The sequence below is a fragment of the Sus scrofa genome, chromosome 13, assembly GCF_054392235.1.
Source record: "Sus scrofa isolate SSC_HxYL_T2T_F1_AM1 chromosome 13, Sscrofa_HxYL_maternal_Yorkshire_Landrace_v2.0, whole genome shotgun sequence".
NCBI lineage: Eukaryota > Metazoa > Chordata > Mammalia > Artiodactyla > Suidae > Sus > Sus scrofa.
The window spans coordinates 154414345-154558523 of NC_139395.1; the positions used below are offsets into that span (position 1 = coordinate 154414345).

General features: G+C 41.4%; 2 protein-coding genes, 1 long non-coding RNA gene and 1 pseudogene across 6 annotated transcripts; 3 read left to right on the top strand and 1 right to left on the bottom strand.

Annotated features, from left to right (window-relative positions):
• The first annotated feature begins 5303 nt into the window (after nt 1-5303).
• HGD (homogentisate 1,2-dioxygenase) lies at nt 5304-55352 on the top strand. Of its 3 annotated transcripts, XM_084991121.1 has the most exons (16): nt 5304-5446; nt 9299-9360; nt 9676-9749; nt 11062-11133; nt 12936-13024; nt 17101-17206; nt 34334-34393; nt 36341-36432; nt 38123-38157; nt 39263-39342; nt 39881-39980; nt 42222-42346; nt 45263-45367; nt 47731-47857; nt 52759-52940; nt 55006-55352. In XM_084991121.1, exons 3-16 carry the CDS (start codon nt 9711-9713, stop codon nt 55153-55155), a joined length of 1362 nt encoding a protein of 453 aa, XP_084847247.1. In that variant the 5' UTR covers nt 5304-5446; nt 9299-9360; nt 9676-9710; the 3' UTR covers nt 55156-55352. The 3 variants fall into 3 exon arrangements, with proteins under 3 accessions (XP_084847247.1, XP_084847248.1, XP_003361929.3); XM_084991122.1 differs by lacking the exon at nt 9676-9749; XM_003361881.5 differs by lacking the exons at nt 9299-9360; nt 9676-9749.
• Nucleotides 55353-57842: 2490 nt separating this feature from the next.
• LOC102162379 (uncharacterized) lies at nt 57843-94907 on the top strand. 2 transcript variants are annotated; one of them, XR_001303087.3, is made up of 6 exons: nt 57843-58761; nt 59644-60986; nt 70981-71052; nt 84527-84584; nt 94306-94514; nt 94737-94907. It is a non-coding gene; the product is annotated as an uncharacterized LOC102162379 (long non-coding RNA). The 2 variants fall into 2 exon arrangements; XR_014824713.1 differs by lacking the exon at nt 57843-58761 and having other exon boundaries at nt 60728-60986; nt 91932-94514.
• NDUFB4 (NADH:ubiquinone oxidoreductase subunit B4) lies at nt 69099-75413 on the bottom strand. The gene is made up of 3 exons (XM_003361882.5): nt 75206-75413; nt 70398-70544; nt 69099-69217 (listed from the first exon to the last, which is right to left on the bottom strand). Exons 1-3 carry the CDS (start codon nt 75383-75385, stop codon nt 69155-69157), a joined length of 390 nt encoding a protein of 129 aa, XP_003361930.1. The 5' UTR covers nt 75386-75413; the 3' UTR covers nt 69099-69154.
• LOC146397710 (U6 spliceosomal RNA) lies at nt 79667-79765 on the top strand (annotated as a pseudogene).
• Nucleotides 94908-144179: the final 49272 nt, after the last annotated feature.

Here is a 144179-nt window from a genome sequence, read left to right on the forward strand (position 1 = left end):
GCGCTCTAGGCCCATCACTTGTCCTTCACTTTACCTTCTAGCAATCCCCAGCTTCCTAGATGTAATGTTTTCCTCTTTCTTGGTGTGGATTATTGGTTATCCATCTGGGATGGGTACAAGTATCTCTTCTAAGAGGTATGTGGGCACAGGGAGTTTTAAAGAGAATCACTTTCCAGATCATTAATTCCCATATGAATATGTCTTTGTTAAGATTGCGCTCCTTGTGATGCAGCTCAATGCTAGTTCTCATTTCCCACCTGTACCTTTACAATCGCCCTCTTCCAACAACAGAAAAGGAGCATCTCACTAGTAATGCAATAGAAATATGGTATATTGCTCCAGGCTGGAAATATCTTCAGGATGCCCACCAAAGGACAATTCTAAGTATTGGTTTTATATAAGGATTTTGTCTGTTGACTCCTCATAATTAAAAAAAAAAAAGTTGGGGTTCCCATTGTGGCACAGCAGAAATGAATCCGACTAGTAACCATGAGGCTGAGGGTTTGATCCCTGGCCTTGATCAGTGAGTTAAGGATCTGGCATTGCCATGAGCTGTGGTGTAGATCACAGACATGGCTCAAATCCCACATTGCTGTGGCTGTGGTTTAGGCTACAGCTCCAATTTGACCCCTAGCCTGGGAACTTCCACATGCCAGGGGCGAAGAAAGAAAGAAAGAAAGAAAGAAAGAAAGAAAGAAAGAAAGAAAGAAAGAAAGAAAGAAAGAAAGAAAGAAAGAAAGAAAGAAAGAAAGAAAGAAAGAAAGAAAGGAAGGAAGGAAGGAAGGAAGGAAGGAAGGAAGGAAGGAAGGAAGGAAGGAGGGAAGGAAGGAAGGAAGGAGGGAAGGAAGGAAGGAAGGAAGGAAGGAGAAAGAAAGAAAAAGGAAAGAAAGAAAGAGAAAGGGAAAGAAAGGAAAGGAAAGGAAAAATGGAAGAAAGAAAGAAAGAAAGAAAGGAAGAAAAAGTAATTGCAGAGCTCTTAGGGAAGAGCTCCTAAGAACAAAGCCAAGAGCTTTGGTAAGAAACATCCAAAGCTATGGCACATTCTTACATGGCAAGTCTTCTTACCTGGTCTATTAAATATCGAAATATTTTTATCAAAAATAATTACATAGGCAAAAGTATACAATTAACATCTTTATTTTCCCAACCCTTTCTGATTAAATGAGTTAGACAAACACCCCCAAGTGAAAGGATAACAATTAAAGGCAATGATTCCAGTAGCTGGATAACAAAGCCTTTTCCAATCATGTTTCCAATTATTTGCTCGCAACGAAACTAGAAAAAAAACTATTTGAGTTGTAACTGATAGCTCATTAAAAATAATGTTTAATGATGGGTCAGTATGGGATTTTTGGTATTTAATTCAGGAGGAAATTGAGTGATAAAAAACTCCATTCATAACTGGTTATTTATGTGAATGTAATTTTCTCAACATTTATGCCCGTAAAATCAAAAAAATAAGATTAAATGATGCTGAATCCTATGTCATTCTAGAAAGAATAATTAATTAGTGAATACATGAATTAATGTGTGAAGGAGCCATCCACTTCATTAAAAGGATCATTTCCAGAGAGACTTTGCCTTTTATATTTAGTAGATATTTATCAAAATGTATAGTATTCATCGGACACTGTCCTAGAGAATAATCCTCCAGTGTCCTGTCTCGAGGGTAAGCACTTGTTTGATCGCATCCTGGATGTGCAGTCGGAGAAGGAAGCTGGAGATTTCATCATCACTACATTTGGTTTTGGTGGCAAATATCTGGTGTCTCCAATTTCTGGTCCTTTTCAAATTCTTCAACTGTTCCCATGTCCGTTCACTGAACCCCTCTCCTTCTGCCTGGCTTTTTGTTCTTATTGCTCACCATTTTGATATTGTGACTGTGCTCTGGCCAAGTATATGTTTACCTCACCTCTGCACACAACTGCTCCTTCCACTGGGTGTCTTTTTGGATGCTAGAAGGTCCCCTCCTTCCCCTGCTTTAAATATCTGCCAAAACGCTCCTCTTTCTGCATGCCTTCTCCCACTAGACCCCTCCACTCTATTTCCTGTCACTACCCTAAACCCAGGTCTTTGAATGCTCTGTACTTCCATTTCTCTGTCTTTGCACACATACTCCCAAAAGTCGTCCTTTTCAACTCTTCCTCTGCGTGCCTTGGCTTAGCCATCATCTCCTTGAGAAGCTTTTCCTGCCCTGCTAGTCAGAGCTTGGGGTCCCTGATCCCTCCCATACCACCCTGGGCTCTTCCCTGTCACAGCAACATGGCACTCTGCTGCAATGGCCCACTTATTGGCCAGTCTTCTCCACCATGCTGCCCTCCTATATCCCTTATACTTCATAGGATCTGGCACATAGCAGGTCTACAATAATTGTACAATAAGTGTGATTAGGTTAAAGTGGAAAGTTGGAGTTCCCATCGTGGTGCAGCAGAAACGAATCCAACTAGGAACCATGAGGTTGCAGGTTCGATCCCTGGCCTCACTCAGTGGGTAAGGATCTGGCGCTGCCGTGAGCTGTGGTATAGATTGCAGATGCGGCTTGGATCTGGTGTTGTTGTGGCTCTGTCGTAGGCTGGCAGCTACAGCTCCAATTAGACCCCTAGCCTGGGAACTTCCATGTGCTGCAGGTGTGACCCTAAAAAAGACAAAAGCCAAAAAAAAATGGAGAGCCTTCAGGCGTAGAATCAGAACTATGTGCTCCTGTGCTCCTGTGCCTTATTATTCTCATTTCCCCTATGTGTCTGTGACACAGTGCCTGGCACATAGTGGTCACAAAGCAAATATTTGTTTTATTGAGTCATTGTTACAAAAAAGGAAAAAATGTGGAAAATAAAGTTAACCCACTGGGGAACAATCCATGAAGTTTGGTGATAGTTTTATTCAATTTTAAAAATTTCCAGGTCCCTCAAAATAATTTTCATCCAGTCAAGGATCTGTTTCCACTTTCTTACTCTTTCAGAAATCTCTCAAACCTTAAGAAAGAACTAAAACACCTCTTAAATCTGCCTTCAAAGCTGATTCATTGGAAAGAGCATATGAAGTTTACAGAAAAACAAAGCAGTAAAGCTTTTCCTTCATCTATTATTGGTTCCTATCCATTTTTTTTTCTCTAATCGCCAAAGCCTAACTTCCAAGATCAATACAGAGTCAAGACCCAATGTACTCATAAACTCAGATATGCAAGAAATACTTTTCTTGAATTCACTTTTGATTTTAACTCTGTATACTGCAGGAATAATTAAAAACGGCCTCAGTAACCCTCCTTTATCCCAGGTTTGCATATAAACTCCAAGGAAGCTTATATAATACCACAATGTCAGCTGTCTATGCTGACATATGCTGAGATGTTTGCCACCAACCTGTCACTCGTTTCTATCAAAATGGCCCCTTTGGTCTGGTCCTTTCTGTACTATCACTTCAGACACAGGCAAGCCATTCTTGCCTGTGTAGTATATTGGTGCCTAGGGACTTCTGGAGGTCATTTAGATGCATTTATCTGAAGTGGAAGGTTCAAACTCACAGACCATAGTCATTCCACACCTACATGCATGTGTTTTGACATAATTCTATTACTTCTTAACAAAACACCCCAAAATTTAATGTCAGAAAATATGCCATTCTATTCTCTAACAATTCTGTCGGTTAGCAGTCTGGGTTGGGTTTAGCTGGAGATTCTCATGTACATATACCAGGGATTATGTACACATCTGCAGGCATCTGGCAGCCACATTGCCTCATTCACACATCTGGCAGCTAGTACTAGGCTGTTGTGTGCCTGGACCTCTCTTTCCACATAGTATCTCATTCTTAAGGAGGCTAGCCTGACTTTGTGTGGTAGTCTCAAGAAGCAAGAAATGAACAAATCCTAAGGCACAAGCATTTTTCAAATCTCTGCTCGTGTTGTGTTTGATTAGTCAAAGTAAGATTCAAGGAGATAAGTAAAAGACTCTCATCTTGGGAGGAGCAGCACAGTCACCTTGCAAAGGGATGTGCATATGAGGATGAAAGGAATTTGTGGGCATTTGTTTGCAATCTATCACATAGGCTTTATTCATTCATTTACTCACTTGTTTAAGTTGCTAATGTTAAAAATTGGAGCTTCCTATAAAGGTCTTATCCTAAAAAATTATCTAGCCTACTCTAGGTCTTATCCTAAAATCATCTAACCTCTTTGCATTTCTTGCCTAGTTTGCTGCACTTGAGTCTGTGATAATAAGACCTAGTTTACAAGATTGTTTTTGAGAAATTAAATGAGGTAATGTCTGTGGGAAAATCTGGCACAAACAGGCACTCGATATATTGTTTCTTCCTTCCTGAATGCCATTAGCCACAAAGTTGATACCTGACCATGGCTAAGGACAGTAGCCAAGATGAAGGACAAGGGAGTCATGGAAAAGGTGGCTGGAAGGTTGTCTCTTGGTCTTTTTGCAGAGGGATATAGGCATTAGGAAATAAGATCCTTAAAGAATTTACAAGAACACTAAATATATTTAAGAAATTAAGCAAAGCAATGGTTAAACATCTCAGTTTAACTCAGTTGGCTTTAAGTGAAGTGTGTCGGGCTCTGAACTCTTGGTTCACTCAGCTCATCCCTGGGAGGCATATGTGGAGAACAGTCTAAACCCAGTCCCGGATTCAGGCAACCATGTGTAAATACCTGTGTCAGAGTACAAATCATTTTCTCACTGTTCTCAAGAGAGTGAACAGTCTGACCTGTTCCTTCCCAGCCTGAATCAGAACTGAGTGAAGAAGCCTGTGCCATGCACAGCAGGCACTAACCACCGTGGTTCCCTTCATAAAGAGCTTTAAAGTCTCTGCTTTCATTTTGTCTTATGTCTTTTTAGGGCCACACCCAAAGCATATGGAAATTCCCAGGCTAGGGTCCAATCAGAGCTATAGCTGCCAGCCTACGCCACAGCCACAGCAATGTGGGATCCAAGCCGCATCTGCAACCTACACCACAGCTCATGGCAATGTGGCTCCTTAAGCCACTGAGCAAGGCCAAGGATAGAACCCGAATCCTCATGGATACTATTCGGGTTCGTAAACCATTGAGCCAAGACAGGAACTCTTAAGTTCTCTACCTTTAGTAATAAGCCTTCTTTTCTTAACTGGAACAGATAATCAGTCAACCTTTACCTTGAGCAAAGAGGAGACAGGCCTCTGCTAACATTTGAGAAACACCCTGGGTTGCAAAAAAAAAAACAAAGACAGTTGTGTAAGCAGATAGTAAGCATGCTGGACTTTCTCCCTAGTATAACATTTAGGAAATGCTCAAGTCTAGTTTGAAGGACCTGCTGACCAGTGAGTGCAGAGAAGCAGTGGAGTAACAACATCTAGAGGGTGATTTGAGGAGAAACAGAAGCATTTTGGCTTTATACCCTCTCTGGGCCTGGTTTCCAGAAATCATCATACCTGCAGCAGAAGGAAAATGGCTGAATTGAAGGTAAGAAACTATCCAGCCAGTTTGCTGTGGCATCTTCAGCTACAATTCACAGAAGCTTCTGAGAATTCCAGAGCAAAAGAATTAGAACAGAGAAGTGCTGTCTACGACCATACCACCCTGAACGCTCCTGATCTCATCTGATCTCGGAAGATAAGCAGGGTCAGACCTGGTTAGTACTTGGATGGGAGAACTTAGAGAAAGTTCTGGTCCAAGCTACCATGTTCTGAAGTGTCTGGAGGCTTGGCTGGGGATGAGGTGGTAAAAAAAAGAGGATTCTCTACTTGTACATCTCTTGTCTTGCTCATTTCATATATTGTCTTGGGGATCTGTAGGCATCATAAGGGCTCTCCTCCACCATGAACAGACACATTTCTCACTGTATCTCTTTGCCAGCCCCTACTCTCTGACAGTTTTCTGTAGCTACAGTTTTTGGACAGTCTCCAGCTGACCAATTAGATATGTTTAAGTTATTCGGTCATTTTGAGGCTCACAATCAGCCCTTGGCCAGTAGAAGCCCTATCATTTCCTCTGGGAAATAATTCCCTTTTTATTATTTAATGTGCAATTGGAAAATATGAGTGGGTTATATTCTCTTAATGAATTAACTAGTATCTTCAAAATTAATCTAGGATGTAGCCACTCTTGTTTCTATTTAGCCATTAAGGGAAGTTCAGAGAGGTTAAGTGACTTGCCCAAGGTCACTGCTGATAAGTGATGGAGTCTGGACTAGAAATTGAGTTTGTCCGAATCCATGCCCAGGCTCCAAAAGGAGCATTAGTAGCATCTGCGAGACGGAGTGCCTTAAGGTCAGGGAAACAGTGTGTCCCCAATGTCTAATACAATGCTTAGTGTCCACCCCAGGCTGCTAGTGACGAACACATGCTTGTGGAATTGAGTAGAACTGCCCAGAACCTTGATTCAAGCCAAATATCAAGCAGGCCAGACTTCTTTCTAGGATTTGAGCACTTCCTAAATGCCCTTCAGCTGACACTGAGTTTGAAAATCAAACATCTCCCTAATTGACAGGGGTCCTAAAACCACTGAACACCAAAGTAAAAGAGTTTGCCTCCTTATGCCTGTTTAAGAATTAGAAAGACTGAGGAAAATTCTCATTCTTTCATTAAGCAAATATGTGTTAGTGCCTGATGCCACAGACTGACATAGGAAAGGAACTGAGTCTGGACTAGATGAGGGTCAAGAAAAACTTGAAGGAGGCTGTTCCTAAGTGGAGTCTTAAGAGAGAAGAGGATTTCCTTGATGACCTAGTGATTAAGGATCCAACATTGTCAGCGCTGTGTCTCAGAGCATTGCTGTGACGCAGGTTCAGTCCCTGGTCCAGGAATTTCCACATGCTGTGGGCATGACCAAAAAAGAGAGAGAGAGGAGTAGAAATTGACTAAGGGAAAAGGGATGGGGCGGGGGGGGGGGTGGTGCTGGAGGAAATAGCCAGCACAGCACATGTAGAAAACCCCACATGTTCTGGAATCCAAGAGCATTTCGGCTAAACTTGAATTGCTATAAGGACAGCCAGGATGAGATACCCAGGATGTGGTCAGCTGTATGGATCTGGATCTCAGGGGAAGGGATAGGGCTAGGGAAATAGGCATGGAAGGTCATCATATCAATGGTGGGCATTGAAGCCTCAGAAGAGGGGGAGTGCATAAAACCTTCATTTCCTGATGAAGCTCCTATGAGGAAGTTCAGCAGGGGTTGAAAACATCCTTACCATTTATAAATAAATTATATCCACAGAAAATTTTAAGCAACTTATTATGCACAGCACCAGCTCACCAATGTAAATTGCATGCTGGTCTTTGTTCTGAATTTCAAAGGCATTCTTCCCAGCCTGCTGTCTAATCTCCACAAGGAAAGGTTAACTCTGGAGATCACGAATCCAAACACAGAAAGCCAGATTGCATCATTCTGATCAATACACATTATAAGTTACAAAAATATTTCTTTGCTTTTATTTCTTCATTTTAACGGGTGTGTCAACACAAAGCCTCAAACGAAATCATATTTACACAAAAGCAAGCAACTAGGGGAAGAAAAATCAGAAGATAAAACAATAAAATTAAAATGTAAATGAACCACTATGTTCTTAAATTGCTTCACTTCTGCAAGTCTTGATTTCCTCATTGCTAAAAGAAGAGCTGCTTAACATGCAGACTTTGGACCCCATCACCAAACATTTTGATTCACTAGGTCTGGGTCTGTAGTTAACAAGCTTTGGGTGTGATTCCAATGATTGGCTAGAGGTGGGACCCCATTGGTCTACATACTTATTGCATTAGTTTCCTGGTTCTGTTGTGACAAATTACGACAGTGCTTGTCACTTAAAATGATCAAATTTATTCCCTTACAATGCTGGAGGTCAGAAGTCTGAAATCAGCTTCACTGAACTTAAAGTTGGCTGGTTCCTTTTGAAGACCCAAAGGGAAAATCCATTTCCCTGCCTTTCCAGCTTCTACAAGTTGCCCACATGTCTTGACTTGTGGCCCCTTTCCCCAACTTCGAAGTACATCATTCTGATCTCTGCTTCCATCATCACATCACCTTTTCCTCTTCTGTAGTCAAATCTTCCTCTAACTCCTTCTTTTAAGGATACTTATGATTACATTTAGGGTGTACCCAGATAATCCAGGACATGTCCTCATCTGAAAATCTTTAATTCAATCCCATCTGCGAAGATTCTTTTGCTGTATAAGGTAATAAAAATTCCAGGGATTATGACAAAGATATCTTGGGGGATCACTATTCATCCTACTGCCTACTTGGAATAAACAGCAAGTTCCCCTGACAATCTATAGTCTACGTTCCCAAGATGGTTCTCTGGGAAATACTGGACTCTTTTCACAGGGGAGAAAAAAAAAGTAGCTGTCCTTCCATCTCTAACCTGACTCCTCTTTCCCTCACGTCCAGTAAAAGGAAGTGAGCTACACCATCTGCTTGTCCCATCAGGGTATCATCCAGAATCAGAGTAGGGAAAAACACCTCATAAAATACTCTGACAAATAAATCATATCCTGGGGACCAGGTGAGAATTAGAAAGCTGTACACAAGGGAGCTGCCAAAGAACTGGTGGTACTAAAGTTACATGGAGCTCTGTCATTTGTTCTTTCATTCAGAAAGGATGTATATAATTCTCTTGGAAGGAAACCATATTTTTATGTTGGATGAAATTATTCAGAAATCTGGGCTGAAGAAAACATACGAACACACTTGCTTAATGTTAGTTTTTTTATTTTTTTATTTTTTTTTATTTTTTTGGTAGAAGGTGTTTTTGAATAGTCACTGAACCAGCTGGAGTTGAAAAGTTGGATCTTTGCAGCTAATATAAACAGAGTTCAGATTTTGTCCTTGATCTGAAAGCCTTGGGAAAGCAGCTACAAGAATACTGCTTCCTTGCTTCTGATTCCTTCAGCAGTGAGGCACATGATATTTCAAAGCTTTAACAAATTCATCTGTGATTTTTCTCTCAGGGATTAAGAAAACCAACTGGCCTAAGAGTGACTCAGCAGTTTCCACCCTCCTCTTCTAACAATGCACCGCAGCTAACATTGAGAAACCAGCTCAGAACTCACACCTCTATCCGAGCTGGGTGGCTCCATTCCAAACCACCAGCTGTTCTTTCTACTTTCTTTTCTATTTTTTAAAGCAGTCTGAAGCAAGTGCTTTAAAACTACATATAGTAAATCTCTTTTCCTTTGTTCCCAACATGCAAATAACCCTGAACTCTGTTCTGAGGACAGCAGTTGCAAAGAATGAAGGTTAATGAGTAAATCCACCCACTTCTGCCAGAAAGCTCCCCTCTCCTGCTCAGCACTCAGACCTGCCTGCCTCCCTTTGCAGAGAGAAACAATGCGGCAGCTGAACAAAGTGAAGGCGCTGTGATACTCAGGGGCTCAGTGGAGGTCAGTCTAAAATTCCATTCCACAGAACTGAGGATAATTTGGGGTCATTACCATTTCTCAGCAGCTCAAATTCAATCCTCCTGATAGTGAGCATGAGGTTCATTTAGAGAGAAGAAAATTGTATTGAGTGGAGAGTCAGAATGCTGGATGGTCCCTGCCATTTCCCCAAAGAAATCATTCCAAACCGCATGCCCGCTGCTGTTAACCAATCTGTGTGTAATATAACTCGCTGTTTTTAGGGCTGATAGATTTTCAAATATAAAAAAAATTATGTCTGGAGGCAAAAAGAATAATATCACTTCCATTGCTTTCTAGGTCATAACATTTTACATTTGCTATTTCTTCCAAATATGGCCAGCTGTTGCCCTGATCATTGCTCACACATCCAGGTGTGTTACATCAACCTCGTCCTTCTCCATCCTGCTGAGAACTCTGGAAGGCTTATTTCCCACCCACTTACATCCTTCTTACATCTCTTAAAGACGTGCTCAGATGGTGGCATTTCACTCACTAACTGAGGCTGCACTTCCATTATCTTGGGCTAAAATTAAGTACATTTATTGGGAACAACTATGTTCCCAAATGTCTTCTGAGAATGACATTTGTTGGATGTTTAAGGTAGAGAAAAGAGGGTTCTAACCCCACTTAGAGTAGGATACATAGTCTAAGGAAAAAACTAAAGCCAACAATAGGTATCTATTGAGTGCCTTCTATAAACCAGGCACAAAGCAGGTAGAGTAAGATGTCATAGTTCAGCCCTCATGGAGCTTATGAACTAGCAGAGAAGCCAGGCAGTGAACAAAGACTCGCAGGTGTATTAAGTGTTGTCAGAATAAGTTTCAGAGGCTCTGCACCTATTACTTTGTTGAGAAACAGCTCCCCCGTTTTTCCTCTGGATGTAAAGTAAACAGATGGTGGTCAGAATGCACTCTATTATGCCACTCAGGATAGATTCTTGTCTGGCACTTCTAAAAGCTACCCATATTTTAAAAATTTATTTTCCCATATCCACATAAATGCAAATCTATATGTACGAGTGCTCCGAGGATGAGCCAGATGATGTAAACTTTTCGGAGGGCTCTTTCTCAGGTGTTGTGCTGTCAGATTGGCTCCCCACTCCTCTTTACAGATGTTTGTTTCAGAGTATGGAGCGGGAGAAGGGAGGTTGCAATCTAGGCAAGTAAGAGCCCTCCAACCTGGAGCTGAGATGATGCTTGACCAATCTCCCCTCTCAAGAACTCCCTGATGGAACCAGAATTGAACTTGCTTGTAGAATGGGATAATTAGGAACAAGCCCATAAGTCAACTAAGCACAGTTAACGGTGGAGCAGCTATGCAATATCCAGCACTCTTCACCAATTTATTGGTGGCCTTAAAATTCACACATTGGAAGTTCCTTGTGGGGAAGTGGGTTAAGAATCAGGCACTGTCACTGCAGCGGCTTGGGTCACTGCTCTGGCTTGGCTTTGATTCCTATCCCAGAACTTTCACATGCTGCGGCCCAGCCAAAATATAAAATAAAATAAAACTTGCACAGAGAAATTATCTTTCCTAAATGGTTCACATGCCAAAACACAGCAAAGACACTATGAACGTGAAACACACACACATGTTCATACAGAAATTCATACCTTCATAGACTGTCAAAGTAGTAAAATTTAATCCCATTAATGGTGGCCTTTGTGTCTTTGTCACATGCAGTACATTTCTGGATTTGGGAATGAGTGTGCCTCAGAGGACCCTCGCTGCCCAGGTGCCCTGCCAGAAGGACAGGTATGACTGAGTGGAATATTAGCTTAGAAAACTCTGAATTAGAGGAATCAATGACCAGCCCTCAGGCCAAGTGCCTCTACCCACCATGGATCTTATAAAGTAGCCTGTGAACTGTCTAGGATTTTCATAAATTGTTGACATTTGAGATACAGAACAGTGACAATACAAGGTTATTTTAAAGTTGGATGTTGGTTACCTATGGTGAAGTACCTAGCCATTATAAATAAGACTAATTGTAAGGCTTTCAAGAGGATGCCCTAGGTCCAGCATTAAGGGGATTTCCTTGTAGTTCCCTTGAATAGCATAAGATATGAAATGATGAGAAAATAATCAGTCCTTATTAAAAAGAATGTGTGCACAAAGATGTTCACACTAGTGTTGGTTGTAATAGCAAAATTATGACAAATTTTTTTGAAAAATATTTCATGGCTTGAAAAAATGCTCATGTTATAAGCAGAAGGCCTAAATAGACATTTCTCCAAAGAAGATGTACAGATGGTCAACAGGCACATGAAAAAATGCTCAGTATTGCTAATTATTAGGGGACTGCAAATCAAAACTACAATGAGGTATCACCTCACCTAAGTCAGAATGGCCATCATCAAAAACTCTACAAATAGTAAATGCTGGAGAGAGTGCAGAGAAAAAGGAGCCCTCCTATGCTTTAAAACTACATATAGTAGTTTTAACTATATTCTTACTGTTGGTAGGAATGTAAATTGGTACCGCCATTATGGAGACTAGAGGAGGTTCCTTAAAAAAATAAAAGTGGAGTTACCATATGATCCAGCAATCCCACTCCTGGGCATATATCTGGAGAAAATTGTAATTTGAAAAGATACAGGCACCCCGATGTTCACAGCAGCACTATTTACAATAGCAAAGACATGGAAGCAACCTAAATGTCAATAGACAGATGAATGGATAAAGAAGATGTGGTATATAATATACATATATTACCTGACATAAAAAGAATGGAATAATGTCATTTGCAGCAACATGGATGGACCTAGAGATTATCATACTAAGTGAAATAAGCCAGGTAGAGAAAGACAAATATCATATGATTTTACTTATATGTGAAGTCTAAAAAAAAAAAAGATGCAAATAAACTTGTTTATAAAGCAGAAATAGACCCACAGACATGAAGACAAACTTATGGTTACCAAAGAGTAAAGGATGATTAGGAAGTTGGAATTAACATATACACACTACTATATATGAAATAGATAACAAGGACCTATTATATAGCACAGGGAACCATACTCAATATTTTATAACAACCTATAAAGGAAAAGAATCTGAAAAAGAATATATATAACCCAGTTACTGTGCTGTACACCTGAAATTAACACAACATTGTAAATCAACTATATTTCAATAGAAGTTTTTAATTTTTGAAGAATATTTCATGGAGTGGAAAAAAATGCTCATAGTGCTTCCTCTTTTTAAAAAAGGCTACTTATTAACAAGACTACACATATCATGGGATCCCCATTTTGAAGGATAGGAATAGAAGGAAATATATGCAACATTGTGTTATTTCTGAATGGTGAGATAATGGGTTATAGTTTATAAATTTTCTATGATAAGCATATATTACTTTTCTAATCAGGGGGGAAAGTCACCTAAAACGTTATTGCAAGAAGGATTTATAAGTATGTGCATTGGAGGTGGTCGTGTGTAGTGAGTGGCCCAGAAAGTCCCCATCCAAGACAAAAGACCCCCAGTGAGTTGCTTGGTGGGAAGGTACCATGCTTTTCTGATGGGAGTGATATTATTTATTGCCTCTTTTGTTTTAGAATAATCCTCAAGTATGCCCCTACAATCTGTATGCTGAGCAGCTCTCAGGATCGGCTTTCACTTGTCCAAGGAGCACCAACAAGAGAAGGTAAAAGGATTAGATGGATTCTGACCTGTGGAGCTATGACTAGTACTTAGTGCCGCCTCCTATACCCTGGGCCACAGCCTCAGGGCTGCCTAAAATCCTGCTTCTTATAGACTGAGCTCTGGGTCATAGTCAGGGGAGGATTGGCCTCATCTCCAGCTAGACTCAAGTGACTGATGGAAGAGGCAAGAGAGCAGCTTACACAGAGACTAGAAAACAGGCATGTTTGGTTCCATTTAAAAATTGTTGTTTGTACTCAGACAAAAATATTCCTCATAGTCTGGCCTTCCCCTGGGATTGTCCAGTTGAGTTCTAAATATGGGGTTACTTGGGTTTTTTTTTTTTAATAATGATTAACTCAAAATTATAGAAGAGTCAGTGCAATATCTTCCTCAGCTGACTAGAAGTGTTCTTTGGATGAAAATACTGAATAATCCAAGCTTGGGTAGATGAAAGGTCATGTATTATGGCCCCTCGTGGTTGGAATTAATAAGGTTTATACTCCTGGGAATTTGCCTTTGCTGGAAACCAGTACGGTCATTAGCACAAAGTGTCATGTACCATGTCTGCTCTAATCCTACAAGCCAGGTCAATGAACTCACTCCCCTGTTTAACTCTTCTGGGGCCGGTTGGATGCCATAGATGTTGTGGTTTGCAGTGAGTGTTGTGACTTAGACGAGCAGTGTCTAATTGCAGGAATTTCAGACTAGGGCATCTGTGAAAAGGGCTGCTACTTATACTGGGGTTTGGGGGAGGAGGGCAGGCTGTCTTTACTGCTTCATGGAAGGTGACTGGGTTTATCTCCAGAGAGTCCTCCTGAGTAGCAAATGAGGTAGTGCACACAAAAGCATAATGGACCACACAAACAGTAGACAGTTCCCCTTCATGGTTAGTTATGCCCACTCTGGAGTCAGGCCTCGTGAGTTTAAATCTCGGCCCCTTCTCTTTCCAGCTATGTGACCTTGGGCAACTCATCTGCCCTCTCAGAGCTTTCTGGTTTCTTATTTGTAAAAGATATAATAATAGTACTTATTTCACAGTTGTGATGAGGATTAAGGGAAAGAGTATATGTAAAATGCTTAGCACATTGCCAGGGCCGTGATGAGTGCTCCAATAACATTAATTATGACAATCATTCTTATTGCCACAATAGCAGAGTGTCTCCCTCCAATGCAGGGCATCCCTAGGCAGCTGTCAGAGAAATGAGTGGCAGGTGCTATGATGTTGTCAATATCAATATTGCTTCTCTCTCTGTAGATATGTACGTGGAGGTGGGAAAAGATTGTTTTCCATACTTGTCAAATCAGGGGTTAACACTATTGCTATTTGATCATCTCTCTCCCTGCAAGGTAGGGTAAGCACACAGACAATTCCTGTCCATTCTAATTTATGACAGCCTGGCCTCCATGACTATGTTCTTGACTTTATGACCCGCTCACTAACAGGACACCTGGACTCTGGATTCTGCTGCCTGCTCCTGTTATTCAGCAATATCTTCAGCCAGCAGGAACAGAGCTCTATTCCAGGAGGCTGAAAAGGGCTGTTGACATTTCATTAAGAAGTTGGCATCATTCCCTGAATCAGAATTAAATCTCTGTCCAGGGCAATGTAGTGCTGCCTGGGGAGTTTTATAAACTCAGCTAAAAAATAAGGGATACTAGGCATGGCTCACCCATCTGTTTAGAACTCTTCAAAAGTATCCACGAGAATTTTGTAACAACGCTCAAAATCCCCAGTGGTCAAATGGAACCAGCCCCATCCATAGGTGAGAAAGCCTGGAATTTTTACGTTTAGTCACTAGTCACTAGTCACTTAAGCCCTAGAGTTGAGGACTCTGCACCCAACCCCAACACTCCACCCCACCTCACCCCACCCCCAAAAAACTATCAGCGTTTATCTACCAGAGGTTGATTTTCATTTGATTATTTAGCTGATCCCTTAGGGCCTAAGAAAGTGAGATCCACACAGAGACTGTGGAAAATCTGGACCATCATAAACCAAGATGATTAGGGACAGAGAGACAATTCAATGCATATCTAATAAGGAGTTCCCATCACGGCTCAGTTGTTAACAAATCTGACTAGGAACCATGAGTTTGTGGGTTCAATCCCTGGCCTCCCTCAGTGGGTTAAGGATCTGGCGTTGCCATGAACTGTGGTATAGGTTGTAGCTTGGATCCCACATTGCTGTGGATCTGGCATAGGCCGGCAGCTACAGCTCCAACTAGACTCCTAGCCTGGGAGCCTCCGTATGCCATCGGTGTGGCCCTAAAAAGACAAACAAAAAAAAAAGCCCACATCTAATAAGTGAGCACCTACTGTGTGCCAGGCACTCTAGGTACATAAACTCTGAATCTTCATGATGATCCTAGGAGGTAAGAATGAGGAACATAGGATCAAGAAAGTTGTGTAACTTGCCCGGAGTCCCGCAATTGGGTCTAAGATACACCCACATGTTCTCAATTCCATATACTACTAGAAGCTGAGGAGGCTTAGTTAATTCATGGCTTAGGTAATTCATCCCATGTCTGAGATCACTTCACCTGGAGCTAGAAGACTCAAAAGAAAAATGAACAAATCTAGCCTTTTATCTCCCAAATGGATCAGTGTGGAGCCAGGTCACCTCCATCACCAGAAGGAGATTGTCCTCAGGCTTAAAAGGTCAGAGCCTATTCAAGCAGGTCTGGGCTTCCATTGCCCCAAGTGGTGTCCTTCTTTCTGCTGTACTGTGTCAGGGTAATGGCCTCTGAAAGGACTTGGGTCCCACTTAGTGAGTTTCAGTGTCCCTCTCAACTCCTGTATGACTATCCTCCTGCTGTCCTTCAGGTTCCTTCATCAGAGTCTACTCTTCCTGAAATAAATCCACAAATGTACTATAAGAAAATATAGTCTTCTAATTTTATTTTATTTATTCATTTTTTAATTTTTATTTTTTATTTTATTTTATTTGCTTTTTAGGGCCACACCTGTGGCATATGGAAGTTCCCAGGCTAAGGGTCAAACTGGAGCTGTAGCTGTCAGCCTATGCCACAGCCACAGCAACACCAGATACTTAACCCACGGAGTGAGACCAGGGATCAAACCCGCATCCTCATGGATATTAGTCCAGTTTGTAACCTGCTGAACCAAAACAGAAACTCCAATAGCCTTATAATTTTAGTGTACAGATGTGTTAATTTCCTAGGATTCTTACAAATTAACATCGAAAAGACAACCCAACAGAAAAATGGAAAGAACTCGGGCAAGTAATTCACAGAAAAATTATAAGGATCCAATAAACATACAGATTCTCAAACTTTCTCATAAAAAGGTAATACGAAATAAAACTTAAAAAGTATTTTTTAACTATAAGGGCAAAATGATTAATAATACTCCATATTTGTGGGTGATCAGGCGCTCCCACACATTATTGTTGTGAAAATAAATTGATACAACAATTTGGCAATTTTGCATGTTATGTCTTAGAAACATCTGAAAGAATGCACAAGAAAATTAAGCTGTGATGCCTCTGAGGACTGGCCCTGAAGAAATTAGAGAAAGCCATTTACCTTTTGGGACTTTTTGAAGTTCTTGAGTTATTTTTACCACTGGCATGGATTACTTTTATAATTTTAAAGAAGAGAATCGATTTATATTTCAGAAATGACAAAGAAACCACCCATATTCTCTCGATCTATGTAGGCTTCATTGTCCTCATTTTCCAGAGGCAGAGCAAGGATCAGTATCCAGTGAGGTATATAAACTGGTGCCTTTCTGTGGATTTGCCTGCACAGGTATCCCTCAAGGTACCTCCCCTTCCTTTTCAGTTGTCACTGGGAATGACCATTCTTTTTTTGTTGTTGTTGGTATGGAAATAACCAAGAGCTGGAGCCTCAGTCCGAAGAGTGATGGGGGGAATGGAAAGGCGAGCAGAGGCTGAGGCTATGGGCAGCAGTGGCTATTAAGAAATGATGCTGTGTCATTGCTTCTCACATTAAAGCCCACAGATCGTTGCCGCCTTGAGCGTCTTCCTAATGGTACTTCCTGAGCCAGTCTGTGCATCACTCCTAACATCACCCTGTGTCCTTGTTTCCCCCCCAGCTGGCTTTATAGGATTCTACCTTCAGTTTCTCACAAGCCTTTTGAATCCGTCAACCAAGGCCATGTCACTCACAACTGGGATGAAGTGGGTCCTGATCCTAACCAGGTAACTTGGTCCCGTGAATTGACACATAGCATGTATCCAAAGTCTTAAACATAAACATGTCAGTCTAGCCTGGGTCTTTGAGAAATTAGACAGACTTTTTAAAATAAATGCTAAAGTGTGTCTATCCTTTTGCTCAAACTTGGTTAGGAATTTTGGAATTGATTGATTGTTCTTGCGCGCATGTGTGTTTGTGCATCTCAGCTTTTGTTTTTCTAGCCTAATGGCTCCAGGAGTGCCCAGGTGAGTTGAATGAATGAGAATTATATAGGCTGATGAAAATATATCTACATGTCTGTAGGTTTGTTGGTTGGTTTTAATCGAAACTCATTTAGCGCAGAATATTGAAAACACTCAGCATGTACATATCTGAAAAGAGGCCTCTGATATAGGGAAGAGAGGCCTACTGTCTAAGCTGGACTCTGTAAGTATATTGTCACCTAGGAACTTGCATTCCTTACCTAAGAATTTTCTTCTTTTGATCTAGTGACAAATGGGCTTTCCATCTGCATATCAGTATTATGTACTCTGCTTTCAGTAATGAGACAGACTCAGTGCTATAATGGTCTGAGATCTATTTTTTTTTTTTTTTTTTTTTTTTTTTTTTTTTTTTTTTTTAGCCTCACCACATGAGAAATTGCCCAGGCCAGGGATTAAACCCTTGCCACAGCAGTGACCCAAGCCGCAGCAGTGATACCACCAGATTCTTAACCTCTAGGCTACCAGGGAACTCCAGAACTCTATTTTTTTGCTTCTGAGCACTCCAGTATATTCCTTTTGCCCCTGAGTTTAGGTATATGTCACTGATAACAAGTGCATAATGCAGGAAGGAAAACAGACCTGGATTTGCATGCCTGGTCCTTTACTTGCCCACTGTATCTTTGAGCTACAGTGTTTCACCTGTAAACTGGGATGATCATGACATCTGCCATGCTTTGCTGTTTTGTGAGGATTACTTGACCGGACAGGTGAGAACATGCTTTTCACAGTGCTTGCAACACAGTAGGCAAGAAGCATGGCTCATACAGCCATGTTGATATATCCACTTAAAGGTAGTGGTACTGAATATAAATCTCAGAATTTATATTCAGGTAATTTTTTTTCTTCATTTTACATTTTTTTTTTTTTAATTCCAAGATCTTCATCTGCCGGATTGGAAGGAAACAACTTCATCTCAGTCTTCCCTGGGAACCACTGTTCCCTGGGAACAGTGCCAGAGTAGGAGTGGGGGTTGGGCCTTGCTGGTTGGTCCTCTCTCGCTGGGTAGTATTGAGATACCCATTGTTCTGCTACTATGATGCCAGGTCTAGGCACAGAATCATCTGCAAGGCACTCCCAGTCCTGTCATCCTGGATATGGGCAGCCATTTCTTCCTTCTGGGAGTTGCTAGGTCACAGGTTCAAGGGTCCTCTCTGTATTCAAATCTGCACAAATTGATCAGTCTCTCTCTCTCTCTCTCTCTTCTTCCCCTCTCCCTCCTTGATTCTCCCCTCCCCCCATTCCCCCCAACAGCCCTGGGAAATTTTCTGTTTTCCTCTGGTTTACTAAGATGTTTAGTCTATACCTGCAAATCTCCTTCTCTTGGATGCTTAGACTTTTTGTAGAACAAAAGGCAGAGTAGGAGTCCCCGGTGTGGCTCAGTAGAAATAAACCCAACTAGTATCATAAGGATGTGGGTTTGATCCCTGGCCTTGTTCAGTGGGTTAGGGATCCGGCACTGCTGTGAGCTGTGATCCAGGTCGAAGATGTGGCTCCAGTGCTCCCTGTTGCTGTGGCTGTGGTGAAGGCCAGCAGCTACAACTCCAATTCAATCCCTAGCCTGGGAACCTGCATAGGCCACATCTTTGGTCCTTGGGAAAAAAAAAAAAAAAGGCAGAATAACTTAAAGTCACTCTTGGTTTCCTGCCCTGCTCCATCTTCTCCCTAATTATGGACATCTCAGAGAACTAACTACCTGCTTGAATGCTACTCATCCCTCTCCAACAGGGCAGGAAAAGAGGCCTTGAGAGTGGAAAAATATGGGGGTGAACAGTTTAAAATATTATCTACCTCATAGACATTTTGAAACTGTGGGAATAACTGACCCTTAAACATGTGTGAAGCATACATCCTCCCCAGTCCATCACGGGCCTGTACATCTTCTTTGAGCCTACAGGGGAAAGGCAGCTCTTGTTCCAACTCCCAGTCTTGCAGGCACAGTCCCCAGGTGAGACACAAGGCCAGGCTCTCGCTCCTGACCTTTCCCCTGCAGCAGTTCAGACACAATTTGCACCGCCAACCTGCGGACCCCATTTCACCTGTCTTTGTGTCAAACCTGGGCTCCTAATCCAATCCCATATAGCCTTCTCGCCCACACTCCAGGGTTAGGAGCCCATCTGGCAGCTACATCCATTTAATCATTTACCTCACTCAATTAACCATTTACCTCCCACTCATCTTGTAAAGGGCCATAAAGCATTCTGTCCAAAGTCACTGTTCATTCTCTGAGAATCTGCTTGATTTCTCAGTGGGTTACAACTTAAATTCTCTAATTTCTCTCTTAGAGTTACAATGGTCATACTCACTCAAATTAGATGAATAAATAAATCTGTTTCATAACAGGACTCCATATTTCATTAGAAAAAAATAAAGAATGGATACCTATACTTCTTTCTCTTTTTAGAGCTGCACCCAGAACATGCAGAAGTTCCCGGGCTAGGAGTTGAATAGGAGCTGCAGCTGCAGGCCTACCCCACAGCCACATCAATGCCAGATCCAAGCCACATCTTCGACTTATACCACAGCTTATGGCAACTCTGAATCCTTAACCCACTGAGCAAGGCCAGGGATTGAACATACATCCTCATGGATATTAGTCAGGTTTGTTATGCTGAGCCACAATGGGAACTCCTGAAGATGGATACCTATACTTCTTTAGGATTTGGGGTCAGGCTAAAAATTATTATACACTAGTTTGGGAAGGTTAAGAGGGTATTTGAACCACAGTAAGATTCCTAATTTTTTTTCTTTTTTCTTTTTTTTTTTTTTTTTTTGGTCTTTTTAGGGCCACACTCACAGCGTATGGGGGTTCCCAGGCTAGGGATCAGGTCAGAGCTGTAGCCGCTGGCCTACGCCATAGCCACAGCCACACCAGATCCGAGTCGCATCTGCAAGCTATACCACAGCCCATGGAAATGCCAGATTCTTAACCCACTGAGCGAGGCCAGGGATCGAACCTGCATTCTCATGGATACTAGTCAGATCCATTTCTGCTGAGCCATGGCAGGAACTCCAAGTTTTCTAATGCTTCAGGTGGCAAAGAGAATCCCCAGTTAAGTTTCTGACAATTTTCTCAAGTAGAATCAAATCTCCTATTACACAAAGGAACAGGGTGGCTATAAAATCAGCAAATAAGACAAAAATTAAGCACAAACAAAATTGTCTCTGAAAATTCCCTTAAATCACCCTATAAAGTATAGGATACATGGTTTTGTGTTTGTTACCCCTTATGGTAATTCTTATGTACACTGCATTTGAGAACCTTTGAGCTTGACTAAAAGAAGGATTACAGGAAAAGTCTGTGAGTAGATGTTTGGGAATTCAAATCATGGGGCTCTTAAGATAACTATCAGCTGGTGGTGTATAGGGTGGAGAGGGGACTTCCAGGGCTCCTGCCTGCTCATATATTCCAGTTATCTAAGCCTCTGTAATCTTTTTTTTTTTTTTCTTTTTTGTCTTTTGTCTTTTTGTTGTTGTTGTTGTTGTTGTTGCTATTTCTTGGGCCGCTCCCGCGGCATATGGAGGTTCCCAGGCTAGGGGTTGAATCGGAGCTGTAGCCACCGGCCTACACCAGAGCCACAGCAACGCGGGATCCGAGACACGTCTGCAACCTACACCACAGCTCACGGCAACGCCGGATCGTTAACCCACTGAGCAAGGGCAGGGACCGAACCCGCAACCTCATGGTTCCTAGTCGGATTCGTTAACCACTGCACCACGACGGGAACTCCTAAGCCTCTGTAATCTTAATACATCATTATAGATTTGTTTATGGTTGTGTGGGCCACGGTGGAGCCGCACTTATTTTATATCATTTTTTTCGGGGTGTGGTAGGGGGAGGAGGTTATAAACCTAACCTTTAAAGAAAATGTAAGTATGATGTGTTGTATACTCAGTAATATCCTTTTATTATACAATATTACTATTTCTGTGATTACTATTGATACATTTTATTGAACATGAATACAGCCCTTCATAATGATTATTTTGGGGTGTAAGTGGCTTATCCATGGACGCTAACCTCATTCTGATAGAATTTTTCTTTTTGTCTTATAAAAGTAATATAAAAATAAATAAATAAAAATAAAGGTAACATGTACTTATAGAAACTGAAATGATACAGAAATTAACAAAGCAGAAAATGGAAGTCTCCTACTATAGGTGAGAGTCAAGTACATCTGTTGTGATTGTTAATTTATTAATTCAAAAATTGTTAACATTCATTTTGAGAGAAATATTTGAGGAAACTGCATTTAAAAGCCTGAGTTAATATAGAGGCATCAAAATACCTGCATCAAAATTTCTGCTTGTGGAGTTCCCTGGTGGTTTAGCAGGTTAAGGCTCTGGCAGTTGCAACTGCTAAGGTGCCTGTTCAGTCCCCAGCACAGGAACTTCCACATGCTATGGGCACAGCCAAAAACAAAAAACAAAAAACTGCTTGCTTTCTAATAGATTCTGAATACACATTTGTTTCCTCCTTCTCTTCCCCTGGTTTCTTTGCTTTGCATTTCTCCTGGAACTTGTTACCTTCCTCCTGTTTTGAATTCCTTCAAACACTTTCTACATAGTGACCATCAAATGCATTCCTTTTCCAGTGTTTCCCCTGCTCAGTTTTGACATTGTGCTCACATGTGGTGGAACAGATATGCCCCAGAACTCAAGAGTACCACTTTGGACACTAGCTCCATCAAGGCAGTGGTTTATCCTCCTCCTGCTCTATAATCTACACCTGCTATTCTACTTCCCCCGTCCTGATACACCCACCCCGGCTGTTCTTGCAAAATCTACCTGATTAGTCTTGTCATTTATACCTGCATGACAAGTTAACATCTCTTTCCAACTATAAGCTTCATTAATTAACCACAGTGATCTGCATTCATCACTTCTCCCACCTCGTAACCTCTTCCAAATATGTGCTCCAGACTCTTACAAGAAAGCCAGAGAACATTATATTTAGGTACCTACCCAACAGTCCTTCTCCCCTGAAATCTGTATTGTAGGTATGTCTTCACCTGTCACATACTAAATCCAAGGCTTCATCAGCCTCAGCAACTCTCCACATTAGTCATCTCTGGGAGTTTGAAGACCTGAAAATTACTTAATATTTCCTCCAAGACAGCATTATGGGATATGCTTATGCAATCACCATCATCTTTGATACCTTCCAAAAAGATTAGAAACCATGCCCCCAAAACCTTCACCTTCTTTTAGCATATTTTTAATTAATCATCTAAGAATTAAGGCAAACTCTTTCTGAGTGCTTTTTTTGTTTTTTTGGTTTTTTATGTTTTTTTTTTTTGTTTTTTTTTGTCTTTTTGCTATTTCTTGGGCCACTCCCGAGGCATATGGAGGTTCCCAGGCTGGGGTCTAATCGGAGCCGTAGCCACCAGCCTACACCAGAGCCACAGCAACGTGTGATCCGAGCCGCGTCTGCAACCTGCACCACAGCTCACATCAACGCTGGATTGTTAACCCACTGAGCAAGGGAAGGGACCGAACCCGCAACCTCATGGTTCCTAGTCGGATTCGTTAACCACTGCACCACGATGGGAACTCCCTGAGTGCATTTAGATTCAGCCGTGAACATAACAAACTCAAACCATTAATATCTCATGTAATCAATATACCTATTTCATTCATCATGCACCTTCCTCTAACTTCTGGAACCCCAGAATTTAACAAACTTGCATCCAAGTTAACTGTGATTTTATAGATTTCATTTAGAATTCCTAAATCAGTATTCCTCTTTACAGGTCAGAGTCCTTTCAAGTTTACCTTCTCAATTACTACAACCCTAATCTCTTGATTGTTGGAAAGTCAGACTCTTGACTTTCCAACAATCAGCTGAGGAAATCACCTTTTAGTTCTCAACCAGTATATTATTTGGACCCAATGAGGAAACCCTCAAAGCTAAAATTCACTCTGCCCCTGGGACATACAAATTATCAAAAATGTTTCAAAACAATACATCCCAACAAGGTGTTTGATGTATAACTCGTCAAACTCTAGGTCTCACTATTCTAAAATCATCCCTCTCCAAAAATGTCGTGGATTTCCCACCTCTAAGCTTTTTCCCAAGCCTCTCCTATTCATAGTGACTCCTTGAGAAAATAATTTAAACCCACTTTATCACCCCATTCATTCCATAACCTTTTGCAATTCAACCTGACCAGATCACTCTATTGAAAGTAAATCAACTATATTTTAATCTAAAAAAAATGAAAGAAAAAAAAGTATGTGCACCTTCTTTAAACAACAATAATGTACCTGCTACCATTAATATATGTTTTTATGCAAAACTTACAGAAAAGTGTAAATGCCTAATAATCCCTCCAATGCAGAGTTAACCACTTCTAATGTTTTGGTTTCTTTCTTTCTAGTCTTTTTTCCTTGCACATATTTGTAAATGAATAAAGTCTGGGTTCCCATGCAGCCAGACTAAAAGTAATTCAAAATAATCCCAATCCTCATTTTCTTCTCCTGAAAACATTAAAGACTATCCAATATGTGACCCACAGTGACACTTTTAAAAATCCCCTTACCTCAATTTTTCCTGGACTCCAACCTTCTCACACTCTTTTCCAAGCTCTTGTCTTCCCCCTGAGCTCCTCAGGCCTGGACCACTGTTCATGGTCTGCCTCTGCCTTCTCCTACCTTCTGCCTCTAGGAAATAACACTTAAAGTGGAGGTCCCCATTCTCTTTTCCCAGGAGACCACACCCACCCACACACACACACATACACACCATTTATCTACATGGTGAGACTGGAGTTCAAAGGAATGAGGGTGTAGGAATGAGCAAAGCAGAATTTTTGGTAGGGAGCAGGGAAGAGAAGGGATAGAGGCTATGAATACTCATATTAATGTGTTATTTTTTATTTAAAAGCAGTTATGTATATATTTACTGTAAATAAATTCATGCTCTAATACAGTTTTTTACTCTTTTTTATTATTTATTTATTTTTGTCTTTTTAGGGCTGCACCTGCGGCGTATGGAGGTTCCGAGGCTAGGGGTCAAATAGGAGCTGTAGTTGCTGCCCTACACCACAGCCACACCAAATTCGAGCTGTGTCTGCAACCTACACCACAGCTCACGGCAGCGCTAGATCCTTAACCCACCGAGCGAGGCCAGGGATCAAACCTGCGTCCTCACGAATACTAGTCAGATTTGTTTCTGCTGAGCCACAACAGGAACTCCTGGGGGTTTTTTTAACTTAAATATCATATTTTGTGCTTTTTTCCATGTCTTTTTAAACTCCTGGAGTATAAAAAATTTTTCACGTGGCATTATAATCCAATACATGTTGATAAGACCACTTCTCTATTGTCAGATATTTAGAATTTTTTTCCATTTTTACTATTATAAATCATCCAAGGCGAAATACAATGCTTTTCTCCTCAATGTCCCAAATCTTGGAACAGTTGACGTCCCTCTTTTCTTCCTGGATCTCTATCCTTTCCTGTGTTCTATGACATTATAAAAACCTGCAAAAATAGACCATCTTCCAGGTCCTGAAGTAGACTCTCTTTCCCCTACTTTGTCTCCATCACCCTCCCGGGAGAGAGAGAAGCACTTACTCTCTCCTGTTTCTCACTGCCTCCTCCTTATTGTCTTTCTTACCTTCTTTTTTTACTTCTTACCACTCCCATCTGTGTTAGTTTGCCAGTGCTGCCTTTACAAAGTACGCACCCCGGTAGCTTAAACAAAACTTTAGTTTCTCAAAGTCGTGGAGGAAAGATAGATGTCTAAGATCAAGGTGCGGGAAGCGTCGGGGTCTTCTGAGGCCTCTCCACTGGCTTATAGATGGCCATCTTCTCCCTGTGTCTTCACATCAGCTTCTTTCTGTACATGTCTGTGTTCAAATTTCCCCTTTTTATAAGGATACGGCATATTGGCTCAGGGCCCACTCAGAGTACTTCTTTTGACTTAATCATTTCTGTAAACACCCTATCGCCAGATACAGTTATATTCTGAGGTACTAGGGTTTGGGACTCCAACATATGAATTTTGGGGAGAAGACAATTCGGCCCATGATATTCTCCCTCTGCTTCCTCCCCTTTCCTTCCAATTAGCAGTCAGTGATTCCCATTTTTGTTGGACTCTTTGTCTTAGAGGCAAATGGTTAATTACTATGGATAAGAAATACCAAGCTCTGGTGAACTAAGAAGGAATTCTTTGAGCAGCAGGGGATTTTTCTAGCCTATTTCACTTCCCATCCAGCCCTGAACCCCCCATTTATACACCTTTCTGGAGGCAGAATAGTAGAAATCTAACTTCACCCAACATAATATCAGCCCAAAGCTTGGTATAACCTGTTGGGCCTCGTTGCAGGAAATCAGTCCCACCACTTGGGTTTGGAAGCCATTCTGGGGCTGCCTTCATTGTGGAACCTCATTTACACACTTATCCTGTATTTCACTTCTTAAAATCTAACAAATATCAGGAGTTCCCATTGTGGCTCAGCAGTAACAAACCCAACTAGTATCCTTGAGGATGCGGGCTTGATCCCTGGCCTCACTCAATGGGTTAAGGACCTGACTTTGCCATGAGCTGTGGCGTGGCAGACATGGCTCAAATCCCACAGGGCTGTGGCTGTGGTATAGACTGGTAACCACAGCTCCAAATTCTACCCCTAGCCTGGAAACCTCCATGTGCCACAGGTGTGGCCCTAAAAAAGAAAAAAAAAAAATCTAACAAACATCATTCATTCCCATAACATTAACTACCACCTCTTTGCAATATGTTTTACAAATCTCTCCCCCAGCTTCAAACCCCATGTGGGACATTGCCATGTATATGTCCCAACTTAACAGGATCCATGTTGAAGACATCATAGTCCCATCCAAACTTGCCCCTCTCTCTGGCTTTTCTAGGCCTGTTAATGACACAACACAATTGTGTTTCACACACAATCTGCTATTACCTCTCCCCACCACGGCCCAGCCAGTCTTTCAATTCTTCTTTCTTTTACGTTGAATTAGGTGCCATGTCAGTAGAATGGTGAGTCCCATCTACATAAAAGTCACCAGGTGACTTGTTGAAAATGTAGATGTCCCAGACTCCCCACCCAGAGATTCTAATTCACTAGGTCTGGGGTGGTAACCAGGAGTCTCTCCAGAAGATTTCCATGCAGGATGGCTCTGGAACCAATCCTTTAAAGAAATACTGCTGTAGAATTTGCTTCCAAGATGTCTCTGATACTGTATTCTCCTCCCTTTCTTTCTTCTTCTTCTTCTTCTTTTTTTTTTTTTTTTTTTTTTTTGCCACCCTGCAGCATGTAGAGTTCCCAGGCCAGGGATCAGATCTGAGCTGCTGCCATCGTGAAAAACGAACTACACCATGGCAATGCCAGATCCTCAACCCCCTGTGCCAGGCTTCAGAGACACAGCTGATTCCGTTGCATCCCAGCTAAAACTGCATCTCCTTCCTTTTTCTTTTTTTTTTTTTTTTTGTCTTTTTGCCTTTTCTAGGGTCACTCCCACGGCATATGGAGGTTCCCAGGCTAGGGGTCCAATCGGAGCTGTAGCTGCCGGCCTACGCCACAGCCACAGTGATGTGGGATCCAAGCCACATCTGTGACCTACACCACAGCTCACAGCAATGCCGGATCCTTAACCCACTGAGCAAGGCCAGGGATTGAACCCACAACTTCATGGTTCCTAGTCGGATTCGTTAAACCACTGTGCCACAATGGGAACTCCTTCTTCCTTTTCTTAATGCCACCTGATTTGGACCTCATTTCCTCTTACCTGGATGGTTAAAATGGCTTCCTAACCAATCCATGCCTCTTCCCGTCCAGTCCCCACCTTGCTGCCAGACTCAACTTACCAAATTATCATTCAAAAATCTTTAAGCTCTGCCATTACCTCTCCCTCCCACTGCCCAGCCAGTCAAGTGCAGTCTTCCAAGAGGTGATCAAGAGCCCTGATTCACTATCATATCTTTCAAACTCCATTCTTTTCATCTACCCACCAGCCACACTGGAATCTTCACCATTCCAAGACAATATTCTCAATTTTCCGGTCTTGGTGCTTTATGCTTTTTCGTCTATCTAGAATTTTCTCTTATTCCCTCACAAGTGTCCACCCATCCAAATCCCATTTGTAATTTAAGACTCACCTTAAATACCACTTTCTTCACTGAACTCTTTCAGTATTTCTCAGAGTATTTGAGACTTACATCTTTGTTTCCATCATCTTCACATGACCTGCAATGTTCAGCACATATTTTCTTCCAAATAGTAGAATCACAGGTATTTGTTGAAATAACTCCCTGGTAGCTCAGATACCATCACCCTATAAATAGACTAGATTGCATTTATCTAAATGCATTCATTGGCATTTGCTAACACTGCAGTGTGCATTGCCCTATTCAACCCTTTTGGGCAGCTTTGTTGGCTCTTTTTTACAGTGCATCTACAGTAATTTGCATTTTACTTCTTGGAAAGTTGTTGGAATTGCCTGCAAACCAGATTACTTTATTATGTGTGTCTCTTATTTCCTGTGTATGAGAATGTTAAATACGGAGTTCTCATTGTGGCTCAGAGGTAATGAACCAGACTAGTATCCATGAGGATGCAGGTTTGATCCCTGGCCTTGTTCAGTGGGTTAAGGATCTGGCATTGTCGTGAGCTGTGGTACAGGTCACAGACATGGCTCAGATCCCACGTGGCTGTGGCTGTGGCTGGCAGCTGTAGCTCCAATTCAACCCATAGCCTGGGAACTTCCATACGCCATATGTGCAGCCCTAAAAAGAAAAAAAGAAAAAAGAAAAAGAAAAGAATGCTAAATATGCCCTGCACCAGGAATTATTCCTAGGGAACATTCCTGTTTATACTTCTCTTCCAAATCACTTCCAGTTATTCATTTCCTTGTTCTCCTATTAGAAAGTACCCATGCTTTCAGGGTCTTCTGTAATAGGTTCCCTGAAGGCAGAGACTGTCGTATTCACCTCCATCCTAACAGAAATCCTAGCACACAGAGAGGTACAATAAATCACTTAAATGAGTTAATAGAGTTCCTGTTGTGTCTCAAAGGAAACAATTCTGACTAGCATCCATGAGGATGCAGGTTTGATCCCTGACCTTGCTCAGTGAGTTAAGGATCCAGCATTGCCATGAGCTATGGTGTAGGTCGAAGATGTGGCTTGGATCTGATGTGGCTGTGGTTGTGGTATCAGCCAGCAGCTGTAGCTTTGATTCAACCCCTAGCCTGGGAACTCTATATGCTGCTGGTGCAGCCCCAAAAGCCAAAAAAAAAAAAAAAAAAAAAAAAAGAGTTGATATAAAGGTATTGGAGAAAAATGCTGACTTTGAAGGACTTTTGCATGTTTGTGTCCCAGGAGTTAGGCTAGGCCAAGGCAACTCAGCACTGGAGGAGCAATAAATAAAGAGCCATATTAGAAGACCAAATGCAAGGCCATTAAAAGGAGACCAAGCCTGGGTCCATGACAGTTTGGGAAGCAGATCAAGATAAGCCGATATTAAAGGACTCAGGGTAGAAGTTTCTAAAGGAGGCTGAGAAGGTGTTGGCATCAGTCCTTAGTAGAGAAAACTCCTCTAAACCAGTTGTGTCACTTCTAAAATAGATCATAATGGGACCCTTCTAGGATTGTTGTAAGAATTAAATGTCATCCAGTGAATGTTTATTGAGTGACTACTAAGTTTCCTGCTCTATGCTGGGTGCTGAGTAATGCATGTAAACTTTAGCTTTACAGTCAAGGTCAAATGGGAGTGCAGGTTTCTATCCATGAAAAAATGTCATCCAAATCCCATGGTGGCCCATCTCTCTCTCTCTCTCTCTCTCCTTTTTTTTTTTTTTTTTTTTTTTTTTCCGGTAGTCTTGAAAGACTTTTGAAAGTCTAAATAAAGTACAGTGACCTGACTTTAATGAGCCACTGTTTTATTTTTTCTGTTCCCCCTGCCCCTATCTTCCCTAGTCTGAACTGAAACCAATGTAACTCTCCTAGGCATAGCTACTGCTAGCAATTGCTTGCACATTGTAATCACAACTGCATCTACAAGTTACTTCCAGATTCTTGGCTAGATGGTACTGACCTCTAATGATATGTCTGCCTCTAGCTAGCCAGTGTTGCTGAGAGTATCTAATGCATCCCATCTAGTTGAAAGCAATTTTGGAAGAAATCTCAGTGAATCAAAGAAACTCAGTGTTGAAGGGGATACTCAGATCACCCATCCTCCTGATCTTCTGATTCTGGAAATACTGAGTCCAAGTCTAAGGGTTCCTTTTCTTCCCTGAACATGAACTTCAAATCTAGATCATTAAATCTTGCCACGAATTCTCTTCCTTTCTCCTTTGGTAACCTTCAAGGTTTTTGTTTGTTTGTTTGTTTTTTGGGGTTTTTTTGTTTGTTTGTCTGTCTTTTTAGGGTCACACCTAAGGTATGTGAAAGTTCCCAGGCTAGGGGTCGAATCAGAGCTGCAGCTGCTGCTTACACCACAGCCATAGCAATGTTGGATTGGAACCGCATCTGTGACCTACACTACAGCTCACAGCAATGCTATATCCTTAACCCACTGAGCGAGGCCAGGAATCAAACCTGCGTCCTTTGTTACCACTGAGCCACAACACAAACTCCACCTTAAAGGATTTTTTAATCCTAACTTTAAACTCTCTTAGAGATGGTTTTTGAATGATTTTTGACCACCTCATTCCTAGTAAGTAAAAGTTTATTTTCCAATAGAATTTGCAGAATACAGCTGCAAAATATGTGAAGTAATAATACAACTGAAAGGAGATATAGATAAAATCCACAATTACAACTGGAAATTTCCACATCTCTCTCTCAGCAGTTGATAGAACTGTACAGAAAATCAGAAAGAATATGGAAGAACTTAGGGTTTTTTCACATGCATAAAGAACTGACATATTTTAGAAATAACCTTAGGACTATCAGGAACATTTTTCAATTTACCGGTCATTGCCTGAATGTCACTTTGACTCCCCAAAGTCTCACAAATTTGCTTTAGTCTTCTTCTTTGAGATATTAGCAATGTTTTCAGTGTCTTATATTTATTCATTCAATCATGTGATACAAGTGTGTCAATATCCACTATAGTCAAATTGGGTACTACAATTGACTTCACTGTTTCTAAAATATTTAATAACTGAATTCTGTGGGAGGAGCCTTTTTTTTTTCTTTGTCTTTTTAGGGCCACACCCACGGCATATGGAGGTTCCCAGGCAGGGGCTCAAATCAGAGCTGTAGCCACCAGCCACAGCCACAGCCACAGCCACAGAAATGCCAGATCCAAGCCACGTCTGCAATCTACACCACAGCTCGAGGCAAGATCCTTAACCCACTGAGTGAGGCCGATATCAAACCTTCGGTCTCATGGATGCTAGTCAGATTCGTTTCCACTGAGCCACGGTGGGAACTCCCGGGGGAGCTATTTAGCAATAATATATAGTATGAATAAAATACTGTTAAAAAGTAATGGGATTAAATCAATTAATAAGCATCCAATGTCACCTGAAGTCACAGAGCAAATGGGAACAGAGACAGCAGCAGAACCCAGGTCTCTTGGTTCAGCCCAATGCACAGCCCCCTGGAGCTGGCCTTGGATCAGAAGATTATTGCTCCATGACATGCAATTAAGCTAAACATCTGGCTTTAGCAGGAGATGTTTCTACCCTCCATTCCATGGCCTCTTCATGTTTATCCTCTCCCCACATTTCCCTCCTCACAGTCAACAAGTTATCACACTAAAACCCTTTTTTTTTTTTTTGTCTTTTTGCCATTTCTTGGGCTGCTCCCAAGGCATCTGGAGGTTCACAGGCAAGGGGTCCAATCGGAGCTGTAGTCGCCGGCCTCCGCCAGAGCCACAGCAACGCGGGATCCGAGCCATGTCTGCAACCCACACCAAGCTCCCAGCAACGCCAGATCCTTAACCCACTGAGTGAGGCCAGGGATTGAACCTGCAACCTCATGGTTCCTAGTCAGGTTCATTAACCACTGAGCCACAACGGGAACTCCCCACACTAAAACTCTTGACTCAAATCTCTGGCCTGATGACCCAAAGCCGGCTTCTCCTTGTGAATACTGGGTTAATCAGAACCACCTTGGAGTCTATATATTATTCTCCATGAAATGGTGAATATAGGCGCTGGACAGTCCTCTGCCATCAGATGCAGCAGATAAATTACTACTTTCCCTACACCATCTCAATCATTGGAGGGGCATCACTTTTTGCATTAGAGGAAATTCTTCAAGGCCACTGCCTCATCCAGGATGTGAGACCTCTTGAAGCATGTTTCCTACATGCTCACGTGAATGTCCTTCCATCTTCCACCCCAGGCTCTCTCTCCTCATGACTTGAGGGCTGATGTGCAACAGAAGGCTTTGAAAAAATGACCAGCCAAATCCTAACCAAACCATCAGCCTCTCTGATTCAGTTTTTCCCACTCACAGAACACCCACATGACTTTATTTATACCTACAATAGGTATTTTTAACTTCAGGAAGATCTACCAGATAGTGCTTCTCTATTACTGGGATTCTCTCTTGCTCCTTTTTCTTTTTTTCTCTTTTCTTTCTTCTTTCTCTCTCTTTTTTTGCTCTCCTTTTTTTTCTATAGGTTTGTAAATCCATAGACTTGTGGTGTTTAAACATCCTTGCAATTTGGTAAATGGCCCCAGATACAACAATTTATTTGATTGACTGATTGGTTGGTTGACTGAGTGGACTTTTCTGAATATGAACATGAATAGCAGTACGGGATTTCTGGACTGGGTGTGCTGATTCTTAAACTATAGCTGCACATTAAAAGAGCTTTTATAAAAATAGAGCTTTTAGGAGTTCCCTGTTGGCTCAGTGGGTTAAGGACCCTGCATTGTCACTGCTGTAGCTCAGGTCATTGCTGTGGTGCAGGAACTTCCACACATGTCACAGACAAGGTCAAAAAAAAGAGAGAGAGAGAGAAAGAGATTTTATTAAATTCTGATGCCTAAATTCTGACACCTTCTTAAGATTCTGATTTAATTTGGTCTTGGAACTCAAAGACTCTCCAGGTGATTCTCATGGCTTACCAGAGGTTAGAATCTCTGGACAGATCTAAAAGATTGCCCAAGCAACCATTGATCTGATACTTAAATCCCTTCCACTGGGAACTCTAGAATGATGACTCTTTTGGGAACCATGATTCTAGGCAGTATTATCTTCCAGACAGTCTTTCCTGGGTGTACAAAGTCTGCACTGCTGCTAAAAAGGGAAACAGCAGGCAATGGTTAGGGGTAGAACAAAACCTCCCCTCAAAAAGCCAGCAATGCTTATCTGTGGTCCTTGCTGATGTCAGAGGAATATCCTCCTATGTCAGGAAAATTGTCCCCCAGGTGACACTTGACAATGTCCAGAGCCCTTTTGGGCTGTTATAACTTAGGGGAGTTCTCCCGGCACCCAGTGACTAGTGGCCAGGGATGCTGCTCAATATCCTAAAGGCAAAGCACAGACCCACAATGAAGAATTACCCACACAAAATGTCAATAGTTCCTAAATCCTTGCTCTCAGGTTCCCCCACCTTCCCCAGGAAATATTATCCTTAATGGAATTAGTCCTAAACCAAGGTTTCAACATACTTTTCAAATCAACATTTTATATTCTTTTGTTTGTTTGTTTGTTTTTTAGGGCCACATGAGTGCATATGGAAGTTCCCAGGCTAGGGGTCGAATTGGAGCTGTAGCTGCTGGCCACAGCCACAGCAATGTGAGATCTGAGCCACATCTGCGACCTGCACCACAGCTCACCACAGCACTGATGGAGGCCTGAGATCAAACTCTGATCTTCGCAGATACTAGTTGGGTTCATTACTGCTGAGCCACACTGGAAACTCCCTACATTCTTTTAAAGTAGTCCCAGAATGCGATGATCCTGCTTTTCCTTTGAGAAATTAAGGCTGTTGCCTGACTATATATGTCAGAGGGGCAAAATAATCCCATCACTGCCTTTTCCACTTGCTGCTTCCTTTCCCACCTGGCTGCCTCTCTGAGCTACAGAATGAGCTGAGTCCCATGACCTCTTGGAGGCCCTGCCTGGCCTGCCTTGACCAGCCACTGCAACCAGTGGAGCCAGTCCTTGGGGTACAGGTCACTCCAAGAGATGTCCTGTGGCTGTTGGGTTTATCAGCTGCCAGCCTAGCTGGGTCAGACCTGCTGCCAAGTTGATTAATAAGTGCTGGACTGACACTTCTAGTAGGGCTCAGACCTGCTGATTTTATTTCCCACTTGCTTAGATCATTTCATTATTATATTAAAGATTGTTGTGATTTAAACTGAACTGTCAGGCAGCCTGGGGACAAGTGCGAGGTTTGGTGAAGAAATTGAACTTGGTACTGCACTTACCAAATCCAATCTCAGCTGGGTGCTTTTTCTTTCTCTTAAAGAAATAATTCAAAACTCCAAGGGCTGGAAGTAAGAAGTAGAACCTTCTCCTGCAGTGTCAGGAGCCCACACAGAGAGGCTGGCACGCCAGGAAATGGAGCTGATTATAAATAGCATAAAAAGCAGCATCAGTCAAAATTCACTGATGTGCCTGAGCAAAATGTTAAAAGAAATAGCTTCTGAAATAAGAAGCAATGATTTTTTATTTTTGTAATTCAAAATGCTAAGGAATGAAGACAATATATATACATATCGGATGAACATTACACACACACACACACACACACACACACCCTGAATCACACACAGAACCCACCTGAGCCCTGTGGGTGATGGATAATTATTAAATTTAAAATAACAAAATCACAAATAGAGCCTCACAGAGGGAACAACTATCCTTTTTCATGCTATTTATTTAGAAAGTCTATGGTTTCCCCTTGTGAAATAATTTTCCTGTATATGTATTTTTTTTTCCAGCTGCGATGGAAACCATTTGAGATTCCAAAAGCCTCTCAGAAGAAAGTGGACTTCGTGAGTGTAAGTCAATACTCTCCACACCTGCCCACCATGCTCCTCGGTTCCACAGTGGGTGATCCAGCCATTCACAGGCTGGATGCCAAGCAGAAGCAGCCTTGGAGGCAGGCAACGAACACAGCACCACCTGCCTCTGCTTTCAGGTCTGGCCCAGGGATGTCTTACTTACAGGCACCATATGGACCTTGACACCAAGGGGCCTTCCTGAGCTATTTACAACATCTCCAAATGGCCAATGGAAATTGAGCATTTACCTTCCTCAGGTTTCTTTGTTTGGGGCCAGAACAGGGGTTCTTAGCCTTTTTGTTCCATTGACGCCTTTGATAGTTTGGAAGCCTGTGTTCTTAAATGCATAAAATAAATTATAGAAAATTATAAAGAAGCCAATTATATTGAAATACAATGATAAAAATATTAAAATAACAAGTTTAGTTTGGTTTATCATAATATATATGCTACCTGATTAATGCACTAAATCACAGGATCTATGAAAAAAATCTAATAACTATGGTTATTAAAAGTATGAGCACAAATGGAATTTGGGGCTATCTATAACAACTATAATGGGATGTAAAAATATCTACGATTTCTATCAGTACAAGGTTATAGGCACTTCTAACAATGGTGTGGTTTGTTGCTTATATTCACATTAATTCAAGAAAATGATAAGTTTCAGTCATAAATGAATGAAATATATATATATATACATATATATATATATATACTTTTTTTCCCCAAGTTCGTGAACTCCCCAGATGGATCCCTGGGCATTAATAGCATCAACTCAGGGTGGCAGCTCTAGGTAGTACAATGCTGATTAGAAGTTCTGCTTGGTAGTTACAGGTACTAGGAGTATTGGAACACCTATGCTCAGAGCAAAGCGTACATAGGGGCAGAGGCCAGAAACTGGGAGGAGGTGGGACTCAAAGAAGGAGGTGGAGGGTTCTGCAGACCAGCCTCAGCTCATGGCTTACTTAGGGGGAGTCCAGGTGCCCAGCCTGAGGCCATGTTATTTGGATCATGTTGAATTCTTTATCCATATTACGTACTCCAAGCCCTGTGCAGACTCATCTAAAAAGACTCCAAACTTGCATCTTGAATGCAAATACAAAAAGAAATTCCTCACCCTGGGTGAATTATGGATATCTGGAGGAGCAGAGCTCCCTCCTTTCAGGAAGGCTCATGTGTTAAGGTTTCTTGGACTGGGGTTCTTAGCAGAGAGGATTACATTTGGTCAGAATACCTTCCTCCACCCTGTTCTGGAGAGATTAAGACTGACCCTGTGCATAAGCAGAAGGCTGCCCACATGGTGATGTATATTTGAGAGGCATAATTGGTCCCTAATGATACAAACTTCCTTCCTCCCCAAACCTCCTAGACGCCTGATTTTACCACCAAAGGAAACCCTCCTTTAGACTGATCTTAAGCACCAAAACTGACAAAATGCCAAGAAATGAAGTTATACTCTATAAGGTCAGGTCTGATGAAGCCATTAAGACAATCCAGATCTAGGAGTTTCCATCATGACTCAGTGATTAACGAACCCGACTAGCATCCATGAGGACGCGGGTTTGATCCCTGGCTTTGCTCAGTGGGTTAAGGATCTGGCATTGCCATGAGCTGTGGTGTAGGTCGCAGACACTGCTCAGATCCCGCATTGCTGTGGCTGTGTAGTAGGCCAGCAGCTACAGCTCCAAATGGACCCTTAGCCTGGGAACCTCCATGTGCCACAGGTGCAGCCCTAAAAAAGACAAAAAAAAAAAAAAGAGAGAGAGAGACAATCCAGATCTAATTGCCTGGCAATTAGGGTGAGCCACCATCTACAAAACTTAAGTCAGTAAATTCCAGGCTCCCCAAAGGGAACACCCTGGTAGAACTTGCCTCATGACTCTCAGGGATGGGAGGAGGGCTGGCCTCATTCATCTTCCCCCCACTGCGGCTCTCTCCTAGGGCCTGCACACCTTGTGTGGAGCTGGAGACATCAGGTCTAACAATGGGCTTGCTGTCCACATTTTCCTCTGCAACACCTCCATGGACCGAAGGTAAGCAGCTCAGAGCTAGGTCAGGACAGCCCCATTCCCTAAGAACTGTTGACCAGAGAGTTGAAGCCTGGGTTGTTGTTTTTGTTATTGTTTTTCCTTTTTCCCCAGAACAATCTTGATATACATTTATTAATGATGACAATAAAGGAATATTTTGATCTCAACTGACTCATGTGACATAAATAAGAATGACACATAAGGAATACCCACTATGGCTCAGCAGTAATGAGCTCGACTAGTATCCATGAGGACACGGGTTCAATCCCTGGCCCTGCTCCATGGATTAAAGGATCCGCATTGCCATGAGTTACACGTAGGTCGCAGATGCAGCTCTGATCCCAAGTTGCTGTGGCTGTGGTGTAGACCCGCAGCCACAGCTCTGATTTGATCCTTAGCCTGGGAACTTCCATATGCCACGGGTGTGGCCCTAAAAAAACAAAGGAAAAGAAAGGGGAAAAAAAAAAAAAAAAGAATGACACATAACAATACTAATAGGAAAGGGACAATGGGGCACTGAAAGCAGGATTAGTCTGAGAAGTTTTGAGTCAGAATATCAACTTTTTTTCTTTTTAACTTTTTTTGGTCTTTTGTCTTTTTAGGGCTGCACCCATGGCATATGGAGGTTCCCAGGCTATGGGGTCGAATCAGAGCTGCAGCTGCCAGCCTATGCTACAGCTGAAGCAATGCCAGATCTGATCCGTGTCTGTGACCTACACCAGAGCTCATGTCAACACCAGATCCTTAACCCACTGTGTGAGGCCAGGGATCAAACCTGCATCCTCATGGATCCTAGTTGGGTTCGTTAACCACTGAGCCACGACGTGAACTCCAGAATATCCTTAACTTCTAAGATTCCCCAGGGCTGGTCCTGAGTCCAAAGTCATACTACGTGAGCAGCCATTAGGGCTACCTGTTGATGGCAGGTCAAGCTGACTGACTTTGGCTTCAGCTAATAACTTTGTACAAGCTTAAAAATCCTAAATAGAAGACCTTACACATCAGATTTTTTTTGGTCGGAAAAACATAATAAAAGGTATTTCTGCCTTTCTTTTGAGGAGCAGAATATTTTAGCATTTGCACACTACCTCTGGAACCAGACAGTTGTGTCCAAAGCCCAAGCCTTTCTTTTTGGCTAAACAACCTCAGACAAGTCATATAATTCCTCTGAGCCATGGATCAGGGCCAAAATCATGGCCCTGTAACAAAGCACTGGACTTGGGGTCCAACATCATATCAGGCATCTCTTCTCTCTCCATTTGAGCCACACTAGCCTTCATTCAGTTCTTTCTACCCGCCATGCACCCTCCTGCCTGGAATATTCTCCCACCCCCATCCCCAAGCCCTTGCCTAGATAATTTTTCAGATCTCAGGTCAAATATCCCCTCCTTGGGAAACCTTGGCTGCCTCCTCAGACTAGATCAGGTCCATTATTCTTTTAGTCCTCTGAACTTGACTTTCACAGTGCCGTTACAGTTTCCAAAGACATAGTGCTATAATGGCTGGATTGCTCTCTGGCTGCCTACTAGACTCTAAGCTCTCTAAGGGAGAGATGTGTCCTTTTGCTCATCATTTTATACCCAGCACTAAGCCTGGCACATAGTGGGTACTGAGCAGTGTTTTGTGCAATGATTTAATTTGTCTAGACAGTGTTAAAACAAAAAAATCATAGGAATTATTCTCTATGTTTCAGATGCTTTTACAATTCAGATGGGGACTTCTTGATTGGTAAGTTTGGAGGATTTCAGATTCTTCCACTGTTAACTGATCTCTAGTCACAAGCGGCTTTTTTCATTTGTTTTTTCTTAAAGGCCGCACCTGTGGCATATGGAAGTTCCTGGGCTAGGGGTCCAATTGGAGCTGTAGCTGGCAGCCTAAGCCACAACCACAGCAACACTGGATCTGAGAGGCATCTTCAACCTGTGCTGAAGCTTTCGGGAACGCTGGACCCTTAACCCACTGAGCGAGGCCAGGGATCAAACCCACAACCTCATAGATCCTATGTTCTGTTCTTAACTGGCTGAGCCACAAAGGAACTCCTTTTTTTTTTTTTTTTTTCAACAAGTTGATTTTTAATTGTATATTTTCCTTTTAATCTGTCTTATTTAGTGTAATGTGCAGACTGCAGTGTAAAGGCAGTTGGTGGTCTAGAAAAGATTCCTTGTGTACCTCCAAGCCCCTACCCTGTTTCCTGGTCTCTGCTCATCTCTCCTGGGCTTTTCTGATCTGGGAGATCTGGGCAGCTGAAAAGAAATGAAGAGTCATACCAACATGTGATTAATTTAAGATAACTCTACTTGCCTTCCAAGTCACCCAAGAAAAGACCATCTGTCACTGATATCTGCAATATAAATACAAGTTTTCATGAGACCACCTAAAATGGAAAGTCTAGTAGGGATTTCTCTGGTCCTCCCATTCTTTTCAGTACTGATATTTTGGAGTGAACATTTTGATGTGGACAATAGACATGCAAATGCCAACCCCCTGCTGGAACTGTCAGAAGTGGGTCTTTTCCATTCTATTTCTGCTGCCCTTTTCTGGTCAAGTCACAGAATTGGGCATATACAAGCTCCTTACCTGGCAACCAAAAAACAAAAAACAAAAAACAAAAACAAACAAACAAAAAAAAACAGAGTCAATCTTTTCATTCACATTTTTCTAGATAGTAAAATAGCTAACTTAAGTTGTCAGAATGTATGTTTTCCCCCATAAAATTCAATAAAGTGCTTTTCATTTGGAATGGAAAAGCAAATGCAGCCCTTAAGCCTTTTACTCTTCATGAAATGGTTCGCACATGAAAAGAGTTACTCATTGCTGCCGTCTATTTTGTCAGTTCCCCAGAAAGGGAAACTTCTCATTTACACCGAATTTGGCAAGATGCTCGTTCAGCCCAAGGAGATCTGCGTCATTCAGGTTCGTGATGTGTCCCCCTCTCCTTCCTCCTTCTCCCTAATTTGAGAGCAATCAGATGCTGCAGCTGCTGCTATTTCCAACTCTGAAATTTCTCTGTCATGTCTGGGCAATGGGGAGGGAGTTTGAGTTACACCTAAGATTCCCTGTGCAGAAGGGTAAGCAGGCTTATGTACCTGCTTTGTTTTAAAATAGCACACAATCACAAAGCCAAGAGCATTGCCAACTCACTTCCCTAAATGTTTACACTCTGGATAAGGTCCTGCAGGGGGTGGAGGGCAATGAAAATGGATTTCTTTAAAATTTGGCTAAATCAGGACACTGTTATCTCTGGACCCAATGATAGTAGACTATAATTGGTTTGGGTCACAGCTGTGATTAGCAGTTAAATGTTTATTTCGAATTCATCTTTGAGCTGGCCACCTATTCAACAAACTGTGGCCTTATTTGTGCATATGAGGCTGGCTATAGTGCTTGGGCAGCTGCTTTATACTACAGATGTGATTTGAGACAGCCCACCAGTGTCTGCTTCCTGTTCCAGAGAGGAATGCGGTTCAGCATAGATGTCTTTGAGGAGACCAGGGGCTACATCCTGGAGGTCTATGGTATCCACTTTGAGTTGCCTGACTTGGGACCAATAGGTAAACCTCCACTGCAAGCTTTTAAGCCTGACTTGAAATAGAGGATGCAGATGATTGCATGAAAGTTAAACATCCTTCTCTGCTCTTTATGCCACTCAGACTTCAACCTTCCTCTCTAGACAACTTCTCTCAACCCAGTGTAGTTGGGAATTTCAGAAACAATTAGAGCTCCCTGAGCAAGTGCAGACTTCTCTTTTTTCAGACTGCTAAGTTCAGGAGCACTAGGTAATATGGCTGACCCCTCTGATGAGAGGACAGCTTCATCAATGAGCTGGTCAGTGCACCAATCCATCAGCTGTTGTGCTGAGGGTAATGACAGGAACCACATCAAGGGTAACACAAGCCTCTTCCCATCACATACATGCATAACAGAAAGTGATCCAAGCCAAGTCATTATAAATCTCTCTCTAGAACAGTATTCAGACCATCAGAAAGCAAGACAATATGTAATAGATTTCAGGTTATACAGAGTACACCCTAGAAGCTTTAGAAGTCTGGGTTACTGTGGGTCGAGTCTCCAGGAACAGCTTCATAGAGGAGATGAAAAGTTGAGGGAAAATAAAGAGGAAAGGAGACAGCTTAAGAAAAAGTACACAAATGGAAGTGTGTTTTGTAGATAAGAGGGAGATCATTTTCTTTTTTTTTCTTCTCAGGGTCACACCTGCAACATGAGGCAGTTCCCAGGCCAGGGGGTCAAATCGGAGCTGCAGCTACCAGCCTACGCCACAGCTATAGCAATGCCAGATCTGAGCCACATCTGTGACCTGGCGCTGCAGCTTGTGAACCTTAACCCAATGAGGGAAGCCAGGGCTGGAACCTGCATCCTCATGGATACTTGTCGGGTTCTTAATCCGCTAAGCTACAATGGGAATTCCAGAAAATCATTTTCTTAAGTCAGTGGGTTGTGTAGACAATAACGTGGGGAAAGTCATAACAATGACAAGGGACAACAGTAAGAGACACACAGTCTACAAACCTCACATTCCTGCTGGGCACACACCACATGTACCCACTTGAGAGTCAAAAAGTGTACCTCACTCAGTGCTGTAAGGAGCTAGAAACCACATCCTCCATGAGGCAGACTAAACTTTCAAAAGTGAACCAAGGTCCCCCACACCCGATTCTTCTGGCAAGCTGGAGGCAGGAGAGCAGGAGAGAAGCGAAGGTGGTAGGAGGGGTTGTTCTCAAAATGTCTCTGGAAGTGAAACGATTTGGGGGGAAAATTGCCCTTTGGTTTCATCTTTGGCAAGTTTGCTGGAGGTGGTGGCCACACCTCCCTACTCTTTCCTTTTCTTGTCAACAGATTGTTTACAACAAAACAGAGACAGGCCAGCATGTGCCTTTTGGTCACTCCCCTGGGGGATCCAAATAGTCAAAGGAAGGTGGGAGGCAGCAGAGAGGCAGCTGGAGCCCTGGTGGACCATCTGTTACTCTGCTCTCCACCCCACTTCCCACTTGGGTCCAGCTTCCTGCTGCTTCTCAGCCTGCCTAGCCTCTAGCCTCTGGGTTCCATGCAACACATACCCGCAGGAAAATATATATAATTTACCAACCAGCTGGGGGCTTTTTTTTTTTTAACCTCAGGAGCTGGAAATGATAAAACACTCCCCAGGTTTCTCCTCTCAGAGTTAAATTATGTTTTTGCACTTATGCCTTTCATTTTGGGTCTCTTGATTTATTTTCTTTCTCTGGAGGGAACACTCACAAAGCAGAGGTAAGCGGGCAAGTCCCACATGCTTTCTCTCTCCGTGGCAGACAGATTTGTCAGGCTGCAGAGCAGACTTGGATTGATTCTGAGATCTGCCTGAGGAGCAGAGGCATGCCTGGGGCTACAGTGTATTAACCTTTCTTTCTCAAGGACTGTAGATGAGTTCTAGGGTCATCAGAACTTTCTTGGAAAAAAAGCTTTTGTATCCTATTGTATCTTCCCTTTTCCTCTTTTCTAGTCTCTTCCTCTCTTTCCCTCCTCTCCCCTTTATATGTGTGTAAAATGTTTATAAACCATATTCATTCTACAACTTTAGGTAATGCTGGTGATGATGCTAGTATTTTCATGATTTTTTTTTTTTTTCTGACCAAATCCCTTGGGTCCTTCTTGAAAGGTATGAGGCTGGGATTCCAATGAGTCTCTGAACAATGAAAGCAAATTGTGAAGTGGCTTTTGACATGGAAGAAAGCCCTTTTTCTCTGTGCAACAGTGGACATCTTTCCTATGTGATTTCAGAAGTGTTTGTGTTCTAGGAGCCAATGGCTTGGCCAATCCTCGTGATTTCTTGATACCTGTTGCCTGGTATGAAGATCTCCAAGTGCCAGGTGGTTTTACTGTGATTAATAAATACCAGGGCAAGTTGTTTGCTGCCAAACAGGTAAAGTAAGCAGGTTGGTAGGTGGGGAAGGAATGAATAGTTATTAAGCACCTTCTGGTTGCCAAGGCTAGAGTTAAGTATTTACTTATATTCTTTCATCTTTACTATATCACTAAGATACTACAAATAAGGTACTATTGGCCTTATTTGTAGTCATGAAAACAGGCCAGGTAGTGATAACTTACCAAATGTCACAGTAAATGACAGAATCAGCATTCAAACCCCTATCTTTCTGACTCTGAAGGTCATGCTCTTTCTATTCATCAAGCAATAAAACAAACAAACAAACAAACAAAAAACAGCAATATGTAGGTCTCCATAAATGGTGAGGGAAACATAATATACGGGCAGGGCAACATGCTCTGAAAAGGGAAATGAGTTAATAGCAGTTCATCTAAGACTTATATTCACCAGAGGTCACCATATTTCAAGTACAAGCAATGATTGATAGAAAATAAGCAGAACTCAATTAGTTTGATTTGGTTTATACCACTATTCTGGTAAACTCAGGAGATAAGCCAAGGCATAGATAACAATAAAAAATAGCAATAATATAATTTGTGATCTATAGTATATTATTAACTATAGTATATTATTAACTATAGTATATTATTAATATACTGGATATATAATATAGAAGAATAAAGTAACCCTATAGTAAAAATAATCCAAGTATCTCTTCTGTTTACCATTATTCACTTGCTATATTTTTGCCCATTTAACTTATTGTTTACATTTTGCTAAGATATGTTATTTTCTTTGGACAGCATCCAGAAGGTATGCTAACCAGTGGAGGCCAACTAATTTGACACTTAAAATGAACCCCTCATTATCATTGCTAATTGTCATCTTCATTGACACGTAGCCATCTTCAAAGTTTCTGGGTCAGGACTTCTCAAAATGTGGTTGAGACCATTTGCATCAGAAATTCTGAGGGTGGCTTGTTTATGTGGATGCTTAGTGACCACTCCAACCTGGCAAAGATAAACTCTGGAGATGCAGTGTGGAAATGACATTCATTTAAAGTGTATTCCCTGTTTTATATATAACATGCATTTGATAGAGAACACTACCCCTATATAGTGGTTGTCTCTAGGTTATCTGCTGGTTATGGGTTTTCACTTCCCAAGTAGACCCTGTGCTGCTTATTCTCTGTGAGCCCTTGGTGACCCATTCCCTTCTCTGCTGTGATCTGTCCCTGGAGGCTGACCTACATGGACTGTGTCACCCAGACTCCCTAACCAGCTAGCTTTTGGTTGGGTTCAACCAGTGTGAGGTACTCATAGGAAACTGAAGGACAGGTGTAAAGACAAGTTGGGTTTTTCTCTCCTCCTGCTCCCTCTGTTTTCCTCCCTGATCTCAGTTCCTGTTGGGTAGCCCCAGTCACGTGCTGGAGCTAGTTTACACTGGCCAGCAAGAGCCGATATACACCTCTTCCCAATTTTGTGTTCAATGACACTGGTAGCTCAAAAATGATCATGCTGAGAGTATTTATACCCAAGAAGCCAGTTATAAATAGAGCTTTTTATTTGTTTTATGGAGCCAGTTGTTGAATATTTATCTGCATGACCCTGGGCAGCCCCCTTCTCCATGGTTCTAGCTCTTGCTAGAGTGAATATTTCCAACCCATAGCCCACAGGCCTAGGAATGGTAATGTCTTCCCACAGTTGATACCTTACCACCTCTAGTCATTTCACTTAACCCTAATCACACCTCTGTGCAGAGTTCCTTCAGTAAAGTCTTTGAAACATTCTGCATCAGAACTTGTTTCCAGAACAAACCCACAGCTGCAGTGAGAACTACCTTCCAATAACAGAAGTTTGATCCTCTCCTACCCCAGGACAGGCCAAAGAATGTCACCTTAGGATTGCTCTGAAATCTCAAGTGCTTGAGGCTGGAACACTCAGAGATCTTCTCACTTTCCTGCACTCACCAACCCAGGCACTGACTCTACCAGAAGCCCCTCTGGGTAGCAATTACCTGGAGAGCTGTCACAGCAAGCGCCTGCCCTCAGCTCCAGGAAACCCAGATGTTGGCCCAGATTGTCAGAGAAATCCTAGCACCCACAAATCCTCGAAATTGTGTTAAAATTGTTGAAAAGACATTCTTTGGGGTATGTGCTATCCTCCTGCTTCACACGTGACTAGAGACAGCTGCAGCTTTTTTTTTTTTTAATTTTAAATAAAATATAGTTAATTTTCAATGTTGTGCCCATTTCTGCTGTATAGCAAAGTGACCCAGTCATATATTATTTTTGATGTTATTTTCCATCATGGTCTATCCCAGGAGATTGGATATTGTTCCCTGCAGTGGGACCTCATGACCTCATTTCTACTAACCCCAAACTCCCAGTCCATCCCATTCTCTCCCATCTCCCCCTTGGTAACCACAGATCTGTTGTCCAAGTCTGTGAGTCTGTTTCTGTTTTGTAGATAGGTTCACTGGTGCCATATTTTAGATTCCACATATAAGTGACATCATATAGTATTTGTCTTTATCTTTCTGACTTACTTCACTTGGTATGATAAATCACTAGGTGCATCCATGTTGCTGCAAATGGCATGATTTCATTCTTTTTTATGGCTGAGTAGTTCCATTGTGTATATATACCACATCTTCTTAATCCACTCATCTGTCAATGGACAAGCCGCAGCTTATGAACTGGAGGAATGCGGTTAGCCACTTCGCAAGGACAGTTGGAGAGCACGTGAAGCAACCACAAGATGATTCAGGGTTATACTTCTCCCAAAGGATGGCTTCGTTAAATTATGAGAACAAAATCAAATGAAAAAAGAGATAGTAATGCCAAGTACAAACTGAGGAATCCTAGCTACAAAAGCCTGAGGTGCTAAAATCATTCTTTCCTGCTTTTTTATTTTTATTTATTTATTTATTTTTATTTTTTTGGTGGATCAGGATGTCTCCCCATTCAATGTTGTGGCCTGGCATGGGAATTACACCCCCTACAAGTACAACTTGGAAAACTTCATGGTCATCAACTCAGTGGCCTTTGACCATGCGGTAAGTCTGGACCTTAGAGGAGCTCTGGGGAGAAGTCACCCTTAGGTGGGAGGGGTCCACAGTAGATCCCTGACATTCACAGATTTAACATTTCTGGTGTCACCCTTGGAAGCCTGAGATTTAGTCCTTTGTCATTGTGCTGACAGGAGTTTAAGTCATCTGCTGCAAAGCTTTAGTGAAGGAGTAAATAACATGGCTAGTGGGAGATTCTGGCCGAACACTCAACACTTGCCCTGCAGCACAGCTCAGCTCTCTACAGAGTATTCACAGTGACTCTCCTACATGGCTAAAAACTTAGTTTCTTCCTGGAAAATGTAACCCCAAAAGAAAACCAACTGCAATGTTAGTGATGGAGTGATGAGAAGGGACCATTTTGGGATTTAGAAATTTCTCTGTCCCACTCATAAATACCAAAGCCCACTCCAGTGCCTCCACTCCTGGCTGTTTTTAGCAGTGATGGAGCAAACAACCCTCTTCTAAAGTTACTCATAGTGTTCGGTGCTTGGATGTAAACCAAAGAACCTCTAGAGCATAAACCTGGTCATATTTTCCACTCAATCAGGGGGCCACAAATCGGTCCCCAGCCTTCAGTGCAGGCCCCCAAAGCCCCACATTCTTGATAAAGTGCTAGTTCTGAGATCCTGAGAGAAAGTTCATTTTGCATAATAGATTAACTTAACCCACAAGCTGAAGGGATAATTAGAACAGAAGCCAGAGAACCAGAGACAGAAAGATGACCCTGAGCCAGTTCTGCTTACCTCTGGGGACATCAAACTACCTTTCTGAAGAGAGGCAATACTTACTAAAGCAAAAGGGAAAAGAAAATGAGGCATCATACCCAAAGCAGCAAGAAAAAGGATCCTGATACACTGGTAGAGCTTTATTTGAGCCTTACTACCTTTTCTTTAATAGTTTCAGATTATTTCTCATGACAGATGAATAAGTATTCAGTCCCACAGCATTAAGGGTTTTGGTTTGTTGTTGTTGTTGTTGTTGTTTTTCCTTACATTTACACAGGTCCAATCTCCTCTGTACTGCTGCTATAGTTGTTTTCCCTAAATTCAGACCTGATCATTCTATCACTGCACTAGAAAATCTTTGCAGGCTCCCTGTGGTTTAGGATTAAGTCTGAGCTCTGAAGCGTGGTATCCAGTGCTCTTTGCCATCTGGTCCTGGACTCAATTCCTAGTACCACCTCTTGCCCCCTCCTTTCTGCCAGTGGACCTTTCGCTTTGGCTTTCTTGCCTCTCAACAAAATCTCTGTGCATTTTGATGTCTTTCCTGCTTTATGTGCTTAAAATGCCCTTCCCTCCCCTTCCCTCCCCTCCGTTCTTCTCAATTTTCCTCTCCTCCTCTCCCCAACTTGCCTTCCCCCCCCCTTCCTTCCTCCCTTCCTTTCTTTCTTTTTTCCTCCCTCCCTCATTCCCCCTCTTTTCCTTTCCTTCTCCATTCATTCTTCAGGACTTAGCTCAAATGTTGCCACCTCTTTGAAGCCTTCCTTGATCCTTTCAGGTAGAGATAGTCACTCTGTACCCCTTGAATCTCTATTCATCAAGCTAGATTGCCCTTGGCACTTGCTATGGTTTGTTATTCATATACCTGTTTTATTACACCTTCAGTCCCCCTCATGCACATTCACGACCACCAACAATAACAACAAAAGGCAACGAAGAGAGTTCAATCATCTTTGAATCCCAGACCCTCGTATGGCAGTTGAAAGCAACTGTGGTCATTGATCGCCATTAAATTGAATCTCAGTCTTTCCACTGAAGGATTCTAAAGTTCTCTAAAAATCATAATATTGTCTCCCAACCTATTCCCCTCCATACTATCACTACTCAGACTAGTGTTGTACGTGGTGTAGTTTAGACCTGAAGAGTGAAACAAGGGTAAGAAAGCATCTCGGTGATTCCCCCCAAGAGAAGCACATCCTACATCCACACCAGCACTTGGATGTTACTGTTTCTATTTCCACTTTACTCTGAGCATCCCTTCTGCCAGGAGCTCCCTACAGCACATCCCAGCTCTAGTCACTCTGACCTGAGTTTGGGAGGCAGGCACTGCTGGTTCTCAAACTCCAGGGTAGTACTTACATGAAATGGGGGCTCAGCAGGGTGAAAAGGCTGCTCAGAATCCCTTTAGCTGGAGTTAATTCATTTTGCTTCAAGCACAGCAAGAGGGGTAAGTCAGATGAGTGACTACTTCATCCCAATGACAAGCCCAGGCTTCTTTGCCTGGCTTGTGTGGTTTGATCAGAAATTACGGTGTCACTCGAAAACCCCTTCATGTGTAGGTGACGTGTGATTGTTCAGTCACCTTCCTTTCATTGTGTCTTCAGCCTGTCCTCGTGCTTCCTTTCACAGGACCCATCCATTTTCACAGTATTGACTGCCAAGTCTGTCCGCCCTGGCGTGGCCATCGCTGATTTTGTCATCTTCCCACCACGGTGGGGGGTTGCTGAAAAGACCTTCAGGCCTCCTTATTACCACAGTGAGTCTTTTACCAAGTTACACATGGAAACCAAAGAGACGGCAGAGTGAGCCTTACCCAGGGGGAACAGTGCCAGAGGTGTTTCTGGACTCCTCGCCCTCGCTGGAGTTCAGGATCCTGCCTTCCGAGGCTAGTCCTGCTCCCCAGACTTTTAGCTACTTAGATACCACAGCTTCTGTGTGGATGGCAGTGGCATGTTGACACTGAGAAGGAAACACTCTGTAATGCCTGGAGCCCAGTTCCTCTGGCCCTGAGAGGCAGAAAGGCTGGTGAAGTATGAAGCAAGACATTTCTTTACATTTCAGATGTCCAGAGAGGAAGAGCTGTGGGATGTCGTTGGTTATTTTGTTGCTTTTGGAAAGTTCATTATCTAAGTCTGCTTCAAGAGCCAGTAAAATGTGCCTTCTCCAATGATTTTGAAGGGATACAGCAGACTGCAATCCACATTAACAGATGGATCCTGCTCTGGAAGCAGTTCCTGCAGAGCAGTTGTTGCCTAGAACACAACTTACCAAATCTATTATTTTGATTTTATTAATATTATTACTTACCACTAACAATTATTAACCATTTCCTGTGGCTCTAAGTTCTTTAAAAGTATTAACCCATTTAATCCTCCTAACAGTTGTGAGATATAGGTAATGGTATTATCCCCCCACCCTTTCTTTTTCAGGAGATGAAAGGGAGCTGTGAAGGATTAAGTAGCCCGCTCACGGCCTCACAGCTCGTTAAGTGATGGAGTCAGGATTTAATTGAAGGTAGTCTGGTGCCAGAGCAGACAGCCATGGGCACTAAGGTATGTGCCTAGCACAGTGCCCAGTGCATGATATAACCTAATAAATATTTATTAATAAGTGAATGCATCGCCGAGAATGAATAAGGTAACTCACGGCTGTACTTAATGAAGCTGGCATTTTTAATTGTGCAGTAGCTAACTATAAATCCAACCTAAATGTCAATGCACAATTCTGCTTCCTGGAGACTGAGTTTTTGTACATAGAGCTCTGGAGAGACTCTGAGGTGCATTTCAGATGGAACATTCTAAAAAACAAAGCCCTTTCTTTAGTTAACCTCAGCACCTTCTGTCTCTATGAGGCACCTCTCTGTATGTACCCAGGTGCCAGGGCTTAACAGGATACAACACTGACGAAATGAGCAATTTAGGTATTTGTCCAAGGTGAAGAACAAAAGCCCTCAAAGTAGAAGAAGGTCATGGTCAAATTCCAACATTGCCTTTTTCCAGCTAAAGATGGCGCAAAGGATACACTTGGATAACACTTCCAAACACCAGATACTGTATGAATAGAGATGTAACAAACTATGTCCTTTCTGAAGAGTATCCAGCCCACCACAGGATGGATACTGTTCTCCTCCTTTCTCTAGAAGGCCTGTTTGTCATCAGGGTGAGAGAAGTACTCTGGCTTATATCCTGTACCTCCCATTACTAATCTTTGATTGATACTTTACTATTTCACATAGTTCTTATATTGAGGGTGCTCTATGTACCTGAGGTGGTGGTTTTCAAATTTTAGAATGTGTTACTGTTGCCTGGAGGGCTTGTTAAAACACAGGTTCCTGGGCCCCGCTCTCAGAAGTTTTGCTCCAATAGGTCCAGGATAGGGCCTGAGAAGATGCATTTGTAACAAGTTCTCATGTGATGCTGATCTGACAGTGATGTGATTCCAGGGACCACACTTTGAGAGCATTCGAGAATTTAAAAATTATTTGGAATGCCTCAAAATAATTTTTTTATTCCCAGGGTCTTCTCTCAGAGAATTTAATTAGTTGTTGTTGAGGTGGAAGCTGAGAATATGCATTTTGAACTAGCAAGTCAGGGGATTCTCATGAAGGAGGTCTAAGACCCCTTGTTGAGAAATGCTGGCCTGGGGCATGTCTCCCACCCAGGTTCTACTGTGCTACTAACTCTCAACCCACTGCTTGATTTTAGTTTGTAGTTCAGATTGCCTGAAATAAATGGCCTCATGAAATGCCTCTTATAATTTTTCAAAAGACCCTCAAATAGATTTGGCCAGAGATAGCTAGAACTCAGAAAGGAATGGTTGTCCTGAATTAGTTGGAAAAACCACAGAACCCCAAGTTAGAAATTATTTTTACCAGAGATATTAAAAATAATGTTTTTAGCAATAATCAAAATCTTTGCTACTTTGATGTGACTTTACAGAAGTGGAGAATGATTTCTGCAGAAATATTGCCTCCAGTCATCTTAATGCACTTTAGTCAACTGGATTCAGTATTAATCAAAAAGGCAAGGTCTACCCTCCCACTGTTCTTTGAAATACAGAAAATGATGTAGAAATGTCATCACCAACTCATTGCTACCTAAATTCATATTCAGATCAAAGCTGAATTCTGTCTTGCTCTCTTCTTAAAATTAAGCCATGAAGGTGACCCTGAGGATACGTACTAGATCAAGGAGTGTGTCAGCATATTGAAGTCATAAGCAGAACTGCATTTAAAATATAGATACTTTATGCCTACAGTTGCCTCTTCTATTTCTGCTTCATGGAGAAATAAGTAGAGCTATGATCTGGATCTTACCTTTTCCGCAGGAGCCTTCAGCAGTATTTTGTTATCTGGGCAGGATGGTATGGCAGCTTAGTCAAACACACAAGTATTTTGGCATTTGGCTGTACTTCATGCGTAAGGAAGAGGGGTGGACATTTATCATGTCAAATGTATGCCTTTGCAAGGGCTGCCAGCGCCATATGTCTCTACTTTGTCCACAGTTTACACTCTCGGTACTCTCACGGGATGGGCTATGAGTTACTTTAGAGAAGCTGTTTCTTATCCATCTCTATCACAGTACTTAGCACAGTACTGATTATATATGCTGGATGGATGGATAGGCAGATGGATGGGGTGAGGAACAGATGGATGGATGGATGGATGAATTGATGGGTAGATGGATAGAAAACACTTAAATTTACTCAGGTATTATAGTTCTTTATTCTTGCTCTAAATAAAGAGCTTTGTTGTCACAGAAACATAAGATTGAAAGAGTGGGAACATGATGATTTTTGTCAAGTTTTTTCTTAGGGCCACACCTATGGCATATGGAAGTTCCCAGACTGTAGGGGGTTGAATTAGAACTGCAGTTGCCAGAGTTCCCGTCGTGGCGCAGTGGTTAACGAATCCGACTAGGAACCATGAGGTTGCGGGTTCAATCCCTGCCCTTGTTCAGTGGGTATCCTGCGTTGCTGTGGCTCTGGCATAGGCTGGCAGCTACAGCTTAGACCCCTAGCCTGGGAAACTTCATATGCCGTGGGTGCAGCCCTAAAAACAAAAACAAACAAACAAACCTGCAGTTGCTGGCCTACACCACAGCATGGAAACTCAGGATCCGAGCTGTGTCTGACATACACCACAGCACATGGCAATACCAGATCCTTAACCCACTCAGCAAGGCCAGGGATCGAACCTGCATCCTCATGGATACGATGTCAGGCTCTTAATCCACTGAGCCACAACTGGAACTCCAAATTTTGGTGACTCGAAATGACAACTAGGTCAAACATACTTTAACTTACATGAAAGCAAATTTCCATTTAACATGATAGAACTTTCTCGCACCCAGATCTCTTCAGTAATATGTTAGGTTGTCTTGCTGAGTAGAGAGCTCCCATTCACAGAAGGCATGCAGGCAGAGCCCAGGAGGTAATCCATCAGGAATGACATACAGAATGCTTCTGTATTGAGTAGAAATAGGGATCCTTTCCAATTTTAAGATTTGGGGATTTTTGGAAGAGAATGTCAATGGAAATGTAAGGAAAAGAATTAATCTAAGAAGCATTTTGAGAGTTCCCTTGTGGCCTAGAGGGTTAAGGATCTGGCGTTGTCACTGTTATGGTGCAAGTTCAATTCCTGGCCTGGGAACTTTTGCATGACTTGGGTGTAGCCAAAAAAAAAAAAAAAAAAAAACAACCAGAAAAAGAAAGAAAGAAACATTTTGAAAAATGAAAGAATAAGATGATATTAGATTCAGAAGATAACATTTGTTAGAATATATAGTATTTTTGGATTTGTTTTTACAAATGAGATTTTTTCACACAATTTTTTTTTTTTTTTTTTTTTTTTTTTTTTTTTTTGGTCTTTTTGCCATTTCTTGAGCCACTCCTGCAGCATATGGAGGTTCCCAGGCTAGGGGTCAAATCGGAGCTGTCGCTACTGGCCTACACTACAGCCACAGCCACACGGGATTCAAGCCGTGTCTGCAACCTACACCACAGCTCACAGCAATGCCGGATCTTTAACCCACTGAGCAAGGCCAGGGATCAAACCCGCAACCTCATGGTTCCTAGTCGGATTCATTAACCACTGAGCCACGATGGGAACTCCTCACACAAAATATTTTTTGATAATGGATTCCAAGTCCATTGTTCTTTCCATCACATCATCTTTCCATTAACACACAAACACACACATACACAACTTCAGTTTTCCAGATTAGGAACCAGAAATATGGTGCTATTTGGGAAGGAATTCAGATCTAGGAAAGAAGATAATTTTGATATGGGGCTTGTAAGCACAGATGATGCAATACAGCCATTCTTTATCATGATTCACATTTTAATTATCATTGCCATTCTTGTCTGGGCCCTGATTTTCTTTAGATCAAGCAGTTTCCTTTAGGCAGAGGAACTTAAAACCCTTGATAATCCACATGGTCATGGAGTAGACCGAGAATCTACCTACCAAGAATTCCACACTAATGAACGTTTTGGTTTTCTTTTCCTGTCTATCTGGAGTCTTTATTAATCCTATAGAATTTATCAGACTCTCCTATCTTCTTAACATTCTGCAGAAATAATATTTAAGAAGTCTTGGTGTTTTTATGGGCCTTGCCTTAGCTAATAAAAACAATACTGTTTCAACCTTCCCAGGGAACTGCATGAGTGAATTCATGGGACTCATCAAAGGTCACTATGAGGCAAAGCAAGGTGGGTTCCTGCCAGGGGGAGGCAGCTTGCACAGTCCAATGACCCCCCACGGGCCTGATGCCGACTGCTTTGAAAAGGCCAGCAAAGCCAGGCTGGTCCCTGAGCGGATTGCTGATGGCACCATGGTAAGCAAGTTAGACATGAGACTCTTGTGGCCTCTGGGATCCCCAACCTTGTTGATAGCAATGACTATTTTTTCTTTCTTCAAAGTCACAAAGGAGGGTCAGGAAAGGAGAGTGTGTGCGTTCCCATGTGTGTGTATGCACACACCCTGGTGTATATACTAGACTTCCTATGTGGTAGGGTAAAAAGAGCTTTGCACTTGGAGTCAGATCTGGGGTCAAACCCTAGCCCTTACTTCTTATGTGACCTTGAACAAGTCACTTAACTTCTCTGTGCTTCATTTTCTCCATCTGCAGAAGAGGTAGGGCATCCAACCCAGTAGGTGGCTGTGATGTAACTATGCAGACTTTCAAGCACTGTTCAAATGTAAGGTGGAATGTTATTAATACTATGTGAGGAGTCTCCCCTCATCTGTATGCAGCCCTGTATATAATATGCTCTGTCTCAAGTCATCTCCTGCTTTTTGAGGTAATTCTCTAGGGCCACAGGAACAGGGGACACAGGATGTCACCTTTAGCTGGTTTCTCAAGCCCAGGAGGGTCAGGAAGCCTTTGCCTGACTGTAGTTAGAGCTTGTGAGCAGAGTTCTCAGATGTTTCCTCATTTTCTTTTGCTCTCCTTTGGCATGAGATGAAACTGATGGGATTTAAAACCTGTTTTGTATTCCTCCTGTGTCACGCTGTAAACATTGAGGCTGAACACAATTGCAGTTGGCTGCAGTACTTCATTTCATTTTATTTTTGCATTCTTGAAGGTAGAGTTTATGGACCACAAGGAGTAATTTTATGCTAAATCATATGCAAAGTTGCTTTACATTTTTAAACAAATGCCTTCAGTGCTACCTGACTTTAAAATCAATAGCACAGACCCGCCCGACTCCATGCCCAGCTTGCAGTCTACCTAAGCAGAGAGCTTATCTGCCCCTCTGCACAAGGCAGTGTGCATTCAGTCCCAAGTCATGGGCCAGCGTTAATGGAGCTGATCTGCAGGGGGAGGGTTCCTTCGGCCCTATTTCCCCTTGCAAAGGCCTCTGCAAGTTTCTGTAGTATCTTTTCATCCCTGTGAGAGAGCTCCAGGAGATATCGACAATCCTAAACTACTACCCGCAAAAGTTCCCTGGAGGTGCACAGGCTGCCTCCAAGTGACCACTTAGTAACGTTTATGCCCAACTTGACATTGGATAGTGTTACCAGGGAGCAGTGTTCTGCAACAGGTGAGGCACAGGTCAGGGCTATTTGAGGAGCAAGACTTTGGGAAATGTCTAGGCCTTGGAGCACTAGTAAGCACTCTCCAAGGACTGGAGCCCAGACTACCTGGTAAAGTCCACAGGAACAGGGAATGCAGACCCTCTTTACTAGGCCTAGCTTTGGGTCTCCCTCACTATTTTGCATTACCTGATGTGGATCCGAGCCCATCCAGATGCCTTATCCTTATACCATTTGGGGGTCCATTAACTTTACAATACTGTCTTCATTTCCCAACTAGGGTTGTGTTACTCCCATCAGACAGCAAGGCTCCTAAGAAGCACTCAGCAAAGAGACAATGATCATTACAGCCATAATAATGACCTTTATATCTCAGTAGTGCTTCACAACATGCACAACATCTCCATGTGCTCTCATCTAGTCCTCACATCCAGCCTGCCACAGAAAGTCAGGACAATCGTCCCCACTGTTTTAGGCCAAAAGGAGTTAATGTTTACTTGACACCTGACATTAAGGGTGGGTTCTCTGGGTTGTGGCACAAGAGAATTTTTATCTTCCTCTTATCCATCTCTATTTTAAAATTTCCAGCAATGTGAGAATTGCAGGGTGTTTGGGTTTTGTTTTTTTTTTTAAGTCACAGTAGGTGGAGAAATCAGCATTAGGTGAAGCTGAAATGTCCAGGATACACAGGGCATGTGCATATTCTTTCTATTGAACACAGTGGGGCACCCGCCATTTACTTTTTATTGATTAATTTATTATTCAAAGATTCTACCTGCCCATATCTTCTCTCTTGACATCTAATCAAAAGTGTTTTATTATGCACCTCACTTCTTATTTGTTCCCATCCTCTTTTCCTACAGGCATTTATGTTTGAGTCTTCTCTAAGTATGGCTGTCACCAGGTGGGGGCTAAAGACCTCTAATTGTTTGGATGAAAACTACTACAAATGCTGGGAACCTCTCAAGAGCCATTTCACCCCCAATTCCAGGAACGCTGCAGGACCTAATTGAGACTGGAGCCTTGCTACCATCATTGAGAACGGATTTGTGCCATTTCCTTTAGAATCTCACACCCTTTGGCAGTACTGGGGGAGGGAGTTGGTTAAAATGAGAACTCACTTTTTCAGTCAAGTAGCTCATTTATAGAAATGTATTTGGAAAGCTATCAGCGTAATTACTCAATAAATACTTGCTGGTGTTCTGCGAAAGTGGCAATTGGTCATAATCAGGTCTTCATCAGCCAGACTTGTGATGGCCAGGAGTGGGAGACTATGAGATTGGACCAGGTGATCAGGTTTTCCTGGAGTAAGAAGACAGCAGAACAGAAAGGAATGGGAAGTGGTATTTATCACTCCCTCTGTAGTTTTAGCACTTTCCCCCACTTTGCTGCCATAGTAACAATTTTGCTATGCTGCTACCAAGTTTTTATTTAACAATATGGGATGAGATCAGCTATGTGTCAGGGCCTAGCAACTAGGGTTACCAGATAAAATACAAGATGCCCAGTTACATTTGAATTTCAGATAAGTCATGAATAATTTTTGGTGTATGTCCTATTCAATATTTGGTTTATCTGAAATTCAAATTTAACTGATAAGCCTGTATTTTTATTTGCTAAATCTGTCACGCCTATGAGCATACGGTGGTCAAGGAGACAGACATGGTCTTTGCCCTTACAGAGATTACATTCTAGGCAGGGAGGCAGATAAAATACACAAAGAAAATAATTACAAATTGTAAAACATGTGAAGAAGAAAACAAACAGGAACTGAGATAGGAATGACAGGTGGGATGGGGAGACCTTTCTTCAGAGAGGAAGGTTTTCAATGAAGAAGTGACATTTAGCCAGACCTCAAAGATAGGAAGGAACAAGTCATTGGAAGAGTAGGGTTGGGCTGGGGTGGGATGGAGAAAAGTAGCATTCCAAGAAAAATCTTATGAGTTCAAGGAACTGAAGGAAGTGAGGATGTAGGGACCCCAAGAGAGGCCATTGCAATAGTCCAGGCAAAAGACACCATTATCCTAGATTAATGATGTGACAGCAGGGACAGAGTAGATTAATCCCTGGAAGCTTTGGAATAGATCTGTAAGAACCTGTTAGCAGACTGGATGTAAGGGGTACAGGAAAGAGGAGTTGATGGCAGTGCTGGGATGACTGCTGGGTTTCTGGTAGTGGCATTTCATGGTCTCAAAGAGTAAGGTATCCTTGAAGGTGGTAGTAGTTCGTATGCCTTCCCAATATTAGCTAATATATTAAGAAATCTTTATTAAAAATTAAACATTGTTGGAGTTCCCATCGTGGCTCAGTGGAAACAAATCTGACTAGGATCCATAAGGATGCAGGTTTGACCCCTGGCCTCACTCAGTGGGTTAAGGATCCAGAATTGCTGTAAGCTGTGGTGTAGGTCCAGCAAATGCAGCTTGGATCTGGTATCCCTGTGGCTGTGGCATAGGCCAGCAGCTACAGCTCTGATTTGACCCCTAGCCTGGGAATTTCCATATGCCATAGGTGCAGCCCTAAAAAAAGAAAAAGAAAAAATTGGCCACTATAGCAGAAGTTGCCAGTGGCTCACATGTATACCATCAGCAATCACCATCCCATGTTAACTAGCTGCTTCCAGTCACCAGCACCGTACCAGCAACATTCCTGGAGGCTCAAACCAGAACAAAAGTGCTGAGGATTGATGGCCCTGGATGCAGTTTTCAACCACTGACAAATGGGAACTGGTGGATAGTACACCAGCTCTCTTGCTCCATACCCCTGAGGTTCATGTTCAGCCCTGGTTCCCTGCAACTTCCAGACAGATTAAGTTCCACTGCCCATGGTGGCAATTTCTGATGATGCATCCACGAGTAGTTTCCTTTCCTCTCACCTCCCCACTCTCCCATGGTGCTTCCTGGGCTTTTCTCTCAAATAACCCCCCAAACTAAGACAACTGTTAAATATTCCCAAACTTCAGCACTTCTAATAATGAGCTCATTCTAACCCTCCTCTTATACACAAATCTAGATTCTCACCCATTTGGCTTCACTGTATCATCCTTTGGTGACAAAGCCTTACTAGAGCTAAGGAAACATTCTGGGTTTACATCCATTTAGCATCCATCCGTGTACTTTATCTCCCCATGGCTGGCAGCAACTCGTCAGCAGGAGACAATATTTCACGCAGGGCAGGCTGTTCACGCTAATTAAAAAAAGATTTAGTTTCCTTCTCTTGCGCTTCAGACCAGCTAGAAAGATCTGTATCATTTCCTTAATTCCCCATTCTCAAAGATACCTTCCTCTACCATGCTCCCCAAATATACCATCCCTTTGCTTAGAAATTTTAAAAAATCTTTTAAAAAGGCACCCTGATTAGGTTTCCTCCCATGACAGTAGGTTTTTCTGTCAGATCCTCTTGGCATCTTTATATATCTTCCTATTAGAGAGAATGCTATAGAAGCCACCTTTTTAAATTAAAAAAAAAAAAATTGTTGAGAGACTTCCCTCACAGCCTAGGCTACTGGCAATGCCTCCAGACCAGTGGTTCTCAATAGGGGTGATTTTTGTACCCCTCCCCCACCACACCTGGCAAAGTCTAGAGACATTTTTGGTTATCACAACTGGGGAGGGTGCTACTAGCATTTAGTAGATAAAGGATAGGGATGCTGGCAAATATTCTACAATGCACAGGACGTAGAATTATCCACTGAAGGTCAGTAGTGCCAAGGTTGAAAAACCCTGCCTGATTCCCTGTGGTTTTCAACTTCAGCTGTAGTTGGGAGAGTGCAGGGAGGAGGAGAGAGAAGGTAGGAAACCCAAGGCCTAAATGTAAATTATCTGAAGTTAAAAGTTCATGTACAGTTTCTGTGCTGTAATTTTCCACAGTGATGAAAGAGTTATCATTTCTGGGTTTGAAGGAAGTTCTGTCCTCTGGAAAGATATTTTACTACTAAAATGGAAAAAAAAAAAAGCTTGAGAGCTGATATTTAAATTTCTTTGTTACATTTAGTAATTAGCTAGCCTTCAATTTGATGTAGTCAACTTTATATAATTGCATGACAAATCTGGATATGTCCAAAATTTATCCTTTTGTGAGTCAGTGTATGACATAATCAAGAAGACAGATGCTGAAGCCAGACTGCCTGGGTTCAAATCCATGCTCTACAACTTAGCTGTGTGACACTGAGCACATTATTAACCTTTCTGAGCCTCTGTTTCCTCAGCTGTAAAATGTGGATAATGATACCTACTTCATAAGGAATCCAGATACTTGAATCCAGATTGTGCTTATGGCTGAATGAGTCTGAGCGAGTGACTTAACCTCTCCGAGCCTCACTTTCTTCATTTGAAAGAATGAAATGATTTATTTCACAAGGATTTGGTGGGTGTTAAATGGGATTGTGCATTGAAAGCACCCACAATGCTTTTGGCACATAGTGAGCATAGGCAAATTTAGCTGTTATTATTTTTATTTATTTATTTTTATCTTTTTGTCTTTTCTAGGGCCGCGCCAGCAGCATATGGAGGTTCCCAACTTAGGGGTCCAATCGGAGCTGTAGCTGCCGGCCTACACCAGAGCCACAGCAACTCGGGATCCGAGCTGCATCTGCAACCTACACCACAGCTCACCGCAACGCCGGATCCTTAACCACTGAGCAAGGCCAGGGATCAAACCCGAAACCTCATGGTTCCTAGCCGGATTCGTTAACCACTGAGCCACAACAGGAACTCCAAATTTAGCTATTATTGTTGACATTTTTTTATTATTGCTGTAACTCAGTGGACACTTATTAGTTCCTGCTTCAGGGAGGCTACTGTGTCACCTATTGCAGCTTACTCTGGAATAAGTAACCCAAGGTCCTGGTCCCTAAATAAACTAGCCTTTAGCTGAGGAGGAAGTCATGTACCCTTCTAAGCAATAAGTAACAGAAGCCCAAAGTGTAGAAAATTTGGAAGTACATACTGCCTTCTCTTTGTCATCTCTCAGGTCTTGAAACAAGAAAACTACATTGAAGTTCAATTTAAGATCTCAACAGTGAATATTAATAGTTCAATTGAAATGAAAGTTAAGATGGAATCTAAAATGGCTTTGATATAAGTAGTATGCATATGACCAACTACAGAGCTTTTCCTGCAGGAATCTTGCTTAATCATGCAGGCCTTTGGACTATAATTATCCTACTCTACGTTTTTTAAATCTAAAATTATATCAGAAGCTTCGACACAACCCACTATAGCACTATTAACAGTGATACGTCGTAAAAAACCAAGTGTATGCCATCCTATACAGTCCCTGGAAGAGAAATTTAACAAATGGGGCAGTTTTGCTCATTCATGAGCATTTACTGCTCTTATTTTGGATCTTATAAAACTAAAATCTTCGGGACATGTATACTTTATGATACCAGTTCCCTTAATAAAAAGACATAGTATCAATTAAGAGTGCATTGAAGGAGTTCCCGTTGTGGCTCAGTGATAAACAAACCCGACTAGGATCCATGAGGATGTGGGTTTGAGCCCTGGCCTTGCTCAGTGGGTCAAGGATCTGGCTTTGCCGTGAGCTGTGGTATAGGTCACAGATGCGGCTCGGATTTGGCATTGCTGTGGCTGTGGTGTAGGAGGGTAGCTTTAGCTCTGATTGGACCCCTAGCCTGGGAACTCCCATATGCCTCGAGTGCAGCCCTAGAAAGCAAAAACAAACAAACAAAAAAGAGTGCATTCAGTTCTAACTGAAAATCTAACATTAGCTTAACAACCAGGACTTTATCTCATAAAAGAAGTCTGAGGTTGGCAGGTCAGGACAAGGACAATGACAATAAAAGTTACCCTGGAACCAAATTTATTCTGGTTTTCTGCTCTTGTGTGCTTGGACTATTGTCTTATCTTCATCTTACTTTCATGTTCTAGATCAGAGGAAGGGAGGAACGTAAAAGGCTGAAGGGACAGGAGTTCTCCTTAGGAAATGTCTTTTATTAAGGAAAGGAAGTCCTCCCTAGTAGATATTTCTTATGTCTCAAGTATAGGACTGGGTCACATGCCCATCCTTAGACCAATCCCAGATTCATTCCCTAGGGCTGGGGTCATGCCCAACTTCCCTGAGATAAAGGGACTTCTACGAGCCTCCTGAATAAATCAGGGTTCTATCACAAGAAAAGAAAGGAGAATGAGTATTGATGGGCAACGGCTAGTGCCCACCATGGATACCTTCTTGTGGGAACTAGGCAAGAATAACATGGGAGGTGTTGGGATTGAATTAAATATCATCACTCTCACAGCCCCCAAGAAAAGATATATCTACTGATACCTGCTTTACACAAAAAATGCTCCAAACACCTGCCTAACTTCTCTCTAAATATATCCTTGTGAAATTGTTGGTCCCCAACAATGGTTCTTCTGCTCCGTGTCATTGGAGCCAATAGAACAAGACCAAGTTCAGCTCAGAAGCAATGGAAAGCTTTATCCCTTAATCGTAGAACGGAGAGACTTGAACTCTAGCATGCTCTCCCCAGAGACCCTGGGGCAGGGCTGCTTAGTATGGATCTCCTCTTCGGAGGAAGGGGCGGGGCGGAGTTCTTGAGGGTCATGCGCAGTCGTGCTGCTCAGTTAAGGCGGCATCGTCTCTTCACGACTGCACCTCCACACTTGCGCTGAGACCCCGCTTGGCAGTTCGCCCGGGAACTCTAGTCTGGGGTGTTAGGGGCAAGGGCTCTGCTCACAGTCCCCTATGGGCAAGTGAAACTAGACTAAGCACAAAAAGAAGACGTCAGACCTTATCACCTAGATTCCACCTTGTTTTTCCCAGGACTGTAGTGGGCTCTGCCGGTGACAAAAGGGCTTTTCAAGTCTTCTGTTTATATAAGGTAAGGAGGTTGGCTGGCAATTGTTTCAGTGGTCTCTACTGTCCCATTTCTTCTTTTGTTTGTTTTCCCCACCCACGGTGTAAGGAAGTTGCCAGGCTAGGGGTTGAATGGAGCTGCCCTTGCCGGCCTACGCCACAGCAACAGCCACAGCAACGCCGGATCCGAGCCGCGTCTCCAACCTAGACCACAGCTCACGCACGGCAATGCCGGATCCTTAACCCACTGAGAGAGGCCAGGGATTGAACCTGCCTCCTAAAGGATGCTAGTCAGATTCATTTCCGCTGAGCCACGACAGAAACTCCTCGGTTTTTTTTGTTTGTTTGTTTGTTTTTTGTTTTTTTGGGTTTTTTTGTCTTTTTGCTATTTCTTGGGCCGCTTCCGCGGCATATGGAGGTTCCCAGGCTAGGGGTCCAATCGGAGCTGTAGCCACTGGCCTACACCAGAGCCACAGCAACGCGGGATCCGAGACACGTCTGCAACCTACACCACAGCTCACGGCAACGCCGGATCCTTAACCCACTGAGCAAGGCCAGGGATCAAACCCGAAACCTCATGATTCCTAGTCGGATTCGTTAACCACTGCGCCACGACGGGAACTCCTCGTTTTGTTTTTAAATAGATTTTTTTATTTTTTAGAGAAGTTATAGGTTCACAGCAAAATTGAGGGAAATGTACAGTGATTTCCCAGATACTCTCTGCCTTCAGTCATGCATAGCTTCCCCCATTATCAACATCCCCCACCAGAGTGGTAGGTATGTTACAACTGATGAACCTACATTGACACATCACTATCATCAAAAGCCCATAATTTACATTAGGGTTACTCTTGGCAATATATATTGTGTAGGTCTGGACAAATGTATAATGACATGAATCCACCATTATAGTATCCTACAGAATAGTTTCACTGCCCTAAACATCCTCTGTGCTCTGCCCATTCATCCCTCCCTTGGTTGCTTCCAGGCTATAGCCATTATGAATTAAGTTGCTATAAATACAAATAAGCTGCAGGTTTCTGCCCAGGCATAAGTTTTCAGCTCCTTCTGGTAACTATCAAGGAGCATTACTGATGGATGATATGGTAAAAATATATTTAGTTTTGTAGGAAACTGACAAACTGCCAAGGTGACTGTTGCATCTTGCATTCCCACAAGAAATAAATGAGAGTTCTTTGGTAGGGTTTCTTGAAGAATTGGATAAGTTGCTTCTTCTACCTAGACCTTTCCTGGAGTTAGGTTTTAAGATTAGCAGATCTTTAAAGATCCCTTCAAGCGCTAACATTCTACATACCTGTGAATGTGCTAGAAAGCCTAAAAATGCACATGGGGGTCCCTGTCCTTGAAGGTACCATCTCTTAATGCCTCCAGGCTGGATTAGGTGTCCTTCTTCAGTACTGGGCTCCTGAGAGCATCATTTATCCTTTTCCAAGAATGGTTAAAGATATGCCCTCGAGAGACAGATTTAAGTACTGTCTCAGCAACTTATTAGTTAGAGGCCACAAGCAAATTATTTAATGTCTTGAAATCTTATCCACATCATGATGATTTTTAAGGTATGTTGGGAGGTATGTAAAGCTCTTACTTTAGTTAAGTGCCTGGAACACAAGTAAAAGCTTAATAAGTGTTGGCAGCTGCAATTGTTTTTCTCCATTGTGAGTTCCTCCAAGAAGAAGTTGTATCTTCATATTAGTGTCCTCAGTGCCTAGTACATGACCATGGCTCAATAAGTATTTGATCAATGCAGAGGAGACCTGATGGGTAGAATTCAACAGGACACAGGTTCCTCTGTCCCAGTGGCTCCAGGAAACCAACCAACCATCTCCAGTACTTGCAGAACAGCAGTAGCTCATTCTCTTTGGACTGCATTGATCTCTACTCTTACTAAACTCCCTGATAAAACCAAATTGCTGCTGTGCCACTCCTTCTGCAGAGCATGATTTTGGAGAGGCTGCCTATCCAGCTTTAATACATGGCATTGGGGTTATTGAAACCCTCCGTCTCCATCTACCCTCAATGAAGTCACTCCATATAAAATAATAAAAATACACTTTGATGATTTCCCCTCTCACATAAAGAATAAAACTGTCTTTAGAAAACTTTGTTTTTAATTGATGTGGAACATATAATGTAAATAGAAAAAAAAAGTGCCTAACTGCACAAATGTAATTTCAAGAGAAATCCCCTTCCACATTCTCCTCCTACTCACAACAATTTTATAGCAGATTGCAGTCTTTGAGTCCCTTCTGTATTGATTTCTGGAGCAGCTTCAGCCAAGTTGCCTCTTTCCCTCACCCCCAAGATTTTTCCAGAGCCTAATTATTAAATAAGAGATGAATTATTTAAATGCAGTTGGTGATAAGTAAGAATTGACTTTAATCTGATAAGGTGATGCTCTTTATGACTGTGGAGGAAATGAACTTGAACTCTACTGTAGCACAGCTCCGGATCTCAGATATTTCACCAGCCATCCATCTCCAGGGACATTCAGAGGTCGAATGTCAGATTTTCAGCTTGACTTTAATCCTATAAATCTTGGAACTTGTCTATGAGATCGATGTTCACTGCACCTTCTCAGGATAATGAAGGGTCTCTAGGTTGGTGACACTGCTCAGTGTCTTTCCAGGCCATAGTGGGTATCAGCAGAAGGAGATATCTCCAGCTCAGTTAGAGAAATGGCAGTAAACATGACAGCCAGAGAGGAAATATTGGAGGTGTTACAATCACAGTTATAGGTACAAATGCTTTCTGTAATAGAAACATGATAAAGTTCTAAGCGTCAGTGGAAGCTTTGAAAATTCAGTCTTTGAATGTATTTATAGCATATTTTTACCAATTTTAAAGTACTGTTCATATTTTAAAATCACATGTTTGATCAAGACAGTTTCTTGTTCACATTTTTAATCTTTTTGAATACCCTATTAACGATCCTGAAGAATGTAGAAATAATCAATACTCAGTGTCTCCTCCAAAGTTATGAGAAGACTATGTGCTGGGAATGAGAAAGAATAAAAAGGAAAACAAATCAGGGACTGAACCCAATGGGATTTGGATCAAAGCATGAATGTACTTTGTTTCTCTAGGCAGGATCCACAATAAAGGGTAAAAAGACATAGTACTTAAACCACCCTGTTAGAATAGAAATACTGTTCCAGAGAGGGGAAGGGATGTCATATAAGGATAAGGAATTATTAAGAAGACTGGTTCCTCATGCATGTACATAAAGGGGAACTAACAGAGATGATATATTTAGACTTTCATGAAGCTTTCGGCAAATTCATATCTAAATGAGTCATCCTGGTATTGGCAGGGGCTGCTCTGTTCTGCATTGAGAGCTGTCTCAAAAATTGAAAATAATTTCTGGCCTAAAGTCTTACTACAGCCTGATTACTGGTCATCCTCCAGCCTCTCCTACCCCAAGATCTTCCTCCAGGATCCAGAATGATCTTCCAGGAATGCAAATTTAATAAAGTTACTCCTGCTTAACACCCTCAAAGGCTCCCACTGTCAGCAGATTAAAGTCTAAATTCATTACCTGTGATAAAGGCCTTATGATCTGGTTCCTGGTTATGTCGCTCAGTACACACCTATCATTTTTTGGATGCTCAGCATTTGAACCACTTATAGGAATTCCTTACCTGCTTTAGGTGCCTTGGAGCTGAAAATGCTACATGTTTGCTTTTCCAATCTTTCCCTTGCAGCTAGAACTCAGGCACATAACCTAGGCTTAGCCAATCATATGCCTTGGACTCAGGAACAAGTGATGGGAAGATACAGGGGCTTTGAGGAACTCCTTCCGGTGGCTGTACTTGTAACAAACTTGAGTTCTTGGGCCAGCAGAGGCAGCATATGAGTGTAGGCTTCTCAGGGCTTGAAGCATCAGTTGTGAGCATGGCCACGCAGAGTGCTCAGATGAGGTGGCAGTTGGTATTCTCACTAGACCATGTCTGAGTGCGAATGGGGCACTGTTTGTGATGATAGAAAATCTTTTGAAATTGATTAAACTCTTAAGAACGCATTGCTCAATAATTCCCCATTTTAAAGTGTTTTAAAAATTCTGCCTATGGGTCTCTGGGTACTGCCCTATTTCAAAGTTTAGGCACAAAAGATACTGTAGATACTTTTCCTGTTACTGAGGTGTACTAGAATAACTCTCAAGGAACAAAGATTGGCATAATCAAGGATTAATATCTTTGTCTTGTTTAAGCCTTAAAATCATTAAGAAAAAAAAACATTTTACATGAAAAATTTGAGAAGCAAATAAAAACGTAAACATAAATGGACCAAAATGTGTGAAAAGTTATATACTTCAATAATAAATGAGATGCAGATTAAACTGTTTGCATTAATTAGGTTTAAAAATAATAGTCAACACTCATCAAGACCTGAATGTGTGCCACTGTTCTAAATATTTTATAAGTAATAACTCAAACAGTGAGTTTAATAACAGTGTAAGTTTTACTCATTAATCCAATCTAAAGATAAGGAAACACAGATAACTTAAATACATTCCTTATCACTTCACCAGTAAGTGAAGATCGGGGACACAAAGGTCAGGAGATCAGGGAAGGGTGGGACTGAGAGTTCCAACCTCTAATCACGTGGTTGGTTCTCCGGCAGACAGCCCCTACCTATCCTTAGATGTAGTCCTAAAGTCACTTCATTAACATAACAGAAGACACTGTCTCACCACTTAGGAAATCCCAAAGGTTTTAAGATCTCGGTGCCTGGAGTTCCCCTGTGGTGCAATGGAAGCAACAACAAGTATATTCATGAGGATGCTGATTTGATCCCTAGCCTCCCTCAGTGGGTTAAGGATCCGTGCGTTGCCGTGGCTGCTGCGGTGTAGGCTAGCATCTACAGCTATGAGTCAACCCTTAGGACCCTGGGAACTTCCATATGCCACAGGTGCAACCCTAAAAAGCAAAAAAAAAAAAAAAAAAAAAAAAAAAAAAAAAAAAAAATCTCAGTGCCAGAAACAAAGACCAAATATATTTATTATAAATCATAGTATCAAAGAATTTCACTTTAATTTGAAGCTATGACTATCTCCTGGCCATTTAGGGCTGAGAAACCGTAGATTAAAATTTTTAAAAAAAGGTTTCCATACTGGCAACACTAAGTTACCTTGATTAAAGGAGCCAGGTTTGCTGCTACAGTGGGGGCAGAAAGGGATCTGCCCAGCACCCATGGGAGCCACTGTCTCATCTTTGTGCTTCCATGTCCAGTGTTAACTATAAACAGGCATTTTACAACAAAGGCCTGATGATGCTGGAGTAACTAAGGTTCTGGCCTTTGGAAATAAAGGTCCTGGTGACTCAGGCAAGCAACCTAAATCTGTTCAAGTGATGGCCAAGGGAAAGGAAATCTAAGAGCATGACTGGGGTTAAGCATGATTATCAGGGCCTCAGAATGAAACCAAAAAAACCTGATTTGAACCCATGAGCTGGGACTTGAACCCACGTTTTTGGTTGTTGATTTTTCTTTTTAGGGCTGCACCTGTGGCACATGTGAGTTCCCAGGCTAGGAGTCAAATCAGAGCTGCAGCTGCTGGCCTATGCCACAGCCACAGCAACGCCAGATTTAAGGTGCATCTGCAACCTACGCCTCAGCTCATGACAACACCAGATTCTTAACCCACTGAGCAAGGTCAGGGATGGAACCTGCATCTCAAGGATACCAGTCCGGTTCTTAACCCACTGAGCCACAACGGCAACTTCCAAACCCACGGTTTTTTAAATTACAGTTGCTCACCTGGTGTCTGGACTTATTGAGGCTCAGGTTCTTTGCATCTCAGCACAGAAGGAATTAAGCAAGAGACAAAGTGATAGGCAAGAAATAGATTTATTAAGATAGGACACTTGTGGAATTCCCATAGTGGCGCAGCAGAAACAAATCCGACTAGGAACCATGATGTTGCGGTTCTATCCCTGGCCTCGCTCAGTGGGTTAAGGATCTGGCGTTGCTGTGAGCTGTGGTACAGGTCGCAGACACTGCTTGGATCTGTGCTTAGACCCCTAGCCTGGGAACTCCATATGCTGCGGGTGTGGTCCTAAAAGGACAAAAAAAAAAAAAAAAAAAAAAAGATAGAACACTTGTGAGAGATACAAGCTGGCAGGAAAGAAGGCTCTGGAAGGAGGATTAAGTGGGTTACTTTTTTATGATCCAGGTAAAGTGGGGAGTGGGAAAAGACTGGTGTTCCTCGTTGTTCGAGCAGATATCAGGCTTACATCATTATCTCCTCCTTCCTTTGAGTAAGAGTATTTGAGGCCAAACTAGTACTGTCATAGTACTTATTCAAATCAGCAGAAGTGTGGTAACATATGCTAAAAGATGTTATTAAATCCTCTCAGGTTTCTGTTTGAGGACCTCCCACTTTGGAATGTCATCTTTCCCTTAAATTCCTCTTCTTGGTCCTAAAGATCCTTATCTTGCTGAACTTGAATTCAGGCCTCATTTTATCTTTCACCTAATGACCAGAGGCATATCTCATGCTTTCATTTATGGTTTTATAGTTAAACAAGCCTGCTTTGTTCTGATGGCATTCTTGAGTGATTACTAACTTAGAGTAGTCTCCCTAGGTTTCCCTCTTTGTCAGTGGTTCCCTACTGGGACTTTTGCAACTACCTGTGTTACTATCCTACTCAATTCCTATCAAAACCAGCTGCACCTGTGTGGACTATAGCTTGTTCCGCTAGCCCTTCTGTTGTGAGACTATACCTACCACCTGAATGACATCACAGATTAGATTTTCGATGTGTATGCAGATCCAAACAGGGCATGTTGGATGAGGAAACCATATGCTTCCTGTGCCTGCCTCACATCCTCTTGGACCATCTTTACTCCAATTGCTGCTGCAGCTCTCAAATACCTGCAGGGGTGTCGTGACAATACTTCATCCCAGCTGCACAGCACAACAATCATCTGCTTCTGCCCTCAGCTTCCTTATTCCTCCATGAGATTCCTGTAAGAACCCACCTGGCCAGTCTGAGGCATGCCTGTACCTGGGGTAAAAGGGAGTTAACAGGGAAAGGAGCCAGTAGGTAAATACTCACTTTTGCCATGTCTGGAGGGAAAATTCTGTGTCCATTCCACAGGGCTCTTGAGAAGGCCCCTGTAGGAATTAAACCCATTACCCTCAGAGGCAATGGGGACAAGAGCACACAGATGATGGGTTTTCCCTCTATCCCTATTTCACTCTTAGCGGTCTCTCACTTGTTCTTTCAGATCACTTCCTAAGAAACTATACATACAACCTTTTCTCTCAGGTTTTACACCTTAGGGTATTCCAGGTTCAAATGAGAAAATAGCTGTGAGTATGCTCTGAAAGTTAAAACCAATATACTCATTAAGCCATGGAATTGTCACCCTACAGTTTCAAGACTGAACTACAAAGTATGGGGTAGCTTTTATTGAGAAATACTCTGTTATTTCATTTTTATCTTTGTGACCTTATGAGGTAGTAGACATTATTATCTCCAAGCCATAGATGAGGAAACAGAGGCCTGGTATACTCAAGCTAGGATTCTAGTCCAGATATGACCTCCAAAGCCCATGCTCTATTCCATTTCACTGTTTCTCTGCATGGCCTGAACCCTCCCTGTCTTCTCGACCAACAGTGGCCCCCAATCTACCTATACCCTAGACACCTTAACCTTTTGTGCTCCTATTTTACTTTCAGCCCCTGTGATCTTCAGAGCCTAGATTAATGCCATCTCCCTAGACAAAACTACTTCTTCACCAGCATTCCTATATCACTATCTTTGAATCAATACCTTGTTTTTAAAACCACTTTGTTGTAACTGTTCTGCTGCATTTACCACTAGAGCAGGAGTCAGACGAGTTTAGGTCTTGAATAGTACCAGATACGTAATAAGCACTCAAATATAAACAGTTGTCAGAGTGTGTACTCCTTAAGCACAGGGCGTAAGTTTACCCTGTTGACTATTCTCAGCACATAGCACAATGCCTGGCTCATAGCAGACACTTATTTGTTGAATGGATGAATGAATGAACATGAATCTATTTCTTCATTAAATTGTGAACTCTTACAAAGTAGGGATAATATAATGTCCAGCAAATGTTTGTTGAAGCAAATATTAAGAAAGGGAAACTATTCAATGGTTAATGGATTTATTTAAACAATAGTACATACAGTCATCATTGCCAGACTTAATATGAGATGTTAAATGTTTGATCCAATTTTCCTTCCTGGATAAGTTTTTCTTTCTTATCCTGTATAGGCAGAAAAAAAAGTACAGTAAAAACAATGCATTTTGGCACAACCCATGGTTTAACTCTGAAAAACAGAAATGAAACATCCAAACCTAATTCTAATCCCCCACTGTCAAAAGCCTACACAGTAAAGAAGTAATAATCTGAATAAAGGGAAGTAAGAAAACACTGCTATGGAAAAATATTTGTATTTTGGTAAATAGAATTCTATTACTCCACTAAAAAGCATACACTGAAAGAAAAATACAAGCACCTCCTAGGTAAGTGTGGCCTACCTTTCTATTAAGTAATAATTAATCAGATAATCAAAATACATACACTCTAACAGGAGAGTAGATTGGCCAGTTTGAGGCAGAGCTACATGGATGGGCTCCAGTGTAGATGGCAACATAAGGGCTGGGGGCTGGGGTTGGTTCTAGTACCTAGTACCAGTCTAGTGTCAAAAATAAGCTTGGCTTTTTCTGTACAATCATAAACCCAGGCCCCTGATTGTAGTGATCCCCACAAGCAGCTTTTGTTTCTCTGTTGTTGGGGTATTAATATGTTTTAACATTAATTCACAAAATTTGACCAATATAACTAGAACTCATGCAAACAGGAAACATACTAAGTAATGTATGTATCCTGCTAATACTTAACCCAATAAACATCTCTTTTTAAAACAAATAAAATGAAACTAAATATAAAAATTTGCAAAAATAACATCTAAAGGTAAATCAGAATAGAAAAGTTTAACTTTTGCATATCTAGTGAGAAAAAAGAAATTAACTTTTAAAGTTACCCCTATATTCTCTTGTTTAGTATACACAGTATAACTTCCTTAGATCATCTAAAACACACCAGGAAAACTCTTTCATGAGCTAAGTTCAATTCTTAAATATTTAAATTGACCACCTTATACTTTAAATTTTTAGAGCACCATTAAATTTGAAAGACCCAAAGACCATTGTGGTCTTCAAGGAAGTATATTTCTGTATGACTTGAAATAATAAAGCTATAAACTTATAACTGAAATTTTCTATTTTAATTCTGCTAGAAAGGAATAAAGATAAAAGAGGGCAACTTAAGGAAGAGGAGAGAGTCAAGATGGGGGGAGCACTGGTGGAATCATCGAGTAAGAGCACAGCCAGCACAGAGGGAACCTATTACACAGACACCAAAACGAGGTCCTAATACTTACTCTGTCAGTTTTGAAAACATAATACCAGAAGAAGAGGGGCCCAATTCCAAAGAGTGCTCCTAAGAGTGAGGTCTTGGGAGTGGGTCTGAAATTGGGATAGATATTTGCTGATCTTGCGTAGGTCCAACGAATCAAGGCAGGATCTTCCTAAAATGAGTGAAAACAAGATACAGGAAATTAAGTTCTGAGAAACAATCTCATCAGGACTTTTGTGGAGGGGCAACAAGAGATGCCCTTTGTTCTCTTCTACACTGAATATTCCTAAATAGCTTCAGAGAAGATCTTTTATTTCCAGTATTTGTTGAACAATCCTCTGATGATCCTGTTCAGATTTTAAAGATACTTAAATCATCCTTCAGCTTTCTATTTATTTAAGATTTAAGAATCCTAATCATTTTAAGCTGTCAAAGAAGACACTTTTTTTTTTTAATCATTTTTTTTAAATCATTTTTTTTTTTTTCCATTCTTTTCTGGACTGTTTTTGGTTTCACTGTCTTTCTTAAAGTATGACCAACAGAACTAGTTATTTCCAATGAAGGCAAATATTTCATGTGCTCTATCATGCTGTGTGCTTTGTTTCTAGGACCGTTTCTAATGCCTCCCCCACAATGGTCTTTCCAGGCTACAAATAAACTGCAGGAAGGAGAAGACTGAGGTAGGCTCTCAACTTTTATGTTTAAGCTGATTTGGCTGTTATTTTAAGACTAAAATTATTACATTTCACACTAATATAATCATTTTTTGAAAGGGCAAGGTTGTTAAAGAAAAATAATCAGATGGTCTTGGTTGAGAAAAAAAAAGTGTCCTATACAGCACAGGGAACTCTTATCTAGTCACTTGTGATGGAACATGATGGAGGATAATGTGAGAATAAGAACACATATACATACACACACACACACACACATGACTGGGTCACTGCTGTGCAGCAGAAATTGACAGAACACTATAAGTCAACTATAATAGAAAAAAATCTTAAAAAGAAAAAAAGAAAAAGCTGTCAATTTTAATATATTTATACTAGAATAACTACATAAAAATAGCAAATCTAGGAGTTCCCGTCGTGGCGCAGTGGTTAACGAATCCGACTAGGAACCATGAGGTTGCGGGTTCAATCCCTGGCCTTGCTGAGTGGGTCAAGGATCCGGTGTTGCCATGAGCTGTGGTGTAGGTTGCAGACGCGGCTTGGATCCCGCACTGCTGTGGCTCTGGCATAGGCCAGCGGCTACAGCTTCGATTCAACCTCCATATGCCACGGGTGCAGCCCTAGAAAAGACCAAAAAAAAAAAAAAAAAAAAAAACCCAGCAAATCTATCCCAACACATAATTATATTTAATTAGCTGTGTCCTCTAATGATTTTATAAAATTATTTGCTCCAATTAACAGATAAAATAAGCAAATGAGGTCAGCTTTAAAATTTTAATACTGGAGTTCCCACCATGGCTCAGCAGACTAGTATCCATGAGGACACAGGTTCGATCTCTGGCCTTGCTCAGTAGGTTAAGGATCAGGCGTTGCCATGAGCTGTAGCATAGGTCTCCGACTTGGCTCAGATCTGGCATTGCTATGGCATAGGCTGGTGGCTGCAGCTCCAATTCAACTTCTAGCCTGGGAACCTCCTTAGGCCATGGGTGTAGCCCTAAAAAATAAATAAATAAATAAATCTTTAATAGTCAGCTGTGAGGAGAATATTCAAGGTCTTAACCAACACTAAGAAGTCATGATTAGTAGGACAAAAATAATTAAACTGGATCTTCCACAATAAAATTTTAAACCAAATTATTTGCACAGACAGTAAAGAAGGTGAAGACACAGATACAAGTTCAAGGGGACATTTGAACTCTATACCTGAAAGGATAAATACATCTATCTATTCTTGTATCTAGCCCTTTCTGCTCTAATATATTTCCATGACTCTCTTATGATGGAATTCTCAATCTACCAGTCACCTCTCTACCCTTTAATATTTGCCAGATCCGTCTTCCAGAAACACATTTCATTTCATAAAAACACCAACAGCCCCATTATATTCATTCACTGAACAAAGTACTGTGGTTGAGAGATGTTTCAAGTTATAGTGGGAGACAGTCTTTGACACCACGCCACGTCCAAAGGACTATTTCAGCATCTGACGTACTGAAATCTTGAAATCATTTCTTCACTCAGCTTCCAGGACACATACTGGTTTGGCTTTCCTCCTAACTCTCTGGCCAGTCCCTCTTGGTCTTTGAGCCCTTCCTCCTTATCTCCCCAATCTTTTAATATTGAAGAGACCGTGTAGATCTTTCCTATCTACATTCACTCCCTGTATGATCTCCTCTAGTCACATGGCTTTAAATATCTACCTATAGGCTAATGACTCCCAAAATTATGCCTCCAGCCCTAGACATCTACCCTGAACTCCAGATGTAATATTGCACCCCCTGCTCAATGCTGACATAATGTCTGATCAGCAAATGTGATGTACCCCAAACTTACTTCCCAATATTGCCATTCCACTTCCATCCTTTCACACTCTTCCCTATCTTGGTAAGAGGCAACTGCATTCTTCACTTAGGCCAAAAACCTTGGAGTCATCCTTGACTCCCCTCTTTCTCTTACACATTATCCAATCTGCCAGCTAACCTGGTTGGCTCAACTTTCAAGATATAACCAGAACTGAACACTTCTTAGCAACTCCACTGCCACCATCCTTGTAGTTGCCAACAACTAAGAAATTAGATTACTGCAAAAGGTTCCTAACTAGTCTCCCAGCTCTTGTTTTTGTTCTCTCATGTCTCTTTTCAACTGACCAGCTAGAGAGATGTTGTTAAATGCAAGTCTTGATTATGGGACAACTGACTCAGAAAAGTTGTTATAATGACCTGTGAGGCCTGATGTGATCTAGTCCCAGGTACCTTTCCCATCTCATCTCTTCCTACTCTGCCCTCACCTTTCTCTCTGTTAGCCACAATGGTCTCTTCAGTATTTTAGGGATTAACCAGGCACACTCTTGTCTAAGGACCCTTGTACTTGCTGTCCCCTCTGCCTAAAATGCTACTTTCCCAGAGAATTGACTGGCTAGCTCCTTCATCTCACTTTTCTCAGATCTTCAATGTCACCTCTCAAGTGAGGGCTTTCTAAACTGCAAGCTGCCCTCCATCCCTACCACATATACACACTCCTAAATCCCCTTCCTTGCTTAATTTTTCTTATCACTTACCACTAACTAACATGCTAAATGAAGCAATTTTTTAAACCTATTACTTGCTTCCCACTGGAAAGAAAGCTTTATGAAGACAGGAGTCTGGCTGTTTTTGTTCTCCACTGTTACGCAGCATCTAAAACAGGGCCTGGCATATAATAGACACCAAGCAATTATTTATTCACTGAATCAATAATTCTTAAAGATTAGGCAAGGAATTTCAATATACTGTTCAATATATGATTAAATGTCAGGCACTCATTTACTTAACAGAACAACCAATGAGGCAGGTATAAAACTGAGGTTTTACACTGCTAAGCTGAAACTGCCCTGCGTCCCAGAACTGGAAAAGAGAAAATCTGGAGTTTAAATCTCAGCTATGCCTGACTCAAGGTCTCATTATCCGGCACATCAAACGCAATCACTGAGTATGTATATAATGAACATCTTTCTCAGCACCTTCTCCCAAGTAAACAAGGTTCTGGCTGGAGACAATACAGCCAAGTGGTTGAGAAGATGCTCTGGGTTATAGACTGTGGTTCTAATTCTTTTCTACCACTTGCTAACAGAGTATCACCCTGTGACAACTTGCCCTTCCCATGTCATCTTTCTCATCTGTAAAATGGGGATAGTAATAAAGTTTAAATCTTCAAATACCCATGATATTTGAATTTCAGAAAGTTTCAGTAATTCCTGGCACACCTGTAAATTTCCTTCAATCCTCACAACTTCCTAAAATTCCTACAAAATACCAATGCAACTGTTGGGAAAAAAACTTCTCTAAAAAATCATATTTACATATTTAAATAGCTCTTGTACAGAAAATTATCTTCTAGATAATAGCTATCGGTCTACTAGGCATGTTATAAGTGCTGGGAGCATTATACAGACTATCTCATTTAACCTCAAAAGGTTTCTATAAAGAATGTACTATCGTTTCCGTATATGAAAATTATAAAACTAAGGTTCAGAAGGGTTAGGGATTTTGCACAAGGTCATATAATTTGCCAATAGGTAGTGCCTTCGTGTCTGACTCCAAAGCCCAAAGCTTTAGCAAGCTGTAGGGTATCTGGATTATTAGAAGATGTAAACTGAAAAATCACTATATTCCCATCAGAACAGTATTTCTATGAACTGTGAACTGTAAAGTGGAAAACAGCTTTAAAACACCCCCCCCCCCATATTTTCTGAACACTCAGCACAAGCCAGGAACTGTGCTGGTGGGTCACGTGCCCCATCTCATTTAATCCTCATAAGAGCCTCGTAAAACAGGAAGTACTATATTATCCCCATTTTTCAGATAGGAAAACCAAAGCCAAGCAGCAGGGTTGAAAAGCTTTTCCATGATCACCCAGGCGAGAAGTGATCAAGCTGGGACTCAAACCCAGCCACTTGTGAACCCAGAACCCGTCCTCCTAACCGCTAAGCTATCCACCCAAGGTCAAAGGGCTAATGCCAAGGTCCTGCTCTCTGGGCCTGGAAGAGGACCTGTGTTTTAAAACACTCTTTGGAAACGGTGACCGCCCCGTGGCGTGGTCCCCCTTGGGCCGTCTAGGCTGCCGGGTCTGACGGGACCATCCGGACTCTGGCCCTCGATTCCCACCCGGCTGGCCCCTCACTCACGATGACCCCTAGGCGGTTAGGGTCGTTGTACTGGAGCAGGTACTCCCGCTTAAGCCGGGATCTTATGGCCAACCGCTCGGCTTGTGCCTTCCGGGTTTCCGGAGATATGTCGTATTCAGCTGGGTCGAGAGTAGCTGGCAGGGTTGCCAGGCGGGAAGGCTTGTATTTTGGGAACGACATCTTGGCAACCCGGCGCACAAACGCGCCTGCGGGGCCCCGAGGCCCGCCCCCTACGTGCTGACCTTTGTCCTGAGGAAGTGCGCCTGCGTGTTAGCAAGAGGCGGAAACGGTTTAGCATGTACAGCTTTTTAACCTTCCTCTGTCCCCGGCGCTAGTAGCGATCTGCGCATGCGCAAGGTACTTTCCTCGCCTTCCCCCGCCCTCTCCTTTTCCTACCGCTGTGGAAAGTCTCGCTTCTTGTCCGTGCTTGCAGCTCTAGCTTTACTGACCCTGAAGGGCACATTCTGTGAAGTTGAGTTAGCAGAGAGGAGAAATGGGACCGACTGTGGAATTCTCTTTTAGTACAAGTCCATCTCTCTGACCTGGGGAAGTCACTTAACTTCTCGGAGTTTCCTCTTCCTTATCCTGGAGATTATGATCCCTATTCTGTCTGCCTAGCAAAACTCATGTGAGGATTAAATAAAATAATGAATAGATGCAACATACTTTGCAAAATATTCCTTATCCAAGAAAAAGAAAAACCAAATCTTAGTTACAACACTGAAACCTTTTAGTAAAATCCTTACCATTCTTCAGATGCTAAGATTAAAAAACATCCATAGAAATATGAAAATAAGCATAGGAGCATTTTATCTTACTGTGAAAGATAGTTTGGGGGGAAGAGTGAGGATAACCTTAAAGGGAATGTTCTCCATCCCTACCATCCTTCTCCTTTCCCCACTATCACCAAAGAAAAAGGGCTACTTCAAGTTGCAAGGCAGGTTCTTTGGGTACCAAGCAGATATTCCTTAGGGGAAAACATGTAAACAATATTTCCATAACTCAGGCAAGGAAAGTGGATCAAAAGTTAACTTCAGCTTGGATGAACCATCTGGGGACATGTAGAAATGTTGCGAAATGGTTGCTAAGCAGAGAAGGGACCTAGAAAGTGTTGGCACTTGACGTGATGAGGAGCAGCACTGCTGTCAAATTTATTCAACATTTTAATACTGTTTTTAAATATTTATTAAGCACTCACTGCATGAAGCATCCTGCACACTAGTCAGTCAATCTTCTAGGCTGAGTGGGAAAAACAAAAATGAAAGATGAGGTGATTGTCTCTGAGGAGCTGACAATCCCGGCAGTACAGAAAGAATAGACAGAATATGATAATATTTGCTAAGCAGTTTACTGTCCAAATGAATATATAGAAAAATGGGCTCAGAAGAATGGAGACTGAGGGAATGTAGAAGAAAGAAATTTTTTGTTGTTGTTTTTTTTTTTTTTTTTTTTTTGTCTTTTTGCTATTTCTTTGGGCCACTCCTGCGGCATATGGAGGTTCCCAGGGTAGGGGTCCAGTCGGAGCTGTAGCCACTGGCCTACGCCAGAGCCACAGCAACACGGGATCCGAACCGCGTCTGCGACCTACACTACAGCTCACAGCAACGCCGGATCCTTAACCCACTGAGCAAGGCCAGGGATCAAACCCGCAACCTCATGGTTCCTAGTTGGATTTGTTAACCACTGCGCCAGGACGGGAACTCCAAGAAATTTGAGACAAATCACACTCAATCTTAAAGGAGCAGGGAAGAAAGAAGTTCTGTTTTTATCTAAGGTGTTTAATCATATTAAGAAAATTTTAAAGATGAAAAGCGGAAGCAGGTTGAAAATTCTAAAGACTACATTGATAGTTTCAAAAAGCTTTTGTTTATAGATTAGACACTGATCTAGGAAGAAGGGCATGTTAAAAGAAGGAAAAAGAAAGGAAAAATGAAAGTACACTGAGTACAAGCCAACTGACAAAGTTTTTTTTTTTTTTTTTTTAAAAAAAAAGATTTACTAAGGTTAAGAGAGAGGAAGAGAATAAACTTCATCATTTCATTTTGGATGAGTTAGGGGTGTGAATGCCATGTTTGCTTGATTATCATAGGATCCCTTTTGATGACTATTAAAAACATGGAGTCCTAGGTTTTGTTCTGCTGTTAGAGATTCAGAATTGGTCTTGTGGGGGAACCCTGATGTATGTATTTTTACGATTTCCTGAGGGGATTCTTACAATATTACATGTTTAGAGAACATAAAGATGAATACAAGAGGTCTTCCTTTTCCCAGAAAATCCTCTCATAGAGTGAATCTATTTAAGATGGAGACCTAGATTCTACAGTGAAAGAGATTTGACTGGGATTTATCTTGAAATAATGCAACCAAAAATTATGAAAATGAATTTATTTTATATTTAACATATTTTAGGTTGCAATTACAACTATATGCTAATTTTGATAAATCAAGTGTTAATATGTGAGGATATTACTTTAACATAGCTCATTATTCCTCACTGCATTTGACTTTTTGCAGCAGGGTCATATTTCCAAAAGTGTTGGAGGGTTCATCCAGTTTTCCCAAAACTCTTTCTTAATCTTTTGAAACCAAATGGTTTCCTTTTGAAGCACTGACATCATCATCATTCTTAATGATTTTCTCTTTTTCGTTTGTTACCTGGTCCAGCTCTAAGGTCCTCCTGTACTAGTAATACATTTTTTTGCATGTGGATCTTGCAGTTCACTAGCATTATTTTTATCGGTTTGATGAAATTCCACATCTTTTTCAAGATTTGCAGTAGATTTCAATTGTATTTGAGGGGTGGATATTACCAAATGGATGGCCAAGACTTTGATGGGATGAGTGTCCACTTTAGATTAGCAGATAAGTAGATGAAATAATTTAAGTGAGCAATAATTTCACAAGTGGTCTTATCACCAATGAATAGTTCATGTCTTGAAGATTTTTACTTCCCTAAGAAGTCTCCTAATAGAATTTATCAGAATTTATTAGGACATGGATTATAGGGACTAAGTACATATATCTGGACTTGGTCAGAAGAGGGCAGAGGAAGTGGTGAAGTGGAGAAGGACAAAAGTGCATATGAGCAGAGGTGGTCAAGCTATATAAATGGGGCAGAGTTTTAGGGAACAGAGAAGACAGGTGAATACAGAAACCGTAAGAAGCAGATAAATTCCACCTTGCAACAATGTGAAGAACATTCCTTCTCTTAATTGGATAGAATCATAGGTAAATGTGTGAATAAACCTTAACTTTGGGGTGAAAATAAACTCAGTGCCCAGAGATTTAATTAATCAGTGATTAACAGCAATTGACATTTAATGAGTATCCTCTTTTATTATTATTTTTAAAAATCTTGTCCTAACATTGAATGTTAGGAAAGGATGTACTATCAAGCTACATGAGCCCTCTCCACTACCCTGGGAAAGACCCTAAAAATGTGTTCACAAGGTCATTCTGTTTTTGTAAAATTAGAAAAAGTAAGCTGTATGAGCCACGGTTGCCTGAGACTGCTGTGTCTCTCCTCTCTGACTTCCCTTCTATCACATTTTCCTCCTGTTGGAAGGTATTGCAGTGGCCTTAGGTATTTGGTGGATCTTGCCAATGAAAGTTTGGGTTTAGTGAGATATATCTATTTGATTCACATCTATGCCAGGTGGAGTTTAGTTATTGCTAACCATCCAGGTGCAAGATGGCTTCCAGGAATACCATTATCACCTAGTATGCCATGAAGGTGTAGGATCAGAGTTTGTATTATGATATAAAATTGTCCCGTGAAGGCTGAGCCTGGAAATAATGAGCGAAGAGGAGGAGAACAAGGTTTGAAATAAACAGAACCAGAAGCTAATTTATGGTAAATTCTTCAGTTATCATTGATTTTTTTTTTTCTCAAAGACACCCCAAATTATGTGAACTTCAGGTCCGATCAAACCTGGATCCTACTGTTTGTCAGTCTTTCTGGGCTGTAGGAGGAGACACAGAGTGCTATGTGAATTAATTTAATTGCAAAGAGTTCCAGGAACACGGGGTACAAAGTCATCTCCTCAGTTGTGTAACCACCTTGGGAACTTGTCTTCCAAAATTGAAATGAACAGCAGTTCCAAAGGTAGAAGGAGAAAAACACTCCAAAGTTTTTCAGCGTCCCACCTAAGCTCAAGTAGCCCACCTTCTCTTTGTTTACCTAGCATTTACTCTTCCTTTTTTTTGTTTTAGGGCTGCACCTGTGGCAAATGGAGGCTAGGGGTCCAGTTGGAGCTGTAGTCACCAGCCTATGCCAGAACCACAGCAAAACCAGATCCAAGCCGCGTCTGCAGCCTACACCACAGCTCATGGCAATGCCGAATCCTCAACCCACTGAGTGGGGCCAGGAATCAAACCCACAACCTCATGGTTCCTAGTCAGATTCGTTTCCACTGCGCCATGACAAGAACCCCTACTCTTCCTTTAAAAGAGGATGTTGCTGTGCTCACTTCAGCAGCACATATTGGAATGATACAGAGACGATTAGCATGGTCCCTGTGCAAGGATAACACGAAAATTTGTGAAGCATTCTTTTTTTTTTTTTTTTTTTTTTGCTACACCCGTGGCATTTGGAGGTTCCCAGGCTAGGGGTCTAATTGAAGCTGTAGCTTCTGGCCTACGTCACAGCCACAGCAACACCAGATCCGAGCCAGTTCTGCAACCTATACCACAATTTATGGCAACCCTGGATCTTTAACCCACTGAGCAAGGCCAGGGATTGAACCCACGTCCTCATGGATACTAGTCAGGTTCATTAACCGCTGAGCCACGACAGGAACTCCCATTCCATTTTTTTAAAGTTTGTTTAATTAAAAAATAAAAGAGGCTATCATTAAGTCAGTGTGACATTATCCAATCTAAATTGCCCCAAAGCACCACATAGGAGGTTGGCTTTCATTGTATCCAGCTTATCTGTGGCTCTTTGACTTGGCTTTCATTGTATCCAGCTTATCTGTGGCTCTTTGACTTGGGCAAATCAGTTACGTATAAGATCACACAACTGGTTTTACCCAACACATATACCTAAGTCTAAGAAGACTCACATAGAACTACTATCTTCAGAAGTAGTATTGTATCCAGAAGACACTTTGAGATTACATTGCCCATCCATTACAAATATACATCACTTTCTCTATGTTTCTACTATGGCTTTTTGATAGATTTTGCTATTTTAGGGAGCAAATCTCTCCACAACTCACAGCAATGCTGGATCCTGAACCCACTGAGTGAGGCCAGGGATCGAATCTGCAACCTCATGGTTCCTAGTCATATTCGTTTCCACTATGCCAAAATGGGAACTCCCAAAAGATATTTTGTTTTTGTCTTTTTATTGTTAATTTCTACCTCAATAGCATTATTGTCAGAGAACTTTATATAATATTAGTCCTTTGAAATTTGCTGAAACTATCTTTGGAACTTTATATGTGATCAGTTTTTTGTTCAATTTGTTTTAACAAACCATGTTTTTGAAAGATAGCATACATATAGAAAAATGCATAAATCATACATACGCTGTTCAATGAGTTATTTCAAAGTGAACATACCCTTGTAATCATACATAGTCATTTTTTATTGAAGTATAGTTGCTGCACAATACTATATAAGTTACATGTAGGTGTACAGTATAGTGATTCATAATTTTTAAAGGTTACATTCCATTTATAGTTATAAAATATTGGCTATATTCCCCGTGTATAATAGTCATTTTTATGATAGTTCATGTGAGCTTAAAAACAATGTATATTCTGAGTGCAAGCTTAGATCAAGCTTTTTAATTGTGTGGTTTGGATCTCTCACGTATTTATTCATCTTTGTCTGCTTGATCTATTTCTAATATAGAGACGTATTATAATCTTCCAGTGCCATTGTGGTTTGTTAATTTCTCCTTGAGCAAATTAGAATACACAGGGTGAATTGAAGGTGATATGAAACACTTTAATGTGCATGCATCTGTGAATTGTTGTTACCATAAAGACAAAGCAACTCATACATAATGGTTTGCTCACTCCATCCATTTATTGTGTTGTATAGAAACCAGCCAGAAAAAAAAAAAAGATTTTTGCTTAAAATATACAGTACACTTAGAAACACATCTGTCATGTAGACATATCCAAAAGCTTATGAATATTGCATTTTGCATTCCTCTTCTTCAGAGACAGTCTTTTCATCCTAGTCATATATCTGTTCTTATTACTAAAGTCACTTACATAAGCACATATTTGTACTTGAAAGGAACAATAAGTTTCCTACAAAGTGTAAGGTGACATTTTCTTGCAAGTTGACAATGTAACATAAAAGAGGGTTAATCCTCTTAGCTGAAGCTATGTCATGCTTGCTTCTTTGGGATAAAGTTCTGCCCTACTATCTTTTGCTTGGGAAAAGCAGCAGCCTCCTAGTTCATTTTCTTATATATGTTCACACTTGCCATACCTCCATTTTTTCCCATACAGCAGTTAGAGTGACTTTTTAAATATCCATTAGCCTATTTTTCCTAAATAAACTCTTATAGGACTTGAAGACCCGGTGAGGTCTCCTCTCTGCCTCTTCAGCCACATTTGGTTTCATGCTCCCTCCCCATCACTCACTGTGTGTGCTCCAGCCACACTGGCCTTTCTTCAGTTCTTCACTTCCACAGGGCCTTTGCACTAACTCTACCTTAAACATTATACTCTATACTTCTCTTCATTCTTCAGAACTCACTTAATTCTATAGTCCCTTAACTAGCCAAAAAGGTCAAATTCTCTCAAGAGCTTTCATAGCATTAGAGACCTCTTCCTCATAACACTAACTAAAATTCTAATTTTATTGTTTGTATTATTTAATTAATTCCTGTCTCTCCTCACCCCACACTTTGAAGACCAGGACTACATCAGGCTTGGCTCACCCTGCATCCCAAAACTGGCACAGTGCCTGGCACACCATAGCAATAGCAAATGAATAAATGACCTGTTGCCTTTCTCTCTTCAAGGGGAGTATATTAACCAAACATGCCTACATCCTTCTTGTTGCGTTTGCTTTCATCTCATCTTCACTTCCAGGCTATATTCCATACTCATCACCTCTCCTCCTTTTGCTCCTAACCCCAAATTAAAAATTCAGGTCAAAAACCATTATCCAATTATATAGATTTTTACTAGAGATTTTGCGTGGTTGCAAAGGAGAGGTTATATCACAAAGAAAAATGCCTTTAACAATGCCATTTTAACATCTGCTTTTCTCCCTAGTCCTTATGTCTACAGCAGCTTGGAGCTGTCTCATCCCTCTTCTTTTGCCTTCCTGCCAAGTCATCTCTAGGAGCCCCGTCTGGCCAAGCTATCTTGCCCTCCACCTGCCCCCAAGCCTAAACTCAGCAAAACAAAGCACAGCCATAAGCCATGCCACAATTCCTAGGGTCCTTAGTTTATTCGGCTTCCTGCATTTAAAAAAAAAATTTGAAACAGAAGGAGTTGCCCCTTTTTTCATGTTTTCCTTTGCTTGATGATATTCTTTTCTCCACCAATGTGGCTTTATGCCATCCCCACTGTTTGTGGCCAACTAAAATCTTAAGTCCATCAAGGTTCACTTCAAATGGCCGATTTTCTGGAAATCTTTCCATAAAACCTCCAAGTTGAGGTGATTTTTCTCTTCCCTAAGTTTGTACATTACTTCTTTTATTCTGCTTGCTATTACAGGCAATGTGACCCCTCTCCTTTAAGAGCAAGTTCTGTTTCTTACTGCACCTGTCTCCTGGAGAACCTGGCTCAGGACCCTGTGCACAGCCCACTCCAGTCCTGATTGAATTATAATGAAATTGTTCGTATTTCTTTTTTTAGGCTTTAGTAAAAGCCTCTTCAAGAATGCAACTGAATTTCATGTTTCCAAAACGACAGATAGCCAATATTTCAATTTTGGAGTCAGCTAACAGGAACACTCCCCCCTGTAAAGGAGCTCTGTAGATAACTGTAGATGGGTGCAGTACAGTGCTGGTAAAGTAGTCCTGGAGAGAAGTTCTCTATCCAGGGAAAAGATACAGTTGACATTTTTTGCCTGGGTCACTCTTGCTTTCTAAAATGAAGCACCAGTCTAGCTCCTGAAAGTTTGTCAGAGCCCCTGAAAGAGTTAGAGTCTAATTAATATGACTTGTTATAAATGCCAGTGAGATGGCTAACAAAAAGTGTTGGCATACAAATTTACACTCCTGAGGTCTAGAGAGAGACCCGTTGCTATCAATCTCTATGCTGTTACCATTACCAAGATATTCAGGAGAATGGATCTTTCCAGTGTTTTATAGTCACCTTAATCAAGCAAAGGGGGAGGAGGCCCAGTGATGAGGTTGCTTCTTGTGTATATAGCTGAGGGCAGCTAAGATTTAACTTACCATCCCTTGCCCAAATTTCCTGCCAAATTGTACTTATGTTCTCAATAAAACCATAAATATCTTCAGCTTCTTTTATTCCTGTAAGCATCTTCATTATCCTGGATTAAACAAGGATAAAAAGTAAAATGAAGGTCTTTGACTTATTATTTTTAACTCTTTTTTTCCATTTCATTATAGGAACACTTAAAAATAGAATTAAACATTAAAATATTTTTAAAAATCCACATTTCTATAATCACAAGATTTTTTGGTCATTTTTTTCCATGTAGAGGATGTATTTAAAACATTGTAATCAAAGTGAAGTAAGTCAGAAAGAGGAAGACAAATACCATCACTTATATCTAGAATCTAATACATAGCACAAGTGAACATTTCCACAGAAAAGAAACTCGTGGACTTGGAGAACAGACTTGTGGTTGCCAACGGGGAGGGAGGAGGGAGTGGGATAGACTGGTTAATAGATGCAAACTATTGCATTTGGAGTGGATAAACAATGAGAGCCTCCTGTGTAGCACAGGAAACTATATCTAGTCACTTGTAATGGAAAATGATGGAGGATAATGTGAGAAAAAGAATGTGTGGATATATATATATATGTATAAAACATTGTAATCATGCTATAGAAGCATTTTTCTATAGTCTTAATTATGAATATTAATATCCATAATATTATGATACATAAAATTCCAACAAAAGGAAATAATTATAATTTACTTAACTATCTCCTGTATTTGAACTTAAATTTGGTTTAAAAAAAAAGAAGTATATGGGTCACCATGCTGTACAGTAGAAAAAAACTAAAAGGGAAAAACAAAACAAAGAAAAAGAAGTATAGATAACTACTTAAACACTGATTTTCTAAACATTTTACATTTACTCATAGAGTTATTTGCATTTTTAGAGTTAGTTTATCTTTGCTTCTCATGCCCTGTTGTCTCTTCCAGATGCTGTGCCCACCTCCAACTTTCCTGACGTCTCTTGTCAATCCCATGAGGATCTGGGGTAAGCAGATGCAGTGCTTCCTTGACAATCCCAGCCTGGAGTATGAACTCTTAGCCCCCTATCATCCCATGCTCTGGAGTATGAACTCTTAGCCCCCTATCATCCCATGCTCTTGATTTCTCCTGGTTTAGGCTCATCCTGAGCAGAAGCAGCCAACTCCCAGAAAATCAATTCAGTGGGTGCCAGTTTATGAATGACCACTACTCTAAATGGCATGGCGAGCAAGCTTGAAGTCTGTGGAACCTAGCAAACTTTGGAGCTAGACACTTAGAGCTTCAGACCTGGGCCCCTGTCCCAGTGTCCCTGCAGTTTATCACCCCTTGATCATTAGGCAAAAGACCTGACCTCTCTAGTCTCTATATCCTCATCTGTGAAATGGGTCCCAAGACAGAGTTTCGGAGATAGAATGAGTTCATGCATTCAGAGCACCTGATGTGGGACTATGGTGGTGAGGCCTGATAGAAAATCACTAAATGCCGTGTTCCTCTCTGGAGGGTGGTGGGAAGGACCAAACAGTTGGCAAAATGTATGCTATTCTACATCTAAATCCTAGTTTCTCCTCTCTTTTAAAATCCAGCTCCTAAGAAGTCTATTTATTAAAAAGACCAGCCCCCCCCTTTTCTTCTAAATATTCTAAAAATATAAAATCTAACCAAAGTTTTAAAATACACTTTTGTGGTTGTTTTTTCACAAGTGGTAAAGATACTTGGATATGATATCCTCCCAGGAGCATTATTAAAATATCAGAGTAACCTCTATTTTTTTAAATTATTGAACCTTCAAATATACATAAAAGGAGAGGAAATGGTATAATGAACCAACCCCATGTGCTCATCCCTCTGCTTTTATGATTTTAAATATTCTGCCAATGTCATTTTGTCTGTCCCCCTGCAGGGACATTTCACTTTTGTTTTTGCTGGATTATTTTAAAGCAATCCCTGACAGTGTTTCATTTTACTCATAAATACTTCATCGTATATTTCTAACAGTTGAGGTTTTTTCCCTGCATAACCACAATGCTATTATCACATGTAACAAAATTATCAATAATTTCAGGAGCATTTTAAAAATAGGATTCTGGAAAAAAGCAAGCCAAAGCAATGAGTAATATAGAATTTCAAGCACTAGGGTAAGCCGTTTGGAAAGATGCTTTTGGCAAAGTGGGTACTTTCACTCTTGTAAATGACATTACAGAGCCAGATGCCATTTTCTCCTACATATTCAAAATTGGATTTACTTTCTAACCCCAAAATGTATTCTCTAGTTCAGTCCTTAGCATCGGCCTCCATCCAAGAGCTCAAGTTCAAGACCCAGAGTCCTTATAGAGTCTTTTCCCATCCCCTCTCTCTGGCACTCCGTTTTACCAGTTTTGAAGCCCTAAATCTGAGTCGAAAATGGCTCATATTCATCCCCTGCCCTCCATTCTCATCTCTGCTCCTTTTGGGTCCCCATTATCTCTCTCTACCCTAAGGGATGCAAAGATCTTTGTTTGAGTTCCTGTAGAAACAATGTCTAAGACAAAGATTTGAGTATAGATTATATAGTCTAGAGGCAATCCCAAAGACCTCAGAACTGAGTAGGGTCTCAGGAAGTGAAAGAAGCCAATACAGGGTGTGTTATTAAGCACTGCAGGACACTGGAGCTCCATCCTACTGGAAAACACTGGGGTGCATTACAGAACACACCTTAGCATCATCCCAACTGACAGGCAAGGGAACTGCGGTATCTATCCACCTCCTCTCCACCTATCATTGCTTGATGGCTGCTCTCAGGGGCAAGAAGTCCCCAGCATGTCCAGCCTGCACTGTAGACAGGCTGAGCATGCTGCCAGTCAGAATGCAGAGGGCACAGACCTTCAGTGGATAGTGTGAATATGGAGGGGACGGGGCATACAGGCTCTCACTACATCCCCTCCCTTCTTCCTCTCTCCCCACACAGAGGCCAAAGATAACTTTCCAAAAATACAAATCTGATTCTGGTACTTCCCTATTCAATAGAAAGGGCATATGGATGATGCTAAAGAGCAGCCTTGCTTACTTCTCCTGAGTGGAACTGAACCATATGATCCTGGGCACCTGTGGATTACTTTCTGCAAGTGGACAAAGTTTGGATTGGGCTTGAAGTCCAGTTGTGTATTCAGTGGAGAGAGAGCTTTATTCATATGTTTGTTATTAAAACGTTGTTTATTTACAGAATAGGTTGGGAGCGGAAGGAAAAAATGATTGCTTCTGGCGCAGCCCTTTTACCTCTCAATAGTTTTCCATAATCCTTCCCAGGCAGTGGAGCGCCTTTCTCCACTGATGCCACTGCACCAAAGCTATGTGGCAATACTTTGTTCTTCTTTATACAGTCACATTATCTGGGAATCGCAATGTGATTTACAAGCTTACATAACTTCTCCAATGAGTCAGCATGCTCATCAGGAAGGCAGCATGGTGGGGGAAAGAACACAGCATTTGGTGCCAGTTAGAACAAGTTCAATTCCTGCATCTGCCACTTCCTAACTGTATGTTAGACAAATTATCCTACCTCTATAAGTCTCAGTTTCTTCCTCTAATTAAATGGGGATCAGAATACCTATCTAGGAAGGTTCTTATAAGGACTAAATGAGGTGAAGAACATGCAGTGTGATGCATAACAGGTCCTGAATCAGTGTTCACCATCCCCATCCTACATCTTGATTTTACACATCTGGCAGCAAGTTCTTAAATCTTACCAACCTGCAGTGAGTGAAAAATGCCGATTTATTTTTGTCTGCTTTTAGCACTAGTGGGTTTTAAGTCCAAATCAGTTCTTTGTAAAGGAAAATTGCTCTTGTTCCACTCTGGGCAAAGCAGCCACATTGTGTGTGAAATAAATCTGTGCCAGAAACGGCTGGGGTGCTCCAGGAAGGACTGAGAGGGCCCTGCCTGGCTCAGCCCCAACTGCAGTGGCAGCCAAAGAACACTGGCTTTCAGAGGCGACTTTGTGAGCACAGAGTGAGACAGACAGCCAGAGAAACAGAATGTGCAGGAGAGAATGTGAGATCCCATCTGCCTAGCTGCACACCGCAGTGGGGAGCAGTTAGGAATAGCGTTGCAGGATGCCTTTCACTAGAAGTGGCAGCATACAAATGAGGGTGCTGCTGTGCTTGCCGGGGCTGGAGACGATTCTGGAACTATTTTTCCAAAGTGGTTGGAACAAACGCCTGCACATTAAAATAAATAAGTACATACATACATATATACATACATACATACATGCATAAAATCCCTGGTCAGCAAATGAGCACTGCCGCAAACATTCTTCCCAGCTGGTCGCAATGCTATTAGGGCAGGAATACCAGACAAGCTCATGTCCACGATCTTTATAGCCAGCATAATACATAGTTAGCAGTCAGCTAAGGAAAGCAGAAAAAGTATTCAATGAAGGAGTGATCGGTAAATGTAATGTATCCATAAAAGCAAAGAGACCTCTAAAAAGAAAAATCAGGAGCCAATCTTTGAACATAGGAACGATAGAACGTTAAAACAAGAAAGGTCTTTCAGATCCTCAAGCTGTTCTGGTGATATTTAAATGCTAAAAATTTAGCAGAACCTTTCCTTCAAATAAAACCTTATGCAGACTCTCCCCCGAAAGGCAAATAAAAGGGATGCTTCTCTGAGTAGGGGAGGGGAGGAGGACAAGAGGGCAGTCTGGTTCTGGAGCTGCAGCCTGTGAGCCTCACTTTAGATCTCCCGGTGTGGCCCAGAAATATGTCTTAGAAATCCTGAGGCCCCTAACCCCAGTGTGAAAATCTAGTCTAGTCCACCCCTCATATTGTACAGATGAGGAATTTAGGCTCAAAGCTGGGAAGTGATTAGTCTAAGGTCACTCAGCAGAGTTGAGACTAGAGCCCAAATCGGTTGATTTTAAGTTCCTTGGAAGTTCCCTGGTGGCACAGGGGATTAAGGATCTGACGTTATCACTGCTGTGGCTCTTGGGTCACAGCCGTGGCAAGGGTTCAGTTTTCCTGACTGGGAACTTCTGCATGCTGCAAGTGCAGCACCTCCCTCCAAAAAAAAAAAAAAAAAAAAAAAAAAAAAAACCTAAGTTCCTTCTCTCTCCTAAAAATCATCTCACCCCTTTTTAAAGTGTCTTTAAAGATAAAGTTACCTCTTGAAATAGCTTATTAAAGTAAATGAGAAAGCCAGAGGCATCCAAGTATAAAATACTGGATTTGGAAAGGATCCCATTCTATCTTCTTGTTTGCTGGACCTAAGTGCAATTTCTTATTACATTTATTTTTAGACTTTTAGTATGGCAGTCACACAATCCAAGGAGAACTGCTAAATTAATGGTCTCTTAAGACAGGATAAATCTAACCAGTGTGTGCCTTCTAAAAAACAACTTTACAACAGCTTAGTATTTTTAAATTTTTTAAAAAATATATTGGCACAGTAAGAAAGGAATCTGAAGTGCATGGCAGATGGAGATGGCCAAACCAATGCTCTCACATAGCAGAGCATAAAGCATGACAGACTCCTGATCTGCTTCCTCTTGTGAGACCTTAGACAAGTCACAACCTCTCTCACCTCAGTTTTTTTAATCTACAAATGATTAAGTCATCGAAGTCACTAAAAGTCAATATTCAACAGTGGTTAACAAATCCGACTAGGAACCATGAGGTTGCAGGTTCGATCCCTGCCCTTGCTCAGTGGGTTAAGGATCCGGCATTGCCGTGAGCTGTGATGTGGGTCGCAGACGCGGCTTGGATCCCGTGTTGCTGTGGCTCTGGCATAGGCCCGTGGTTACAGCTCTGATTCAACCCGTAGCCTGGGAACCTCCATATGCAGCAGGAGTGGCTAAGAAAAGGCAAAAAGACAAAAAAAAAAAAAAAGACCTGAGGCTATAAAATTTCTAGGAGCAAAAGAAATATGTTGTAACTTCCTTTATATCGATCTTAGTGATTTTTTTTTTTAAGATCTGACTCCAAAGGCAAGGGAAACAAAAGCAAAACTAAACAAATGGGTCTACATCAAACTAAAAAGCTTCTGCATGGGAAAGGAAAGCATCAGCAAAATGAAAAGGCAACCTACTGAATGGGAGATATTTGCAAATCAAATCATATATCTGATAAGGGGTTAATATCCAAAATGTGTAAAGAACTCACACAACTCAACAAGAAACAACCCAATTAAAAAATGGGCAGAAGATATGAATAGACATGTTTCCAAAGAAGACATACAGATGGCCAATAGGCACATGAAAAGATGCTCAATGTCACTAATCACCAGGTAAATGCAAATCAAAACCACAAAGAGATATCACCTCACACCTGTTGGAATGGCTGTTATTAAAAAAAAAAAAAAAAAAAGCTAAGTGTTGGAGAGGATGTGGAGAAAAGGAAACCCTTGCCCATTGTTGATGGAATGATAAATTGGTGCAGCCACAATGGAAAATAGTATAGATCAACTATAATTTTTTTTCTGTCTCTTGTCTTTTTGAGGGCCACACCCACGGCACATGGAGGTTCCCAGGCTAGGGGTCCAATCAAGCTTCAGCCACCGGCCTACGCCAGAGCCGCAGCAATGCCAGATCCGAACAGCGCCTGAGAGCCACACCACAGCCCATGGCAACACCGGATCCCAACCCACTGATCAAGGCCAGGGACCGAAACTGCAACCCCATGGGTTCCTAGTCAGATTCGTTTCCACTGCACCATGACAGGAACTCCATTTTTTTTTTTTTTTTTTTTGTCTTTTTAGGGCTGCACCCATGGCATACGGAAGTTCCCAGACTAGGGGTCGAATCAGAGCTGTCTGCAGCTGCCAGCCTATGCCACAGCCACAGCAATGTCAGATCTAAGCCGCATCTGCAACCTACACCACATCTCACGGCAGTGCTGGACCCTTAACCTACTGAGTGAGGCCAGGGATAGAACCTGCGTCATCATGGATGCTAGTCAGATTCGTTTCTGCCGAGCCATGATGAGAACTCCAACTATAATTTTTAAAAAAATTTTTTTCTGAGAAAACAGCATGGAAAGTCCTCAAAAAATTCAGAATAGAACTACCATATGATCTGGCTATTTTTCTACTTCTGGGAATTTATCTTAAGACAATGAAAACACTATTTTGAAAGATGTGTGCACCCCTATGTTAACCGCAGCATTATTTACAGTAGCCAAGATATGAGAACAACCTAAGTTGTTTCTGCTCTTCAGAAAGACGTTGTATCTGAGAATTTTGAGTAGAATAATTTAGCCAACTCTGTCATATATATAACATACACGTACACTGTGGAATACTCTGCAGCCATTAAAGGGAGGACATTTTACCATTTGCAGCAATATGGATGGACTTATAAAGGTATTATGCTAAGTGAAATAAGTCAGATAAAGACAAATACCATATGATTTGACTTACATGTGGAATCTGAAAATCAATACAAACAAACAAAACAAAATAAAACTTCATAGATACAGAGAACGGACTGGTGGTTACCAGAGGGGAAGAAGGTCATGGGGGGGGAGGTGAAATGGCTGGAGGGGATCATTTGTACGATGATGGATGCTAACTAAACTTACAGTAATGATCACCTTGTAGTGTTTACAAATAGTGATTTTGATGTATACCTAAAATTTATTTAATATTATGTACCAATTTTACCTCAATTAAAAAAAGAAAAAAAATGTCATTTTTAAAAATTGTAGGCAATATATATCATGTCTTAAAGCAACAGCAGTAGCTTTTAATTCTTTTGGACCATGGCCCACATTAAAAGAAAATGTTTTAAATTGTGCATCAAAATACATAAATCAACACACATATATGATATGTAAAAATATTTCACAAAATAATACCTTATGATTATTACTTGTGATGCTCTCTGGTGTTTCTCATCTAACCTCCCAACAACTCCATGAGGATAGCATTCTTAGCCCTGCTTTGCTGAGGAGGAAAGTGAAGCTTAGTGAGGTTATTATTAGCACCACTCTCTAACCAACTGAGCTAACCCACCAAGCCTAAAGAGGTTAAAGACTTTTCCCACATCAGTAAGTGGCCAAGTTGGTTCCTAACAAAGATCTCTCTGATGCCAACCCGCATATTCCCAACTATAACACATACCATTTCCTAATGGACTTGCTTTGGGGTTTTCATTCAAAGCACTGACCCGTTTGGTCTCACTTTAAGTTAGAAATGTTCAATTAAAGGTGGTAGTAGCATGTGGTAGCAAATAATAAATGTTTACCAGTGGGTGTACATAAGGGAAAAATAAGTCATGATTTTTTAAAATGCAATATCCTAGGCATTTTGTTTGTGTTACTCAACCTAATCCTTCCTACAACTTTCAAATTAGTATCATTTTTTTTTCCCCATCTTACAGATTTGGATGCAGAGATGTTTAGCAACTTTTTTAAGATAAGTATTTCATGTAGCTGTTGGACTGTAAGCTCCCTGAGGATAGAGACTAATTTTCACCTTCCTGCTTCTATCTTCAGTGCCTAACAGTGTATAGTACCTAGTAGGAGATGAATACACATTTCCTAGAGGAATAAAAAAAGGAAATGGCCAAATGTTAAATCCTGATCTGCCCAACTCCCAAATCTAATTCTTTCTACTTCTGAACTCATAATTTATTAAAAACAATTGGTATTTGGGCCATGGTTTTTAATCCCTTATTTACTGAATAACTGGAAGCGTTATGAGCTCTGTTCCAATGTCTGTTTGAAGTTCTAGGTACATAATTAGTTACCGAGTTCCCGTCTCTTGGCCAAATCTATAATTAAGCAAGTTTCACAAGACATAGTTAGACACAGTCCCTGGTTCCCTAAAATGCGTTAACATTCACCCAGAGGACCAGACTTGGAGAAAAACATAGGACTGGAAAATATTTACTATACTCCAGTATCATTGCTCTCCCTTGTCACCATAAGCAATTACAGAACCGGAAAGTGCTTTTTTTTTTTTTTTTAATCTAAACATAAATCTTAACAGACATACATTCTCATAGAGTTTCTTCACAGTGCATTTTAGGAATGAAACAATTTTTGATTCGTTAGCACACAATGATGTTAACATATTACAGTTTCTGTCCAGGAATTGGATAAAGGCAAGAAGTGAAAGACACATCAAGCACGCTGTTCTAGAAGGACACGTGCAGGTGTGCCTGGGAACTTGGCCTGAGTAATGCTTTAAGGCTCAACAAGGCAGGCCCAGTGATCTGTGAATCATCTTTATCTTCTGATAAAGAATGGGCGAATAAAGTCATTTCTCCTTGCCTTTCTCACTCACTCATGTGTTGACCAAAGTTATACTGGCCATGGCTCCAGTCATCCCAGGGCACTTCATAGGGCCTTTTCAGTTGTGTGCTCATCTATGTCGTCATTCCTCCACTTCTTCCAAGTATTTACTAAGAGCTCTCATAGCTCTTAGGGGGCTTGGGAGGAACACAGCACAAGCTTCTAGGCTCTGTGGGCATTATTGACAATACACCTGGAACTCAGGTGTGACTGTGAGGCCCCTGGCAGCTGAGCTGACGACTTAACTATTATCACCTTCCTTCCTCACCAGCTCCTGAGATCCCTAAAAGTCTTTCTTGTTACTGTGACCTGAGGAGTGTGATTCTCCCTTATGTCCCTCTGCGCGGGGGTCACTGTGACATCAACACAAAGGTGGCTCTCTTGCCTTGACTGAAATTGCACCCATGTTACCATGACTGCATGATTAGAGAGGTGTCAACCCTTTACACATTACTTAGTTGAAGAAGGTGCAGGAACTGTTCAGCTATGTGGATGATTCTTCTTGCTTCCTTTAGTGAGTTTGGCTACCTCTGTTTCCATTGTGCACTAAATCTACTGATATCATTCAAAATATTTTTTAGCTTCGGGGTAGGACTGGCTCTCCCAGAGTCAAATATTTTCTTTATATTCTCCTTATTTCCTGCTTTGAGTTTCCCTCTATTACATCTGCTCTGGTCAAAATCTTTTTTTTTTTTTCTTTTTTGTCTGCCCCACAGCATATGGAGCTCCTGGGCCAGGGATCATATCTGAGCCACAGTTGCAAGCTATGCCACAGCTGTAGCAACAACCAGATCCTTAACCCACTGGGCTGAGCTTGGGGCCCAGCACTCCAGAGATGCCACCAATCCCACTGTACCACAGCAGGAACTCCAAAACATTTTTTTTAAAATAGCAGTTTTATTGAGATATAATTCACCTTTGAAAGTGTAAAGTTCATTGTTTTTTTAGTTTATTTGCAGAGTCATACATCACTACTCTCTATTTTCCTTATATTTTTATCACCCCCAAAAGAAATACATACTCGTTAATAGTCATTCTCGAGTCCTCCTTTTCCCCAGACCCTGGCAACCACTAATCCATTTTCTGTTCCATGAATTTGCCTATTTTGGACATTTCATACGAATGGAGCCACACAATATGTGGTCCTTTGTGACTGGCTTCTCTCAATTAGATTCCAGGTTTATCCACGTTGTAACAGGTATCAGTACCTCACTCCTTTTTGACTGGCTAATTGATTGTAGGGATAAACCACATTTTGCTTATTCATTCACCAGTCAGTGGACACTTGGGTTGCCTCTAATTTTGGGCTCTGATGAATAATGAACATTCCTACACAAGTTTTTGTGTGGACATATGTTTTCAATTCTCTGGGATATGTATCTAGAAGTGGCGTTGCTAGGCTGGCTCAGATCTTAAAGAAACATTTTAATGGTCTTCATTCTTATCTCTGTTTCCCAGGGAACAGGTTTCTCTATGGTCATTAAACAAAAGGGAATGACCAGCCGCAGGAACTTCACCAAGTACTGGATACCACACCTGCTTTTCCAAGTCAGATACAACCATCTCCATTCTAAACAGTCTACATCTTTGAAGGACTGTGGCAGACCCAGGCTGGGGATTAGTCACTGGGGTGACTCACAAACAGCAGCTTGCAGCGCCCAGAGGAGGTATGCAAAACTAGCCTTTTCTGCCTAGGCTTTAATCTTAGAAGCAAAGCAACATCGACAGTTATGTCATTCCCTGCTTAGAACTGATTTCCTGGAATCTAGTCTCTCGTGTCATGTCAAGAATCTTAGATTATGATCTCTGGGCTATGCGTAGCATGAAATAAACAGTTTACAACCTTGGAATCCTAAATTGCCCTTTCTCCCCTGTTGTCCACTCTGCAGGCTCCCATTTACAACTGAAGTCTGCCCTCTACTGGTCACAAGCAGCCCAAACCCACACCACAAAGCCACTGAAGAGTTTGCTTCTAAAATCGTTTCTTCTCCAGGAACATTTTGGAAATTGCTACAATTTATTTAGCTAGAGAAATACAAAGAAATGACATCTTCTGAAAAGTGTTCCTCTTTAATTTTTTACTTTTTGATGTTTTTAGGCTTTTTCCTTTTATTTGACAATAGCAGAACTGGATCAGTTTCAGTTATATAGAAATATAACTTTCATTTGTGATAAATAACCATTATTATTATCACACTGCCCAGGCACTTCTGCTCCTATTGACTCATGAGTCACTAAAATGCTTTCGCATGGTAGAAATGGACAAGGGCTGTTCAAGATAGAAGGTACTACAATGTATGGGCTGTCAACCGTCCAGTAGTTTTCCAGTGGTAGTTTGTAGACTGAGTGTGAGTAAAGAAAGACCCAGAGATAGACTCTCCTCAAGCTCTGTAGGGTATCCATTTGCCCTGTTCAAAGGCTATGTGGCATCAGGCATCTGGGGATCCCAAGCAGACATGACAATCCTTTCTTTCTCTTGCTTCCACAAGGAGGGCACTCTGGCCCAGGAAGCAAATGCAGGAGAACATGAAAGGTGAGTGAGAAGGAAGCCAGAGCCTGGGGAGACCACAAGATAGTGTGAGCAAAAGGCTGAACCCATGATGAAAGGAAAAAGCTAGGGGAGGGAAGGTGGGTAAGAGAAAGAAACAGTGGACAAGGGCAGAACAGAGGACTAAAGAAGTGGCTCCATTTTTCCAAGGGCCATTGCTACTTTCTGCAATGCAGGTCACTGTAAGAATCTATTTAGTTTTTAGTTAACAAAAGAAGGGAATCCTTTCTGATGTTCCAGAGTCCTTGACAAGAGATGGTTCGGGTTTTTAGGGGAACAAGGACTCCTTTCTGTGAGCATACATCCTAGCCAGAGGTCTGGAAATCTGCCCCCTCCCTCAAGGTGATCCTCAAATACAGCCAGAGTGGGGGGCCCACTGCCCACCCCAGGGTCACCCTCCCCCAAAGGGTCTGCCTACCCCTGTCAGTCTGCTCCTCAGGGCTGCAGAAGCCTAGGATCAGGGTGGAACAGAGATCCCTGTGTCCTGATCTTGCTCTTCCCCTCCATTTCCCTCTTGCCTCCTCCCTCACCTCTGTCCCTGGTCCTCTGGACTCAAGTTCTCTCCTCCCACGTTGCCCCTCTCTGGACTTTGTGACTCAAAAACTCAAGCACTTTAGGAAAAACAGCGCTCAGTGTATTCTTAGGCGTGGGTGCTGCTGCCCCTTTAAAATCCACCATCGACAGAGTGTGGGGGTTGGGGGGAAGCGGGGAGGAAGAAAGAGAGGCAGGTCTTCTGTCTTTCTTCCCGAGATAAAGGTTATTCTTAGCAGTAAGATCGGCTTGGCATTTGGGGAGATTTGTGTTTCTCTCCTTCCCGTCCCAGGAGTTTTGCACAATGCAATTCCTCTTCTTTGTGCGGGGAAGAAGATGAACAGGGAGAAAGAGAAGGGAAAAAAGAAGGGCGCGCCATCACTGTTGCCCTCGTAGGCATTTCCCAGGACTTACTTTGGAAAGCTGGTCTAGTTGGTCAGAACTGGGCAGGAAAGTGCCCTCACTCCATCCCCAGAAGGTCAGTTTAATTCTAACGGACACTTGAAGTGAGAAGACTAAAGGCCAAATAAACTCCCTAAAGGCCTTTCCACAGCACTTTGTATGTCGCACATGTTCAGCTAGCGTTTGCTCAGCCAGTCTCCCGCTTGCACTCTTATTTGGGCTGGGTCTCCCAGGACAGACTTCGGAGAACTAGGAACTTGAGAAAATAAAAAAAAAATAAAAAATAAAATAAAAAAGGAAAACGGTGGGCCAATCTCGAAGAAGACTTACGTAATCTGATCCCACTCTGGAACCAGACGGTGAGATTCTGCAGAGCCGCCAGCAGGGGGAGCTCAGACAGTGTGTCAGAACGTCGGCACCGAAGTTGCCAGGAGCCAAAACCTCCGGATAAACAAAACAATGAATCTTTGTGGTTTCTCTTAGGTTCTTAATCCTGGGAGGCTCAATCCAGGACGGCCTGATTTTCGTCCTAGGGGAGCCAGCTAGCTTCTCCCAGAACACTAGCTGGGTCTTGGATGTCTTAATAGGTCTCTCTCTCTGTTCTTCCCTCCTCAATTGCTTTCTGTCTTCCTCTATTTTTCATCTATTTTCTCAAACTGTCTATGTATCTCTTTATGTGTATCTCCTTCTGTAATTCCCCTTTCTCTGAATCTGTGTTTCTGTCAGTGTTTCTTTCTTGTTATTTCTCTGTATGGTCCTTGGCTCACTAGCAAATGTTAATGTAAATGGGGATGAACCCACTGCAGACTGAGCTCTGAAAGATTTCAAGATCTGGCAAAAACTAACACTTAAAATAAAATGTAGAATAATTATTCTACACGGGTTCACCACTTAGCTATTGGGTCATGTCGTCTTGTTATATTTCTCCTGTCTCTGTCCTCCTAGCCTGCTGCCCTTGCATCCTGCAGTACTGCCTTGAGCATTGGTTGCTGCCAAGCTGCTGCCCACCTCCCCCTCCCATTGATCTCCAGGGGTCAATGGGACCAGCCCAACAATGTTTTTCAGGTCTTTTAGAGAAAATGCCCATACCAGAATAACTGTACCTCTAGTGACATGGTTTTCCACTTCTTAATTAAGACCCAGCCCAGAACACACTGGAACCCTTGGGACGGGGATTGAGGAGCTCCGGGTGAAAAACTGGTGAGGGACTCAGCATTGCACTCTACCTAAAACCTCTTGCCCTCCAGCATTCAGGTGTTCCACCTGGATCTGGTCTACTCTGCCAGAGTATCTTCACTCACAGTGACATTCTCTCTGGAATCTTCCTCATTGTCTGTCTCTCCAGACTGACACTTGGGGACATCTGGCTTATTATAGATTCCATATATATCTGACCCCTATAGGGGAAAGAGTTTAAATGCTTTTCCTGGACTTTTGAGCCCTGGGAATCAAATGTAACCGAATGTGTTTTAAGGTTCCAGAACATCCCATGACAGTCAAGATGCACCCCTATCTTCATACAAAAGGATGCTTTGTCTGCAGCCCACAGAGGCCAAATGAGGGCCCCGAATATGTACGGCACACAGATGGCTCCCCCAGGCAATGCTGCTCAGCAGGCACTGGCTCAGTTCCAGCCCCAAATACTGTGACTATGATCGTGGTGGTGGTGATGATGTTAGCACTTTGCAGCACTGGGTTTTTCTGCAGCAGTTTCATTTTTATTCCTTTTCAGAGACAGCCTCCTCATTTCTGCATTTCATGCTTGCATCCTCATTAAGATGAGTCTTCCAGGACCCATCCTATGTCCAAGTCTATCCTGATCTATTCAAGTCTTCATTATTTTTCAGGTCTTAATTATGTATGTCCCTGAGAGGCAGATTCTAATATTAGCTCTGGTAGGATAGGAGTTCCCTGGTGGTGCAGCAGGTTAAGGATCTGGTGTTGTCACTGCTGTGGCTCAGGCCATTACTGTGGCACGGGTTCATTCCCTGGCCCAGGATCTTCTGCACACCACAGGTGCAGCCAAAAAAAAAAAAAAAAAAGAAAAGAAAGAAAAGAAAAATCTGGTAGGACATGTGACTCTTTAGTTCTGGCGCTTTAACTTTCTTTAAGTTTCGTGGAGCCCAAGAAGTTAGTGGTGGTACGATCTGATCATACCTTTTACTGACCTGCTAAGTTCTTAGTAACCATTATCGTTTCCCAGTTTCAGAATGTGTTTGGACCAAGTTTAAGGCCAGAGTAAGGAGTAGGGGGCAATCAGGCAACACGATCCAACATTTAAAGGTACTAACCAGTTATTCACTCATCCTGGGCCCTGACCACAGAGAGAGGCTGAACAAGACATAGACCCTGTCCGCAGGGAGTAGATTCTTCAACTGGACTGACTACTGTGTCTCTGAAAAGGAATACAAATGAAACTGCCACAGAAAAACCCAGTGCTGCAAAGCGCTAACATCATCAGGCAGGTTGCCTCTGCAGTGCAATCCATAATCTCTGTGACTTCCAGAATCAAAAGAGTTGTTATATGACTTTCTAAATTAAGCTTTTGCATTACTTTGGAAACTTACAAAGCTTCCCACAGACACTGTTCCCAAATTAAACACTTTGTGCTTGTGCAGCTGTTCAAACGTTGGTGAACTGAAGATGGAAATGTTCTTAGGAAGGGGAGAGAGGTGGATGCCTAGAAAAGAGAGGGGAGCACTGGGGGGGTGTTTTTTTTTGTTTTTCGGTTTTTTTTTTTATTTGGATGTGGGGTGGGTGGGATTGAAGAGCTGGGGGTCAGGTAGCAGAGATTATAGAACAGTTGAAGAAGATTATAATCAAGTTAGTGCATAAAATGTTTTTTAAATTATTAGGTCTAGATAAGTGTAGGTTAAGGGGGTACATTATGATCAAGAATTTAAAAGCATACTTTTAAGTGAAAAACTTGGTGAGTGGGTATCTCCCCCCAACCCCCATCAGTGGGAGCCAGAGGAAATAAACATAAACTGCCAAGGTGGTGTCTTAAGGTCCTTGTGAGGCCCACTCTTGAAGATTTGACAACAGTTAAACACTAGAATGGGTCACAGAGATTGGCTGGGCACTCACCCCAGAGGCTTTTTTTGAAAGAAGGTGGCTTTGTGCTCTACACTGCTGCAGCTGACATCCAGCAGAGGCAGAAGCAGGATCTGTATGAGTTGGTTCCCAGGTTCTTTTCTAGATTGAGAGAGAACAGAATTCCTGTAACACTAGAGGCCTTGAGCAGCAGCTGGGAAAAAAATGAAGAGATAAAAGTGCACAGTGCCCACTGGCCCACCCCCCGCCAACATGCCAGGGCCCCTTCTTTCAAGCCACTCCTGTGTCATTTGTTTCTTAACTTGTGCCAAGATATTTGCCTCTGAAGATGTGAACCATCTTGACAAATGTTTTTTCAAAGAGCCCTTGCTCACAAAACTTCTGCCTGCAATATTTGATTAGCTACCAAGCCTCTCACTTTTCCACACGGGCTGTCCCCACCTTATCTCTGGTCTCTTCCAGAGGGGCAGCCATTATTTGGTGGTGACGTAACAGGAAACACAGATTCCCCTTGGAAACATTTTCATAGGGGTTTGCTGGGTTGTAAGGAATGGAAATAGGGCTTGGAGCAGAGTAGGGTGAGGAGGTAATAAATACACATTTAGACAGATAGTATTGTCCGTGCAGCTGAGGAGCAAGAACCCCAGCCTGAAGCAAACAGCGCCCCAGGGATCACAGAGGCAGAGGGCTGTGCTGGACCCTGGCGGCCTGGCTCCCCCTGTGGTCCAGGGCCCAGCTCTGAGGAGGCTATCCTCTGGTCTTGTCGGTGCCCCAGAGTAGCTGTTTGTCCCTGGGCCACTTGTCCTCTCTAGGTCTAGATTTCATTGTCTGCAAGAGGAAAGTATTTGTGCAAGCATATCTAAGATTCTGATAAACTGCCATTCTGTAGAGCCTTGTGTTTTGGTTTTAAATATTAATGATACCTTTTACCTGTATGGTACTTTATGATTTATAAAGCACTTTCTTATATTTGTCTCATTTGATCCTCACAACCATACTATGGGATAGGTACAGAGATTATTCTCTCTATTTGAGAGATTAAAAAACTGAGGATCAAAAAGGTTAGGTAATGTGTTATCACACAGATAGCAAGTAGAAGGCCAGCATTCCACCCCAGGTCTTCTTAAGTTGAGCTCTGTTCTACATCTTTTTTTTGGGGGGGGGGTCTAGTGTACTTTTGAAATAAGGTAATTATGGATCATCTGTGTAGCAAAATGAACTTGGGATTTTTAGACGCTTAAGCTCAAAATGAACCTCAGGTGAAATCCTCCTGCTCTTAGCCACCCTAATGAACTCTTGCAAATATGTAAATGTCTTGCTTCTCTGACCAGATTGCAAACTCCTTGGAGGTTTAGGCCATGTGTTTTCTCTTCCCTCCTGCACATCCTTCAGCAAGCATCACAGAGCCAAGCACCTAGCAGGAGCTGTTACATTGCCAGGAGAGGGAAAGCAAAGTAAGAATGTGAAATACGTAAGTGGGACAGATGTCCATTTCCACATTTGTCCACTTGTCCTACAAGAACTGTTATCCTTGCACAAGCTCTGTCCTAGATAGTCAAATCCAAGAACACAGCACAGTCTCCCCTGACAACAGCAGCAATCTCCTCTTCCTCAGCATGATTTTCCAGTTACAAGATGGGCTCATAAGCACAAAGAGCCATGGCCTCAGTGATCCCATGCCCCAGGAGCCTGATATAAGTAAAGAAGACAGATTGGCTGCCTTAGCTGGGGAGTGTAGGCAGATTAGCAGGAGCATCTTCTCTGAGCTAAAGTTGAGAGGAAAGGTGGTGCTGAGGCAGGAACATTGGAGGAAAGCTGCCAGGGACATGTGGATGGCTGGAAAGAAGGGTGCCTTCTGCCAGTGGGAGGGATGGGTGGGCCTGGGGAATGAACCAATAGGTCTGAGCCCAAGCATGTGTGGGTTGTCTGACCACTTGTGCACACTTGGCACCAGACCTCAGTGCAGTCTTGCCTCACATCCCTAGACCTCTACCCTCACCCATGAATGTGACTTCAGTCCTTTCATCAGAACTGCAAGGAAGGACCACTCAGTGATAATTCAGAGGTAAGGGCAATTGACTTGATAAACAAAAGTGACCCCAATTTAAGACTTTTGCCCCATTGTTACCCTGCCATCTCTTTATTATCTTATATCCCAAGTCCTTATTTTCCCAGATTTGGTAGAAAAGGAGAAGGATTCTCAGACGTGTAAGCAGGACCACTCCCAATAAATGAGACCATCCCATACCCTAGGGACTGACTCAGCTGAGTTCCACTAGCCAGAGGAAGCTGAATCCCAACTGAAGGAGGAATTCTCTGTCTCTCCCCTTGTAGCTACCAGTGACTCCACTATGAGAAGACCCTTAGGGTGGTAGATAGCAGGCACCCTAGAGATTACATATTCATCCAACACCCTCACTGACAGATGACTATGGTGATAATGTAAGTGTCCAAGGCCACCCAGGAAGTTAGTGAAAGAACCCAGAATCTTGACCCAATTCCATGCTAGCTCTTCTCCTTACCTAAGCCTGGCCCTTTTAGATGCTGAAAGCCTCCACCCAGGGGCAACTCTGAGCAACCAAGCAAGGAAGATCTGAATTTGCAAAACTTCTTTGTGGAAGCAGTTGCTCTTTAGGAGACTTCTTTGTGTTACAGCCAGGACTGGGAACTCTGTCCCTGCCTCCCTGTATGCATTCCCCTCTCGCCCCAGTTGCTGTTCTAAAATTCTTTCTGGCTGCCAATCCTGCCCACTCTGGCCAAACACAGCACCTGACCTCAGCCACTAATCAGACAGTCCTGGTGCCTCCTGGGGGTGTGGGTGGCACCTTCTGTCATGTTCAACATGGGCACGGAGAGCCTTGCACAGATACTTCATAAATATTCTACAAGTGAATAGCTAAGTTTCCAACTCTTCTGCACTCCCTTTAGCTCACCACTTCCAAAAGCGTCCAATAAACTTATATTCAACCTGCAGATCAATCCAGTCAAATAAACAGACGTTTATTGAGCTACAGTTGGAAAGGCAATGTACCAGGTAGTGAGATCTGTATAAAAAACCAGCCCGAGTCCCTGCCTTTAAAGAATCACAGGCCAACTTGGGGAGACCAGGTGAACTTATATTTGAATTATATTGCAATACAGCAATACAAGAAGTGCCATGAAGCACCAAATGACCATCTGCAAAATTATTGGAATAGGTAATTTTTGTATTGGTTCCCAAAAGAAGAGAATGCTTTGAACTGAACAAGCCAGGGACATTTGTAGAATAGGAAAAATCCAATCAGGACTTTAAAGGATGGAAGAATTGAGAGAGGAGTGGAGAGAAGGGAAGAGCATTCCAGAAATTGGTAACCATGAGAAAATGTATAAAAATAGAAAAATGCAAGTGTGTTGATGGTAGCAAGTAATAATAATCACAACATAGATGATGCTTATTCTGTATCAGACACTGTTCTCAGAACTAACATTTATTCATTCTCTTGATTCTTATGCAATTCAAATTACTTATTATACCATTTTTACAGTTGAAGAAACAGGCCTATAAGTGACTGAGCTGGGATTCGAGCCCAAAGGCTACACATCCAGCCACTGCTTTGTGTAGCTTCTCTCATTCTGGTGAGAAGATTTGTTGTAAAGATGTGTTGGGGGGGGGAATCACAGAGGATCTTGACTTGATTTTGTGGGCAGCAGGGAACTATGGAAGGTTTCTAAGCAGGGAAGTGGGTCTGGATTTAGGTTTTTAAATTGAGATTCTCAAAGGTAGAAAATCCTAATGACATATTCATGTAGAAAAAAAAGCACAGAGGAGTTCCCGTCATGGCTCAGTGGTTAACAAACCCGACTGGCATCCATGAGGACGCAGGTTTGATCCCTGGCCTTGCTCAGTAGGTTAGGGATCTGGCGTTGCTGTGAGCCTTGCTGTAGACTGGTGGCTACAGCTCCAATTCAGCCCCTAGCCTGGGAACCTCCATATGCCATGATTATGGCCCTAGAAAGACAAAAAAGAAAAAAAAGGGAGTTCCCGTCGTGGCGCAGTGGTTAACGAATCCGACTAGGAACCATGAGGTTGTGGGTTCGGTCCCTGCACTTGCTCAGTGGGTTAACGATCCGGCGTTGCCGTGAGCTGTGGTGTAGGTTGCAGACGCAGCTCGGATCCCGCCGCGTGGCTCTGGGGTAGGCCGGTGGCTACAGCTCCGATTCAACCCCTAGCCTGGGAACCTCCATATGCCTTGGGAGCGGCCCAAGAAATAGCAACAACAACAAAAGACAAAAAAGACAAAAAAAAAAAAAAAAGAAAAAAAGCACAGAGAAATATACTAGCACATACATATGGATGCCCTTCCTTTTCACCGAGTGTCTCATCCAGAGTTACTTCTCAGATCTTGAAACTACCAGATAATCAAATTCTTGGTCAGTGGCACTGAGTAAACAACCAAAAGGTAAGCGGCTCTCAAATCTACCCAGACACAAGCTCCAAAACTAGAGACAGAGATAGGCTTGGAGGATGGTGTATATATGAAATAGGAGAATCAGGAGAGAGTAGGAAAGAATTGGGGGCGGAGGGATGGAAGATGTCAGAGAGCAAGTGAGAGGTCAGTAAAACGAGTTGGGACCTCAGTGTATAATTCAGCAATACCTTAAACATGATCAGATCAAAGCTTCTGGAAGAGGAAAAAATATTGCCATCTATTTGCTTGAATATGTTACAATAGCTGATAATTTCTTTAGTCTCTTCCCTCTTTGCAAGCTGAAGTGGAAATATTTTTTTCATACACAGGATGCTTTTATTTCTCTCTCTTTTTAAAAACTCAATTTGGCTAATACATTCCATCAAAGACTATAAAGCTGAACTTGTTCTCATGACCATCCACTATAATGAACATAGGACCTCTGAAAGGGTGGTAATTGAAATAAGAGCATCTTTTATTTTTTTCCAGGAACTGTATGCACAAAAGAGCCTGCTCAATCCAATGAAGTAAAAACATTAGGTAATTTGAATCTTGAGCAGCTATTAGATAATTGTCTGGGATGGGACTTTGGGAACAGTCACAGATGAGGCATCTTCCTGTTGAGATGGACTGTGGGGAATATCTGGTTTGTGTGAGTGTTGTTTGGCTTTGAGTCACAAAGCATGGGTTGAAGGGCTGGCCTTAGTCTGGGCTCCAGGCAAAATTATGTACTTACCCTTGTAAATTGTGGTATTCAGTATAAGCATTGCTGCAATTTATGGCCACACTTTCATGACCCCGCTTTTGGAAATGGACTCCAAATCTGAGTTCCAAGCAGCTGTTTTATGTCCACCCACAGGAAAGCAGCAGATAGATGATGTGGGGGTAGGGTGAGGAATGTTTGTGAAGGCCCAAATCTTGTTCTCTTGAGCATGTGTTTTTGTTCGAAGAATGAGTTGATTCATTTGTATTAAAGTGAGGACAAAAAATATTCTAATGTAAGAAAATCGAATATTATATAGACATACCCTCTTCAATCACATGTGGCATCGATAAACTGTGGCTGTTGGTCTCTCCCACCTTTGCTTTCTTCTCAGCTGCCACTATCTGGGAAGACTTGAGCCTGTTCCTGACATGGAGTCATTTCTGGCTGGGGCTATGCATAAGGGGTTTGGGAATGTCACATTCCCAGACCCACATTCTAGGAACCAGGTCACTACTTTGGGGTCCTGTGTTGACCAAAATGCTTCCCTTTTGGCTAGATCTGGGGTATCTGGCACCAAGAACAAACCTGGGTGCCCATGTGGCCCCAAAGCCACAGTTCTTTCTATGTTGGCCCTTCCTTGCATGTTGGCTTAAGTCCCAGAGGTGAACTGTTGCCTTGGTTTTCCCTCGTGAGTTCCAGTTTATGCCCTGCCTGGAATTCTGCTTCTTCCTCTAGCACTAGGTACTCTACCCAACCTTCATCCATTTTTGTCCCTTTTTTCTACCAGCTGGGGTTTTCTGTGATGCCAGGTCATGGGAATGATTGTGCCATAGGATAGGTACATTTGCCTTATTGGACCCTCATATTGATTCCTGTTAATTCAGTGTCTTTCAACAAGAAAGGTACCACCCTCTAGGAGATATATTGGAAACTCCAGGGGACATTTTTGATTCTCACAATTGTTAGGAAGGGCACTGGTGGCATTTAGTAAGAGGAATCAAGAATGCTAGCTATCTAATCATATACAGCAAGGCACTATACCAAGGAGTATTGTGTGTCCTGTGTAACCTTCAAAAGTCACACTGGACATTTGGGTGGAAAAACCTGTTTGTCATTATCTGGCTATGGAACTCAATCCCATTTCACTTGGAAATACAAGTTACTTTTGCATATTTTAATATACACTGACATTTCTGTAAACACCCCCTAAGCATAATCTAAGGAAGAGAACATTGCACTGTGTTTCTTCAGAACTTTACCAACACTAGTCACAGTTTCAGAAAAGCATGTCACTGCCAGCAAATTCTTTCTTGTTATTTAGTTGTCAGCACACATGTCTTCATTTACATTTGTCTCTGTCACATTTAGTCTGATCTCGAAGCAACTGCTTCATTCTACCCTCAAGTTAGTCATCCCTAAACATTAATATACTCCAATACATAGTTATAAATTATTCCTATTCTACCAGTAATTTTTCTTTATTTTTATGGTTGGGACATTGTATTGATTTTTTTGTTGTTGTTGTTCTTAAGGCCACACTGACATCATATGGAGGTTCCCAGGCTCTGGGTCGAATTGGAGCTGTAGCCGCTGGCCTACACCACAGCCATGTCTGCAACCTACACCACGGCTAACGGCAGCACTGGATCCTTAACCCACTGAGCAAGGCCATGGATCGAACCTATGTCCTCATGGATGGTAGTTAGATTCGTTTCCTCTGAGCCACGATGGGAACTCCTGTAATGACGTGTAGAAATATCTGAGTAGGAGGTTTATTATTTGTGAACTTCTTTTCAGAATAGTAAATGGGACCTAACAAAACATTCATTTAAAGATAAGTCATTGGGGAGTTCCCGTTGTGACTCAGTGGTTAACAAATCCGACTAGGAACCGTGAGGTTGTGGGTTCGATCCCTGGCCTTGCTCAGTGGGTTAAGGATCTGGCGTTGCTGTGAGCTGTGGTGTAGGTCGTAGACGCGGCTCGGATCCCACGTTGCTATGGCTCTGACATAGGCTGGTAGCTACAGCTCCTATTGAACCCCTAGCCTGGGAACCTCCGTATGCCACGGGAGCGGCCCAAGAAATGGCAAAAAAAAAAAAAGTCATTGGACATGGAGAACAGACTTCTGGCTGCCCAGGGGGAGGAGGAAGGTAATGCAGCGAACTGAGAGTCTGGGGTTAACAGATGGAAACTACTACATTTGGAATGAACAGACAATAAGGTCCTACTGTATAGCACAGAGAACTCTATATGATCTCCTGGAATAGACCATGACGGAAAATAATAGTTTAAAAATAATAGTTTAAATCTGAGCCACTTTCCTGTACAGCAGAAATTGGCAAAATATTATAAGTCAATTGTAATAAAACATTTTAAAAATGCTGATTAAAAATAGGTCATTGAATCTGATGAGGTTAAGAATCCTTAACCTAAGTAGATACTGTGGTACTGTCTGAGGAAGGCAGAAAATGACTGAAGTTGGTTGGGGTCAGTGCATTCCTGGGAGAAGGCTGTAGCTGCCCAACAGGAGGTCTCATAGGTAGGATCCCCTTGAGGAACAGACCACTTTCTGAATTCCAGTGTTTATCCTTAGAATTTTTTGGAATCCCAGGGTCACTTGAATTATTCAAATCCATGTGGTTACTTGTGGCCAACATACAAAGTTGTAGTGGGAGACCTGTCTTCCCAGGGACTGAAAAGTTTATATCCACTGCCCAGGGAAGCCTGTCCCAGGATCAGAATGAACACAGATGCTGAGCAAAGGACACACGGGATATTGATGAAATCAGAAGAGGCACTCCCATCCCACAGCAACCACAAAAGGCAGGGTTTCTCTTCAACACAGGGCTTGGGTGTGCACAGCCTAGTTAAGATTCCTGGGGTTTTTGTTTCCCATGGTCCAAGCTGACCGCTCCTCCTCCTGCCCACAATCTCACCGACCTTCACATAGTCTTCCCCTAGGCAGTGTACAATTCAATTGATTAAGTATTTTCAATGAAATGACATTCACATTCTGGACCTGCCTTCCTCTGATCACACCCAGATTGCCTCCCTTGAGCAGAGTTTTGTGAGGTCCGTGCATTTCAGACAGCCTGTTGCTTTACTCCCACAGATGACTAATCAACATCCATTGTCTGTGAATTTTACTAGTTAGACTCAGAAGGTGACCATATGTCCTGGTGGCCACATTCATGAAGAGGGAGACTACCCACTGTTGTTTTCATATCCTGCCAAAACTGATGTCAGAAATGACATCTCAGCTTCTTGTCCTGCTCTGCCCCAGTCCCTATTGCTGGGACAGTTTTGCTAATTCTTGTCTCAATGTGATAAAGAATATCCCTGCCTCACTCCAGCTCCCCACTGACTGCCTTTCACTGACCCTCAGTGGCAAAGTTTCAGCACAGATCAATCTGGAGACCACCCAAATTATGACAATAACTGATTATATAGTTCAGAAAAGATATCGTGAGTATTAGAGTAGTTGAGGGTTTGGGGTTTTGTTTGTTGATTATTGTTTTTCTATACACAGTGACTCAACTTGTATAAACTAGTCAGAGATGGAGTGATGAGCTGACTACTGAATAGTCTAGTTAATTAAGAGATAGTTTATACAACATAGATGAACAATGATTTTTCAAAGAATTATTAGTGAAATACAGTTTATTCAGAATGTATATTAACTATAGTGGAGTTGTTTTTTCATGGTTCAGAAGGGAAAAGTTCTGGGAAGTATGCCCCCCTACCCCAACCCTCCGCAACTCTCATTATTACATTACAGACTGGAACAGTGTTTCCTCCAGCTTTTCGTCTCCATAATTCAAATTCTCTCAGTCATTATCAATGTTGTCTGTTCTCTTTGGCTTCCCAGAGTTGAAACTGTTCATAGCATATCTGCATCAGTAAGAATCACTCACTTTTAATCTCCTTGTAGCTTCAGCTCACTCTTGAATCACTTTCATTAACTTTTTTGATTGTGAGGAAGCTTCTCTGACCAAATCAAGAATTGATGTTAGTGTATTTCTGTAAGGTTGTAGTTTAATGCTATCCATTCTTCTTCATTAGAAGAAGATACAGTAAATATAGCACAAGTTCATAGCTTTCTTCAAGAACTTTTATTTTTTTTTTATTTTGACTAACCTTTTTTTTTCCCAAGAACTTTTAAATATTGAATGAACATTAAATTGAAATTGAAATATAAGAAATATTTTCAATTACACATTATTTATTCATTCACCTAATTATTCATTATGTGAATATTTATTAAACATCCATGATGTGGCAGACACTGTATTAGGCACTGGAGATACTAAGATAGCAAGTTATGGTCCCATTTCTCAAGGAGTTCATAATTTAAAAGAAAAGAGAGACAGATATATAAATATATGACCTCAGCTCATTGAAATGAGTGCTACTGTGGAGGTTTGCTGATGCTCAGTTATGGCACAAAGAGACTAAATGATCAACCCTACTTTAAAAAGAAGGTAGAAGAGGCTTATAATGAATTTTGAAGAGGAGGTAGAAATTTTCCTATTAGATACAGCCAAGAGTTACATTTCAGAAAGATGAAAGAGCATATGCTAATGTAAAGAGGCAAGTAACAGTAATTGTTACTTGTTCCCAATAACTGAGAACTAGAAACAATTTGATTGGACTAATGCCTAAGAGAAGATCTTATAGGAGATAGAGCTGGAAGGGCTAGATCCTCAATGGTATTGACTACCTTGATAAAAAGTTTCGATTTCATTCATTTGACAGTGGGCAGAAATTGGGTGCTAAATGGGGAAGTGCCATGATCATATTCGTGGTAGGAAAGATCACAGCAGAGTCCATGTGAATGGATATAAGGTAACCAGAACTAAGTAGTGCAGCTGAAGTAGTTGGTTGATTGCTGAAAATTCCTGATGCTGAGAAGCATTTGCTCCAGGAAGGCCAGTGTTTCCTAGATCTCTCCAAGGGAGAGCCGTGTGACTAGTTCTAGCTAAAGGAATGTGGGTAAAAGTATGTAGGGCATTCTGAACCAAAGTGATTGAGTGAAACTACCTCAGAAGCAACCTCATAGTGAAGATAATTGTGTCACAAGATGGAGGGTACCTGGATCCCTGAGTCAAAGAAGAGGTGCTCAGGAGGGCCACCCAATCAAGAACACCCCCACTGAACTTTGCATGAATAAAAAAGGTGTGTGTGTGTCAAGCCTCCAAGATCTAAATATTGTTAAAACTGTTAGATTACCCTAATCTAACTAATCTGACCAATGCAGGAGGAGTGTTAGGAGATGTTTGCAATATTTGAGATAAGATACTTTCCATATTACATGCTGAAGTTTAGGAGCTTTTGGAGAAGATAAGCGGAAGATGGAAGAAAGAGTGATAATAATTTATGGACAACACTGAGAAGGCAGCGGAGATAGGATCCAGAGCATAGGCAGCATTAGCGTCTTCAACAGGAAGAGGGAAAAAGGGATGTTTCTTTATTTAAAACAAAAGGGAAGACACAAATATGAGTGAGTGGTAAGAAGCTTCCCAGTAGCTACATTTCCTCTAAAATGTAGGAGATAAAGACATATGCTGAGAGAGTGAAAAAAATAGCAATAAGTATTCAAGACAAACATTAACAGTAATTTCAGTGAAGAACAGGAGAGAACTGTGCAGAGATACTTAACAAGTGAAAGGCCAATAACCCACACAGTTGGGTAAATTTTCTGCAGCCCACCTCATCATTCTTGGTAGAAAGCTGGATTTTAGGATTGACCCAATGTTAAAGGATTGCAGAGTAGGTGTAGTGCAAGAACAAAAGAATGTTGGAATTGGCTCAATAAGTTAGGATAGGCTTAGCTACTGTAACCAGGGACCTAACAATAATTTAGTGGCTCAAACAAGATAGAATTTTCCAGTTCTAGCTACAATCAAGTATCCATATATTCTGCACATGGATACAGCTTAAAAAAAAAAAAAACCTGGACATGTATAGAGCAGCTTTTTGAGGACTCTGAAAATTAAATAGTAGCTGGTAATTTGGAAAGAGGACTAAAATTTGAAGTACCATCAAACTGGTGGTGGTTTTATCATTTTTTTCCCCAATAAGTTTCAAAAAACCTGAATGTGGGCATCTGTACAAGGGAGCTCCAGGAGAAGTCCTCTAGCTCTGGCTCAACAAGGAGGATATGGTCTCTGAATGCTCAGAGAAAGTGGGGGGAAACACTCCTTTTTTTCCTTTTCTCCATTCTCTCACACCCAGCCCCTGATAAATCCAATGGCAGAAACTATAGTGACAGTTGGGCCTGCAGGATTCTAAAATTCTGAGGAAGGGGAAACTTCCTCTCTGATCAGAGGAGCTGTGGTCATCAGCATGGGACAGATCCTTTTTGCTTTTTGTCTCCTCCTTGTCCTCCTGCTGGTTGATCCTGGACATCAGTGTAATTGCAAAAAGCATACACAGAGTGGTTGGAGAATTCCATGAAACCAGAAAGTATCGAAGAGATTACCACAGGGAACATATTGGGAAAGCAGCCCCATAAATTTGCTTGTGAATTCTTGGGCTCACTTCCAAGTGTATATGCTCATACCCATGCTGATCCTAAACAGCATACAAATTCAGGGACTAAACTACAGGATAGATTACTTCCAAAGTGCCAAACTGGCCACTAGGCGGTGCACGTGCAAGACAGATCTGAATAGGATGGAGAAGAAACAAACCACAGAAAGTTGATTGGAACTTGTACCTCAGCTCAGCTGGGTCCATTATCTGTCAAAACAAAACAAATACCCAGAATGCCATAACATAATATTCAAAATACCCAGGATGCAATCTAAAGGTAATCAGCATGTGAAGAACCAGGAAAATCTCAACCTTGCATGGTAAAAAAAAAAAAATAGATGCCAATGCCAAGATGACATGCATATAGGAATTATCTGATAAAGACTTCCAAGCCACTATTATGAGACTGCTCCAAAAAGTAAGGGCAAACACTCTTGAAACATAAAAAGCTAGCAAGTCTCAGCAAAGAAGTTGAAGATATAAAGAAGAAATAAGAAGAAATTCTAGTATTCCCAAAGTTTGTGAAAGACATAAATCTACAGATTCAAGAAGTTCAGCAAGCCTGAAGAGGATAAACCCAAATCTATGCCCAGACACATTGTAAGCAAACCTATAAGTTAATGACAAAGTAAAACATTTGAAAGTAACCAGAAGAAAATGACCCATTATTTATAGGCAAGCAACAATTTGAATAACTATAGAAGTCTTATATGATACTATGGATGACAGAAAGAAGTAGAACATTCCTAAAGTACTGAGGGGGAAAAAAAACAACTGTCAAGCCAGAATTCTATATCCAGCAAAAATATCCTTTAGGAAGGAAGGTGAAATAAAGACATTCAGTGAAGGAAAGCATTCATAGTAATGAAAAATGGTAACAATACAAATGTTGAAATGTTCATCTTCTTGTGAAAGAATAATCAAAATATAGTATATCCATGCAATAGAATACTACTCAGCAATTAAGAGGAATGAACTACTGATACACATAATAGCATTGGATGAATCTCAGAAGCATCATGCTAAATGAAAGAAACCATGTGGAAAAAGAATCTGAAAGAGAATGGATGTGTGTGTATGTATAACTGAATCACTTTCTTGTATAGCAGAAATTATCACAACTATATCACAACTTGTAAATCAACTATATTTAATACAACTTTAAAAAAAATAAAAACAGAAAGAAACATCACCAAAGGTAACATACTGTATGATTCCATTTATATGAAATTCTAGAAAAGGCAAAATTATAATGACCTGAAGCAAGTCGTTGGTTCCTTGCGGGGGAAGGATGGATTGCAAGAGGGAAGAAGGGAACATTTTGTGGATGGTAGAAGTACTGAAACTGGATGGTTGGGGGCTAGCTGCATGACTCTAAGCATATATACATGCAACTTAACAAAACTCATCAAATATACATCTAAAGTAGATGAATTTTATTACATGTAAATCATGCCACAAGACGGATATAAAAATAAAGATGAAGTAAAGATGTTTCCAGACAAATAAACCTGAGATAATACAATGCCAGCAGCTGTAAACGAAAAGAAACACCAAGATGTTCTTCAAGCTAAAGAAAAATGATCTCTGATGATAGCATGGAAGAGCACTGGAAAGGGTAAGCGCATGGTTAAATATAAAAGAATGTTGACTGTTTACATCAAAACAGCAATAACCACATATGTGAAGATAAAGTACATGATAACAAAAGCACAAACTGTGGGAGGGTGAAAAGTGCAGTTTAACTGTTGCAAAGTTTCTTGCCTTATTTAGGAAGTAGTAAAATCAAAAGAACTCATGTAAGGTAGATTGTAATGCATCAAGAGGCTGTATTGTAATCTCTAAGGTAACCACTAAAAGAATCATGGAAGAGTATATAACTAAAAAAGCAAATAAAGAAGAAAAATGGACTAATAAAAAAAGTTTTCATACTCCAAAAGAAGGTAAGAAGTGAGAAATAAGAGAACAAAGCACAAGAGGACAGATAAGAGAGAAACAGCAAGAGGTTAGACTTAAACTGTATCATTAACAATTAATAATTTAATGTCAATGGTCTATGATCCAATTAAAAGACAAATTTGTCAGACCAAATAAAAACACAAAAACTAGCTATGTGTTATTAACCAAAATCACAAGTTAGATAAAAAATAAAGATTAAAAAATAAAAGAATGAGGAAAGATACACTATGCAAAGACTAATCAAAGTATATCTGATATAGGAGTTCCCATTGTGGCTTAGCAGTAATGAGCCTGGCTAGTATCCACAAGGATGCAGGTCCCATCCCTGGCTTTATTCAGTGGGATAAGGATCCAGCACCGCTGTGAGCCATGGTTTAGGTCGCAGATGCGGCTCAGATCTAGCGTGGCTGTGGCTTTGGCATAGGCCGACAACAAAAGCTCCCATTTGATCCTAGCTTGGGAACTTCCATATGCAACAGGTGCAGCCCTAAAAAGACCAAAAAAAAAAAAAGTATATCTGTTATAGTTAAATTAATATCAGACAAAGTAGATGTTTAGGTAAGTAGTATTGTTAGAGGTATTGTTAAAGATTAAAGGGAACATTTCATAATCTAAGATATTTAAAAATATTACCCATCTCTATCTTCCTTTCTTTCATCAGGGGCTATAATTACCTAAGAATAGAATAACTATTTTCAGGTAAGATGATGATTCCAAAATGTCTTATCATTTCAAGCACAAAAATATGATGAAACCAATTTTTAAAAAATTATTGCCCATCCAGATGATAACATTAGACTTTTAAGAGTGACACCTTTGCAAATGTTAGGACTATTATATTTGCTGATCACCATAGGTTTTATTTGTGCCTATATAGCATTAATGTGCAAAAATAGTCATTGCATCTGTCCTGTTTAATAGTATGCTTCCCTCTCCTCTTTTTTTTTTTTTGGTCTTTTTGCTATTTCTTTGGGCCGCTCCCGCGGCATATGGAGGTTCCCAGGCTAGGGGTTGAATCGGAGCTGTAGCTGCCAGCCTACGCCAGAGCCACAGCAACGCAGGATCCGAGCCGCGTCTGCAACCTAAACCACAGCTCACGGCAACCGCCGGATCGTTAACCCACTGAGCAAGGGCAGGGATCGAACCCACAACCTCATGGTTCCTAGTTGGATTCGTTAACCACTGCGCCACGACGGGAACTCCTCCCTCTCCTCTTCATTCTTTCTGAAGTCACAGGGAATGAATTCACTTAGAAAACAGAAGTGAGTTAGCAGTGCCAAGACAGGCTAGTTTCATTAGCTTAATGAAAATAGTTTAGGGGCAAGAACTGCATCAGCTATTATGTGCCTTGATCAGAGTTCAATCATTACCTGCCTTTAAAAAATAACATTACCTTAGCTGTATGTTCAGCTATTTTTTTCTAGACAAGCATCTGCCTTCTAGTATATCCTTAAACAGAAAGTAATGAATGTAAAGCTATAGAACTTTATATAAATGTCAGTTCTGTTATTATTTTTCATCAAACTCTGAATGTCATCATTTAGAAATCATGTATGTCTTAGAGGGTGGTTTTGCTCATAAAAACCATTTTCTCTCAGGAAGGTGCAGCCAGAAGTAGAGACACTCTAAATATTGATCCAGGAGCTGTTCGGATAGAACACTGTGTAGAATGTGTCCATCATTCAACAACATCATTTGAATTAGAACCAGTAGCAAAACAAACAACAAAGTGGACAGGCTGTCATTTCCCAGCCTTGATGTCTTATAAGCTGGTGGAGCTGAAATTTACTGTAACTGTACGGCACACTGGAACCAGGAGAGACGGCGTGGCCACAGTGTAGGCCTGCGGAGGAGGGAGTGGTTATCAAAATCCAGAGGAAGCATCCTGTGCGGAGAGGAGCTAACACTTTGGCCGATGGAGCAGGAGAGAGTTGAGGAGGGGAGCATAAAAACCTTGGCCTTACTCTCCTCCCTCTTTCTCACCTCCTGCCAATACTCCCTATTGGACAAATACAATGGAAACCAGCAAGCAAGTTGGTACAACCTCCGTGGGAACACAGGAAGATGGAGAAGTGTATAGGGAGGATCTAGAGGGGGCTATGTAGCACTGGGGGCTGCTGCAACTCTAGATAAGAGACCATCTACTGAATTTGAACTCAACTCTGCCGTAAACTGTGTTCTGTGTGACTTTGTGGCAGACGTTCAAATTCTCTGAGCCACAGTGTTCTGTCAAAGTGAGGGGAATATACTTACCAAGTTATTGTAAGAATAAAGTTAATATGTGCAACATTTAGTGCAGTGCCTGGCGCACAATAAGTGCTAGGTAAATGATAAGTTACTTTCCCCTTTTCATTGAACTTACTCTCTGCTTGCCTCTTTTAAGCTAAGCCTAGATTGACTTTCTTTTCAACATTAGCATGCTTTCGAAATATCCTCTTATTCATGAAGGCCCTGAGGAAATGTCAGGATCGTTCCTATGTCAGACACATTGCAGTAATAATTGCCTTGGGTCAGGATATTATTTAAGCAGAAAACTATTTATTTTTAATTTTTCGGAAATGCTGTGCACACTATGAGGGACTAATTTGGACCTCAGCAAATAATTCAACATAAATCACTACCTATTTACCAGAAGCAGCAATTTGTTTCCTAAGACTGATAAACACTGACATCAGCTGTACTCTATTTGTTTGTGTCAGGTAACAAGATGCTCTGCATACAGAACACTTCATTGGATCACCTTTGGGGAAAGCTCAAAGATTTGCTGTAAGCCAGTTGCTCATTCCAAGGATTAGAAGAACATTTTTTATTGTAAACCACACACCAGTTTGCTAGGTCATTTCTAAGTTCTGATGGAAAGTCTATAATGTGTTCCTATAATCATCTCATGTTTTTATCCATGATTCCTCTGGCTGGAATACTTTCTGCTATTCCATTCATTATTTAGAGTAATTCCAAAGCAATGATGGTTGCCCTGCTGGCTGGGCCTCCCAACGTGTCTGAACCATGCCCAGGCTGCAGGCTTTCCCTGTGGGATGCTCTGGTGTTAGGGGGGAAACTGAGGGTATTGGGTGCAATTTTGAAAAAAGCCCACAAAATGATGATAATTCTCACATGCATATCCACTTCCACTTTATGAAGTAACTTCACAACCAATATGCCAGTAGAGGTGGGTAGGATAATTATCTCTTTGTTCTTTACAGATGAGAAAACTGACTCTTAGGAATGTTAATAGCTTCCCCAGTGCCTTCCAACAATCTGGGTTGGCACAAGAATTAGAATGTAGGTCTTCTAATTCTAAAGGACTTGTCCAGGGATGAAAAAGCCAACTGAGATCCCAGAGTCACTTGCTGACTGCCTGATCTCTGTGAAAGAATGAAACAGAGGACACCAGAGCTTTAACAGTAGAAATGAAGACAGAGTAGATTTTATTTATTTGCCTGACAAGAAAACACCCATCAGCTTTAAAAAAAAAAAAAAAATCCAGTCACTAGTTTTCTGAGAAGGAAAAGTCGGAATTTTGTTAAGTGCTTTAGAAAGGTAGTAGAGATTTAAGGGGGTTATCTTGAGTAAGCACTGAAAACTAATTCTTTAGGTAGAATGGAGCCAGACCCTAGGTCTTACACAATTGGTTAAAACAAGCCCCATTGTTCATTTGTCTGGAGGATCTTTAGTTAGGCCCAGTGAGGGCTCACTAGAAGTTGATAATCCTTTTTCAGCTTCAGCTAGTTATAATAATATGTAATAGTTAGGAACAGCATTTAATTTTGACATCTTGAACTCTCAAAATTCTCAAACATTCATCAGAATTACACAGAGGGCTTGTCGAAACACAGGCTGCTGGGCCTAACCCCAGAGTTTCTGATTCAGTACTTTTGGCAGAAAGTCTATTATTTCTAACAAGTTCCCAAATAAAGTTTTGTGGCTATCCAGGGTCTATCCTTTAAGAACCACTGTCCTAGACACATGATGCTATAAAGGAGGAGTTTATATCTTTGATATCAGTGTTCTCTTTAGGATCTAACTACCAGATGATTCCCTCACACCCAGGAGCGACAGAGGTCTCTCGTGATAATAACCTTCATATTCCACTTACAGAAGACCTGCCTGTTCTTCCATCAGTAGTTTTCAGAGGAGGGAATGATTTTTATGGGGGAGGAGGGGATAAAGAAATTGCTCATAGAATCTAAAGTCAACACAACTCCATACCACAACCTTTATCTGTTCATTTCCCTTCCCAGTGGGGAAACAATATCAAATTATTTTACTTGTCTTTTTTAAAAATAGCATTACATGCATTGATTCAATCTCATTATATTTAGAGTTTGCATTTATTACCTTGATCAATAATCACATTTTTCCATCTTCAAAACCTTTTTCCATCTGATTTTTGATGAGTGTACAATCTGATTTATTTCTGCTGATTCAGCCTTACAGTTTGTTCTTCAAGCATACAATTCTCCTTGTAAGAATCCAGTGTTCTCCATTTACACCCTCATTGTTCCTTTGTTAGGCACATATCCTAAGTAAATAGTACTTATTTGAGTACCTATTTGTCTCCTCTAGTAGACTGGCATCTTCAGAGAGAAGGAGCTTATTAAAAGACTTTTGTTTTCCTCATATCACTAATCCAGGTGCTGAATAATAGGTGCTTAATAAATATTGGTTTGAATTTGTTGACAGTTGTTAGATATGACTTAGTGGATTCTTTTTTAATTCACGTAAATAAAATTTATACTTTTAGGTATGTAGTTCTAAGTCATGAAAAACACAAAAGCTGGGTAACTACCACCACAATTAAGAGAACTGTTCCATACCCTACAAAACACCCTCATACATGCTGCCCCTTTGTAGTCAAAAACTCCTCTCTCAGTCCCTAAAGACCACTGATCAGTTCTCTGTCCCTGTAGTTTGCCCTTTCCTGATTGTCACATAAAGAGAATGGTGCAGTATGTAGCCTTTGGTATGGCTGATTTCACTTAGAAAAATGCATTTGAGAGTCATCCCTTTTGGTGCCTGTATCAATAGTTCATTCTTTGTTGCTGAGTAGTGTTCCGCTGTATGGATTCCATATTTTATCCATTCACTAGCTGAAGGACCTTTGGGTTGCTTCCAGTCTTTCATCATTATGAATAAAGCTGTTGTAAATATTTGCATACAGGTTTTTGGGTGAACATAAATTTTCATTTCTCTTGAATAAATACCTAAGAGTGGGATTGTGGGATAATATGATAAATCTATGATTATAAGAAACTGACAGAAATTCTTCTAAAGTAGCTGTATCACTTTGTATTCTTATCAGCAATATATGCGTTCCTGTTGCTTTACAGCCTCAGCAGCTCTGTTTTGTTTTTGACATTCTAATAGATGTATTTTCTCACTGAGGTATTAATTTGATTTCCCTAGCAAATAATGATACTGAGTATTTTCCATGTGTTTATTTGCCATCCATGTGTTATCTTCTTTAATGAAATATCTGTTCAAATCTTCTGCCATTTTTCTTCTTCTTCTCTTTTTTTTTTTTTTTTTTTTTTTTGCATTTTAGGGCTGCATCCTCAGCATATGGAGGTTCCCAGGCTAGGGGTCAAATCAGAGCTGCAGCCACGCAGGATCTGAGCCAAGTCTGCAACTTTCACCACAGCTCACCGGCACCGCCAGATCCTTAACCCACTGAGCAAGGCCAGGGATCCAAACCCACATCCTCATGCATGTTAGTTGTGTTCGTTACCACTGAGCCACGACGGAACTCTCCTTCTGCCCATTTTTAAATTGCATTGTTTACTTTCTTACCGTTGAGCTTTGAAAGTTTCTTACATATTTGGCATAAAAATCCTTTGTCGGATATGTTATATGCAAATATTTCCCCCAAACCTATATCTCTCACTCTCTTAATAATATCTTTGCAAAGCTTTAAATTTTGACCAAGTTCCATTTATTTTTTTAGGAATCATGCTTTTGCTATTCTAAGAACTCTGTGCCTAACTCAAATTCACAAAGATTTTCTCCTGTTTTATTCTCAAAGTTTTAGTTTTATATTTTATTTTTAGGCCCATAACCTATTTTGAGTTAATTTTTGTGTAAAGTCTGGAGCATGGTTTGAGGTTCACTTTTGTGCCTATGGGTATCCAATTGTTCCTGCACCTTTTGTTGAAATGACTGTCCTTCCATTGAATTGTATTTGTACTTTTGTCAAAACACAATAGAGCTTATTTGTGTGGGTCTATTTCTGGATTCTCTATTCTGTTTCACTGATCTATACACCTATCTTCTCACCAATACCACACAGTTTTGATTACCTTTTTAGGAAGTCTTGAAACCATGTAGTATCAATCTTTCAACCTTGTTCTTTTCCAAAATTATTTTGTTACCAACCCTCCCGAGTCAGACCCCAACAAGGGTTCTTCTTGTTTACCAAGGGTTCTCACCAATAGAATAAGATCAAATTCAATTCAGAGCAAAGGAAATCTGCATTCTTTGAATAAAGATTAGAGAGGTGCGGGAGTTCCGGCTGTGGTGCAGTGGAAGAAATCTGACTAGTTTCCACGAGGATGCAGGTTTGATCCGTGACTTTGTTCAGTGGGTGGGGGATGTGGCTTACCTTGAGCTGTGGTGTAGGTCACAGACGTGGCTCTGATCCCACGTTGCTGTGGCTGTGGTGTAGGCCAGCAGCTGCAGCTCCAATTTGACCCCTAGCCCGGGAATTTCCATATGCTGTAGGTGTGGTCCTAAAATTAAAAAAAAAAAAAAAAAAAAAAAAGACTGGAGAGATGCTAGCTAACAAGCTCTTCCAGACCAGCTGTAGGCAGGGCTGCTTTATAGGGATCTTGTCAGCGTGGGGGCGGGGCAGAGAAAGGCTCACAGCTGTGCCCTCACACACCTGACTGCCTTGGGCAGCGTCTCTGCACGCATTCTGCCTCCACCATCCTGAATTGCAGGGCCCAGAGCCGCCCTTCTGCACACAGCCCTGACTCCCACGCCGCCCCCAGCGGAGGTGTCAGCACAGCCATTTTGCTAGAGGAGCTCTGGTCTGAAGTGGTGGGTGCTAGGCCTCTGTATGAGGCACCCTATGAGTGAGGGAAACGAGTCGAAGCATGAAGGAAAAGAAAAGGTTAGACTTTATTTCACTACTGCATTCTATTTTTATTTCCTAGGAATTGTTAAGGGGCTTTGCTGGTAACAAATCCGTCCTCTGTCATTTGTCCTCTCCTCATTCTTGAGGGGCACTGTGGGTACAAGCTGTCTTCTAGAACTGATTTCTGCTGATTTGGAGTGTTGTCATAACCCAGGTAAAGGAGCAAGGCTTCTCCCCAGCATCCTTTAGATCCGTTTGATCATCACTAGGCCTCAGCCTGACTGTATCCCTGAGCCACTGCCATTTGGCTAACGTTGTGGAGACAAAGGACACCAGACAATTTAAAAAACCAGTGCTTCCCAGAGGGGCATGGGGAGGGCAATATAGGCGTAGAGGATTAAGAAGTACAAACTATTAGGTATAAAATAATCCAGGAGTTCCCTTCGTGGCTCAGTGGTAACGGACCTGACTATCCATGACAATGTGGGTTTGATCCCTGGCCTCACTCAGTGGGTTAAGGATCCAGCATTGCCAGGAGCCTTAATGTAGGTCACAGAAGTGGCCAGCAGCTGCAGCTCTGATTTAACCCCTAGTCTGGAACTTCCATATGCCACGAGTGTGGCCCTAAAAAGCAAAAATAAAATAATCTGCAAAGATATACAGTTAAACACAGGGAATATAGCTAATATTTTATAATAACTATAAAGGGAGTAGAACCTTTAAAATTGTGAATCACTATATTGTACACCCGTAACATATAGTATTGTACAGCAACTATACTTCAATAAAAATAAATAAATGAATAAAAATAAAATACATGGCCCAAATATTAGCCAAAGAATAATGGTCACATGTCAAATTTTTTCTAAAAATACAGGAATTTAGGTCCTTTACCTGGAGATCAAAGTGTGCCCTGCTGTTGAAGCTCATTACCTGAATGTCCCTGATCACGCTTCTGTTCTTTTTCATAAAAGAAGCTTCAGGTCAGGCAGAGGTTCACACAGGTAGTCAAGGGGTCCATGGCCCCAGATTCCTCTCTGGAGGTTGGTCTTGGAGGCCATTCTGACCCACATATGATGTAGCCACAGAGTGATCCCTGAAACTTCAGGGCAGAATGGGTGGTTAGGACCACCCAATGGGGTCCATTCTCCTTAAGAGTGAGTTGATTTTATGGGCTACCAGCTTTCCAGGCTTTTAGGCTCACACATTCTCCTGACCAGAAGGATGGAGAGCTGTGTCGATGGGTGCAGGCAGCACCTGGTTACCATATTTTATGAGGGCTTTCATGGTTTCTCCTGCCTGGAGGGCATACTTGAGTTGTTCTATTTCAAGGGGTTAAAGTATCCCTTCTACCTGGAGAGCCTGGGAGTGGGTCTGCCATACAGTGAATTCAGATGCACTTAACTTTAACTTATCTCTTGGATTAACCAAATACAGAGCAGGGCAATTGGAAGCAGCCTAATCCAATTTACTTTAGTTCCCTGACATAGTTTGGCTAAGGCTCAAGATTCAAGGTCTGATTGGCTCTCTCTACTTTCTCTGAAGACTGGAGTCTCCAGGCTGAGAAAAGCTCTGTTTTATGTCTAGGGCATTCATTATCCCCTTCATCACTTGGGACACAAAGGTTGGACCATTATCGCTTTGTAGGAATACTGGGATCCCAAACTTGGGGATTGTTTCTTTTAGCCACTTCAGCTGCTGTTTCAGTTCTGGTGGAGAACAAACACTTCTACCCACTCTGAAAACATATCCCCAAGCACCAAGATACACCTGAAGTTGCAAGATGCTCTCAGCATGACAGTAAAATTGATCTGCCAATCTTCCCCAGGATATATCTCTCTGGTCTAATGGGCCTTATGTGGGAGCCTTTGGGGGTTCTGGTGTGGGAGTTGTTCATTGTACAGATGCGACTGGTATCAACTATCTGTTTATACTTTTCATGCCAGGAGTTACCATGACCTCAACTGACCTGTTATGTAGGGCTTCCTCCCATAGTGATTCCTTGATGAGCCTCCTTCATGGCTTGACAAGCTGAAGTTGGGGAAAGAAATGTTGCCAATGTTCATTAACTAGCCATCCATGGCTTCTGAGATCTCTGCTGCTTTTCAGGCTTTGTTTAATTCTTCCTTTGTGTAGATTGGAGAAAAATTGGATGGATCTGGCTTTCAAGGTATAGGAAGTAGTTGCCAAGTTGCTGGTTTTAGGACCATCCTTTTGGCAGTTGTGTTTTCCTTGTTGTTTCCTTTTATAACCTCTTCATCCCCCTTTTGGCAACCCCTGCAATGAATCATTGCCACCTTTTAGGAAGCTGTACTGCTTCTAAGAGCATCAATATGCTTTAGCCACATTTCACCTGTTTATTCTCCTCAGTAAGCATACCTCTTTCCTTCCACATAGCCCTGTGTGTGTGTGTGTAGGGTGGTATGTGCATACTGAGAACCTGTCTAAACACTTAAGATTTTCCCTGACCTGAGGTCTAAGATGAGGGTAAGAGCCATCAGCTTGGCCTTTTGGGCTGAAGTCCCCAGGGGTAAGCTTCATGCCTCTATGACTTGGGTCTGAGAGGTTAATGCGTATCCCACTAGCCTTTTTCCCTTTCTCATCAAACTGCTCCCATCTGTAAACCATTCCTCTTCAGCGTTTAGAAGAGTCTCACTTCCTAGATCAGGGCAACTTGAATAGATGTATATGGTTTCTATACAATCATGCTCCAGGGCCCCCATTTCTGTGGGTAGTCGGGTGGCAGGATTTAGCATGTCAGGTTTTTACAGTAAGGTAACCACTGGGCTGTCTAAAAGTATAGCCTGGACTTGAGTCTACCTTCCAGGGGATAGCCATTCTGTTCCATTAGAACTTACTAAACCTGAACCTGGTATGATGTTCTTGTAATGATTGTCTGACCAAACATTAACTCTTCAGCCTCCTTTGGCTGAGTTGTAGTAGCTGCTACTGCCCATGGACAAGGAGATCATCCCTTTAGGTTTGATCCAAAAGGTTAGAAAAATAAGCAACCACCCCCAAAAGGGGTCGCAGTTTTTGAGCTAATACCTCAAGGGCGATCCCGCTTCTCTCATGAATGTAAAGGTCAAAGGGTTTAGCTAAATTTGGATCTGGGAGGGCCAGGAAGGAGCCTGAAGTTGTTGCTTTTATAATTCTTGAGAGGCCCCTTTGCATTCTGAATTCCATTCAAAAGGATCACATCTTTTCCTTTTAACATTTCATATAGAGACCTAGCTATTAGACCATAGTTAGGGATCCAGATGGGGCAAAACCCCGTCACCTCCAGGGGCAGGGCTGCAAATGGCTTCTTTTTTTTCCTGGGATAGGTTTCTCTGATCTTCTGTGAGAATGAAGACTAAGTAGGTCACCCTAGTTTGTGACCCATTGATGGGCCAACTTTCCCCCTCTCCCAGCTGGTATTGGGGCCAGTCTGTATTACATAGAAAAATAAAAGTTTCTGCAGGATGCACCCTAACAGGATGTCCTTTGGCATGGTAGACGTTTGGTTCCCCTATTCCTTAGATGTTCTGTTTTGGATTTGTTTCCAGCTACTGAGGGGGCTGTTGGAGTGATGTGTTGGCACACATATGACACAAATAAGCTTCCTGGTTCAGGAACTTTGGAACCAGAACCAAACTGTTAATGGATTCCTCAAAAGACCGAAATAGGAGGCATCCAAATGGCATGGACTCTGATACAACTGGGGTCCCCCTTGAATTTGTAGTGGCCTTTGTTTGAGGTAGTTAGTCCTCCTCAGTCATAATGTTCCACAGAAAGTTAGACTGGACCACTTCCAGGCCAAAGCATTCTGGCCATGTTAGTTCCTGACCCACGTGGTCCATTAGGAAGTGGCAGAGCTCTCTGAGGGGAGAGTCTTCTCTTTCCTCCTTTCAGACAAAAAGGAGAAGTTTTCAGACTTCCCATCAGGTGAGAGAGAAAAAACATGGGGGATCCCACAGGGTACTCACCAGATCCTTGGGGAGGGGAGCCCATGGAATTGGTCAATAAGGAACCACCCAAGGTTTATCTCATAAGCAGAAGAGAGTCAGAGGTCAGGCGGTGTGTGTTTCCTGTTCTTGCCAGCAGCTCATAAGACTCCCCAACCCACTTCAGAGAAACTAGTGGTGATTGGAAAAGGCCAAGTCCAGTCACATACCTCCCTTGGGAACTTTCACACTCTGGCATCCCTGATACCTTACCCTGAACTCCTCATTCTGTTTTGTCAGGCGGTCCTTATTACCTGGGCCTTTTCCCAGTTTCACCTCTTGGCTCACAGGGCTGGCCACCTCCTTTTGCCAAATGAAAGTGACCACAGAGAAAGCTCCTCTTGATTCCAGGAGGTTGGCGAGGGGAGCAAAAAGCTCTGATGCAGCTTCTACTGCCTTGTACAGGAGTCAGGAGGTCAGGAGGACAGACTGCTGGTGAGACTGCCCTGGCTCCCTTCTGCCCACAGGTCCCCACTGTCCCTGGGCATCCAGCACTGCAGGAAGGCCAGCCAGGGACAGCAGGCAGACACGTACGAATTTTAGTCTCTGAGGCTCGATGCCACTGTATGATTCGCTCAAGGGGGCACAGTCCAGATGCCTTTGAGGGCTATGCAGTGTGCACCATACTTGGATATGGGGTAGCTGGGCAGCATTGCTCTGAACTCAGTGAAGGCTGCCGCAGTTCTACCCTGTCAGTGTGAATGCAAAGATTAGAGTCAATCATTCCCATGAGAACCTCCCAATACCTCCTACATCCTCCCGCTGGAGCAGGGATGAGCTGGAACCTAGTGGATAGGTAGCGAAAAGGCCACAGTCTTTCCCACCTGGGGTGCCAAAATTTGTGCCGATCCTTTCAAATTGAGCCCCAACAAGGGTCCTTTTGCCTGGTGTCATTTGCACCAATAGAAGAAGACTAAGTTCGGGTCAGAAGTAGAGGAAAGCTTTATTTGATCACAGAATGGAGAGTGCATGTTCTTCCCGAGAAGGCTGTGGGCAGGGCTGCTTCGTAGGGATCTCATCAGCGGGGATGGAGGTGAAGTTCTAAGGATCTGCTGCTCTTGCTCCAGATTTCGGTGCTTATGGTGAAGTGCTTCTGCACACCTCTCCACCTCCCATCCCCAGGCTGAGGTGCTGGCACAGCCATTTCACATGAGGAACTCTGGTCCAAAGAGCCAGGTGCAAGGCCTCTGTGTGTGGCACCCTATGATCAAGTGAAACTAGACTAAGCACAAAGGAAAACATTAGGCTTTGTTACCCAGATTTTATGTTTATTTTCTGCAAATTGTTAATGGGCTTTGCTGTTGACATTTTTACAATTTTAATTTTTTGCCTTTCCATATAAATTCTAGAATCAAGTTGTGAAAAAATTCTACCCTCAGTTAATTTTTTTTTTTTTTTTTTTGTCTTTCTTGTCTTTTTAGGGCTACACCTGTGGCATGTGGAGGTTTCCAGGCTAGGAGTCCAATCAGAGCTATAGCTGCCGGCCTATACCACAGTCACAGCAACTCAGGATCCAAGCCACGTCTACGACCTATACCACAGCTCACGGCAACGCCGGATCCTTAACCCACTGAGGCCGGGGATGGAACCCATGTCCTCATGGATGCTAGTTGGGTTCATTAACCACTGAGCCACAATGGGAACTCCTACCCTCAGTTAATTTTTTTTATTATTTTTTTTTCTTTTTTTCCACTGTACAGTATGGGGATCAAGTTACTCATACATGTATACATAATTTTTCCTCCCATTGTGTCATGATGTAAGTATCTAGACATAGTTCTCAGTGCTATACAGCAGGATCTCATTAACCCCAAGCTCCCGATCCCTCCCACTCCCTCCCTCTCCCCCCCAGGCAGCCACAAGTCTATTCTCCAAGTCTGTGGTTTTCTTTTCTGTGGAAAGTTTCATTTGTGCCCTATATTAGATTCCTGATGTAAGTGCTATCATATGATATTTGTCTTTCTCTTTCTGACTTATTTCACTCAGTGTGAGAGTCTCTAGTTCCATCCATGTTGCTGCAAATGGCATTGTGTCATTCTTTTTTATGGCTGAGTAGTATTCCATTGTATATATATGCCACATCTTCCAAATCCAATCATCTATCGATGGACATTTGGGTTGTTTCCATGTCTTGGCTATTGTGAATAATGCTGCTAATTCTTAACCTACACCATTTACTGTGGTTAGCCTATGGTTCTCAAACTCCAATGTGCTTAAGAATTATAAAATGCTCATTGCCTGGGCCCAACTCTGAATATTCTCATTTAGTAGTTCTGCCTTTTTAAACACTTTCCCTAAGGTGAGCAACATGTAAGTGATCAGGGACCATGATTTGAAAAACATACTCCTAGCTTCCCTGGAGCCTAGGAGATGCTCTACAAGCTTTGAAGAATCTTATAAATATTACATCCACAAACTTAGTGAAAGGACATGGCATTAGGTTCACAGTTAAACCTAACTGCTGATAATATATGTTATACAATATTATGGCCAATCAGTATTATCCAGCCAGTGCTTGCATACAAACCAGGATCTCATAGATAGCAAACTTCCCTGCTTTCAATGATGAGAAAAATGATATGTATTTCCTTGTCCTGTGAGTAGTTCTTCTGTGATATTTATCCCATGGACCAGTTCCATGAACGTTTTCTGATACTCAGGGTAGAATTCTTAAACCATTTTCAAACAAGGAAAAATTGGATTGGTGAGATTTACAAGGTAAATGAGTTACAAGGAGAAACATTAACCAAATGAGTAGATTCTTTAGGGAAAAATTAGATTAATGACCATAAATATTAACTTTGTTTTACATTGAAATATGAATTGACCAGCTTGCTTAGGGAATTGGACATACTTGTTAATTTAATTTTCTGGGTAATGGGAGATGGAAGGTTAACTGGAAAAACCTTCCAGTAGAAAAATCTTTCTAAAATGAATGAGTGTACTTTCCATGTTAATTTATGACTAAGCATCCCCTGCTTTGCTTGTTTCCTAAGGGTAGGAAATAACAATTTACAAAAGACCAAAGTAAATTTAAGAGGCTTCTCACTAAACCAAGAGACTCACTAAATAGTCTTGGCAACAGGTGGGAAGGAATAAATTATCATAGAATGCCACTGGGAAAGTGAACTCCTTTCCAGGTGTTAATTGCTTTGCTAATAGGCCAAGGCTTCTTAGAAAGGGGGAAAGGAAAGTAACAACTTACAGGAAATCCAACCTTCAGAATTAAAAGAGCCTTCTCAGAAGGCCTAGAATCAGCCTTTGTGAAGAGTTCTAGTATATGTCAATATTGGTTCCCATCAGGAGAAACAAATAGGAGATCCTACCCAGCAAAGGGCCCTTCTTTGTCTTAAATTTTGTCAAATACCCCCCCCCCCATTCTTGAATCTTCCAATAAATTTTCTCGAGGTACTATAAGGAGACTTGATGAATCTTTCACTGGCCAATGTAGTCTAGTGGTTCGTATGTGGATTTGGACCAGGCTGCTTTGATCTATACCTTGGCTTCACCTTTTTTTTTAAATGTTTGCATCTGTGGCATATGGAAGTTCCTGGGCTAGGGATCAAATCTGAGCCACAGTTATGACTTAAGCCATGGTTAAGTTGGATCCTTAACCTACTGCACCAGGCCAGGGATCAAACCCACGCCACTGGATCCTTAACCTGCCATGCCACAGCAGGACTTCCTTGGCTTCACCTTTTGTTGTTACATGACCTTGGAAAAGTCACTGCACTTCTCTTTTCCTCAGTTTCACTATCTGCAAAATGGGGTAAAAAGCAGTACCTACCTCATAGTGTTTGTTGTTGTGAAGAGCAAATACATTCATTTATAATTATAAGATGCCCAGAATAGTCCCTGGATTGTAGTACTAATAACATGTTAGGCACTACTAATAATAAAATTATTTATTTATGAGGAAATATTTAAGACTGAGAAAGCATACCTTCCGAGGATGTTGTACGACTTGGAGTATGGGTGCTGTTTCTATTTTTGCCTGAATTGCTAACCATACATTTGCTATATGTATCCAAGGTGGTCACTGTCAGACTTTGGTAAATTTGCAGCACAGCTGTGGCTCTCCCTGCCCAATTATGCTTCTTCCCCACTCTCCTTTCACAGGAGTCTGAACTACCTCACAGTCTGAAATCTTTTCCCGCCCTAGCCTACTTCCATCTCCTTTATCTTGACTCTTGAACTCTTGACTCTGTCCCATCATGCTTCCTGGAGGTCCCAAACTGACACACGGGACTCACTGGCCCCCAAGAACACCTCCAAGAATAGAGCTCATTGGGCCCTCTATTGAAAGGCAGTACCTCACACTGAAAGACTCAACAAGAAATCCTAAGACAGTGGATGCTGAGCTGCTGATTGAGGAGGGTTACAGGCAGAGGACTGAATGCACCAGCACTATCCTAGCTCTTCTACTTGGAAGTTGTGCCTTCGGAGGTTAAAAAGATTACTGCAAGTAAAAAGGTATCTCAGAAGATGGTATCAGTGTTCCTGCTGTGGCCCTGTGGGTTAAGGGATGCAGCATATCTCTGCAGCAGCTTGGGTGGCTTCTGAGCCATGGGTTCAATCTCTGGCCTAGTGCAGTGGATAAGGATCTGGCAGCTGTGGCATAGTTTGCAGCTGTGGCTTGGATTCCATCCTTGGCCCGGGAACTTCCTTGGGTGTGGCCATAATATAATAAATAATAAATTTTTTAAAAAATACGGTGTCAATCTTTTCCTCCTCAACTCTGTAAAAGTGACAGATTCCAGGTAAAGCAAAGAATGCATGTTGGAAAGAGTAGAAAACCTTAGTAGCCAAAAGGCCACATGAATTTGAAGAGAAGGAAGAAAAGGACTCAGAAGAAACTTCTAAATCACATAAATGGAAGTTCACATGAATGGCATAGAAAGAAGATTCACAGTGGGAGAAAGAGAAGACCAGGAATTCTAAGAAAATGACAGAGAACCTGACTAGGAATAATACTTGAGGCTCAGTTATTCGTGATTCAACGCATAAGATCGTACATGTAACTGAAACTTTAAGACAAGCAGATTGTCCCAGGTTGGCTTTCTCAGGAAATAGACCATGAGATGGAAATTATCTTGCAGGAAGTTTATTAGAGAGTGCTCTTGGGATTAATAGCTGTAGCCTGGAAGAGACGAAGCAGAACTGAGCAGAAGGAGAAGTGGAGTTTCAGTGCCGTCTCAATGGAATGTCTCAGCCATCTCTGCTAAGATGACTCTTCAGGGCTATCCTGAATTGAGACAAGAGGACCTGGCCTTATTCTCAGGTCAGTCAGTCATTGGATGCAGGCCACCCTGGAAGGGGCATGGCCTTGGGAAATGAGGCAGCTCTTCTCAGCTGAGGCAGTCTCCAAGGAGACTGGCAGGTAAAGACAGCTTCCTTTTCAATCCCAATTACTGGAGTTATAATTCCTTTATTCCTGAAAGGGAAAGGGTGGGCATATCATAGTATCCACCCCACAAATAAATATAATTTCCTAGATCTTCCTGAGACTTGGGGAATTGAAACTGGTTTAAGCAATGAAATGGTATATATTTTTCAATATAAACATATCTGGTAAAAATGGATATATTATACCACCATGTGTCAAAACTGCAAATGTATGGATTCCACAAGTACAGCATATAGCATATGGGGAGGATTAAATGAGAGTGAGAGAGTACTGTTATTTGTGGGGGCATGCTAAGAATATCAGGCTAAAAGGGAAGATGCTTTCCTAAATCAAATAATAAAAATGTCACAGAGGCAAGAGGGAATATTGATATGTTACTTCAACCACTTAGAGTTCTGTAGAGACTTACATCTCTACAACGATCTCAGAATTTAATATATTCTTGACCTGCCTTCCTATAAATTCCCTCTTTCAAAAAGAACAAGAGGGGATGAAGGGAACAGCTACACTAGACTCAATCTGACTAGCGAGGAAGAATTTGTTGGTTATGTTTATGTGATAGAACTCTTTCAACAAACATATGAAATAGAATGCAGTCCTTGCCTTCCTAAAGAAGAGTTGTGTCATCCTTGAATCTGTAATAGAAAGAAAGAAAGAAATTTTGAGGATTCCCCACTGTGGCTCAGAGGTTTAAGAACCTGATTAGTATCCATGAGGATTCAGGTTTGATCCTTGGACTCACTCAGAGGGTTAAGGATGTGGCATTGCCATAAGCCGTGGTGTACGTTGCAGGCATGCCTCAGATCTGGTGTTGCTTCGGCTGTGGTTTAGGCCAGCAGCTGCACCTCTGAGTCAACCCCTTTGCCTGGGAACTTCCATATGCCCCAGGCGCAGCCCTTAAAAACAAAACAAAACCCTTCAGTCATATATGTAATTGAGGCTTTGGGAAAATGAACATGTTCACAGAAATATAAATATAACCCTAAGGCCAGAGGCAGGAAAAAAAAAAAAAGAAATACATTGCTTTTTTAAATTGTGAAACTCAGAAAAATTAAGCTTTGTGAAATCACCTGTAGAAGCCAATATGACCCAACATGGAGTTCTCCGCTGAGTCTGTGTTTTGAAATGACATGTACAAAAGATGAAAGGTCGCAAACCAAGGTAAGAAAGTTATAAAAACTCTGAAAGAAAGTAACAGAAGGCAAAAATCAGAATAAGCTGAGGAGTCCTAAATGATAAGAACCACAGAAAGGGCTTTAAAACACACACACACAGTCTGAAGCAAGATGAAGGAACAGATAAACTGACTGCTTAGAGAAGATTCTGTTAAGTGATAACAGAGAAAAGGTAAAGCTACTCAATTGCTTCTTTCTTCTCCAGTAAGGAACATGATCTTCACACTGAGAAGGGTATAACAGATAGCACAGAGAATAAATTGAAGCCCAATCTAAATGAGAGAGTCAGAACCGATATGCAGGCTTTGCAGTCTGAACAAAAATTACAGGTCTCAGAACCACTGCCTCTCATCTTAGAGAAATAGAAAATAGGACAGGTGCCAGAAATCTAAGCCAGGCAAAAATACAGATTCTAAAAGAAAAAAAAAAAAGGATTATAGGGGGAAAAAATGGAATCTATAGGGTAAGTGAGCTTAGCATTGCTTTCTGCAATATTCTAGTGTGCATATTACATAAACATTTGTGAGCTAAGCATTAAGACGACTGAGTTAACTTCATATTTCTGAGGAGCTAAAAGATAGAATGGAAGAATGCCAGGTAAGATGAATCTTTTTTTTGGTAGGATATTTTGTAACAATGCTCATAGTATTCATTTAGACAAGGTGGAGGGATGTTGACTAGTTTGTACACTGGTTAGAGGGATCCACTGCTGACCAGACAATTGCATTCAAATATCTGTTAATTGAATCCATGTCCATCATAGAGGAAGACCTCGAAGGCTGTAAAATGTAGCCCTGCATTCCTTTGGGATATGAAGACACTATAAAGCAGTGTAGCAAGAATATGATGAAAAGAATAAGAATAAGCAATCCCTAGAAAAGGAAATACAAGATGCTCAAACTCAGTAATTGGAGCAATTCAGATTAGTAAAAACTAGAGCAATTAATACTAATCAATATTACTGAAGGTGTGGTGGAATGCTCCCCTTGTGCACACTGGCAGGAATATATATTGCAGGGCAATTTTTGGCATTTGTTATCAAGATTTTAGGAGTTCCCTTTGTGACTCAGTGGAAACAAACCTGATTAGTATCTATGAGGATGAGAGTTCAATCAGTGGGTTAAGGATCCAGCATTGCCACAAGCTGTATTGTAGGTCACAGATGCAGCTCGGATCTGGTGTTGCTGTGGCACAGGCAGTCAGTTACAGCTCGGATTCAATCCCTAGTCTGGGAACTTCTGCACCTGCAGCCCTAAGTGTCATGTACAAAAAACTTATTACAGTGTTTTTTTGGAACAAAACTGACGCACAATTTTAATATGTTAAGTTATATAGATCCCTACAATGGAACACCATGCATCAGATAAAAAGATGAGTTAGTGTATCTAAATGTTGACATGGAAGGGGCTTTAAAATATATTATGAAGTGAAAAGGGAAAATTTCAGAGAAACAAGTATAGTATGATACAGAATGAACTATTTCCAAGAGTAAAGAAGTGCAAAAGGTTCCCATCATGGCGCAGTGGAAACGAATCCAACTAGCATCCATGAGGACACGAGTTTGATCCCTGGCCTCACTCAGTGGGTTAAGGATCCGGTATTGCCATGAGCTGTGGTGTAGGTCGCAGATGCTGCTTGGAGCTGGCGTTGTTGTGGCTCTGGTGTAGGCAGGCGGCTACAGCTCCTATTGGACCCCTAGCCTGGAAACCTCCCTATGCTGCAGGTGCAGCCCTAAAAAGACAAAAGACCAAAAGAAAAAAAAAAAGTGTATGGGAAAAAGTCTTTAAAAATGCATTCCAGGAGTTCCCGTCATGGTGCAGCGGAAACGAATCTCACTAGGAACCATGAGGTTGCGTGTTTGATCCCTGGCTTTACTCAGTGGGTTAAGGATCCGACATTGCCATGAGTTGTGGTGTAGGTTGCAGAAGAGGCTCACATCTGGCGTTGCTGTGGCACAGGCCGGCGGCTACAGCTCCAATTAGACCCCTAGTCTGGGAACTTCCATATGCCGTGGGTGCAGCCCTGAAAAGACAAAAAGCCAAAAGAAAAAAAAAAAAAAGAAGAATGCATTCCAAGCCAAGTTGGGTGAATAGTCTGGAAAAGGACATGGAGTTAGAGGAAGAAGGGCCAAAAAATCACTTCTCGGACTTTTGGCTAAGATCAAGTGAAGAAGGGCCAAAAAGGATGTTCACTTAACCTACAGTGTTTGGTTTTGTGCAGTGTTAATGTTACTCAACAGGTTACCTGTAAAATTAAAAATACATGAAAATGTCTTTTTTAAAAAAAATGTAATATTTTAAAGAAAGAAAAGACACCAAGGCAGTACTCTGAAGACATGTATCCTTGTCCTGGCTCTGTACTTGCTAGTAAGTCACCCTGTTGCTCTGAGCTTCAGGGCTCCTGTAAGAGAGGAAAGGGGCACTGCCCTGAGACATTGATGATAAAACAAGATGTAAACAACAAGGTTTCACAAACTTCACAGTGCACTGAAATTTCTTATAATTAAGATGTAGCTACATTGAAGTTTCAGGTGACTAAAAACCTGACAGATCAAAATAGGGTCCAAAGCATGTTAATGAATTGGAAAAATGGGCCTCAAACAATCAGAATAATGGAATAAGGATGGGTATAAAATTTTATTTGTAGCTTCAAAACATAAATTGCCTAAGTACATGATATGAGAAACTTAGTGTTAGAATCATATTGTGGAACTATTGTAGAAGCAGTTCTATGATGTAGATGCTAAAAATATAACAATTTCCAAATAAAAACAAAAATAAACCAATGGGACCTAATCAAACTTAAAAGTTTTTGCACAATAAAGGAAACCATAAATAAAAACAAAAAGACAACCTATGGAATGGAGGAAAATAGTTTCAAATGGTGTAACTGACAAGGGCTTAATCTCTAAAATACACAAACAACTTATACAACTCAACAGCAAAAAACCAACAACCCAATTGAAAAATGGGCAGAAGACCTGAATAGACATTTCTCCAAAGAAGATATGCGGATGGCCAACAGTTACTTGGAAAAATGCTGAACATCACTAATTATGAGAGAAATGCAAATCAAAACTATTATGAGGTACCACCTCACACCAGTCAGAATGGCCATCATTAACAAGTCAACAAATAACAAATGCTGGAGAGGGTGTGGAGAAAAGGGTACCTTCCTTTACTGTTGGTGGGAATGTAAATTGGTACAACCACTAAGGAAAACAGTATGGAGGTACCTTAGAAAACTAAATGTAGAACTACCATATGACCCAGCAATCCCACTCCTAGGAATATATCTGGACAAAACTTTCCTTGAAAAAGATACATGCACTCCTATGTTCATTGCAGCTCTAGTCACAATAACCAAGACATGGAAACAACCTAAATATCCATTGACAGATGAATGGATTAAGATGTGGTACATATATACAATGGAATACTACTCAACCATAAGAAAAGAACAAAATAGGAGTTCCGGTCGTGGCTCAGTGTTTAACGAATCCGACTAGGAACCATGAGGTTGCGGGTTCGCTCCCTGCCCTTGCTCAGTGGGTTAATGATCCGGCGTTGCCGTGAGCTGTGGTGTAGGTTGCAGACGCGGCTCGGATCCCGTGTTGCTGTGGCTCTAGCGTAGGCCGGTGGCTACAGCTCCAATTCGACCCCTAGCCTGGGAACCTCCATATGCCACGGGAGCGGCCCAAGAAATAGCAACAATAACAACAACAACAACAAAAAAGACAAAAAAAAAAAAAAAAAAGAACAAAATAATGCCACTTGCAGCAACATGGATAGAACTAGAGATTCTCATACTAAGTTAAGTCAGAGAAAGACAACATATGATATTACTTATATCTGGAAACTAATATGCTGCACAAATGAACCTATCTACAGAATATAAACAAACTCATGGACTTGAAGAATAGACTTGTGGCTGCTGGGGGGAGGGAGTGGGATGGACTGGGAGTCTGGGGTTAGTAGATGCAAACTATTACATTTGAAGTGGATAAGCAATGAGATCCTGCTGTGTAGCACAGGGAACTACATCTAGTCACTTTGATGAAACATGATGGAAGGTAATGTGAGAAAAAGAATATATATATATATATATATATATATATATGTATGACTGTGTCACTTTGCTGTACAGCAGAAATTCACAGAACATTGTAAATCAATAGAAAAAAATGAAATCTTAAAAAATAAAATAAATAAAAATATAGCAATTTCCAGCTATGTTAGGAGAAGCCTTGGGAAGAGATATATGGTCACAGATGCCAACTGGGTCATCCACCAAGATTGATTAGGCTAACCTTGTTGACCAATTAGAAACACTGAAATATTTACCATGCAGGAACATACCAGGTTTCTCTGAACTTCTCTCCATTGAATGCCATACTATTTAGCATTTAATATGATTTTAATAATTTTCACAGTTGTTCCCATTATATTGTAAGTTTCCGAAGGGCACATACCAGAGATCATACTTTTTCATTCCCCGTAAAACTTGGAAGAGAGCTGAGCATTTAAAAGGCATTTAGTAAATATTGAATGTAATAAACCCATTTTTAAAGACTGAAGAGAACACAGTTCCTGCATCCATCATTCTGAAGATCGGTGATCACATACATGATTCTAGGAGTAGATGTGCAGAGGAGTGGTTGAACCTATACTGCTTGGTTCTTTTGTTACCTTTATATGACCTTGTTTTCTTTGATGTTCTTTTTTTTTAAAGGCAGAGTATAGAGGAAATTTCAATGGATTCATTATGACATCGCATTACTGAAGGTTTTCATGTGCAGGGGACTTTATGTTACAGGTGACAGAAATGGCTAAGACATCTGTTAGAGTGTGAAAGCAAGTTATCCATCAATCAGAAACAACTGGAGGAAACAGCTAAGTAAGCAAGGAAGCCCTTTGTAGAGTCTTATGACAATTTAGACACATGATTTTTCTGTTTTAAAAAATCCACTCAGAGTAATAATTTTAGCTTTCTCAGAGTTATGATACTCTTGAAAGTGGAAATATGTCCATTGGTATATGTGGAAAGGTGGCAATAGTATTTATTAATTTGTGTTGTTTCAGTGAATCCTTCTTCCCTAACATCTATCTGTGGTTTGCCTCAGAATCACCTGATAAACTTTTTAAAAAGATATATATGACCTGGTCTCTATCCTCCTGGTCTGAAATGTAGCCCTAAATTCATGATTTTTAAGTGTTTTATGATACATGGTCAGGAATGAAAAGAACTTTTCTATAGCTCTTGAAAATAAATTTTGAAACCTTAGTGATATATTTCTCTTATTACCATGTTTTAAAATATTGTCTTCATCTAATTCAATTAATTAGTGATTTGGGCTTTAGAAAAAAATGAAAGAAAATATATTCAGGAGTTTTACTGGTGAGATGAGAAAATAAGGTTAGGCATGCCTCACAGGGGGATGGTTTTATTTGTTATTTGGGATCCTGGAAAGGAACTGATGGAAGAAACAAACAGGCTAATTGGGGAGAGTTTAAAGAAGCTATTTACAAGGTGTGGAGGTGGGTAAGAGAAGTCACAAGGGACAGGTAAGTGCCCAAGCTAGCAATGATGGGAAACACTGGGCCTGGAGGGGCAGGAGAAAGGAGTGGTAGCCAGAATTCCAGCTGTAGGAGAGGGTCACCCAACAGGGGCCTTTAGGAGAGAAACAACCTGCAACCCAACTAGGAGGGAATTAGGGTGTAAATTCCCCAACCTCATCCTTCTGCTAGCTTCCCATCTTCTGACAGCCCTGCCCACTGGCCAAACACACCTGGAGGCAAAGGGCAAGGTAGCTGGTTGGTGAAGTCCATATAGGTCAGCCTCTGGTGGCACAGTGCAAGGTAAAAAAGGAGGGAGAGTGGATTTACAGGGATCAGTAGAGAATATCTAGCACAATGGATGGCTCCCATGCAACCCCATGGGCACTTCAGCTTCTTTGTTTGTTGGCCCATTTTAATTTATTAAATGTAGAAAACATTGGCAAACTTTCTAGTTGTTTGCTACCTGAACATCGGTTGCTATACTGGGGCAAGTTTTCACGTTCAGAGTATTGGCTGTCCAAGATAGAAAACAAAAACCTGGAGTTCCCTTCCTGGCTCAGTGGTTAATGAATCTGACTAGGAACTGCGAGGTTTCGGGTTCTATCCCTGGCCTCACTCAGTGGGTTAAGGATCCGGTGTTGCCATGAGCTGTGGTGTAGGTCGCAGACATGGCTTGGATCCCATGTTGCTGTGGCTCTGGTGTAGACCCCTAGTGTTGGAACCTCCATATGCCACAGGAGCGGCCCTAGAAATGGAAAAAAGACAAAAAAAAAAAAAAGAAAAAGAAAAAAAAGAAAAAGAAAGAAAGAGAAAACAAAAACCTTGCTTCTCCAGCCCCTTATTTGCAGCCAGCTTGAGGTGTGAGCCAGACTACCTCAATTAGACATATCCAAAGCAGAGCAGATTTCTGCTTGAAGAAAGAAACTTTGCATGGAATCCATTTTGTTGCTTAGGATGGCGAGAGAAGTGATTGGCTTTCAGGATCAGTAGGGTTATAACTGAGCTCCCATGACTAGAGCAGTACAAACACACTGCACAACTCCACCAGAATTCACAGCATGGTATATTCTGTACAGAAATAGGATGGATGCTGGTGGCAATTGTAGTTCCAGGAAACCCAAGTTCCTGTAAGCATCCACTTCACTATAGCATCTGATGCTCAGTGCTTGCAATGGGAGTGGTTTTTTTCAGCAGGCTGGTTCTAAAGTTTGGGGCCCTGCTTCTGGAAGCTTATCCTCAGGCCTGATTCTAGCCTTCCTAATGATTTTGTGCACTACACAGAACCCTTGTAATAAATCAGTTTTCTCCTTATCAACCAGAGTCAGGTTCTGGTGCTTATAACTGTGGACCCTGAAATATACAATACTCTGTTTTCATTTCTATTCTTATGTTTTATTCTCTTTTATCTCAATTGGACACTAATAGGACAATGTAAGAGATTAAGGAGCATCCTGGCCAACTCTGCTTTCTATCTGAAGCAATAAATGCTGGTATACACATATTTGCATTTAAAAAACACACAGTAGATAGAAATTGAGACCTTATGAAACCTGAATGTGATTTGTTCTGTGAAATTCCTCCACTTTGTAAATAATTAAGCATCACAGTAGAAACCATTTATCAAGTATCCTCGTTCTATCACTTCTGATATATGCTACAGACAACTTTGTTGGAGAAATACAAACCTAGGAGAATCCAGTTATTCAAGCTCTAGCTTTGCTATCAGAATACCCCATAACCTTGAGCTCAAACTTTCTCTAAATCTCATTTTCCAGGTCCAGAAATGAGGAGTCTAAAATATATGATCTTTGATATTCCTTTGAGCTCTAAAATCCTATGATTATATGTTTCTCTAGATCTTAAGAGAATATACTTAGCTTTTTCTGGATTTTAGGTCCTGAGAGAACCACAGAATTTGCAAGACAATTCACATACTGAGCTCTTGATCCAGTATGAATAGTTTAACCCTTGACAGAGAAAATCTTGCCCTTATTAATTTAGAATCAGTAATTCATTCCCATTTTGCTAACTACAAAATTCTGTTCTGTCCTTAAACATTATAACTCATGGTCTATGTACTAAATAATGGTCACTTTGTCACAGAAAAGTAAAAACATGGCAAGGGAGATTTTTAAAAACAGCTGCTGAACTTCTAATAAGATGGGACAGGAAGTCCACACTTTGGCATTGCTGTTCTTCCCCCAAGTACACAGCAAAGAAAAACTGTGAAAAAGAAATTTAAAATGACATTGCAGAGTTCAAGGGGAAAAAAAGATTGCTCTCTCCATGGATAAGACAAAACAACAGAATTCCAAAGAGTGGGTTGGGCTAAAGCCATGGACCTGCTGGTCTCCAGGTCCAAAATTAGGTGGTGATGGCTGTGTGACTGAAAGTCTACTCAACTTGAGACAAAGGTCTTGGATTAGGACCACTGCCTTAGCCAGAAGCTGCCTAAGCTATGAGTTAGGAGAGTGTATATCACTAGGGAGATGAGAAGACACAGGTCTAGCCTTGAAAGTAGGAAAAGAACTAAGCCATAAGTTGGCCTGGTGACTGGACCTGAGGTATCTCTGTCACCACCATGGCCAAGAGCTCTGTACTGCCCTTGTGGCATCTGGTTCTGAAATGGAATTCCAGAGGGTCAAATAAAGAGACAGTCACAAAACCAATGAATTTAAAGAAATAGACACAGGAAAGGAAGAGAGGAAAAAAGCAGACTGGAAACAAACAACAAAAAGACCATTTTAACTCAAAATAAGCTTGCAAATAAAAATTCCAAGGTCCATGATATCGAATCTAAAAAAATACAATCAATAAAATATGAAATGAGAACACAAAGTTGGAGTTCCTATTGTGGCTCAGTGGTTAATGAATCTGACTAGGAACCATGAGGTTGCGGGTTCGATCCCTGGCCTTGCTCAGTGGGTTAAGGATCCGGCATTGCCATGAGCTGTGGTGTAGGTCACAGATGCAGCTTGGATCTGGCATTGCTGTGGCTCTGGCGTAGGCCAGCGTCTACAGCTCTGATTGGGCCCCTAGCCTGGGAACCTCCATATGCCATGGGAGCGGCCCAAGAAATGGCAAAAAGACAAAAAAAAAAAAAAAAATGAGGTCACTCCAAAAATAAATTAATTGCAATTAATAGTATAATAAGTTAGTTAAAACAAGGAAGTTCCAAGAGATAAATCAGAGGATAATAGGATGAGAGTTCCTCATATGGGAGTGGCTCAGTGGAAATGAATCTGACTGGTATCCATGAGGACACAGGTTCGATCTCTGGCCTCGCTCAGCGGGTTAAGGATTTGGTGTTGCTGTGAGCTGTGGTGTAAGTCACAGACGAGGCTTGGATCTGGTGTTGCTGTGGCTGTGTCATAGGCCGGCAGCTACAGCTCTGATTCGACCCCTAGCCTGGGAACCTCCATATGCCATGGGTGCGGCCCTAAAAAAAAAACAGAAAAAAAGAATAACAGTTATAAAAAGAACCAGCCCTTAATGGAACAAAAACAGGCATAAATGAAGCAAGAACAGATGGATATGCAAAATAACCAAATAGAACTACTTATCAAGTAGCCCTCAAAATGTTTAAATTACTCAACAGGTGGAATGAGCTCTAGACTCAATAAAGAAAGTACTGGTCACTGGAAAGCTCAAATTGAGGAATTTCATCCCAAATTTAATACAGACAAAGAGTTTAAATATACAAAAGAATAGTTACATGCATATGAGTCTCAGAAAAAGAGAATGAAAAGGATGACAGAGAAGCAATATAGATTGCTTCACATAAAAGTAATGGCTGAGAACCCTCCAGAGCAAGACATAAATCTTCAAATTGAAAGTTCACTCTTAGTGACAAAAGGATAAATAAAAATAAATCCCCACCTAAGAATGTTGTCATGAGGCTTATAACTAATGAAAGAAAATCTTAAATGTGCCAGAAAGAAAACAGATTATTAAAAAAGAAAAAACTCCACAGATTATCAGACTTCTTAGCAGCAACATTAAATGCTACAGAATAATAGAGAAATGTCTTCAAAATGCTGAATGAACAAAACTTTCAATTTAGAGACTGTTATATCCAGCCAAACCACAATTTGAGTGATGAAGAAAAGTCAAGATATTTTCAGATACACAAAACTAAAACTATTTATAATCCACAGACCTCCATTGTAAGAACCTTTGCTTTGCCAACCAGGCTGCCTGCCCACCCCTTCTTCAGCAGTGCTCCACTCCCAGCCCACTCCTGCCTCACTGTCTGCCATGCTTGTGCCCTGATAGTGCCCATGCCATTAACCCTTTCCCTCTGGTCTCTCTCTATTCTTCCTCAGTTTTCTCTCATCCTCCTTTGACCTGGTTCTCCTTATCCCCCTGGTACAGGCACCTAGCAGCTGCCTTCTCCTATATTTCACCTGCCAAGCCAACCAGCCACATCTGTTGCCTGGATTTTCTGCTCTCTCCTTCCCTAGAGCATACAACCCAGGCAACCTAAGTATGGAAGCATGAGAAATGCTGCTCTGTTATCCTTTATGCTATTGCTTTAGAGAAGGAGGTAGATTGGAGGTAAGAAATACGAGTGCCATGGAGAAAAGGAGGAGTTCCTGATCATGAGAAGGAAGGTGTAACAGGAGAGAACACAGAATTCCAACTATTGCTATAAGTCACACTCCTAGAATATCTCTCTTTCCACTGGTGTGTGTGTGTGTGTGTGTGTGTGTGTATGAGAGACAGACAGAGATAGAGACAGACAGACAATACTGAGGTTTTTTTGTAGTTTTTAAATGCATGTGTCTCAAATCAGGAGCAACTAATACAATAACACTTTAGTTTCCAAACCATTTTGGATAATAATGGAATTTCCCATCTAAACATGAGTCATTCTCACTTGTGCTTGAAATTGCCATGGGCAGGGATCCTTCCACACAAGAGTGTATTGACCTAAGGCCTGATCTTTCCCCCGTGCACAGTCTTACTGGTCAAAGCCTCAATTCTTTATCTTCAGTCAAGCAGCTCGATCTGTGCTCTGCATGCAGGAGCACCCTAGCTTAGCATCTATGCCTTTTCAGTTTCTAGGGTTTGTATATTGCTTTGAGAATGGAGTTTGTCTACAGAGGTTTTTGCAATGATAAAGGACTGTTCTATTTCAGTCCTGGTGGCTTCTTGACCAAATTAGTGGCCTAACACCACCTGACAACTTTTAAAGAGGCTTTACAGAAACAAAATTAAGACCATTGCTGTTGACTTTGGCCCAATCAAATTTAATTTCCCCAAAGCATGGCATAAATAAAAAGCAGAAAACTTCCAAATACATTAGGAAGTGGCAGGTATTATTTTTTATTGATGAGAAATATAAAAAGTGGATGTGCCTCTAAAGAGCCAAGTAATTTGAGAGTTCTAGTTTAAAAATAAGAGATAAACATATACATTTCTCAGCAGATTTTGCAAATGAAATGTCTTTATGGTTTATTTCTCTTTTCTTTGATTATTGGAAAAGGCAGAGGGAAAAAAAATTCAGGTTTTTCTGGCATTGCCCTAGAGTGGCCATGGTTAACTTTTTTTACCCGTTTTGTTTTTTTTTTTTAATTACAGTTGATTTACAGTGTTGTGCCAATTTCTTCTGTACAGCAAAGTGACTCAGTCATATATACATATGTATATATGTATATATATATATATTCTTTTTAAATATATTATTTTCCAGCCATGATTAACTTTTGGAGTCTTATTTTAACCTGCTTTTTTGTATCATAAAATATTTTGGTGAAATTTAATATTACTACAGAATAATATTATTTTATGATTGTATAGTATCCCACTGTGTAAATGAATCATAATTTGTTTAAAAGGGGATCCTCTTTTTGGCTCTTTGGCTGTTTCCAATTTCTCACACTGCTAAATCATGTTGCAAGAAACAACCTTCCACAAAAATTTTTTGCTCCTCTTGAATTACCTTTTCTTCCTTCCTGAGGGCTGGAGTAAATGACTTGAGAGATAACTTTTAAGTGCCAATTTTCTTCAAGCTCAAGCTCTTCCAGGAGTGTTAATGTTCTGGTTCACAGTGTTGTCAGTTACTGGAAGGCTTGATGTTAATAGTAAGATGGTGCATCACTCTTAATGGACAGGCTCAGGATTAGTATGCTCTTCATTTCTGTCTTGAAACCCTAGATTTATTTTTGCCATTCTATTCAAACCAATTAAAACAAAAACGAAAACAAATCCTGCACTGACTCACATGCCAACTTCTTGAAGCAGCTGAAATTAATTTTGATGTGTTTAATATGAGGCTGGGAACTGTTCTCTGAGAATTGTTATTTTTAGAGTTTTAGTAGCTGTTCCTGGGCCTTCCCAATGCCAATTCACTGTTAAGTGTATCAGATCTATAATGTACATTTTAATTAACTCCATGATTGAGCCAAATAGAATTCTGTGAAACCTAATTGAAATCTGGGGGGAAGCTTGACAGGCATTTCAACACATAGTGCAGTCCTATTTAACATGAGTCAGAAAAAAAGTCGTCTTTGGCTCACAAAACTGCCGCCCTTACATTAGCAGTCTCTCTTAAACCCCAGCAGGCAGAAAATGAAGTCACTTTGGACCAAAGCCTAAGAACACAATGACTTCAGAACACAAAATCTTCACGTAGGGAGGAGTTCATAATAGTCATCCTAACAAGAAGTTGAATTTAAACTCCTTGGACATTAGTGAAACTGTTTATGTTCAAATAGCCAAAAAGGTAGAGGAGGGAGGAGAAGGGATAGAATTTTCTCTTATTTATCTGTTTCATTTGATTATTTCTCCTTTATTGGGGCTTTTTCCATGGCACAATATCTGAATACATAATCAAGGGATACAATATTTCTCATAATTTCATCATCATTAAAAAAGAGGGAGAAAATGCAGGTTTATCCAAGCTGACTTAATTACTGTAAAGTAAGCTTGATTGATTAAAATAAAATCTTTTTTTCTGAATATAAATAATATGCTGAGTATCTTGGGTTTCCAAGGCACAGCAGCTAAAAATTAAGTTTATAGCCTATGGCAAAAGCAACATATCTTAAGATATGTCAGATTTTCTGGCTGAAAACAAATATCTGGGGGGAAAGGGCATAATGAAAGCATAGAATTTGCAAGTTAATGCCTAATATTTTTAGCAGTCCTGACCCCAGAAGAATTATAATCAGTTTTTAATAAAGGCCAATTCAAAAGCAGCAGTGTAGGACTCAACATTCATGGCACCTTCCATAATCATGGCTTGTTTGCTTATAAACCTTTTTCATTCAATTTACAAAAATCTGATCACATTGCCTGGCTCATTAACAGTTTACATGAGTTCATACTAAAAAGACGCCAGAGAAAGAAAGAAAGAGAAGCCTTCAGAAGGGCTGGGAGAGAAACCTAGAGAGAAACAGAGCCTGTGCTGAGAGCTGGGGGGGGACTTGGGGCATGTTTCAACCACACCCTCCTTCTCCACACCTGAGCCAGAGGAAAATGTAGGGAGCACAGAGTGACTGTTAGAATGAAAGCTCCTTCGTGTTCTCTCTTTGTAATCAAAATGAAGGAAACGATCTTCCATCATCCATTTGTAACTCAAGGTGAATTAGAGTTGGAAAATTAACAAAAATGCTTAGGGTCAATGTGCTGTGACTGTGGGGAGAAAGCAGAATCAGGATATAATAAGATGAGTCTGGGCTTATTGCCAAGCTGGCTGGGCTGGAAGCGTAGGACTGGACGTCTCCCTGAGGAATATGAGCATGTAAGTCACGAGATAACAGGGCCTCTCTCCCTGACTCAGTACATAGAAAATAGGAACCACTGGGAAAGTTTCCATGGGGTGTTATATACCATCGAGAATAAACAACTCCAGCATTCTAGAGTTTACAAAGCGCTTTTATCTTCTTTTTCAGCATTCTAGAGTTTACAAAGCACTTTTATCTTCTTTTTCTCTCATGTCCATGAGA

What these genes read in the sequence shown, in the direction of transcription:
- HGD (XM_084991121.1), top strand. Translation starts at nt 9,711, where the DNA reads ATGGCCAGCTGTTGCCCTGATCATTGCTCACACATCCAG. An exon ending in AGAAAGTGGACTTCGTGAGT is followed by an intron (nt 34,394 to 36,340) that starts GTAAGTCAATAC and finishes GCTCTCTCCTAG; the next exon opens with GGCCTGCACACCTTGTGTGG. An exon ending in AACACCTCCATGGACCGAAG is followed by an intron (nt 36,433 to 38,122) that starts GTAAGCAGCTCA and finishes TCTATGTTTCAG; the next exon opens with ATGCTTTTACAATTCAGATG.
- NDUFB4 (XM_003361882.5), bottom strand. Translation starts at nt 75,385, where the DNA reads ATGTCGTTCCCAAAATACAAGCCTTCCCGCCTGGCAACCCTGCCAGCT. An exon ending in CTAACCGCCTAGGGGTCATC is followed by an intron (nt 70,545 to 75,205) that starts GTGAGTGAGGGG and finishes CACTCATTTTAG; the next exon opens with GAAGATCCTGCCTTGATTCG. An exon ending in ATGTTTTCAAAACTGACAGA is followed by an intron (nt 69,218 to 70,397) that starts GTAAGTATTAGG and finishes CTGCCTATACAG; the next exon opens with GATAAGAAAGAAAAACTTAT.